The sequence below is a fragment of the Schistocerca serialis genome, chromosome 8, assembly GCF_023864345.2.
Source record: "Schistocerca serialis cubense isolate TAMUIC-IGC-003099 chromosome 8, iqSchSeri2.2, whole genome shotgun sequence".
Classification (NCBI taxonomy): domain Eukaryota; kingdom Metazoa; phylum Arthropoda; class Insecta; order Orthoptera; family Acrididae; genus Schistocerca; species Schistocerca serialis.
The window spans coordinates 228,954,672-229,098,850 of NC_064645.1; the positions used below are offsets into that span (position 1 = coordinate 228,954,672).

Below are 144,179 nucleotides of genomic sequence, written 5' to 3' on the forward strand. Positions count from 1 at the left end.
CCTCCTAGCTGTAAGCCTTAGCCAGTAAGACAACTCTAATAATAGTTACATGCCACATAATGGCACCAGACCAATAACTCTACCTAAAGTCTAGAACTTAGAAGTATTTGAATCAAACCCATAAAATTAACAAAAATGCAAAATAAACAGGAAAAAATGAAGTATTTTTGCTCCACTGAACTTACAAATCAGTGCAACAGTGTAAATCAACCTGCAAATGCACAAAATATAACGAAACAGACAATTGCAACAAAGTTACATATCAGAAAGGAAAAGAAAAAGACTCGATAACTAACAGAAATTGAAATTGAAAATACCTTGGAATCTCATGACTGTATTTATTATTTTGTAAATAAAAGTTTATTACGTTTAAAAAAAAAAAAAAAAAAACAAGGTTCGAGTCCTGGTCGGGGCACACATTTTCAACATGTCCCCAATGAAGTGTATCAATGCCTGCTTGCAGCTAGGGTGTCTATCTAATTATCATTTCATTTCTAGCAAAGCTGCATGGTCATTCACGGTAACTGTTCTTTCGGGAACAGATACTACCGTCATATATATATTATTAATAATTTTTGGAGCATGCTACTGCATGCTTTCCTTACCACCGTTTCTCATGCCTACATCGTTGGACATTTTCCTTGTTGCACGCTGGTGGCAGTATTTATACATTATTTCTACATCTAAAACTTTACCTGAGTCAATACCATTAAGAGACGCAACTCCGTACAGAGAAGTGTGACCCTTTTCATTCAGGTCCCATCTACAGACACACACATTTGTAGGAGATTCACTGTCATGAATATCTACCCCAGGGTATATTCCTTTTTGGTTTATTTCCACTAATTCCTCCATTGGTTTCTTCATAGAAACTTTGGCAGCATCGCATACAGTATCAGACATTTCTTTATTTATATTTTCGAAACTTGTGCAAGGTGGAGCCATGTTCAGAAAACCGCACAATAAATTACCTCCTTCCCTGCCCTGTCCAAGGCACCTCAGAGCATATTCTAACCTGAAATTGCTTTCAAAGGTACCAGAGTACCAGTCTCATTTCTTTTTTTTTCTGGAGGTGGAACATGAAAATTCATAGCCCCACAAATTAATTTAAAATCACAAGCTATTCCGACTCTTTTTTCTTCAACAAAAGTCATGAATTCCGTATTTTTACAGCTAACACATGAACATGAAAACCTTATAGCCTGGCTGAGAAGCTCTAAATCGATAAGTCTGAATCCAGTGGAATCCATATCAACATTATTCACGCACCTCAACAAGTCTCCTGTCCCAAGTGTCAATGCAGAAGCTGAGAGCTTATGGTCTGCATTTCGAGCTGTTTACTCGTTTTTGTTGGTAAACTGATTTCCATGAAACCTCCATTTCCTAAACACAGTTTTTTCACCATCCTTTATGCCTAAAACTTGACTTCCATGTAAAGGTTTGCGAATTCAACCTTTCACTTACTAATACGTGTTAGTATTGTCAAAATGTAAATAAACCACATGCATGAAAGTTTTCAGGCAAAGATATAGATGTCAGCCTAAGATATTGAAAGAAAATAGTGTTCACACTGACAAAAATTCCGCTGAAGCAATTAGTTTCCCAAATTTCGGAAAACGTGGTAGTGGCAGCCACTGCAGAGTTAATAAGTTTAACAATTCAAACGCATTTCTAAAGTTGCTATCACGATAAAATTCACACACAGTATAGATTAAACTGTGTAGATCAAGAAAATAATGTTTTTGAACAATGGATTCTTTTGGGCCATGATCCTTTACATCCCCCCTTTAATCTAATCTTATACTCATGAGGGTTATAGTATACACCCATAGTCGTCATTTAAAGCCGATTCTTGAAACTTCATTAGTAGACTTGCTTGTGATAGTTTCTGTCTATCTTCAAGAGTCTGCAAGTTTAGCTCTTTCAACATCTCAGTGACACTCTCCCACAGGTCAAATAAACCTGTGGCTATTTGTGTGGCCCTTCTCTGTAGACATTCAATGTCATTTGCTAATCCTACATGGTACAGGTCCCACACACTTGAACAATATGCTAGGACTGGTCACAAAAGTGACATGTAAGCAATCTCCTTTATAGACTGCTTGCATTTCTCTAGTATTCTACCAACAAATCTAAATCTGCTACCTGCTTTACTCATGACTGAGCTTATATGATTGTTCCACTGTGTGTTCATAATGTGTTTACGGATTCCAACAGTGACTCACTGATATCCATAGGATACTATGTGTTTTCAGTTTGTCAAGTGCACAAATTTATATTTTTGAACATTTAAAGCAAGTTGCCAGTCACTGTATCACTTTGAAATCTTACCAATATTTGACAAAATACTTCTACAGCTGCTTTGAGACTGTACTTCATTGTCGGTAACTGCATCAGTTGTGAAAAGTTTGAGTTTACTGTTAATATTCTTCACAAGGTGATTAACGTACAACATGAACAGCAAGGGTCCCAATGTCCTTCCCTGGGGCACACCTGAAGTTACTTCTACACCTTTTGGGTCCAGAATAAAAGGTATGGCAGTGAAATGGGCGATTCTGAAATCTCCACCAGTGATACAAATTTATTCACAGATATAAGAGAAATATTACATGAATTTACAAAGCTTTCAATCTAAAATGCCCATCGCTTGAATGTGCCATCTCGTAGGTGACCTCCATTTTACGTCACACACATTTCAAGTCTTTTGAGGAAGCTAGACATCAGATCCTGCAGGACTGGCACTGTAATTGGATTAATGTCCTCCCAAATTTGGTCCTTAGGCCCCTGGATCGTGTATGGTGGGTCACACCAGGAGATCTGAGATTTCAAGTGACCCCAAAGGAAGAAACCACACACTGAAAGTTCAGGGGATCTTGGAGGCCGGGGAATTTCCCCATTTTTGGAGATGACATGACCAAGAAAAATATCCTGTAGTGCGTTAATGAAATGCTACTAAATATGGCATGAGGCCCCATCTTGTTGTAAGAAAGTGTTTGCAGTTACAGGAAGATCAGAAGGCTATTGCACTAGTAAATGGTTCAACATGTGAAAATAATGTTGTGCATTAAAAATAAAAATATTGCCGCAATCATCTTAATAAGTTCTACACTTCCAAATGATGATACACTGCACCACAATATCAGTTTCTGACTGTGAAATGGCATTTCATGAAGCATTTCAGGATTTTCAAATGACCAGCATCTAAATTTTGCTTGTTAAAAAAATGTGATGCACAAAAATTAGGCTTGTCATTCATGATTAGAATGTCACACAAGTGTGGGTTGTCAATCACACGTTCCAACCATTCTCAGCAAGAACGTAGTCCCTTTGGGAGATTGTCTGCATTCAGTTTTTGCACTCTCTGAATTTTGTTTGAGTGGTATTGCAGTTCCTTGTGCAATAATCACCACACACTACAATCCAACAGATTAAGTTTCAATGCCTGCTTGACACCTGGAACTTTATCTGAAGGCTTTTCCCATTCCTGCAACATTCTATGGTGCAGACATGTATTTTGCTCTTCCACCCCTCTTTCACATTGTATCACCCATTTCCTTAAAGTTCCATATCCACACCTTGATAGCATGTACTGACAGGCCTGGGGTGTGATGCATCAAACTGTAATGAGCACAAAATACACACTTCATGGCCACGTAACTATCACTGTTTTTGTAATACACCTTCACATCAACAGCAAGTTATTCACTGGTCCGACACCATCTCTACTGAACAGCAATATAAGGGTCAATGTCAAAGGTTTGTTGTCCTCATGGCACTACTCCCGTTTTCTGATTCCTATTGTTACATGTTGTTTCCAGGGTTGCCAAATAGCCTGTTTCACTGTTGCACTCATAACTTCCATTGTGAGTGGGCTTCTCCACTATTTGGTCTAGGTCAGTGATCAACAAAAGTTTTTGCTTCGGTGTCAATACAGGTATGGTGGGGCGCCACCTTGGTTGCCAGATGTACCAATGTTGTTATTAATTGCTAATCTACATCAGTTAGTATGCTTGACTTCCCAATAGACTAGCTATGCTAAGGGTGCGATTAGTTGGCCACTGCACCCTAAGTACTGATCCTTAGTAGTCGGCACTCTGCTAAGCACTTTGTGTCGACTGTTCTTCATTTGAGCTGCTGTCACTCTCAGCGACCCCAAAATTGTGACATCGTAATTGGCTGCTGAAGTGTAGTCTGCGTGAGTGGATGATTAATAACAGTAATTGCATTTATATTTAAATATGTTATGTAATATGAGACATGATCACAAATGTTTGTTAAATATTTTGAATGTCATTTGTCTTCTACTCATTTCATTGTATTACAACAGCCTTAATGTAATGTCTCTTGTTACAGATAAGTACAGCATTTGTAGATGATCATCTCTGTAATGTGCATTCATAAAGCCATGTTACTTCTGTCAGAATTTATGCCATAGCAACTAATCAATCACTGAAACAAAGGCCCTTTCCTTTAACTGGGACTTTTCCATAAAATTTCAATCACCATGTTTCTCCTCCAAATGCGAAAATATTTTGTTGACACTCACCTTTATAAGACGAAATTCCCATCGTGATAAAACACGAGAAATCGCAGCTCACACAGAAAAGACGTGTTTTCGTTTTTTCTTTCCTTGCGTTGTTCGAGAGTGGAACGGCAGAGAATTCATCTGAAGAGGGGTCGATGAACCATCTGCCAAGCACTTACATGCGAATTCCAGAATAGTCATGCAGATGCACTAACGTACATTATTAGACTGGCAATAACGTGTACAGTATCATCAGTGTTACCAAATAGCCTATAGAGGTGATACCGAAGCCAGTATTTCAGTAAGCAAATTATGGTAGTATGGTAGTGAGAGCAAAGGACGTGTAAACAGCTGTTTATTTATTGATAAAACAGTCATAAGAAATCGGGATAAAGTGATATAACTATGCTACCTTAAGAGTTTAGACAAAATGATTAATAAATGCATCATGGTTGGTTCTAATTTCTCGTACAGTAGGCAGAAGATACAAGGAGAGGAACATGTCATGTATTTGAGTTATATGTAATCCAAAATAATTCCATTACAGTTTATCTTATCTGAAATACTAGCAGTGAACAAAGAGTTTATGTAAATTTTACGGGGTTACATACATCTAGTATTATCAGACATAGCGTAATGCTGAGTTTTTAAGCAGTTTTGATCAATTTCTTCGAATTGTATACCTGTTATGAAAGTGCTCCTGTAAGTAGAACATGTTTGTTAATCAAGTGTCTTTCTTCATTTGAGTGTTCTTACGAAAACTATGGCCTGCTTTTAAACCATGTACATGCAACTTGATGTTCTTCTCATAACACATTTCTACAATGTATGTGTTAAACTCAACTAGTGCGCAAATATTTGCTCAACTGCAGAACTTGATTAGACCACCTTGTCAAGATTACAGTATCATTTGCTTACAGAAGAAACTAGTAGTACCATCAAAGACCTTGTAAAAAGTAACTAGACCATGGAAGTAATTCTTACCTCCATGAACTAGACTCACTGATGGCGCTGCAGTCACGGGATAATTTGAACCTTCGGCTAGACGCCATTATAGTGGTTGTAGTCTAATGTGTTGTGTAGTATTGTTGTTTATGAAGACCCTGATTCAACGTTGTATATTTGTTGGGGCATACATACAGTATTTGTTACTCGTAATTCTACTGTCTGTACGTTCCAATCAAAAGAAGTACAATGGTGAAGAGTTGTGCAGCAATTAATTGTACAAATGAATTCGAGAAAGGAACGAATATTACATTTCCCAGGTATGTGGATATTTTAAGTTGTTCTGTATGTCAGTGCACTTGCTTAATAAATGTTTTTGTAACACGGTATTAGCATAATGTCTGTGCATCTATTTGCAGGTTTCCTTTCTCAAAACCACAGCTATCACAAAAATGGTTACACGCTGTCAGGAGACAAGATTTCCGACCGACAAAATACCATTTTATGTGTTCTGATCATTTTGAAGAAAGTTGTTTCCTTGCAAATTACGTAAATCGCAGAAAGCTGAAAGATGATGCTGTTCCATCCATCTTTCGTTTTCCAAACCATATACAGCAGAAGGTAAATTTTTCTTTGTGAACCATATTTTATTTTAACTTTAAATGTTTTAAAGAGGTTGACTTGCAAGCAACACGAAATTTGAGTTAGCAGGCTTTTTATCATTATAAAATGCAACTGAATGTGTGCAATTGTAATCTGATTTCACAACTTCTCTCGATGGAACAGTTGTTGAGTTTTATTTTTTCATGCATTTTCTGGAACAAATGGAAATTCAACACAATAAGGAAAACACAATTTAGGCACAGTATCATCAATTCACTGTCTGAGAAATCTGTAAAATAGTTGGATACAATATGATCCACAGCCTACTAAGTGTAACAGTGTGCTTCAAAGTAAACATATTACCTAATAGCTTATCTTCATAAGCTATTTTGTAATATCTTTAAAGTCTCTGTAGTATAGTTCTGAACCAAAAAGCGTGTGTGTATGTGTGTGTGTGTGTGTGTGTGTGTGTGTGTGTTTTGAAATGTTTTTTTTCTGTAAATACTCAGCATATATCTACATCTACATCTACATTTATACTCCGCAAGCCACCCAACGGTGTGTGGCGGAGGGCACTTTACGTGCCACTGTCATTACCTCCCTTTCCTGTTCCAGTCGCGTATGATTCGCGGGAAGAACGACTCTCTGAAAGCCTCCGAGCGCGCTCTAATCTCTCTAATTTTACATTCGTGATCTCCTCGGGAGGTATAAGTAGGGGGAAGCAATATATTCGATACCTCATCCAGAAACGCACCCTCTCGAAACCTGGCGAGCAAGCTACACCGCGATGCAGAGCGCCTCTCTTGCAGAGTCTGCCAATTGAGTTTATTAAACATCTCCGTAACGCTATCACGGTTACCAAATAACCCTGTGACGAAACGCGCCGCTCTTCTTTGCATCTTCTCTATCTCCTCCGTCAAACCGATCTGGTACGGATCCCACACTGATGAGCAATACTCAAGTATAGGTCGAACGAGTGTTTTGTAAGCCACCTCCTTTGTTGATGGACTACATTTTCTAAGCACTCTCCCAATGAATCTCAACCTGGAACCCGCCTTACCAACAATTAATTTTATATGATCATTCCACTTCAAATCGTTCTGCACGCATACTCCCAGATATTTTACAGAAGTAACTGCTACCAGTGTTTGTTCCGCTATCATATAATCATACAATAAAGGATCCTTCTTTCTATGTATTCGCAATACATTACATTTGTCTATGTTAAGGGTCAGTTGCCACTCCCTGCACCAAGTGCCTATCCGCTGCAGATCTTCCTGCATTTCGCTACAATTTTCTAATGCTGCAACTTCTCTGTATACTACAGCATCATCCGCAAAAAGCTGCATGGAACTTCCGACACTATCTACTAGGTCATTTATATATATTGTGAAAAGAAATGGTTCCATAACACTCCCTTGTGGCACGCCAGAGGTTACTTTAACGTCTGTAGACGTCTCTCCATTGATAACAACATGCTGTGTTCTGTTTGCTAAAAACTCTTCAATCCAGCCACACAGCTGGTCTGATATTCCGTAGGCTCTTACTTTGTTTATCAGGCGACAGTGCGGAACTGTATCGAACGCCTTCCGGAAGTCAAGAAAAATAGCATCTACCTGGGAGCCTGTATCTAATATTTTCTGGGTCTCATGAACAAATAAAGCGAGTTGGGTCTCACACGATCGCTGTTTCCGGAATCCATGTTGATTCCTACATAGTAGATTCTGGGTTTCCAAAAACGACATGATGCTCGAGCAAAAAACATGTTCTAAAATTCTACAACAGATCGACGTCAGAGATATAGGTCTATAGTTTTGCGCATCTGCTCGACGACCCTTCTTGAAGACTGGGACTACCTGTGCTCTTTTCCAATCATTTGGAACCCTCCGTTCCTCTAGAGACTTGCGGTACACGGCTGTTAGAAGGGGGCAAGTTCTTTCGCGTACTCTGTGTAGAATCGAATTGGTATCCCGTCAGGTCCAGTGGACTTTCCTCTATTGAGTGATTCCAGTTGCTTTTCTATTCCTTGGACACTTATTTCGATGTCAGCCATTTTTTCGTTTGTGCGAGGATTTAGAGAAGGAACTGCAGTGCGGTCTTCCTCTGTGAAACAGCTTTGGAAAAAGGTGTTTAGTATTTCAGCTTGACGCGTGTCATCCTCTGTTTCAATGCCATCATCATCCCGTAGTGTCTGGATATGCTGTTTCGAGCCACTTACTGATTTAACGTAAGACCAGAACTTCCTAGGATTTTCTGTCAAGTCGGTACATAGAATTTTACTTTCGAATTCACTGAACGCTTCACGCATAGCCCTCCTTACGCTAACTTTGACATCGTTTAGCTTCTGTTTGTCTGAGAGGTTTTGGCTGCGTTTAAACTTGGAGTGGAGCTCTCTTTGCTTTCGCAGTAGTTTCCTAACTTTGTTGTTGTACCACGGTGGGTTTTTCCCGTCCCTCACAGTTTTACTCGGCACGTACCTGTCTAAAATGCATTTTACGATTGCCTTGAACTTTTTCCATAAACACTCAACATTGTCAGTGTCGGAACAGAAATTTTCGTTTTGATCTGTTAGGTAGTCTGAAATCTGCCTTCTATTACTCTTACTAAACAGATAAACTTTCCTCCCTTTTTTTATATTCCTATTAACTTCCATATTCAGGGATGCTGCAATGGCCTTATGATCACTGATTCCCTGTTCTGTACATACAGAGTCGAAAAGTTCGGGTCTGTTTGTTATCAGTAGGTCCAATATGTTATCTCCACGAGTCGGTTCTCTGTTTAATTGCTCGAGGTAATTTTCGGATAGTGCACTCAGTATAATGTCACTTGACGCTCTGTCCCTACCACCCGTCCTAAACATCTGAGTGTCCCAGTCTATATCTGGTAAATTGAAATCTCCACCTAAGACTATAACATGCTGAGAAAATTTATGTGAAATGTATTCCAAATTTTCTCTCAGTTGTTCTGCCACTAATACTGCTGAGTCGGGAGGTCGGTAAAAGGAGCCAATTATTAACCTAGTTCGGTTGTTGAGTGTAACCTCCACCCATAATAATTCACAGGAACTATCCACTTCTACTTCACTACAGGATAAACTACTACTAACAGCGACGAACACTCCACCACCGGTTGCATGCAATCTATCCTTTCTAAACACCGTCTGTACCTTTGTAAAAATTTCGGCAGAATTTATCTCTGGCTTAAGCCAGCTTTCTGTACCTATAACGATTTCAGCTTCGGTACTTTCTATCAGCGCTTGAAGTTCTGGTACTTTACCAACGCAGCTTCAACAGTTGACAATTACAATACCGATTGCTGCTTGGTCCCCGCATGTCCTGACTTTGCCCCGCACCCGTTGAGACTGTTGCCCTTTCTGTACTTGCCCAAGGCCATCTAACCTAAAAAACCGCCCAGCCCACGCCACACAACCCCTGCTACCCGTGTAGCCGCTTGTTGCGTGTAGTGGACTCCTGACCTATCCAGCGGAACCCGAAACCCCACCACCCTATGGCGCAAGTCGAGGAATCTGCAGCCCACACGGTCGCAGAACCGTCTCAGCCTCTGATTCAGACCATCCACTCGGCTCTGTACCAAAGGTCCGCAGTCAGACCTGTCGACGATGCTGCAGATGGTGAGTTCTGCTTTCATCCCGCTAGCGAGACTGGCAGTCCTCACCAAATCAGATAGCCGACAGAAGCCAGAGAGGATGTCCTCCAATCCACAGCGACACACATCATTGGTGCCGACATGAGCAACCACCTGCAGATGGGTGCACCCTGTACCTTTCATGGCATCCTGAAGGACCCTTTCCACATCTGGAATGACTCCCCCCGGTATGCACACGGAGTGCACATTGGTTTTCTTCCCCTCTTTTGCTGCCATTTCCCTAAGGGGCCCCATTACGCGCCTGACGTTGGAGCTCCCAACTACCAGTAAGCCCACCCTCTGCGACTTCCCGGATCTTGCAGACTGAGGGGCAACCTCTGGAACAGGACAAGCAGCCATGTCAGGCCGAAGATCAGTATCAGCCTGAGACAGAGCCTGAAACCGGTTCGTCAGACTAACTGGAGAGGCTTTCCGTTCAGCCCTCCGGAATGTCTTTCGCCCCCTGCCACACCTTCAGACGACCTCCCACTCTACCACAGGTGAGGGATCAGCCTCAATGCGGGCAGTATCCCGGGCAACCACAGTTGTAGTCCGATCAGGGGATGCGTGGGACGAGCTGGCCGTCCCCGACAAACCCCCATCCGGGCCCCCACAGTGATGCCCATTGGCAACAGCCTCAAGCTGTGTGACCGAAGCCAACACTGCCTGAAGCTGGGAGCGAAGGGATGCCAACTCAGCCTGCATCCGAACACAGCAGTTGCAGTCCCTATCCATGCTAAAAACTGTTTTGCAAAGAACGTCTGAACTAATCTACAGAGAGTGCAAACAAATCGACAAAATTTAAACGGTTATTAAAATACAAGATTGCCTAGTAAATGCAGTAATGCTGCTACTTGCGCACTGCTGACACTGCTCGGCGGCGGAAGGAGACTACGCGAATTTACACTATTCAGGTACTAAAACGCGATGCTACACTCTCAAATACTATAATACGCCCGAAATTTATGAATTAAACAATGCAAGTACCAAAAACACGCAAAGAAATTAAGAATTAAACTATGTAACAAATGAGTGAGCTAGGAGTATACGACTTGCTGCTGCAGCTGCTTATCCAACGGCGGCAGGGAGCATAGTTGAAGTTATAATCATATGTGTAGTATAAACCTTATACTGTGCTTATCATAATGTTTATTGTGTTTAAATCATGAAACAAGCAACTAACTAACTATCATAAGACTGTTTTGTTCTTCACTCTCCTAGTTTAGTAATGTTGATAAATATTTCTGTTTTAGACAAATACACCACGTACCTCGAAAACTTCAACTAAAGCAGCTAGTCCCACTGCTACAGCTGAACAAGAAATGGAAGCAGAACCCACACCAAGTACTGGTAGTGTTAACAACGATCACAATTATTCACTGCAAAAAAGTACAAGGACATACAAAAGACAGTGTAGTGAAATAATAGAAAAGAAGGATTGTGTGATTAGAAGCATATGAAAACAATTGTATGCAAAGAAAGTGAAGTGTGAAAGTCAAGGAGAGAAAATAAAGTGTTTAAAGGAGCTTGTGACTGATTTGCAAGCCAAAAACTTAATCAGTGAGAGAACTGCTGGCCTAATTGAGGAGGTTTTTTCCGATGTCTCTGTAGAATTATTTAGGAGAATGTTTTCTGGCAAGAACAATGACTACTCTGAAAAACTGAAGTGGTTTTCATTAACTTTGTATTTTTATTCTCCATGTGCATATGAATATGTGCGTGACTCGTAAGACTTAGCTTTGCCACATCCAAATACACTAAGATGCTGATACAACTCTGTAGATGGAAAGCCAGGGTTTACTGCTGAAGTATTTTCAGCAATTTCAGAAAGAGCAATGCAGGTAAATGGTGATGTTTACGTTTAACATTCGATAAAATGTTGATTAAAAAAAGACTAGACTGGGATGGGAATCAGTTCATTGGCTATGTTGACAGAGGTTTTGGGGTTCAGAATGAAGAGTTAGTGGGAGCCAAAGAAGCATTAGTGCTTCTTGTTGTGGGTGTAAACGCTAATTGGAAAATCCCAATTGCATATTTTTTAGTTAATAGCATGTCCTCTGAAGAAAAGTTTGGTGTGGTGCAGAATGCACTCACTCTTGCACAAAGTTAATATGAAGTGTGTGGGCGTCACATTTGATGATCTAAACACTAACTTCACACTTGCCTCAAAACTAAAAGCAATTACGAATGTTAACCATTTGCAGCCTTACGTTTTGCATCCCAGTACTGCCAAAAGAGTATTTATATTGCTTGATGCCTGTCATACGTTAAAATTAGTAAGAAATTTATTTTCAGATATGAAAGTGATGATAGATGTGCATGGAAATGTCATCAGGTGGGAACACATAGTTGCATTAGAAAAATTACAGCGTCAGGAGGGCCTACTTCTAGGTAACAGATTGCAAAGAAATCATGTTACATTTCAGAGACAAAAGATGAAAGTAAAATTATCTGTACAAGCGCTTAGTTCCTCAGTTTGTACAAGCCTAAGGTACTTAAATAAAGACCTACAACTTGATACCTTTGAAGATGCTAAAGGTACAGCAGATTTTTGTGAAATGTTTGATAAGCTATTTGACATTTGCTATTGCAAAAGTCCATTAGCAGTTGGTTACAAATCTGCTTCACAGGTCTCAAACAGTCCCATCTGGGAGCCTTTTCTATCAAAGACAGAATCTTATTTATTGAGTTTGAAAGATATTACTGGAAACGAGATCTATAAGACACAGCGTAAAACTCCAATAATAGGATTCTAATGCATAATCCACAGTATTAGGGGGCTGTTTGTTGATCTTGTTGATACTGATTACCTCAAATATTTGTTAATGTATAAATTCAGCCAAGATCATATAGAGATGTTTTTCTGCATGATATGAGGTAGGTTTAGTTGGAATAATAATCGTTCTGCTTACAGGCAACTATTAGTGAGGAATGAGATAAAATCTAAAAGCACTGGGAACTGTTCATCAGAATCTGTAACTCCATTATTATCTTCGAAAAAGGATATGTTTCAAGAAATGTGGTTTGATCCAGTCATATTTTCAAAAAGTCGAGTGAATGATATTGATATAGGCCTTGTATCTGACTTGAATGAATATTGGTCTCACATACCAGGCCATGACTATAATAAGTCACCCTCCATCCTGACAGAATATTAAGAAAATATTGTTGTGTACATAGCTGGCTATGTTGTCAGCATTTGAAATAGGTTGTAATGTGTTCAACATGGAGTCTTCCCTTTTTGGAACTTAGGATGATTTAATGTATAACAAGTTTTTAAGAAGGAAAAATAGTGGAGGCTTGACAATACCTTCACATAGCTTTGTAGTAGTATGTTCTCAGTGCGAAATTATTTTAAGAGAAATACAAGCTGTAAATGGAGAAAAGCCACCTAGAGGCAATATTAAACTTGTAGTGGAAATTAAAGTACTGGAGAAACTACAGCACTTCAGTGTATTTGAAGAATTAAATGTCCATGTCAGAGACAATTTACTGCCAGAAAATCATATTGTACAACTATTAAGAGCCATAATTTCATGTTATATGAAAACCAGATTGCATCATGTAGCAGGTAGTTACAATTTTACTCTTCACAAAGAAATGCTAAGGCAAGACTTTAATAAATCTGTTCTGTTCCTTAATCTATAATAAAGAGGTTTAAAATTAGAATGATTTTCATTTGTAAACTTTGAATAAAAAATCTTGAAGTTTCATTAAACAGCTTGTTGCATTTGTCTGGAATATATTACAAATTTTTGACTGAAAAATACAATAAAAATTTGCTGGTTAAACTTACCAGCAATAACGGCAAGATTAATTTTTTGCTGGTTGATCTTAGATTCATTATTCAGAGCAGTTACTTTTTCTCTAAAACTATCAACTACTGTTTGACTACTACTGTGGATGACGTTTCTTTTACCTAGGTAAGTGTGATGTTATCATGCAGTTAAGAAATGAATATTTTTCATAAGCTAAAATTGGACAGCCTTCATAGGGAGGTGGGTATTACTATTCTTCAGGGACAGTAGAAAGTAAATATTGCTTGTGTGCTGTAAGTCTAACTTTCATAGAGGGGAATATATGTTCATGTATAACAGAAAGTGTAAATTACTCAACATGCTGTAACTCTAGATTAGATCAGGGACTTACATTTTCAGAAGTGATACGTTACTGCCCTTACATTTTTGGACAGTAACTGTTATTTTTGACAGTACTTGTGCAAATGTTTGTTTATTTGACATGTTTCATTCTGTGGGGCTATGAAGTTGCTCAGAAGTTGATGAAAAAACCACACATATAAACTGAAGTGTACATCTTCGAAAGTAAATAGCCTATTGTGACTAGTGCGATACTGGATGCCTGCCTGAAGTCTTGTTTGTTGTAGCTGGCTGATCGGTAGTGTTTTCATGGTCTAAGTTAGGTTGAAACTTGATAATTTGGTCGTGAGTTGCCAAAGAACTATGCCATATATAACGCACTTCTCATCATAAAATCTAAAGCAAGGTAGAGTCAGAAAATGTCTATTAACATAGTGGGCAAATCTTCGTGTATTTTTATGCATTTTGCGTACATCTATCGTAAATGAACTGCAAAAAATGCTAGGGGTCCAGTACATAACTTTTAGCTACGGCAGATTCCATGTAGTACATAAATTCATAAACAGTGACTAGTTGCTGTTTGTTCATAAATTAAGAAGTATACTGTAGTAACATATTTAAATGATGCATTATTTTTGTGACCGAACTCAGGGGAAGGCATTTTATAACCAAAAGCGATGTATAAACATTCGAACTCAGCGCGTCAGTTAACCACTCTAATGGCCACCGGCCAGCTATTCAATTTGTCTGCTCTTCACAGTCGACCACTCGTGCGGTTGTGGGGGCCTGAGTACCATATACGAACTTGCTGAAGCCGCCATCTTACCTCACCAAAATTCAGGCTCTAGTTAAAGATATCTTTGCCAGTCTAGTCATGTACGTCTGTGTTACGATGTAAATGCAGATCAGTATGAGTGGTGCTCGCTCGTGAGTTGTCAGTACTGGAAGACAACAACAGATTCTCCCCCTCACATCATGTAATCGTGCAGTGTCCATGCTACTTACTCCTCTGCTCCGGAGATACAAGGTCATCTTCAGTTAGCCCACGGCCAGATTTACCAATGTCCATTAAAACTAAGAACATTGTAAAATATTACTGTCTCTGTAAGTATTTTTGTTTCTTACTGAGTAGCAAAACCACACTCTGAAGAAACTATTAATGTTAGTTGTTGCTAGATGCGAATCACCAAGAAAACACAGCTGAAAACTGTGGACGACATCAATACTTTGATTCAGGCTGTGTGCAGTCCGTGCACTCCAGTTTGACGATCAGTGTCCTACTACAATCTAAAAGCACAGTCGCGACCACGGTTACGACACTTCGCCACGTTTTTGTTGCCTACAGTGCCAGCGACGTGCCAAGTGGCCAGTAAGTAAAACTGTTGAGTCCTGGGCGATTGTGAAAGCGAAAGCAAATGTTAGTTATTTTGGTTTGTACAATGAGTTCTATAAATGGGAACGTCTGCAGACCAATAAATTGAAGCAACAGCAAGAAGAAGGTATCATATCTATCTTTTTTACGTTTCTTATGGACCCTGAGAGGTACATACCATCATGTGTATTATTGATTAATGTTTCGTTTTAGGACTGGAAAATGGCTAGTGAATAGCAGACAAGAAGATCTTAAGAAAAAAGACCCTGTCTCCTTTATAATAACGTTAAGTTTTGTTCGCTACGCTTCAGACAAAACCAGTTCATGCATGTAGGCAATAATAAACTCATGTGGAATGCAATACCCACAGTGTTTCAGATCCCAAATAAGTCACCTCAACTGATGATGAAGAAGAAACTGTCACAAAGCTTCGACAGTCTGTCTAGCGCTGTAAAACACTCCTATGGCACAGAGGCAGCCAGTTCAACTCTCTGTGTATCAGTACCAGATCCATCTGAATCGTCAACACAGACCTGCTCTGATGATGAAGTGGTTAGATTAAGTGCAGTTATTCATGTATTGCAAAAGCATGTGAAGTGTCAGAATGTGCAGATCGCTAGACTTTGTGCAAAACTATTATGGGATAAGGAAGGTGCCTATTATTTTAAGTACAGTTAGCAACAGAAACTGTATCAGAAGGATCAAGTGAAGAAGGACAAACAAATTTTGAAGACTATATAGGATCCCAATATTTAAAAAAAGATGTCCTTGACTTGTTGTTAAGCCAGATTAGCGTGCCATTGAAGGAGAAATGTGCTGCAAGATGGAAAGATGAAAATAAGCTATTTGATCTAAATTTATTATATTCAGCCTCTCAAGCATACAGGTTTTGTGAGAATGTTTTGTGTTTCCGTCAGTGTATACATTACAGAGCCATGAGGAAGGCATACAAATAAAATATGGGATAGGTGACAATACATTCCATTTTTTAAGGCAGGTATTGATAAACTACTGAATATGTCATTGGATGAAACGTCTCTAATGGTAAATTTAACATATGACAGCACTTCTGACAGTGTTATTGGCTTTGAGGACTTGAGATTTACATGCACAGCACATTTCTTCCGCTATTTGGCAGCTATTTGTCACACCAGAATAATATAAAGATGAAGGTCATAATTGTGGCAGCAGGCAACAATGACTAAAACGTAGCAGGCCTATGGAACGACAAATGGGGGCGTCGATTCCTTTTACATGTAGAGATACATGTCTGTGCTTCTTACATGTGGATCTGTGAGTTTATTTTCCTTTGATATCAACGTGGTAAGATGCAGATCTATCCAATGTCACAGGTGTTTTTTAATGAATGTGTTGTAGCTAGCCACTGGATTACTGATTTTTAGCCCTACTTGCGCTTATTTGAGAATCATCTGATATCACAAAAACTCATGGAGGCAAAAAAATAATCAAAATGTTTCGTAAAACACGTAGGAAAGAGGTACAAAACAAACATTATTCTTACGACGCATCTGACTTCCTCCTTTCTCGCCGCTTAGAGAGATAGTGTCGCTCCAGCTGTCAAACGGTATAATAATTTCTACAGCAGTGGGTGTCGCGACACAGTCTCGTTTTTGTTACCCACAGCGATAGCACCACCCCAGGTTTCTGAATACGGTCACAGTCTAACATAACAGTCGCGACACTCTGTAAAAGTTGTTACCGTTTGACAGCTGGAGCGATATTAGCGCTCCAAGTGGCAAGAAAGGAGAACGTCAGATGTGTCGTAAGCATAATGTTTATCATCCCTTTACTACGTGATTTCGTAAATGTTTGACTTATTTTTTTGCCTCCAAGAGTTTGTGTAATATCATAAGACATAGATGTTCCTAAACATGACTCTAAAATAAGCGCAAAATAGGGGTAAAAATCGTGAATTCAGTGGCAAGCTAGAATACGTTCGTGAAGAAACATTTGTGGCACTGGATAGAACTACATCTTACCATATTGATATCAAAAGAATATAAACACACAAACTCACACATAAGAAGCACAGACATGTATGTATCTCTACATGCAAAAGGGATTGATGCCTCATTTGTCATACCGTAGGACTATCACGTTTTAACCATTGTCGACTGTATGACCCTCATCTTTATATAATTGTAAGTGGGACAAGCAATTGCCTAATAGTGGGAGAAATATGCAGTGTGTGTAAACCCCAAGTCCTCGAAGGTAATGACACTGTCAGAAGTGCTGTCATATTTTTACCCAATGACACATTCAGTAGATAAACTAGTTTACCAGTATTGGAGAAATGCTGTACCTCCTACTTCAAAAGGTGGGTGGGATATACTGTCACTTACCGCCACATTTTATTTGTGTGGTTTCCACATATATCTGTAATGTACACACTGATGGAAGCATAAAACATTCTGACAAAATCTGTGTGCCTCAGTGCTGTAATGTAATAAATTTAGAGTAAATAGCTCATTTTAGTCTTTCCATCTTGCAGCACGTTTCTCCTTTAGTGGCTTGCTAATCCAGCTTAACAAGTGAAAGGCATATATTTTTTTTAATATTGTGATCATATAGTCTTCAAAAGTTATTTGTCCTTTATTTGATCCTTTGGATACAGTTTCTGATGCTGTTTGTACTTAAAATAATAGGCGCTTTCCTTGTCCCATTATAGTTTTACAGTCTAGCGATCTGCACATTCTGACACTTCTCATACTTTTGCAAGACACAGATAACTGCACTTAATCTAACCACTTCATCCTCAAAGCACGTCTGTGTTGATGACTGACATGAATCTGCCAGTGGCGGATACATATGGGAGGCGCCCACCCGCCCCGCTCCTCGTGAGGCCACCCGCACCTTCCCCACTAGTCAGCCCCCAGACTATTAGTTTGTTTCTTTCGTCAGTCGACTCGACTGAATCGAATTACCGAGTAGTTGTAATTGTAGTTTCCTGTGTAGCATGCGTGTTTGTGTCTGGCACATAGATAGCTAACACATACCTATGAGAATACACTGTAATTAACCAATTTGTCAGAAAGAATAGGTGCATAGACTTCATCATTTAAGGAAGAGAACCAAAATTTTAACCTTTTTGATATCATAAGATGGCATTGTTTTTTATATGTGTATAATCAGTTTAAATGAAACTTTGATAAACTTTGCATGTGACTTTCTTATTACGGTACAAGTAAAGGTAGCTCAAGGTATGTTTAGCACCCCCTCCTTGAGGTATTGCTGTATCTACCCCTGGATATATGGATAGTTGAATTGGTGCTTCTGTGCCATAGGGCTGTTTCACAGCTTTAGACGGATTGTCGAGCCTTTGTGGCAATTTCCACTCCATCGTCAGTTGAAGTGGCTTATTTGGGATGTCAAACAGTGTGGGTACAGCATTCCACGCAAGTTTACTATTGTCTGTATTCATGAACTGGTTTGGTTCGAAGTGTAGCGATCAAAACTTATTATAAAGGTAAACAGTGTCTCCTTTGGTAAGATCTTTTCGCTCGCTATTCACTGGCCATTTTCTGCTGCTAAAATGAAACATTAATCATTAATATACACCTAGTTTGAAAGCGAATCCTGACAATACAGTTTAGTAACAAGGAGTATATACCTCTCAGGGTCCTTAGGAAACCCGAAAAAAGACAGATGTGGTATCTTCTTGCTGTTGGTGATGGTGCAATTTATTGCACTACAGACGCTCCCGTCTGTAAAAACCATTATACAAACCAAAATAAACAACTATTATTCGCTTTCACGATCGCACTGAACTCAACAGTTTTACTTACTGGCGACTTGCCGCGCTGCTGGTGCAGTAGGCAGCAAAGTCGAGGCGATGTGTGGCCACTGCTATGTTAGATTGTGATACGATTTTACAATAGGAAGCATATGTAATACAATAAAAATTAACAACGACGCCACATTCGTCTTTCTTTAGTTTCCTAAGGACCCTGGGAGATACGAAACAGCGCATTACAGGACAGTTTATTTACGATTATTCTGAAATATACAGACATTTACTGAATAATGTCGTTTACCTATCATAACAAAAAAATTCTAGTAAGCACCAAAAGGCTTGACCTTATGCAGAAAGACATCGTATATCTACCGTACAAAGCAGAGTTTTTCTTTTTTTTCTTTTTTTTTTTTTTTCTACATTTCAGCCACATCAGTGAGTGTGGAACATAGGAAACCTATGTGGAATATAGTATCCACATGAATTAACGTACCAAATACGCCACTACAACTGTAGCTTAAGGGAAAATCACGTGGACGTGACGACAAATTGCCAAAAGTGATAAAACTATTTCCTGACATAGTAGAAACCAATTCCATAGTCTAAGCCAAAAACGGCAAGAATCTTCAGCACTACGTTTTTGAAGCAAGAGTAATTACGTTTACAAAAATATTCATGTATTAAAAAGTCGGGTGAGCGAAAGAAAGGGCAAATCACTGAATCCCATAAGAAATTTTTGAAAATTTTTACGATAATGACAGAAATATAGGCCTAGACTGTAATTTAATTTTACAATCGAATTAAACACGTAGATTGCACTAAGCAATGCTGGAGACATACAGATTCCACGTTAAGTCATTCACATCACCTATCTGCATGTGCAAAACACATCTGATAGTAAGGAATTGGAGGATTACGAATACTGCCAACTCTGCAAGAGTCAAACACAAATTGCACACACGTGAAGGAAAAAAAAAAAGAAAAAAAAAAGAAAATGGCGATTGGCGAACGATTCGGTCACGTCACAATCGATTTCGTCTACTGAGAATAAAGCCTACTTTACAGGACACTAGGTTGCAGGCAACTGCGCTACCGGTCACTGCGCATGCGCGGTTTGCGCAACTCGTTTTTTTGCGTAGCTTGGGTGAAACTAACTTTGGCGATACTAGTTGCTTGAGTTTTGAGGTTGTGTGTGTTCATTGAGTGTAGACAAACTGAAATATGAAGTAGGGAACGGAGAATAATGTTCGCTTTTTGGATATCTATGCTTTGCATAGGTGTTTGTTGGATTTCAGTGATGCTGATTACAAAAATTAGTAACATATTGCTGCCGCTGAGACCTTCATGTGCAATCATAACAGATGGTTTGACAATATCTGAGCTGCAGGGCAAAAATTTATTAACTTAGGAGCACATATAGAACTGAATTAAGAAAAATTCAAGCAAGTGTAATTCTAGCTGTGGCAATGCTCTCGTCTACAAGACTAAAATCCCATCGTTCGAGTTGGCCAACTCTTTGCTAAGGAATATTGTTGACAGGAGGAAAGGCTATACAAATTCAAGAAGCTGCATTCTTTATTCAATATTCATCTATTGAAAACATCGCTGCGGTGCGCCCCATTCACACATGTTAGAATTTTGAAACATTGCCAATTTGCAGATTATCTTAAAGACAGTAGTTTGCAAACCATTCTCTTCTTAAATGCGGCCTGCATGGAATAATCATTGCTGCTAATGTTAATAATTATTACTGTTAATGTTATTAATTATTGGTCTTAGTGAAATAACTTCATCACCAACAAAAACCGATCTTACAGCATTCCGAGTATTCTCAATTGTAATGCACGCAATATTATATGTAATTTCTGTTCTGGCGACAGTGCTTCATGCATTACTTTACCTTTGTTCCTTATCGTATAATTAACGCTATTTAGAAGAAACGTGAACTGTTCTGGTGACATTCTAAGATAATTAAAAGAACTTCTTGGATCGTCCATTATAAATTATTTCAGCAAGGATGCTGATTAACCGAGCTGACGTCTTTTCTTCATCCAGTTACGAAGCGAAACACTCCCCTCCCCCCCCCCCCCCCCTTATGCAGCGCAGCGATTCCACGCAACAAGCTTTAGCTCCCTCACAACTCGTGCGATGTGCAGCTGCCAAAACTTTCATTTCAGACACGACTCAGGGACCAAACGACAAAACAAGCGTATACTGGTTTCGCCATGTCTACAGTCATATATGAAACCATTTGCGTGCAATTCATTCCACGCAACAAGTGGCGCAACCTAATGTCATGTAAACTAGGCTTAAGAAACTAGAGAAATTCGAAATTACGGAGTTGGCCCAAACAGTACAATGTATGGCTCTAAGCGCAATGGGACTTAACATCTGGGGTCATCAGTCCAAACCGTACAATTAAGAAGACATGCAAGAATGGAACGCTTCAATTGCTCAGAGTCCACTGAGGAAAATGAAATGGGGAAATACAAGAACTTGCTTCAGCCATAGTTAAGTAGATACTGCACGAAAGAAATCATGCACATAATGAAACGTTTCAGGCGATAACTAAATGGTGCCTTTGTCTGTGAAATATTCATTATACAGTAATGAATACGTAAAATAACAATAGCCTTATAATTGACGACATCACTGGGCCAACATGGGGTTCATATAGGGATCATCTGCTGTGGAACCCTACATTCGACATGTTTTGATAGGTGTGATCTGAAACATTTGTGCCTGCACCAGCAGTCAGGTCTGCACAATCAGCTCCTGTCTTGCGTTACGAAGAGGGCAAATCTCTATATATGAGCACATTCTGTGATGAAGTGTGAATTTCCCACAACCTGTTGCCTTTTCATGGTTTCATCATCCTTCAAACACACTCTATTAATGCTGATGGCACTAGCAAACAAACTGCTGGCCAGCTATGGCTTTTCCCCAGTTGCTGTGCGTATTTTTACTAGAATAACCAACATTCTCTCACTCTCCCTCTCTTTCACACCAGCTTTTTTAGAAGTTTTAAATTAATGATTTTTTACAAACAGTTTGGTTGACAATTATTATGAATTTTAAAACTTTTTAATGTTGTATTAAAATAAAAATTGAATCACTTGCGATGATGCTATTATGATGGTTCATGAGAAGGATCTTTTCATGATGGAGGTAGAATTACGAGCATGTGTATGGGGAACTGTGGAACCACACATAGCTACTAAAAGTCATTGACAAAGAGGGAGGCCAGAGTGAGGTGGAGCATTATGACCAGAGATGGAAATAAGGGAATGGGCTTCATTGGATTGTGCGAGTTGGATGAGTTGAGAGTTGGGGAAGGTAGACAGATGCAGAAGGTGAGGCAGAGTACGTGTGTTTCCAAGATTTAAAGGAATTTGTAGAATTTTTGGGAGGCACAGATCCAAGCAATACTGCAGTTCCAGGGGATAGCACAGACAAGGATTTTATGGCTGTGGATAATGAGAGAAAGATGTTGACTCCTGTGTGGCCTGTCAATATTTTAGTCAGTTCTGAGATTTGTGTTGGATGATGAGGTGTGGCATTTCATGTTAAGTTTTCCATCAAGGGTTAGTCCTCAATACTTTATTGTACTTGTCAGAGGGCTGGGTTGGTCGGAGATAGAATTGTGGACAACAGAAATACTAAGTGGTGCAACCAAAGGGGTGGTGGCTTGGCTTTTCTATGGGTTTACTTGTAATTTCTGTGCATAAACCAACTTGCCTAGCAGTGGGAGACACGGAAAGCTGGAACATGTGATCAGCTAGGTAGACTAGTGTCATCAGCATATTGCAGGAGTTGGGGAGGGGGGGGGGGGGAAGAGTGAGGAACAGGACAGTGTGTCGATGCAAACCTGCAGTAGGGCGAGAGATGTGGGAGTAGGTACAGTTGATTGTAACTTAGGTTGGATAGTGCTAAAGAAAGGATGCTAAAAGGTGGACGTAGTCAGCTAAGAGTACGTAGTTTTAGGAAGAGCAGAACTTTTGATGTTTTCCACTGTTCTGAGTAATAACTTGAGTAGATGGTGATATTGTAAAGGCAACCCATTTTGCTCTTTTTGGAAGAAAAGCAAATTACTTATTTATGTTATCCAAGTTTCATGTTTGTTCATTTATCTTTCTGAAATGCAATAATGAAAGTAGATATAATCTAACCTGAGGGGCTTCTGAAATTTGAGAGTTGTTCCTTTTTGATCTTTTGAGTCTTTTTTATATTTTGCACAAATATTACTGTCAAATTTCCTCTATAATTGCTTCTATTTTTGTGCCATAGACACCAAACTGCTACTGATACTCTATTAAATTTTGAGGATAAATTTTTCAAAACAAAGAAATGCAAATTCCATAGTGACAGCTTGAAATGACAGCTGAGAAAGTAAAGTCTCTGCAAGAGGGGAATCAGTAAACATGAACTATTTTGAAGAGTATGTTCTTGCTGTACTAATTTTGAGACAAGGTTTCCAGGTAGTTTTCAACCACTCACTTTCAACAAAACACAGCTTTGAAATGAAATGCAGACCACATCAGTTACATGTAGAACTTTTAGATCAGACATAACCACAATGTACTGTAAGTGTGCTGACAGTATTGTTGTTAATCACCAAGGATAGTTCCATTGAACTGATTTGGACAATGAAATCAGTGATTGCCAATTACTCTATAGGTTTGTCAAATAATATTTTTGGAATTTTTAGGAAGATGTTCTCTGACAGTCTTAAAGAACATTTTTCACTTTCCTCTAAGAATATGGACTGGCACCATATTTCTGGGAAATATGTTAGGAGAATATTCATCATACTACACATTGAGTTTCATTGAAACTACCAATGTTAAAGATAAAAAAGAACCACAAACAACCATTACATTTTGACCAGAGTGTTACATATCAACACACTACCCAAGAACATTCTTTTTTCAGCAAAGCAGTTGGTAAAACATTACGTCAGAAATTAAATGAAGCCAACATGCCTTATGCTAGGAATCACAAATGGACCTAACAACAATACAAAAGTATTTAAGCTTTTAATTAGTGCTGTCCAGGATACCCAAAGCAGGCAATTTGTAAACAATGGAACTTGCAACATTCATACAATGCATAATGGCTATGTAAAGGCTTTGGACTGTTTAGGACTTTAGGTGAAGAAACCTCTAGTTTTCTCACAATATTTAAGGTCATTTTGCCAGATGGTCTGTTCATTGCAAAGAATTCAACCTAACACTCCACATCACAAGGTTTTGAGACACAGAACAAGGTGGCCTGCTTTAGTACCAACCAACAGGATTTTGGAACAGTGGGATGATATTCAGTACAACTTTCCTAAGCATATACCTCCAAAACCAAATTCTGTTACTGTCCGGTCCAAATCAGATATGTCATTGTGAATGCCTCCAAGCAAACTTTATTGAAAGCAGCACATAATTTCATAAAATCGATAGAACTATCCGGTAAGTTCATACACTTTCAAAACCAAATGCCTTTGATTCTCAAGTCACATATAGAAATAGAAAACATACTTAACAAACCTTTTTGGCTTGTGTTTTGAAGGTTTCTGCTTTGAGAAAAATCAACCGTATCTCTGAAGTTCTTCATGATGAACTCTTTGCACTGGATAATCAGCTTCATGCTGAGCAACTAATTGTTGGCAGAAAAAACCAGAAAGCTTAGTAAACTGGAAGAATGCACAGAGTTGTGGTTTCTAAAGAATGCCCAAAAACATTACATAGCAGCTTACAACCATGTTGGGATAGTCTTGCTTATCAAGTGAACCACTGAAAAATTTTAGGTTTATAGATCCCAAAGAATGAATATACAGCAGAATTCGCTGAGACATTTATTGATTCTTAGTATGTAAATACACAGTTCATGTAATGACTACTAAAAAGGCCAAACATTTTGCCGCAAATTAGAACACAAAACATAGATCAGTAAAAATGTCTTGTTCAAACTGCAGCTTCCCCTGGAGTCGAGGAGTAGAAGTCCAACACACAAGCCGATGCCAACACTTGGCATCGTGCCTCGTGTGCTCAAAGATATGGTGACACAGTACAACACCAGCAGACACAGACAAAGCAGTGGACAATTCTCATATTTTGAAGCTGAACTGGAGCAATTCATTTGAAGATTGCAGAGACCACGCCCCCCCCCTCCCCCCTCCTTGAGTTCAGTGTGGCTGAAGTCAGTATGACATCATTGATGCCAGGACGCAGGCCAAGGAGAGCTTGTCGGATGAAAGTTGTGTGTACTCTGCTACCTTTTCACTGTGGCTCTGGTCAAGCTGGAGGTGGTTGCCGACTATTTAAGCATCTACTATGCAGGGTTGGCAGTCTTTGATCATGACAATATATGGCTTTTGCAGGCCTTCATGTACGCAAAGTTGGGGCTCCCAAAAGACATCTAAGCCTCTTTGGGGAAGTCTGTGCACAAGGTACACTTCATGGCAGGTTTGTGACGCTTCACTTGGGATCCGTGCATCTGTAAGCAAGCCTGGATCACGTTTGGAAATTCTGACAGCCCTGCAGCCCACGTAGCATCTGGTGTCCGCTATCTGTATCTGGTGTCCACTATCTGCCGGCGAGTCCTTTGTGCCTTGGTGGGTGAGGCATTTTCAGGGGTGCGAGAGCAGTTGACTGGTGTTGGCGATCCACTGGTGCTGCCCCGAAGGTGGTAGATGCTCAGGGGCTGCCCCATGGAATGCAATTGCAGCATGTGGCCCCCAGCACTGCAACCTAGGGTTGCATCTTGCCACGGCCGCGTCGTTCATGGCTGTCTCCATTTTATGCAGTGCCAGAGGGTTGGGCCCATCCTGCAGGCTGGTGGTATGCTGAGTCCTCCCTGGGCCACAAAGTTGTGGAAGTAGCTCTGGGGTAAGTCCACTGGGAGACAGAACGACTTGCTGATGGCTGGGTGGACCACAATGTCTGTAGGGTACTGGTGCGGGTGTGCGAAGGAGGCACTTTGATAGTGACCATGCAAGGGGAGAGAGATTCCGCAACTTGAGTACAAAATGCAGTTTGATGGGAGTTAGGCCATCAGACCCTGGCACCAAACCCCTGGGCAGCAAGGAAGTCACCACCTCTCCAGCAGTGACCAGGCTGTGAGCACAGCAGGAGATGGCCACTTATGGTGCATATAGCTTCTGCTTGAAATGGTCAGCCCAGCAGGACAGGGATGCTGGGTGGTAGTTCCAAGAGGGTGCTGTCCTAGAGACCCTGCAAACAGCGTGCGTAATACCTCCAGAAGGCCTCCTGCATGTGGGCAAACCCCATCACCACTGCTGGGGTAATTTTGTCTTCTGCTGCTTTGATGGCAGGTGGGTCGTCATCACCTGCTGTGTCCTCTCCCCCTTTGAGCTGATGGTGACTCAGCCAAACAGGAGCATGCCCAAGATGCCAGAGGGCTGTAACCCTGATACCATACAGATGATATGGTCCAAGACCGAGAAATTGCAGCATGGAGATGTAGCCCCACGGAATGCTCTGAGATGGCGGCATTGGTGTCACTGGTGCGTCTTCATTTTCTTGTGCGTCTGGTGGCAGCCTCCTCACCTCTGGGCTCAGCTAAGGTCTCTCTTTGTTATTCTTCTGCAGAAGGGTCATAAACTCTTGCACCCTCTGTCTGTGCACAGGTTTACACTTTGGCCCTTAATGGCTTCTCGTGGCCTGTCACGAAAAAAGTTGGAACAAGCCCCAGTTTACGAAAAACAATTCAGTCTCCACCTGGGTGAGTGATGGCCTCTTCCTCCTCTATCCACCCCTCATTTTATCATTCAGTGTAAGTCTTTGCATTCATTACTGCCTGGTGTTGTCAGTGGGGGTGAACTCTAAGGCCAGTCTGGATGTAAATATGTGATCACATTCACTGCAGTGGAATGCTGCATCTCTCACACAACCCCCCAAAAGGGCCAATTGACCAGGCAGGTGTTGGAGTAGCTGAGGTGGCACCTTATGTAAAAAGACCACAGCCCATGTTATCTAAATTGGTGCCCCCATCTAAATATGGTAATGTGAGGGAAGGCCAGGAAACCTTCCAGTGCAGCTGAGGTGGCACCTTATGTAAAAAGACCACAGCCCATGTTATCTAAATTGGTGCCCCCATCTAAATATGGTAATGAGAGGGAATGCAGGAAACCTTCCAGTGCAGTTTCCACATCTCCCACTTAGCACAATCAGTGGACCCATGTGGGGAAGACTGCAGGAGAGGAAGAAATAAGTGGGCTAGGCCTGTGTAACATGCATCACTCTCCCAGTAACTATAATGCAAAGATGGTTCCTCACAGATAGTGCAGCAATACTGGCGAGAAGTTAGCTTGAAAAAGTCGAAGTCTAGCCAATACCAAGATGCATCTGTTCAGCTATTCCCTGATGCGTGAGAGTAACTCTGTGATAAGAAGCGGTTATCTACTATTTGGGGCAGGCTGGGTAGTGCACACATGGGAGCGCATGATTGCCCTACCGGCAGAGAGAGACCCCAGTGGCTAGCCAATGTGTCCACCAGCAGCCAGGGAGATTGTGCAATGACCTCAGAAAAATTTAGCTAAAAGTGAGATCCCACAGGGGGGGGGGGGGGGGGGGGAGATAGGTGTTTGCAGAGGATGTTTCCATCTCCTTACAGGGGGAACCTCACTGAAGCTAGAACTGACATACCAACACACTTGGAACTACATGTGACTATCACTCTTCACTGAAAATCCTTCTCTCTGTGAGATCCATCTCGGCTATCAGAGGAGAAGGTGAGAATTTAGGGTGATGAAAAAATAGCCGGACACACTGTCGAACAACAACTAGAGAAATGGGTACATTTTGAATGCCAATATGCGGCAAACAAAATGAAAACCTACATCCCATGAGGTTTCACGTTCCCGTGTGCCCAGGGAAATGCCAGAAGGCTATACCTGCAGTGTTGCTGTATGAATGCGAGATATGCAGGCAGAAGTTACAAAGACCTTATAATATCACAGGCACTGCCATCCTGAACTGAAAAACAGAGTGCGAACTAAGGTGATGACTACTCCACTTATTACTATTAGAAAAGGGGCTAAATTTACTACAGAAGTTCTCTAAGAAGTAGCTAAACTAGAGATGAAGTTCCACAGCAACTACAGAATCAATGAAACAATCATAAAGCGGGCAGGCACAGAATTCACCAGCATACAAATACAAGATAAACACAGGGAACCAAAGAACATGTGGAGAAGAACAGACTGGTGGACCAGGGCTCTACTCACACACCAGTGCAGCAGCCAGGCTGCAGAAGGACGACACTGGAGGAGTATACAAGGCCCTTCATTTGCCTTTGTTGCGCACACATTTACTGCGTATCCACTGGGGCACCCAGCCAGACATGACAGTGTTCAGCTGTGAGGTGCGAGACCTGCAACAAGAATCAATGGTACTTGGCTATGTTAAGTTATAGTTACTTTTGCCAGAAATGATTTAGATATTTGACTATGTGTATTGCTTCACCATGTTGGAGTTAGATCATGTTTTGTGCTATCTGGTGTGGTTGACTGGCATCAGGGAGTTGCAGAGCTTCATCTTAGTCCAGGAGCCATTATAAAATGATGTAAGGGCTGTGACAGTGTTTAAAGATACACTGATTACGTATGCCTAGTGTGCCCACTGTTCAGATGGTGTCACTTGGAATCGCACTTCTGGTTCCCACCACAATGGCAAGGACATTTGCATCGAGCTGCCCTTTGGCCTGATAGAGCACTGGCACCGAACTGGAATACTACTACTCTTTCTGCATCTTGGTGCAGTCCCTATCCTCATGGCGGATGCTGGTGTCAATCACGTGGATCCTCCCCTTGCATGTTATCAGACTGTATTGAAGAGTCCTCCATTAGAGCCTAGAAGTCTCGGCTCAATGGATGTATCTGCTACATCATTTGTTAGCAGGTTGTGGAGCTTGTCATGGCAAATGGATGTGGAAGCCCTGTGCCTTGCCTCCATCTCCTGTTGGTCACATCAGCTGCTCGTCCTCTATTCCTGGCTGTGTTGAAGGCTTGAGGTTTCAGGAATTTTAACACAAAGCTGCTCGCATGGCTGGCGGTCAGGAACTTTACCACTTTCCCTTGTGAGGGGAGACTCACCCAATGCTGGAGCTGCTCTCTGGCAGCCCCCTTTTATATGTAAGGACATTTTCACATCTAAAGGTGTGTTAAGGCGAGCTGCCTTCCCTGTTTTTTCAACAAGGTGGCTAAGGATGACAGGTTTCAGAGCTGCAGCAGCTGTGTCATTTGACTATGCTGCAGTCCTGCCCTTAAACTCTTAAGTCACCTGCATCTCGTGCCATGGGACACCTAGACCACTTCCTCTGGCTTTGTAATATATTGTGCAAGCTCCTACATTGTGAAAGGACTGAGATTTAGGATGTCGTTCACCAAATTCCTGATAGAGACCCCAGAGGTACATTATGCCTGGCGCCACCATTACGAAGGCATATTTAAAGTGTGGGTTCAGGTAGATCTTTTAGATTTCCAAGGCCAATCTTTTTAACCATTCAAGAGACCCTTTCTGGTCTTTGCCAAACCACAGGGATGTTTAAAACCCTAGTTATCTCAAATTTTAAAAGTCAGATCCAGCATATGGGACTTTTAGCCCTCTAGCCAGTTGCAGTTATGGATCCTTTACACAGCATGTCCCTGTTTGCCTCTATCTGACATGCACAACTTTTTGGTGTAGATATCACCAGTCCAATATTCCTTTAATACTGGACTGTGATGTATAGAAGACCACTAGCATGCTCTACATATTCCTCCAGTAAGAAAGTATTGTCTGCAAAGGCCAAACTGCACAGTTCTCTCTTCCCATTTTCAGTTTCGGTACATTATTTAGTTGAGAGCAAAGGCTTCATCACCACGGTAAACAAATAGGAGAGCTCAATCTTAAGCTCCACTCTCCAGCAGCTGAGCTCTGTCTTGAGTCTCAGCCTAGGCACTCCCCACCATTTCCACAAAGGCTGGTAGTAAAGCCTCGAGGCAGAGCACATGTTCTGTAGCACCATGCAGTACGGTATTGATGGCGTTAGAGATGTCCAGCCGAACCGCCACATGACTGCCCGATGCCTTGCTCCTTTTCATGTGCTACGGCAGTGGGATTCTGCCACAAAGCCTTTCTGCCTATTGTTTATCTTTTGTCATTTTGACCCTCTCGTCCGTTAGTCCCCAGAACAGTCGGCTGACTATACTGCTAATTGTGAGGTGCCTCTAGTTGGCGGCATTGTTCAGATCTTTACGTACATTGGGATTCAGCAACAATGTTGGTATTCCAGATGTTTGGGGTTCTGCCCACCATTATTACAGCACTCAACACACTGCATTTAGCCCTATTTTGTTTCAGACACAGTTTGGTGCCATCAGGGCCTCTGGACTTGTTGGAGCACTTCTTGGAAGTGGAACATGGATTCAAAAGAGAATTATGGTTCATTACCCCGCTACCCCATCACTTCCTGGGATATCCAACTCGAGTGGGTGGCTGGAAGCTCCTCACAGATGGCTCCTGCATCCACCATCGCTTCTTCCTGAGGCTTTATTGGATCCAGACCTCCAAGCATGTGAGCCACCAACATGTTTGGTTTTCATTTGTGGGTTAGGTGTCCATGCATAGCGGAAATGCTTGTGGGATTTCCTTCCTTGTCCATTTCTTCCCCTACCCTTTCTCTCTATGTTGGGTTGATCAGTACCTGTTGCAAGCTGTAAGAACTCCAATATCTTCTTGTAGAGACCAACTTGTACCTTGCGAACATCAAGTTCGAGTCTTCGGCGATAAGTGCGGTCCCAGTTATAATAGTCCTGATGAACTCTGCCACCTGTGGTTCAGGCTCCTCTATTGAGGTGCTCTCGAACACTTGTCATTAGGTTTTGTCTGCACTCCTGGTTGCTTGACCTTTGTGCATCTCTTAGTACAGGCAGCTGTTTACCTCCCAGGGGTGGCCCCTGCTCCACTCATCTGTTCTGCTCCTTCTCCATTTCTCTGGGCTCTCCCTTCTTTCAGCAGTTTGGCACACATTGGTTCCCTGCATTTATCACTTATTTTTTTGCAGGTGAAGACAATGCCTACGCGCTTGATGACAGCTTTGTCAATTCTGTAGTTGCCCTGGAACTCCACTTCTAGTTTAGCTATTTCCCAAGGAACTTCCATGCTACATTTAGTCCCTTTTCTAACTAACAAGTGTAGTAGCCATCATCTTAGTTTGCACTCTGTTTGTCAGTTCAGGATGGCAGTGTCTGTGATAAGGCCATCAGAAGTGCAAACTTCTGTCCGCAAATCTCATTAATGCAGAAACGCTGTAGGTATAGTCTGCTGGCATTTGCTCGGGCACATGGGGACGTGGCACCTCATGCCACGTGGGTTTTCTTGTTTTTTTTCTGCTTATTAGGCATTCAAAATATACCAGTTTCTCTGGATGATGTTTGATGTGTCCAACCATATCTTTTATTGCCCTAGATTCTTTTATTGCCCTAGATTCTTTTATTGCCCTAGATTCCTTTATTGCCCTAGATTCTTACTTTCTCCTCGGTGACTTGAGAGATCTCCCAGAATTAGGGATTTTCATCGAAGAGTTATAGCTATTATCGCAAAAATGTTGCTGTTCACCTAGATGAGTGGAAGCTACGGTTTGAAAAAGATCACCCAGCTATGGATACAAGTATTCACAATTACTTGCAGCAGCACATCTCAGAAGAAACTCTTCATTCAGAGAGAGAAGGTATTGCATTTCGAGACACACATAAGGAGAAGGCAAGATAGCGATGAAAAAGATTTTTAAACAGTGATTTGACTGAGGGATGACTCTGGGACAATAATGCCATTTACTTTCTGTTCCAATTGACACTGCTCAGTTTGCACAGTAAGCACATGCAAATTGTACTGTTTCTGAGGAAGAAGGTGAGAGGAAAAGGAAACTAGGATCAGCTGCAAGAAAGAGGAACAAAACCAGATATCTTGAAGTGATTAAAGTGAACATACAAAATCAATTGACTATAGACCAGAAAGAAAACAAAAACATCTACACTCCTGGAAATGGAAAAAAGAACACATTGACACCGGTGTGTCAGACCCACCATACCTGCTCCGGACACTGCGAGAGGGCTGTACAAGCAATGATCACACGCACGGCACAGCGGACACACCAGGAACCGCGGTGTTGGCCGTCGAATGGCGCTAGCTGCGCAGCATTTGTGCACCGCCGCCGTCAGTGTCAGCCAGTTTGCCGTGGCATACGGAGCTCCATCGCAGTCTTTAACACTGGTAGCATGCCACGACAGCGTGGACGTGAACCGTATGTGCAGTTGACGAACTTTGAGCGAGGGCGTATTGTGGGCATGCGGGAGGCCCGGTGGATGTACCGCCGAATTGCTCAACACGTGGGGCGTGAGGTCTCCACAGTACATCGATGTTGTCACCAGTGGTCGGCGGAAGGTGCACGTGCCCGTCGACCTGGGACCGGACCGCAGCGACGCACAGATGCACGCCAAGACCGTAGGATCCTATGCAGTGCCGTAGGGGACCGCACCACCACTTCCCAGCAAATTAGGGACACTGTTGCTCCTGGGGTATCGGCGAGGACCATTCGCAACCGTCTCCATGAAGCTGGGCTACGGTCCCGCACACCGTTAGGCCGTCTTCCGCTCACGCCCCAACATCGTGCAGCCCGCCTCCAGTGGTGTCGCGACAGGCGTGAATGGAGGGACGAATGGAGACGTGTCGTCTTCAGCGATGAGAGTCGCTTCTGCCTTGGTGCCAATGATGGTCGTATGCGTGTTTGGCGCCGTGCAGGTTGTACTGGTTGTTACCTATCTCGTTTCTTGATAACTGAATGATGTGGAATCTTACGCGGTATATTGTGGTAAGACCACATTCGCACCACGTGTTTGTAATTGATAATAATACGAGTAGTTCCAGCACAATTTCAGCAAGGCTTATTTATTAGTAGCTGCTGAAAGATTACACACTGCAGATCTCGTTTGTCTAGGGGTTTTCGAAGTTTTGTCTACAAAATCAGTACTCTAACAAGCATGGTCTGGGTTTTCTTCTTGTTTGAAATAAACACTACCGGATTCGAATTACTTTCGGCTAAAAATAATATTTATTCGTACTTTTTGTTTAGTCACTACAATATTTTCACTACGAACATTGATACCCTAAAAATGCATTATACTGTACTGGTCACTTAAACACGTCCATCTCCCTCCAATACCGACAAAGAAGTGGCGTGCAAGCCAACATGTGCCCGGAAGTTGCAGACATTCCTGCATTCCAGATTCTTTGGTCTTCTGACCTTAATACACTCCAAAGACACATATAAATAAATATATATAAATATACAACATTTAACATCTCAAACAAATCCATTATTTATCATAAAGGAAAATATTCATAAATAAATAAATTAAACACATTGTATGGCAACATAATGAAGTTATCTTAACTCTCTACTGTGTGCATCGTACTTTTCGCATGAGATAAACTATCTCTGACAGTTAATTACATTACAATAGCCCACCAGGACTTACAAGTGTACCTCGGTCCACTTGTCAGTCCGATACAGAAATTGCATCATTGTCTTGTATACAACTTTTTATCACAACTGTAGTAAACTGTTTATTCTTTCATCAACCCTTGACTTCCTCCTTTGTCTCACAACATAGATTACATACATACATATGTCAATTTGTTGCCCAGAAATTTACTATAAAATAATACTAAAGTTAAAACATTTTCTCATATTAGAATAAACATAGTACCAACTCCTATATCATCAGTGAGGTTGCAAAAGTATTTCAATTCAACAACACTATTCTCTCATGAGCCTTGTAAATTATGTGATATCAAAATTAAGAGACAAAATAAGCCAACAAATTATCTGTGTTGTGTTATAAACAGAGCTGAATAAAAACAGTTATGGTGAGCATGATGTAAAACAAAAGCACACTTGCATATACAAGAAAATATATTCTATTAACTATACAAATTTTTTTTAAGCATTATGGTCTATTTAAGTGAATGAACAAGATTTCAAAATTTATGAGATTTGCTATTCTCAAACTGTTTGGGTGGGTGACATGTCTTGTCTCTTAGCATCATCAGTAAAATAAAATCCCTTATTTATCAAGTTTACACATTTTGCAATTCATTAAATACTGTAAAATTACTTAAAAAAAACACATAGGAATCATGAAATCTAATCTTATAATAGAATTATGTGACAATCAGTCTAGATACAACATCGTTTTGCATGAGATGTGTTACATGGCATAGTATGGTGACTGCATTTTTTTTTTACTTCCAGTAAAATTCTTTCCAGATAAAGGCATGTTTTTAGGCTCAGTTTGCTCTTTTCTCAATATACGGCTTCAAAGAAACAACATTCCTAAGACCAAACAGCTTTCTCGACTTGGGATATACTAATCGGTACGCATTTGGATGGGGGTTCTCAATAATCTCAAAGGGCCCAATGTAAATGTCAAAGAACTTCTTCAGTTCTGCTGTTAGTAACTTTGATTGTTCGTGGGATTTCACTAAGACCTGGTCACCTACTCTGAATGTGATAGCCTTTACTTTCCTATTATGTCTGTTTTTCCTAGCTTCACCTAGTTTCTTCATGGTTTTCTTTACAATCTCTTCACGTTCTTTCATTGATATTAAGCTACATTGTGGAAAGTCTATTAATTCAGAAATAAGATTTGCTGGTCTGAGGTGAAACATAATTTCATATGGTGAAAACCCAGTAGAGCTATGCTGCAAGCTGTTCATGATATCCTCGAAGTTGTTTACATGGTCGGACCAACTAGGGTGTTTGTGACTACAATACGTCCTACAAAGTCTCCCTATTTCTCTCATGTACCTTTCTGCTGGGTTTGAAGATGGGTTGTACATGGATATCAAGATATGTTTTGTGTTAGTTTTTTCCATGAATGCTTTCCAGTTTTTTGAAACAAATTGTGAACCATTATCCGATAGTATAGCTTTAGGTTTCCCTACACTCTTGAAGTAATCTCTCTCAATTTTTGCAATGATCTCTTTACTTGTAGCTTTTCGCACAGAATAAAGTTTAATTAGTTTGGAAAATACATCAACCATGACGAATATAAAACAATGGCCACCTTTGCTTTTAGGTAAAGGTCCATAAAAGTCTACAGCTACTAAATCTAATGGTTTATCTGGAATGATGTTCTGCATTTCTCCCTGACATGTTCTGTTGCTTACTTTTACTCTTTGACATTTGTCACATGTTGATATTTCGTTCCTCACCTTCTTTACCATGTTATAAAAGTAGATATTTTCTTGTAACTTTTTTACACATTTCTGTATTTCACAGTGACCATAACTCTCATGGGTGTACTTTATTAATTTGTCTGCCTCACACTCTGGCCAACATAGCTTCCAATTGTCAGAGTCCACATCTGTTCTTCTAAAGAGTGTTCCCTTAAAGACCTTATAGTACTTGTCAAGTTTATCATACCCTCTTTTGCCTAAACAGTCCTTAACCAATTTCCAATTAGGATCGTTATTCTGTCCCCTCCTGATGTTATTGCAAAGTGTCTTTATGAGCTTTTCATCCTGGATTCCCTTCATGTATCTTATTTTAAATTCCTTTTCTTCCTCTTGATCAAACATTTCCTGATCTCCTCCTACTGGTAACCTGGATAAAGCATCAGCTACTACATTTTCTGATCCCTTAATATACACAATTTCGTAATCAAACTGTTGCATGAACATTGCCCACCTGGTTAATCTACTGTGATATAGTCTACACTCCTGCAAGTAACTTAAAGCTTTGTGGTCTGAATAGACTTTTATCTTGTGTCCTAACAGGTATGTTTTAAATTTTGTAAACGCCCAGTGTACTGCGAGTAATTCTTTTTCTGTGACAGTGTACGTTCTCTCATGTTTAAGTAACATTCTGCTGGCAAATGCAATTGTACAATGAAGATTTTTTTCATTCACAATTTTCTCCTGAAATAGTTCTGCTCCTAGTCCATAATCACTACTGTCAGTGTGAAGACAAAATGGCAAACTAAAATCTGGTCTGTGTAAAAGACTGTTCTTACAAAGTTCATTCTTAATTTTATCAAATGCTTTCTGGCACTCTTCAGACCAATTCCATGGAGTATTTTTTCTAAGTAAGTTGCTTAAACATGTTACATTAAGGCATTGTCCATTTACATATTTTCGATAGAATCCACAGAGTCCGTAGAAAGACTTTAATTGTTTCCGGTTTCTAGGAGATGGAAAGTTTACGATAGATTTTATTTTCTCCGGATCTGCACGTATCCCTTCCTTAGTAATGACATGACCTAAAAATTTGAGTTCTGACACACCAAATTTACATTTTTCCAGTTTTAATGTCATACCACCTCTTCTGAGTTTCTCACACACCTTTTTCAATAACTTCAAATGATCCTCCCAACTTTGATTTGAAACTAATATATCATCTACATAAATTGTTAATTCTGACACAACTTCTTGGCCAAGTACATAGTCTAGTGCCCTTATAAATTCGGCGACTGATGAGTTTAATCCGAAAGGCACTACACAATACTGGTAACATCTCCCATTGTATAAGAAAGCAGTGTACTTTCTGGAACTAATTGCAAGAGGTACTTGATGAAGACCTGAAGTTAGGTCAAGGCTTGACATAATTTGGATATTTTTAAATTTATATAACATCTCATCGATGTTCTCTGGGTGGTCAGTTTCTCTGTATAAACATTTGTTTAACTGTCTGGAATCTAGTACTAGTCTGACTTGTCCATTAGGTTTATTTACAGTGACTAAGGGATTATTATAAGGGCTTATACTCCTCTCAATGATTTCACACACTTCCATCTTTTGTAATTCTTTCTCCACTGCTATCCTTTTTGAGATTGGAATACTGTATGGTTTTGTAAAGAAAGGTTCATGTGGCTTCAACTGTAAAGTACATTGGTATCCAATTACTTTACCTGGTATATTGCTAAATACATCACTATATTCCCACAAAAATAATTTCAAATCTTGTTTTTGGTTCTCAGTTAGTTCTCTAGCTTCGGCTACTTTTTCATTTACCAACTTTTCAAACTCTATTTCGTCTGTATCAAAATCTGTGACATGGCTTTCAATGTACTTACCTTCTTTTGTAACTTCAATACTGTTCACAGTCTTACTTATACAAAACAAATTTGATTGAAGAAGTTTCGTAGTGATGACTTCACCACTTGGTAGAGTCGTCATTAATTTCTGCCCTGCCCAATCAAATGCTGCACTTACTTTTGTTATCCAAGACATGCCTAGGATAAAATCCTCTGTGAGATCAGGGATGACAAGACATCCATGTGACCATGATACTCCTTCAATTTCAAAAGTAATAAAAGCCTGACTCCTTATTGATTTACTGTGCTTCCCGGTAGCACCTCTTATTTTAATTCCTACCACAGGTAACTCGACATAATCCTTATTAGTTTTCAGTTTTTTACTTAATGATTCTGATATCCCAGATACTTGACTTCCTGTGTCCACTAAACACTTTCCTTTCCATGATCCTATCTGCACATCAATAAACGGACTGCTTACATCAAAGTCAAATTTTTTGTTAATATTCTCATGTAATAAGTCATCTTCAATTTCACTGAATCCATATCCCTTTCCAGTATCCTTACCTGTATCATTACTACCAGAGTTATATGCTGTTATTACCCTAATTGCATTTTCTTTGGCCTGATTACTATTTCTGAATATTTCATTAATCCAACTGCATTCATTTGTGCTATTGTGTGTCTCTCCTTTATATTTCTCTCTTAACATTTGTGCAATGTGATACTTAATTCTATGCCACCAGTCTGGATACAAAGTTTCACATATATCAAGTGTTACCGTTCTGAAATTTTCATCATCCTTAATGGCACTACTGTTAATCCATAAGTTAAACAAAAATTGCTCACTATCTGACATTTCATCATCTACTCCCCTAATGCTGTTAAGATTACCTGCTGTCAATTCCTTCTCATTTTTCTTCCATGTATCAAGATCAAATAACTCATTGGCTGAAATTCTGGCATCCTTATCATTCAAATTGTCAACTGTATTCATGTGTACCTCGCTAATTTCATTACTATCCTCTTTTATATTAGTAATCCCTAAAGCTTCCAACTCCTCACTTACACCAATAAAACATCTACCTTCACTACTACCCTCAATCTCCTTTTCTTCCCAGCACTCTTACCTTCAGTATGCAGATACACATTTAAATCATCCTTACTAGGTGCTCTTTTCATTCCTAGCCCACAAGACTCTTCCATAAGTTCTCTAATTCCTAATACACTTTGATCATTTGAACAACTATTTTCCAGCAAGGTGCTCCTCTCAGCCCACTCATAGAATGAATCTAAGTTTACTTCTTCACAGTTTTCTAAGCAATCAGTGTCTTTAAATAACTTACCTTTTGTTTCTGGTTTATTTGTATGACATATATTATTTGTAACAGATACTACATTAATGGGATAACACGTCTCTTTAAAATAATTACTCATAATGTCACAGGTATCTTTCTGTTTAGTTAGACAGTTTGGGTTGGCCCTTTCCATTTGTGTATAAGTAGCTCCTACCTTGCAGACCGCCAATGGAGGCCTATTCAGTTTTTTAACTCTTGTTCAGTTCTCCCCATACCATTATGACTATTCCACTCCTTTGGTTTATTTCCAAAGTGCCTGTTACCAAATTGATTATGACTATTTCCATATTGACCCTTGTAATGGTAATTGTGTCCTTGTGATCCCTTGAAGTTGTGCTGGTGATTTCTCTGATGAGAATCACTACTTCCAAACCTGTGTGGTTCCTTTTTCTCATGTGTGTTTCCCCAATTTGTATGCCCTGTCTTTTGAAAATGGTTTTGACTATGGTGTGGTGGTTTACCTGTTTTCTCAATAATTCTGTCTAGTTTGTCAACATATTTCAAAAACTGATCTATTGTGTCATCTGGACCATAAGCCAACTCCCACTGTAGTTCACATGGTAGCCTCCTTTTGAGTGCATCAATTTGAGTGAGTTCATCAAAAGGTTTGCTTAGATGAGTGAGTTTCCTTAACTGATTTCTGCAAAATTGCTTCATGCTACCAAATTCATGTTTATAAACAGGTCCATTCAAGAATTCGCTTTTTATTCTTGCCTGTTCTGTCTCTGACCAGAATTTACTTAAGAACCTCTCCTCGAACTCTGCAAAAGACATTCCCTCTGTACAATAATGATTAGTCCATGACAATGCTTCACCTTCTAGAAATCTTTTCACAAATTTAATTTTCAAATTATCATTCATATTTGGAAAAAAGTTATCCTTGCAATGCTGCAGGAAATCTACCGGATGCATACTGCTCTCATCTGAAAAGTTTTTTACTGGAATATTGTACCACAAAGTGCCAATATTGTTCGGCAAACTATTGGTGACCACATTGCTACTAACACTTTCAAGTTTCTTAGGTATGTCATTAATACTACTTTCTAAACTCTTGACTTCATTTTTGTTTATCTGATTATTTACATCTATTTTTTCAGTAATAATTCCTATCTTTTGTTCAAATTTGCTTTCTACTTTAACAATTTTATCGTCTACAAGAGAAATACGCTCAGATACTGTTTCTTCTACATGTTTGATATCTGAATGCACAACTTTAAACGCATTATGGATTTTCTCTCTACCTGTACTAACTTCAGTTTTCAGATTTTTTACTTTTGCATCTACATTTTTAACTTTTCTCCCGACATAATTGACCTTACCCGTGATCTTAACCATATTACGACTCAAACTGGAAATTTTTGCTTCTACTTTTTGAAAGTGATCGTCATTTTTCTTTTCATATTCTTTGAATTGTTTTTCAAATTTATCACTCATGAGCTTAAGAGTCTGGTCTAACTGAGCAGCGTTGTTTTGCTCCATTTGATCCAAACGAATCTCATTAGCATCGAGTCTGTCTTTAATATTTCCTAACCACTGTCCGTTTTGTCTGTTAGTGTCATCAATTGCCTTAAATTTTCCCTCCATATAATTCATTATTTTTGATAGCATGTCTTTAACTTCATTCTGCCTTTCCGTATGAGTTTCAACTTTGTCTACAGGATTCGGACTATTACTGTTGCATTCAGTTTCGTATGATAAATTTACATCTGTACTAGTGTTGGCGACACCGTCGTCAGTACTTTCCTCTTTTACAATAGTCATCTTTTTACACAGGAATAAACAAAACACAACAAATTTATCTTTTCTAAAGGATACTAAACTATTTTACTCACAGTTTACTTATTTTCTTATAAGGTCTTCTTTGTTGATTGGTGCGTGATGGAATTCACAACACTGAAACACTACACTTATATGAATATTGCTTTTTTTTGGTTGCACAACACTTTACACTTTTTTCTTCTTTCGTGACTTATTGCGCCGTTATTCTTGCTCCATTAACTGCATCCCGTTGTCTTGAAGGTATCAGCATTCGACTTCCTTTGTCTTGAAGGTATCAGCATTCGACTTCCTTTAACATTTTCAGCCAGGATGTACGAATTCTGTCGTTTTCTTCGCAATCTCGGTGGTAGTTTATTTCGGTAACATTTTCAATAATCCCGGACGACGCCACCATATTGTACTGGTTGTTACCTATCTCGTTTCTTGATAACTGAATGATGTGGAATCTTACGCGGTATATTGTGGTAAGACCACATTCGCACCACGTGTTTGTAATTGATAATAATACGAGTAGTTCCAGCACAATTTCAGCAAGGCTTATTTATTAGTAGCTGCTGAAAGATTACACACTGCAGATCTCGTTTGTCTAGGGGTTTTCGAAGTTTTGTCTACAAAATCATTACTCTAACAAGCATGGTCTGGGTTTTCTTCTTGTTTGAAATAAACACTACCGGATTCGAATTACTTTCGGCTAAAAATAATATTTATTCGTACTTTTTGTTTAGTCACTACAATATTTTCACTACGAACATTGATACCCTAAAAATGCATTATACTGTACTGGTCACTTAAACACGTCCATCTCCCTCCAATACCGACAAAGAAGTGGCGTGCAAGCCAACATGTGCCCGGAAGTTGCAGACATTCCTGCATTCCAGATTCTTTGGTCTTCTGACCTTAATACACTCCAAAGACACATATAAATAAATATATATAAATATACAACATTTAACATCTCAAACAAATCCATTATTTATCATAAAGGAAAATATTCATAAATAAATAAATTAAACACATTGTATGGCAACATAATGAAGTTATCTTAACCCTCTACTGTGGGCATCGTACTTTTCGCATGAGATAAACTATCTCTGACAGTTAATTACATTACAAGGTGAGCGCCACAATCAGGACTGCATACGACCGAGGCACACAGGGCCAACACCCGGCATCATGGCGTGGGGAGCGATCTCCTACACTGGCCGTACACCACTGGTGATCGTCGAGGAGACACTGAATAGTGCACGGTACATCCAAACCGTCATCGAACCCATCGTTCTGCCATTCCTAGACCGGCAAGGGAACTTGCTGTTCCAACAGGACAATGCACGTCCGCATGTATCCCGTGCCACCCAACGTGCTCTAGAAGGTGTAAGTCAACTACCCTGGCCAGCAAGATCTCCGGATCTGTCCCCCATTGAGCATGTTTGGGACTGGATGAAGCGTCGTCTCACGCGGTCTGCACGTCCAGCACGAACGCTGGTCCAACTGAGGCGCCAGGTGGAAATGGCATGGCAAGCCGTTCCACAGGACTACATCCAGCATCTCTACGATCGTCTCCATGGGAGAATAGCAGCCTGCATTGCTGCGAAAGGTGGATATACACTGTACTAGTACCGACATTGTGCATGCTCTGTTGCCTGTGTCTATGTGCCTGTGGTTCTGTCAGTGTGATCATGTGATGTATCTGACCCCAGGAATGTGTCAATAAAGTTTCCCCTTCCTGGGACAATGAATTCACGGTGTTCTTATTTCAATTTCCCGGAGTGTATTTACGGGGGTGCGAGAAGAATCTCTTCAGCTAAACTGAAAAAAGCACTCTGGAGGAGTCAGCAAAATTAGCCCACTAGATGGTGTGCATGTTATGAAAGTAGAAGAGTGAAAAAGAAAGGAGGTGGAACTCATTTTACTTTTTTTTTGTTGCGATTCTGAAGGAAAAGTAAACAAAAAATATCTACTTTTTTCAGTACTGAAGTGTGGCATGTAATTAAATGTGAAATATATAATGCAAATTTTGTTTGTGAATTACAATTATCAAAACCAAATTACCAATATACCTACATTCGCTGATAAATTTGTATGAAGGAACCAGGATTATAATAGATAAATTTATTAAAATCTTTGCTGCAGATTATAAAAAATGAGGGCAATTCAATCAGGGCCACATGTTTCTTGAAATAATTATCACCTTTTTCAAGTGCCATCATGGCTTCTCACTCTGCAAGAATTTCTTGATAAGCTCTTTGATAGTATGCGGTGGCAGTAGGCAACTGGACATTCCTTAAGGTGGCTATAGATAATTTCATCGTGACTGGAGACAGTGTTTCACTTATTAGAGAGAGTGTTACATCTTTAGCCACTACTTGTATGTTTTAATTCTGTTCATGGGGTGCTGTGTACATACTGGAAGTTTGTTGTGAGAGATGAGATACCTACTTTGTACCTTTGTAAACTAATGAAAGTATCTTATCAGACACTCTACATAAATAAAAAGATGATTAAGTTTTTTCCAAGATACTGTGACCTTTTAAAGTAATGGGTATACCACATGTCAAAGCAGTGTTTTTGAGGAACCACAAAATGGGGCAAGAAAGACACACTTAACATTGACACAATTAAGAAATTTAGGACCTCAGGAGAACATGTCCTCTTTGCTGACACCCACCAGGTTCTGAGTTAATTGCTTCATTAATTCCCCTTGTTTTCCATGGTGCAGTATCTTCCTCTTCAATTATTCTGTTATCTTTCAGCTACAAACATATCTCACTACTGTATCAGATTGAGTTAAAGACAGTTTTAAGTTACATTTTCGCAGAGGGATTTCAATTGTTCTCTTGAAAGAATAACAGCGTAAAATTTATGACCTGCTGGGAAACTAAGAAATATTGTGTGATAGTGTAGTACAACATACGTCTGTCCAGAACAGTAAAAACTTCTGATATGGATCAAAGTGAGGTAATCAAGGATGCAAAAACATGAAACAGACTTGTATTTCCAAAACTTTCATTTACATATATAAGTAAGTGATTCTGTACATGGGATTTTCTATTCCCCTCAAGTACGTAAAGGCTGGGTTTCATATATTTTTAGATGGGAGATTAGGTACTAAAGTGAGTACTTCATATCGTTAAGAACAAAAATATTTATGACATACGCAATAAATTGCGTAATCATGTGCCACAGACATTTCCAACATGATGTTGACTTGACTGACATTCAGAATTACGACTAAAGCTGAATGACGTAAAATATGTGGTTGCTAAATTTCTTATTGGGTATCAACCGGGGTGTGTTAACATCAATTCTTGGGGCCCGTACGAGTGAAGTCATTGCGAGTCTGTTCTGTAGGTTATGTTAACACACTTCAACCACTGCCATCAGAGCAAGGTACTCATCAGGAAGGATACCTTGGTGAGAGAGGTGGGATGGGGAATCTATCTTTGGGGTCTGTCATCTTCATTTCTTCACTCTTAATATACTTATACTTTTCTTTCCTTCCATCCTTGTGCAAAAGGGATACCAAGTCTACCTTCCCTCTTTCCAGAACCATGTCCCCATGGCCTAAACCATGTCCCCATGGCCTAAACAATGTCCCCATGGCCTAAACCATGTCCCCATGGCCTAAACCATGTCCCCATGGCCTAAACCATGTCCCCATTGCTGAAACCATTTTTTTATCCTTGCACAATGAGGTAATTAAGAGTCTCTTTCACAGGCCAAGATATGATATAGGGTGCAACACAAAAGATGTATTCAGTATTAGACTGAGACATGGCGGCCTCTTGCTGCACAGCTGTCTTAGCAGTTCTACACATCGCTTGTTTGCAATGGCTGTCTGCTAAGGCAGTGAGTTTCTCCCTTTGTTACCTGAGAATATTGTCATCTTGGTGAAATTCTGTAACAAAACTGCCACCTTGCTCAGTGTCCGTTTTTTCTATTGCACTACGCCGTTTTCCAGTGCCAACCATGCACGGCAAATGACTCTTCAAAACTTATTAATTCTGAGACCACGTCATGTGTTTGCAGTTGCGTAGATGGTATTTAGATGCATTCCTGGAGTATGTGTGAACATCATTTTGTGTGTGAATGTGTGAACATTGTTTTTTGTGTGGCAACTACCACGTCTTGCTCTACTATTTGGTAATTGACTTATAAGTTAGGTAAGCATTCCTACATGCACATGTTAGTGATGTCATGTGAACAGGGAGCAGAGATGAAATAGTAAAGGGAAGTAGTACTTGTCCCTAAAGCATGATATGGCATGGTAACGCCTATGCAAAAAGAAAATAATTATGGTGGAAGTACGAACACGTCGAAATCTTATATCTAGTGACAGAAAACAGTAAAACAGTCTTCATTACCAGTTCTTAAGTACACAGGAGAGAACGATCAGAACTGAAATAAGGGGAATGATACAAAATGAAGAGGAAGGAAGCATGTTTTATATAGCCTGGTAAGGTCACTACGCTATGCAGAGAATTTCAACATTTGTAGTTGTAAAGGCCTAAGGTCAGAAACTGGACGTACGATAAGTTTTAAGATGGAGTGTATCCAGTTTTATGTACATTTAGGAGGTAAAGGATAGGGAGACCCATATAAGGAACGGTCTAGTCATGTGAATCCAGACAAGGAATGACCTGAACTGATTTTGTAGGGGGAAAAAAAAAAAAAAAAAAAAAAAAAAAAAAAAAAAAAAAAAAAAATGAACACTTAGATCACGAATGCAATCAAATACATTCGCAGTATCTATCCAGAGGATGTGAAACAGAATTGAATATAAGTTAAATTAATTTCTGTCTAAAGCATACAGACTTACCTGGTCATTATTGATTTTTTTTTAATACGACATTTCCTGTACCTGTTGAATGATTACATATCTAAGACTTGAAAACATGGACATTAAGATAGACTGGAATATCAGGCCTATGGCTCATTTCATTTCAAATCACCCAAAATAAAGAAATCTTGCTGCCATCATGTCACAGATATTTGTGAAAATTTGGTGTAAGTAAGTACATAAATAGAAAGTGATAAAATAATTTTTTTTTCAGATTTTTTAGATCAAAACTGTAGTCAGGGGGCCATTTTGAAATGTCTGGCATTTTCTCCATCTGGTGTCAGTACGGAAGGCAGGTTGAAAGTTTATTCAATCTGGTGTCATTAGAAAGATAAAAGGACCAACTACACCACTAAACTATAAAAATGCTGCAACTGGGCACATAAATATGCCAATCTGTAATTAGTCATTTTTCAAAAATTTTTGATACAAACTTCATTGATTTTTCATCAAAATCACAAGTTTCACCATTTTAAATTTTGTCTCTAACAATTCCTTTTGTCATACATTTCAACATACAAAAAAATCGGAAGGGTGTTTGCTCTGTTTAATCATTTAAAACAAAAAGAACATAAATAATAATAATATACATTTCGTTTTGTGACTTACCTAGTGGTCACAAATGATTATAAGTTCTCATAAAAAAAACATTCATAAAATTCTAAAAAGCATTCATTCTTTCAAACAAGTTTTCAATGAACAATATTCTGTCTGATTCAAAAGTATATAAATGACCAGTACGTGTGCTTGCACTAGCAGCAAGCAAGGTCATTAAAATGTTTTCCTAAGGTGTCCAGCATACACCAGTGTGAAGTGGTCATGAATAACTTGAGGAAGGGCCAATTGGATTCATGAACTTGACTTTTACATCTGTGTTCCTCACTTATCTCTAGAATTTTTCCAAGCCACTACTGGTTATCGTAGATAGTTGCTACAAATGTTTCCTCTTTAATTTTGTTAGCAGCAGTGTTTTGAATTCAAAGAGGAACTGGAATGAATTTAGTAGATGATGAAACACACTACCACTAACTTGTTTTCATTCAGTGATTTGAAAAAATGATTCACTTGTCCCAGGAAAGGCAGAACCAGTCTAACATCGTTTTTGTAACATTTTTGTGAACTTTGTTATCTCCTCTGTTGTAACATAAAAGGTTTCTATTACTAGAACATGAGTTTTTGGCAAATGTAAACAGATCTTTTGGACTTATAGTAGTACCACCAACTCCATCACATGCGTTTTTGCCATGGCTAGTGGCAAAAAAATCCATTCTGCAGTTACTACATGATCTTGCTTGTGATGGCACAAATTTAAAAAGATCTTAAAGTTTTTATACTGTGCAGAACTGCCATCACTGAAGTACATAACATGCTGTATGTGTGGTAATTATTCCAATACATAAGTGACAGCAGTTTTCTGGAAAACAGAATGTGTTTGGATGAAGGGTGACTTGAATGTTCTGCCAGCGAAAACCTTGTGCAGCATCCTAAAGCAAACACGTATAGTTCTCTGTAAAATCCACTATGATGATGCGTGTAGTATCGGGGAGGGTAATGACTCAGATTTGAAGTAATAACTGAGATTTTGATACATAATGATGATGTGTTAAGTTTTGAAGTTTTTGCATGAGATACTCAACAAATTCATCGGTTGTCTTCATTAATGTCTCCAGCGTCCGTCGATCAGTTTGGATCCATTGTTTGAATACAACATTTTCACAGTCTTGTAAGGACTCCAGCTCCATTAAAAAATTGCTCAGTTCATATTTGTCAGGACACTGAGAACAGCGATGCAGCATGCACTTCTCATTTTCCACATTGCACACAAGTTTGTGTAGAAGTTCAGTGTATGGTTCTTTCACATGTGCAGGATGGATTAACGGTTTTACGTTTTGGTGATACGTGCATACTCATACATCGTGCATTCCATGACTGTTTGCAGTAACACATTCTTTTGGCCTAAGTTCACAAAATTTAATAAAACCAATTTTATCTTCAGGGTATTTTTATCTGAAAGCTAAGTATACATCTTTCAGATTATGTAAAATTAGTTTTTTTGTCTTATACACTCTTTTGCCATTTTCTGAAGGGACAGACAGTCTTTATTAGCAGAAATGCGACTTATATCATCTTCACAGTAAAAATTCTAGACATTTTTCCACATCCTTACCTATTCTGTTTCCCACTTTATAACTCCCTTTGGACAAAATACCATCATCTTTTAGCAATACCCTCAATTTCTTTACCACGTATTCGGTAGTGTTAAACATTTGGATTTTTTCTTTACTCCATGAAGCCGGTGCTAATGTAAGTATTTGTAGTTTTTCTTTAACAAAACTTTTGCTGAATTTCTCTAAGTTTTTGCATTAAAATATTAGTCTGTACATCCAGCACTGCCAGTTTCTTCAGACATTTTTCACTGGAACATGTAGCACTTCTGTTTTGCTGGAATTTTAAAGCTAAGTAACGAGACTTGGATCGAATATATTCTGTACACCTGTTTTGTGCTCTCTTGGTAACCTTAAATGGTGAAATTTCAAGTAATTCACAACTTTCATTAAGTTTTTGAAGAGCTGTAGATGGATCTGGTGTATATCCTTGATCTTCAACTTCACATTAATCCATCCCTGGAATTATCCCCCATAGGAGATAAAATGTCCTTACGGCATGTTATGCACAGCTTGGTATGTGGAATAAGTCCAAGGGTTTTGTATTTCCTTGCAATGGTTAAAGAAATAGGTTTCAAAGATTTCTTAGCAGTCTTTTTACCAGACTTCTTGAAAGGGTCACAGCAAATTCTTTGTCTTCAAATGTTCCCAAATAGAGCCTTTTGTGAGAACAACAAACACACACAAAATTTTCACTGGTGCTTCTTAGCTTCAATAAATCAATAATTCAATACCAGCTTGATTCAGGCTTGACATATCTATTAAATCAAGCTCTTCACTGCTACTACTTTTCTTCTGGCACACAACTGCTGACACAAAACCTAAAGAACATTTGTTTTCCATTGTGATTTTTAATCAACTGTGTATGTTGCCAGAAAAGAACTGGATGGTTAGAAACTTTTTCTTGTTCTCTAATTAGTCAAGAATGTACTCTGAAGAATCTGTAAGTGGGAAATGAGAAAGAGTTAATGACCACTTTATTAAGTGATCCCTAATATTCTCATTATGCAAAGAGACAGAATGACTGCTTAAGTAATAAGCACAACAAAAAAGTCCTTCAGATATATAAAGTGCACAGACACACTAAACCTAACACACACAGCCTGTGTTGCATGTGAGTGTTGCTGCTAGACTGAATTTTTTATTGTTCATTTCATGTATTGTTGATTAGCTATTTGAAGCAATTAATTATTACAGCATTATTGAAAAGTATAAGATCTAACAATAGAGGGTGAACACTCTTCAGATTTTTTTTTATATTGAAAAGTTTGGCAGTAGGAATTACTTGAAACAAAAATTCAGATGGTGAAACTTGTGATTCTGCTGGAAAAAATCCTGAATTTGCAAATTTTCAAACATTTGTTGCTTCAACACAGCACTTTAATAATTTTTATATTATATATTATATTATAGCCCTATTCTTTTACTTTCCAATGACACCAAATTGAACAAAAATGATTCATAAATAAAAAAGTTATAGTGGTTACAAACTTACAAGGCACTTCATTTCTCAATGCCGGTTGGTCGAAGGAGCCCACATTTCAAAATGGTCTCCTAGTTACAATTTCAGTTAAAAAATTCCAGAAAATACCGTAATATACATTCTTACACCAAATTTTCATAAAAATCAGTGACATAAGGGCAACAGCCACTGGGTGATTTCACATGAAATTATCCCTATGCTTAAATAAATATTCAGTGATATGTGCATTATCGAGAGAAAAAGATATGAAAAGGAGGTAACAGCTCTAAACCACAAACATTTTATAACAATCATCCTTAATGGAAATATAGACATTAAAACTCATCCTTGACAAATCATTAATTCAGAATGACTGATGTAAAACACCTGAACGTATGTATTTTGCATGAAACGCTTTGGCCCCACGAGACTAATTATTTGTTACACAGTCAAAGCAATCAGATACTGTAGTTAGTTACACAAGTTATTTTATACGACATATTTCATCTTAGTTTGGGGGGGGGGGGGGGGGCAATGCAGTGGTGGTGCATTTAATATTGTGACGTCACTTCTCTCTACCATACCAAAGAGAAGAATGCCCCACTGTCTGTGGATTTTTGGAATTTATATGCAGATATGAAGGGCGAAATATGAGCAAAGTGCATCCAAAGCTGTGATGAGTGACTGTCTACTTGCAATGGAGAAGTAGTTTATACTTTGCAGCTGCACTTTGGGGATGCTGTGAACTCCAGAGAAGAAGGGTCCTGGTAACAATGGTCTAACCTCCAAATATATGAAACTCTACTATGTGATCTCTTACTTACTATCAGTCATTCAGTGTCTTATGTCTTCACTGGTTACAAGTATATTGCAAATGTGAGATCTGTTCATACAATGTTGATATGGTTTATGAGAAACAAATGTGGTGTCACCACCGGACACCACACTTGCTAGGTGGTAGCCTTTAAATCGGCCGCGGTCCGTTAGTATACGTCGGACCCGCGTGTCGCCACTGTCAGTGATTGCAGACCGAGCGCCGCCACACGGCAGGTCTAGAGAGACGTCCTAGCACTTGCCCCAGTTGTACAGCTGACTTTGCTAGTGATGGTTCACTGACAAATTACGCTCTCATTTGCCGAGACGATAGTTGGCATAGCCTTCAGCTACGTCATTTGCTACGACCTAGCAAGGCGCCATTATCAATTGCTATTTATCTTGTGATGCATGTACCGTCAGATCGATGTTCACCAATTATGGATTAAAGTGAAGTATTCCAGAAGCTACGTACTATTTTTGCTACTATAAAGACCTTGTCCTGTTCCAGACCTCACGCCATCCTGTGAGAGCTCAAACGTGTGCCCTTCAGCCTCCCGTCCTAGTGGATTGGCTGTCTTGCCAGTCCACAAAACAAATACACAAGAGTTCTTTAAAAAATGGCTATATGATTACGTAGCTAGTTGCTAGAGAGCTCTCTGTTACAGCCCTCTTCCCGCTGCAGTTGGAAATGAAGTCCCACAGTACAATTAGTTGTACTGCATATAGTACCGATGCATCAAGAACCGGTGGAAAAGTGATCTTAAGAATATATTACAGGTAAACAATATTATGAACAGCATCAGGGTGATAAATCTCTGCATGAAGTAGGTACTCTCAGTAAGGCAAATAGTAAGGCAAAACTGTAGCACTTCAGTTTACATAAAGTGCCTGCAGCAGACAACATTCCCTCATAATTGTTAAGATCATTGGGGAGCCAACGTAACGAAACAAGAGTTATCTATTGAACAAACACTGGTGGAAACTGACCTCAGCCATGATCGATTTGGTTTCCAGAGAATTTTAGGAACATCTGAGCCAATGCAGACTCATCTGTGTCTGTAGAGCTGGTGAAAAGCTCTTGACAATGTTGATTGAAGCACACTTTCAATTTACCAGCAATAAAATATAGGTAGCAGAGGCATATTTACAACATGTCCAGTAAATGTACCGCCATTGTAAGGAGTCTAAGCACATGCAAGACAGGCTGAAGTCAAGATGGAATGGGACAGGTTTTAGTTCATCCACATGTTATTCAATCTGTACAAGACACAAAGAAAATCCAAAGGAAGTTTGGGAAATGAATTAAAATTCAGGGTGGAGAAATAAAAACTATAGTTTTCTGACAATTTTTTAATTCTTTTAGCGATTGCAAGGACAAGGAGGACCAGCTGAATGAACTGTATTGTGTCTATAAGAGGTTATAAGATTAAAATAAACTAAAGTAAGATAAGGGTAATACAATGTAGTAGACTTACACCAGACAATGTCAAGCGAGACAGCAAAAGTAGTACAGTTTTGCTATTTAGGCAACTAACTGCTGATGCCTGAAGTAAAGAGGGTATAAAATGCTGACTGTCAATACCAAGAAATCTTTTTCTGAAGACAAATCTGTCAACATCTCAAACTTTTGCAAAGAGTACATGCTGACATTTTTGATTGTTTTACTTTAAAAACAGTTGACATTTCATTGCTATACTAAAAAACAGTCACTTAAAAACGTCAAACACTAGAATGTCTAGCTGTAGAGTAGTTCTCAACAGAAATGTAACGTAGATGTGACAGTATAAAGAAAACGAGTATAGTTTTTGTTTTGCTATCAAAGAAATATGAAGTTAAATGAGAAACTCGGGAGGAGATACTAACTTGACTAAAAGAACAAGTAAGCCGACAGGACATCATGAAGCATCAAGAACAATTAAAATTTAGTAATAAATGGTAATGTGCAGGAAAATTTTTGTTAAAGGAGACCAAGATGACAATGCCAAAACCAGTTTCAGGACTATGTATGTTGTTGTAACTGTACAGGATTAACTCTCATCAAACCAGTCTTCTGATTAAAGATCAGAACATGATGGTCATTACAAGCTGATACTGTTCATCTGGTAAGTGACTAAAGCTCAACCTTCATGCTGCATATGTGGATATTAAGTTCATTAGCTAAGCTGTCTCAGTTTCCGTCACTAATCTGCGCAACAGTCACACATTATGTTGCAGTTACCATGTTTGTAACATTTATTTTCTTATAATAAATTATTCTGCATTTATACTTACGAGTACACTACTTTCACTGCATTTACCACTTTCTTCCAACAAACAAAAATTTATATGGGCTTCTGCTTTGTATGGGTGAGATGTTAAATATGTATACCAGAATGCAGGAAGCAGATACTAAAACTGGTTGAATTACACTAACATCTGTCCAGTGCCATCTATACACGAAACTACAATATTGGGACGGCAGCCAGTGAAGCAGCAAACAAAATATCATTGTTATTCCTGTAAATAATTAAGACAGCTATACCCAACACAAACAGAATGTCATCTTTCACTTTGAAAATCTGCGGCAAAGTAAAACTTTCAATGCGTTTTCACGCTAATTTTGTTTTTGTTGGTGTTCATTTGCAGATTTTAGGTAATTGTCACAGTATGTGATGCCTTAATACGGATTTTCCACACAACCATTTTTGTCCACCAAATCCAACAATTACTAACTTAAATTTGTGCCAAGCCATGGTAGAAAATCTTTTTGTGACAAAATATTACCATCGTGTGATTTATTGTGGCTGTTTAACAATCCACAATGGAAAATATTTTTAGAAGTTAAAAGCTGATTGTGCTCTAAACATATGAGAATTACATTAGTGTATTTTGCTTCAAAATCAACTCTCTTTACTACCTAAAGATCTGTCATCCATTTATAACACAATTATACATTGTAACCTAAATTATTGTTCATGCCAGGAGCTCAGATGAATCAGGTTCTCACTTATTTTATTAAAACTTACTTAACATACTCAGTGCACTAGATGAACATACACAAAGTCTTTATGAACCTAATATTCACATTGGAAATGCACGACACTTAAGACTACACTTAGTAACGACCAGAACGGCCCTCTCGATCCTTGTCAGACCGACCGCGGTCACCTCCCTTCTTCCTACGGTCCCTGTCACGATCTCTATCACGGCCTCGTGATCTTGACCTTGAACGTCTATATCCAGCAATCCTTTCTCCATCACGGTCACGGCTTCGGCTGTGTGAACGGGATCTGGAAAGTGGGGAAAAGTTAAATTTAGTAGAGTCTAAAGGTCTATTGAAAATGTAAACTAAAAGTATATTATCAACTAGCTCAATGCCCACTGCTTTGCTCATGTTTGTGTAATAATTAAATCAAAAAATTTTATAAACATATATTAGGCCTACTAAAAATCATGAAATTAATGTGCAATTTCTTTTTCTATGCAATTCTGATAGTCAATTTGTTGTGGCGACTAATAGCTTTCTTTGATTTAGTTAATAAATTGTAAAAACTTCTGAGCTTTTCAAGCCAACTGCTTCTAAGACATGGTCTTTTCTGTACGTACTTCTGAACAAAAACCGATTCTGGCAGCTGGAGTCTGAGGTTTCTGTTGATCATGCCTTTTGCGTTCCTGTGGTGGTATTTCCACAGAATATTTCTTCTCCTCACACACATTTCTTTTTATCAATTCGAGAAGTGAAATACCAATTTTCATGGATTTAGCTTTTTTATATAACAAAATATTTTCTTAAAAATTTTCATCCCATATTTCACACCCCTTTGGGGATTGAATTTCCAAAAACAGAAAAGACCTATTTTTTAAATTTCTGATCAAGAAGTCAAATACCAATTTTCATAGATGTAGCTTTAAAAATACTTTACAAGTTCTTTAATTTCACCCACTATTTTAAACCCTTATTGGTTGTATTTTTTTTAAAAAGGCTGAAACTTGTTTTTTATTTCTGACTGATTTGGGCTGGGAGATGACGAGTGAGTGGATGAGTGAGTGAGTGAGTGAGTCAGTCAGTCAGTCGACACACTGCCTTTTAGAGACTGTATTGAGAGCAAAGACGGACTAACAAAATTCTAAATATTTAACTCAGCAACACACTTCACTAAGAAATCAGTTGAGATTTCAAAAATCCATTTAATAACAATTAACTTCAATGTGATGCAACGAAGCTAGCTATGCCCTTGGTACACATACATACTATTAAAATACCTGTGCACCTCCAGTAATACACAGCAATTTTATCACAGCTTGGTATAAATTGACAGAAATAAACCAATGTAATACACAAGTTTTTGAAATCTTGATTTTTTTTTTTACTGTGTACACACTTACCAGATGATTATGGCGGCATGGACATGAAGAGGACTACTGGTTCTATCCTTTAAGAAATTAGTCCATGAATCTACGAACTTTATTTCACACAAAATGCCACTTCTGATGTGTGTATTCCTACCAAATTTTCCAAAACTGAGCTACTACAGAGGGACCCCCTTGTTTACACTGTTGGTAATACCATAAATCAGTTTTTGTAAGTTTGACTAGAAAGTACGTTAAGTCACTGAAAAATGTTTCTCACATGGCACCATGAAATATCACAAGGCTAACCCAGTATGCTTTCAACTTCTGCAGGCCATGGCACGCACGCACACACACACACACACACACACACACACACACACACACACACACACACACACACACACACACTTTATGGATTTTTTTTCACCTGTTTTGAAAAAATAATTGACATTATATGAAACAAATTGTTTTGTAGATTATAAGTAAATTGCAAGAAGTCATTAACAGGGAACACAGTGGATGACAATGTTAACTGAATATCCTGCCTGGTTATTTAAGAGACAAAGTTCATAAGAATTTCCCCTCTCCCCACCTATACTAGTAGTTGCTGTTGTGGTCTTCAGTCCAAAGACTGGTTTGACGCAGTTCTTCATGCTACTCTAGCCTGCGCAAGCATCATCTCCGAGTAATTATTGCAACCTACACCTCTCTGGCTGTATTCATGTCTATCTCCCTCTATGATTTTTAAACCCTTCAGTACTAAAATGGTGATCCCTCGATGCCTCAGAATGTGTCCTACTAAACAATCTCTTATTTTAGTCAAGCTGTAGCACAAAGTTCTCTGCTCCTCAATTCTATGCAGTACCACCTCATTAGTTATGTTATCTACCCATCTAAACTTCAGCATTCTTCTGTAGAATCACATTTCAAAAGCTTCTATTCTAACATATCCTTTCAAATGGTCTACAGAAGCTGTCATCCTACCTCTTAGTATTGTACCTCCATTATTTCAAAAGACTATTACAGACACAAACTTAAGCGAAAATGTCAAGTCTGCAAACTGTGAATCCTGTGAAGATAGTTTTGCCCTGGTATAATAAGGGTTCCATTCATGGCAACTCCATTTTGTCATGAAACTACATTCAACACAATGTTCAAGGAGCTATTTCCCTTTCCCAACGCTATCATCCCCTTCTGGTCATAAGTATTTTACTACAATGTGTAGATATTACAAAGACCACGCCCTGACTGGTCTTCTGGATTATATCCGAGTAGACCAACACATACATAATACCTCTGATCACTTTGATTACACTTACATACATTGCACATAATACTGCCTAACAAAGTATCGTAAGTATAACATTAAAAACCGACATAATTCAGTATCAAGATTAGTAGGGCGGCTTTTAGAAACAGCCAAACCTAAAAAATTTCAGTGAAAGGTCCAATCCTAACATGCAACAACTTAAGATGACATATGACTTCTTTCACTTTTAATACTCTTAGGGTATGTTTCACGCATTATTTATGATTTATGCAATATGTATAACAATAATGTAAACTACTGGATGGAAAAGTAAGGGTAGCGCAACTAATAGCCTGTAGAGGATTGGCACATGGCACACAGAACTGAAATGTTTCATTTTGATGTAAAAGGTGGAGAGAGCTTATACCTGTAAGTGGAGCACATGCTTTATGAAATTATTGAAACAAAATCTGGTTGGTTGGGTGGTTGGTTTGTTTAAATGCGGGAGAAGGGACCAAACTACGAGGTCATCGGTTCCTTGTTCCTAATAAAACAATGCCACAAGTTTGAGAATAACACGGACGAAACATATAACACAAAACAGAAAGAACAGAAAAGCCACAAGAACAATGGGAAGGCAATGAACACTAAAAGGAACAAACGAGGACAAGGAAACAACAAACACTAGAAACAAAGAGTAAAACATGAAAGCACATTACAGTGGCTGACCAACCACGAGAATAAAAAGGGAAAGCCAGCCACTCTGCAACACATTAAAACCTCCACTCTAAAGGCACTAGGGTGGACGACACAGAGGGCAAAGGACATGCGCTAAAACCTACATAGAAGTATAAAACCCACACTCTCACGGATAAAATGTAAAACTAAAGTTGCTGTGGAGGCACTGTCGCCCAACACCAAAGGCAGGATGCTGGGAAAGTTAAAAGTCTGCCGCAGAGTGGCTAAAAGTGGGCAGTCCAGCAAGACGTGGACGACTGTCATTTGGAAGCCGCAGCGACACTGAGTTGGGTCCTGCGACGGAGTAGGTAATGATGCGTTAGCCACGTATGGCCAATGCAGAGCTGGCAGAGGACAACTCATTCCCTGCGAGAGACCTGCATGGAAGACTTCCACACATTCGTAGTCTCCTTAATGACACACAGTTTGTTGTACATGCTGCTATGCCATTCCGTCTCCTGAAGCCAGGAAACCTTGCGGTGTAAGATAGAACACAGGTCAGCTTCGGAGATGCCTATCTCCAGAAGCTGTTTCTGCGTTGCCTGTCCGGCCAGCCTGTCAGCAAATTCGTTGCCGGGCATTCCAATGTATCCTGGGGTCCACACAAACACCACAGAATGGTGGGAATGTTCCAGGGCATAGATGGACTTCTGAATGGACAATACCAGAGGGTGGCGAGGGTAGCACTGGTCGATAGCTTGTAGGCTGCTCAATGAGTCAGCACACAGGAGAAATGACTCGCCAGAGCATGAACGGATGTACTCAAGAGCACGAGATATGGCCGCCAGCTCTGCAGTGAAAACACTGCGGCCAACTGGCGAGGACTGCTGCTCAATATGTCGTCCATGAACATATGCGAAGCCTTCGTGACCATCAGCAATTGAGCTGTCTGTGTAAACCTCTTCAGAGCCCCGGAACACACCAAGGATCAAGAGGAAGTGACAGCGGAGAGCAGTGGGGTTAACGAAGTCCTTAGGGTGATGCAAAAGGTCCAGACGAAGCTGCAGCCGAGGCATACACCATAGAGGCATACGTGAATGGTCCGCAAGTAGAGGTGGTAAAGGGAAGGTCTCCAGTTCGGAGAGAAGGGACCGCATGCGAACCGGAATCGTTAGCCCTGATCTGGGCCACCGATGCAGGAGACGGACTGCCGCGGGTGAGTAAAGGAGATGGTAATTCGGATGCTCAGGGGAACTATGAATGTGTGCTGCGTAACTGGCGAGCAGCTGGGCTCATCTGATCTGCAGTGGAGGGACACCAGCCTCTACCAGTACGCTGGTCACCGCACTTGTCCTAAAAGCTCCTGTCGCTAATGGAACCCCACAGTGGTGCACAGGGTCGAGTAAATGCAATGCTGAAGGCGCTGCCGAACAATAAACCACACTCCCATAGTCAATTCGGGATCGGACAAGGGCTCTGTAGAGCTGCAGCAGCGTACAGCAATCTACACCCCCAACTGGGTGTTGCTCGGGCAATGGAGGGCATTGAGGTGGTGCCAGCACTTCTGCTTCAGCTGACAAAGCTGAGGGAGCCAAGTCAATTGAGTGTCGAAAACCAGTCCTAGAAATTGATATGTCTCCACTACAGTGAGTGGATCCAGAAGTGTATGACACACGAGTTTGCGGCTGAAACCTGAAAGCTGTGGACTAGAGCCCATCTTATACTGTTACTCGTTCCTGTGAACGGGAACACGTTATGCGGATCTTGGAGTCACTCGCGTCCATCTAGAAAAGTTTTTACTAAGTTTAACGAAGGTGATGTTGGCCTGATGTATTCGATGATGCCCTTTGGCTACACTGTCAAAAGGATTGTTATAAGAAATACCAAATTAAGATCAACCTGATGATGCATAAATATGGCGAAACGCGTAGTTGAAAAATAAAACTGAAATTGCAACCAAGACTGTTTTTAACTAATACTGTTAAGCACTGGTTTGCTGTATGCCACATATGGATTGGAAGAATTGTTTAATCATCTGGCTGTGGAGGCGATCAGGCCCAGGAGCTGTGTCGGGGCAATGTGCAAGGGCACTGAGGAGCTCCCACTCTGTAAATGGGGCGTTATAGGATTCACTGCAACGTGTAGTGAATGATGTAAGGACGTTCCCTTCCAGCTGCCGTTTGAGGGTGTGAAAGGCGGCGGGGGAGGGGGGGGGGGGGGGGGGGGGGGGGGGGGGGGGGGAGTAATTCTCCGCCGCAGTGGCTTGAGCAAAAGTACTGGTCAATTGTGTTTGTGTCAGTACATAACTCGCTATTTAGGGTAACACTGGGGACAGCTGTTGGGGCCTGGTACCGAAAAAAACGTGTGATCTTTGCCCAGACTTTGGAATGTGACGTATGGCACCCAATGGTGGAGACTTACCTCTCCCAACACTCCTCCTCCCATTTTTTGATAAGGTAGCGAACATGGGCACGGAGCTATTTAAAGGCTATGAGGTGCTCCAGGGAAGGGTGCTGCTTATGCCGCTGTAGAGCTCGTCGACACTCCTTAATTGTTTCAGCGACTTCCGGCAACCACCAAGGGACTGGCTTATGCCTCGTGCACCCTAAAGAGCAGAGAACACGTTTTCTGCCGCAGAAACAATTGTGCTAGTCACCTGTTCAACCATCACATCAATGTTACCATGTGGGGGAGATTCAGCAGTGACAGCAGAGGTGGAAGTTCCCCATTCCGCCTTGTTTAAACCCCATCTGGGCAGGTGTCGTGTGCTTGGTGCTGGGGCAGTGACAGGAAGATGGGGAAGTGGTCACAACACAGGTTGTCATGTGCTCTCCAGTGGATAGGTGGGAGAAGTCCTGGGCTGTAAAATGATAAATAAATGGCCAAGTAACTACCACGAGCAACACTGGAATGTGTGGCGGCCCCAATATTTAAGAGGCAGATGTCAAATTGAGACGTAAAATTTCGACATCTCTGCCTCGGTCAGTACGCATGGTACCACCCCACAAGGGGTTATGGGCATTAAAATCTCCCAGAAGTAGGAAAGGTTTAGGGAGTTGACCAATAAGTGCACCTAATACATTCAGGGGTACTGCACCATCTGGAGGGAGATATACATTGCAGACATTTATTTCCTGTGTCACCCTTATTCTGACAGCCACAGTTTCAAGAGGGGTTTGAAGGGGCACATGTTCACTACAGACCGAGTTTAGGACAAACGCAAACTCCACCTGACACTCAATTATAGTCACTACGGTTCCTGTAATATCCCTTATAGCCGCAGAGGGCAGGGGTCGGCATTGCTGGGAACCAGGTTTCCTGGAGGGCAATGCAGATGGCAGGTGTAAAGCTTAACAGTTGCCATAGCTCAGCCGGACGGTGGAAAAAACCGCCGCAATTCCATTGGAGGATGACACTGTGAGACTGGGAAGGCATGGAACATTCAATGAGGCAGTTTACGCCTCAGAGTCACCTGCTGCCACCTATTTATTGCCTGAGCAGTCTATATCCATTGAGGGTCTGGCGCCAAAATCTCCACCCCATCCTCAGTCGCAGAGCTTGTAGGTAGCGGTGGTGTGGGTGCCACCGCAAATTCCTTGGTCTTAGGGGTTTTCTTTCTGGATTTCTCTCACTGCTTCTTGGACTTTCCTGGCTGGGAGGACATCACTGGCTCAGTCTTCGGGACTGAGGATGAGCATGAAGCCATACGACCAGCTGCTTTTGGGCTTTTCAGCCACTGGCGGTTGTCGTCTTTCCCACTAGAAGAAACCTGGGAAGGGAGCTACGCAAGGGACCCCTTCCTAGTGAGAGAAGCCAAAGAAGACTTATGCTTCTCCAGCTTAGAAGTGGGGACTGACGTCCCTGATGGTTGGGGGAAGGGGGGGTTGCTCCTGAAGTAGGTGGTGCAGGAGCAACAGGGAGGGAAATGCCCCCCTCCATCATGGGGGCAGGTGTAGTCTTCCACCTCTGAGAGGTGACCTGGGTTGGCAGAGCTGATGGTGCCAGAACTGTTGCAGCGGCAGCGTAAGACGATGTCATGCGCACAGGATGCAGGCGTTCAAACTTTTTTAAAAATATGTAGGGTCACTCCTTGTCAGTTCAACCAGGGGCTCCAGCTCATAGTCTCAGATTTGACTGAAATTCAGTACACTAATCCTACCATGTGTGGAACACTCGTGTACAAAGTATTAGTTTCCCCTACCAATTAGTTCCAGAAGTATGACTTGTGAAAGAAGGTGGCGTGACCCGGAAATTGCAACCCACATCTGGCAATCTATCTTCAGACCTTTGGAACTATTACACACAGTCCAGTGAATTTTTTACAACCCAGTAACATCCGTTTAGAGAACACACTCCATGGATCAAAACACCAAGATATTTCTGAGGGAAAATAAAAAATCCCAAAATGTGATTAAAAAATTTAATACGTTAAAAGGTACATTATGTAGGTGCCATCTATGCCAAATATATAACTAAAAAAGGGTATAAATTTTTTGTGGTAAGCTTAATGTGGCCTAAACGCACACAGAACTCATCATCATGCCCATATCAGTCAAAAAAAAACTGAGTTACAAGCACACGAAAATATGAAAATTTGAAAAATTACCTGGAAAAACATGGATTTTTGAAGAGTGGTAGCACAAAAGGGATAAGTGGTATCCAAGCCAAATTTCACACACTGCATAAGTAGACCATAATGATATATATCTCAAAATTTCAGCATGTTATTGCAGGACATTTGTGTACAATGGAAGTTGACAGATGTATTTGGTGATATGGCCATTGTTCCACAACACAATTTTGTAAAAACATATTGTAAACTGTTCTGCCTCCTCTTATCCTCTCCCACAACCGTTTAATCACTAAGCAATAATATATAGACAGATTAACACAACCTATCATTAATGTTTACTGCACCTTAACTGCTCAAAACCAGTCGATTGTGCTTCGAACAGAAGTTCTCCCACACTTTAGCTACTGTACTCTGTACATTGAGTGGCAAACTGTACTGTCTTCCTGACACTGTGGTAGGAACTGGAACCGTCATAAGAATACGTTCAAAAGGAATCCAACACCTGTCTGCCAAACATGGCCAATGAAATGATCTTGCTGGTCCTGCTGGTGCCGTGAAGTTCACAAATACATCACCTTCTGCTTCGTAGCACTCTGCAACACATCCTCAGTACCATTTGTCATCATCATCATAAACAGCAATAACATAGCAACCTAGTTGTATGTTGCTGCTTTTGCTTGTGAGTCCTGAGTCAGACATACTGTGAAGACACACATTGTGCATGAACCTATAGTTATAACTGGACAGTCTGCTCATCTGCACACTGTCAGAGTCCGCTGGAGAGAAGTGATGATGGCCCCTTGTGCCTGCAACAGTTTTAACGTGTTCTAGTCTGCTTTTTAGCAACTGACTGATTTCACCTCATCTTTCGAAACATAGAATGACTGTACGCCAGAGATATTTTTCTGTACCCAGGTAAATAATTGAAGAGGTGTTAGACTGTGACCTTCTGTAGGGTGCTGCAGACTAGCTCGTGATGCCATGCGCTTAATGGTAGCACCAATACCATCACATACATTTTTACCATGACTTGTTGCGAAAAAATTCCATTCTGCATGAATCTGAAAATCATGGTAACGTATGCATAAATTTTTGAGATTTTTACAGTTTTTGTACTAACTGCCCTATCACTGAAGTATTTCGCAAAATGTATGTGAGGCAGCTTGTTTTTCACATAGGCCATGACAGGGCGAATGTGGGCATGAACTGCAATGGCATCTTGAATTAAACAGTCACTAAAAATGCACAGGTTCATGACAGACACATCACCTGATTCACCTCTATAGTAAATCGCAAATGGCTGTAGAGTTGCTTGACTGTTGTCCCAATGATATCCTTGGATGACATCTTGAACTATAAATACATAATTTTCAGAAAAGTTACTATAATTTCATCTTGTTTCAAATTATCCTTAATAAACTGGAGATAAGCCGTTTGTGCTGTTGCTGTGTGTGGTCAGTTTGTTCGGTTTTTTTTTTTTTTTTTTTTTTTTTTTTGACAACACATTTCAACAAAATCTTCCACTGTACTTCACTTTGTTTCAAGACTTGTGCGATCCATGTGTGTCCATTGTTTATAAGAAACTAGTTCGTCATCCATAAGTAGTTCACCATACAGTTTGTTATTCATGTGTTCAAGATTTGCCTTACCAGGACACTTTTCACACCTGTGTATAATGCACTGGTAGGAACTGATGTCACACACTAGCAGCTTCCTTGCACCTTTGTAATCCAGACGGAATCCTTTATAGCAGCAAATATCAGCTTAGCATTTTGATGGGTCTGTCATACACAAACATTGTGTGTGCCCCTTGCACTTACAGGCACAACCCATTTTGGCCGAAGATTGAAAAAAGATGATAAACCTACTTTGGTATTGGGATACTTTCCCTTGAATTCTACATATATTTCTGATATGTTGCATAGCAACAGTCTTTTTTGCATCTGTACATGTACATTTCCCATTTTCACCGTTAAATGATCTTTCTTTCCAGGCATTATTCAGCTGCAGTCATTTTCATAAAACTCTGACACTAGCACCTTTAATTCTGAGCTCAATTGCTTACCCTGAGCTTTCTGAAGTTGTGAAAGCACTCCTTGGTTGCTTTTATTTTCCTAGCTTGCTTTACCATATATGTAGAAACACTGAATTCCTCTGCAGTGTAGTCAATAGACCAGCTGGAAGGTACAAGGGTAAGAATAGCTACTTTTTTCTGGCGTGTGGATATGGCACATTTTTCTTTAAAATCATGCATAATTTTGTCCAAATCAGAGCATTTCTGGCATGATTTCTGTTCCTTTGGAGCAGATAGTTCTTCCTCTTCCATCATTAATGTGTCAGCCATTTTGTGTTTTAATTCCATTTGAGCTTCTTGTAGTTTTCATCTACCTGTCTCTCTTCCCAACTTTGTGTGTCTTCATGGGAGACAAACCAAGAGCAGTCACTGAAGTATTTAATTGCTCATCTGCTGTGGTTGTAGGTGGCTGATACTCTTCGTCACTGTCATGTAAATTATCAGAATATTCTTCATTTTTTTAGCAGTGTAACACACCTGGAACATAACTTTTGTCCTAGTTTCATGTTAAGTCCCATGCACTGATTCACTTTCAATATTGATTTTATGTCAATTTCTCTGAGGCTACACTTCACTGTCTTCTTATGAATCCGAAATGAATCAAAACAACTTCTTTGTAGGAAAGAATACTTATCCAGAAACACTTTCATATTATGATAAACACTAAAGTTGCCTGGAACTTTACTTCTTGTGCCCACAGGGTGTATCCCAGATCTCCAAAGCAACAAATCTTTGTCCGATTCATCCAGATCATACTGTACAAAGTGAATGCCACATTTTGTTCCATATGTTGTTTTATGACATTCAGATGCTTGTGCTCTACCAACACTGCAACTTGTTTGAACAAAAGCACCACTAGTATACTCTTCTGCCTCCATACTGACTTTCCACAACAGTACTGACAAGTCTGAACTAGAATCTTAAAAAACATGAGTAACCTGTAACTGTTGCTTGTTTCCATTGTTGTTCCTGCCTAACAATGACTCATTCTGTCCCTGAAATCTACCATTGTTTAGCTTTGTTGCCTAATGGTTCCCAACAAGTGCTGCAGCTTTATCTGAAACAAGCTGTCTGCATCCTCACTATTACTTGCTAAAGCGTGTTAAAAGAAATCTAACCAAATACATCTGTCAACTTTTATAGTACACAAATGCCTTGCAGTAACAAGTTGAAATTTTGCCACGTATTATATTATGGTCTACTTATGAAGTGTTTGAATTTTGGCTTGGATATCACTTGTCCCTTTTGTGCTACCACACTTCGAAGATCATATTTTTCCAGTAATTTTTCAAATTTTTGTATTTTTGTGTACATGTAACTCTGTTTGTGTGACTGATACAAGCAAGATGAGTTCTGTGTGTGTTTAGGCCACATTAAGTTAACCAGAAAAAAAAAAAATACTCTTTTTGAGTGAATTATATTTGGCATACAGAGCACCTACAATATGTACCTTTTAACATATTTCATTTTTTTAATCACATTTTGGAATTTTATTTTCCCTCAAAAATTTGTTGTTGGTGTTTTGATTCATAGAGTGTGTTCTCTAAGTGGTTGTTACTGGGTTGTAAAAATTTCACTGGATTGTGTGGAATAGTACCAAAGTTATTAAGACCTGAAGTTGGGTCTGAAGATAGGTTGCCAGTTGTTGTTGTTGTTGTTGTTGTCGTTGTTGTCGTCGTCTTCAGTCTTGAGACTGGTTTGACGCAGCTCTCCATGCTACTCTATCCTGTGCAAGCTTCTTCATCTCCCAGTACTCACTGCAACCTACATCCTTCTGAATCTGCTTAATGTATTCATCTCGTGGTCTCCATCTACGATTTTTACCCTCCACGCTGCCCTTCAATGCTAAATTTGTGATCCCTTGATGCCTCAGAACATGTCCTACCAACCGATCCCTTCTTCTTGTCAAGTTGTGCCACAAACTCCTCTTCTCCCCAATTCTATTCAATACCTCCTCATTAGTTATGTGATCTACCCCTCTCATCTTCAGCAGTCTTCTGTAGCACCAAATTTCGAAAGCTTCTATTCTCTTCTTGTCCAAACTATTTATCGTCCATGTTTCACTTCCATACATGGCTACATTCCATACAAATACTTTCAGAAACGAATTCCTGACACATCTATACTCGATGTTAACAAATTTCTCTTCAGAAACGCTTTCCTTGCCATTGCCAGTCTACATTTTATATCCTCTCTACTTCGACCATCATCAGTTATTTTGCTCCCCAAATAGCAAAACTCATCTACTACTTTAAGTGTCTCATTTCCTAATCTAATTCCCTCAGCAACACCCGACCTAATTTGACTACATTCCATTATCCTCATTTTGCTTTTGTTGATGTTCATCTTATATCCTCCTTTCAAGACACCGTCCATTCCGTTCAACTGCTCTTCCAAGTCCTTTGCTGTCTCTGACAGAATTACAATGTCATCGGCGAACCTCAACGTTTTTATTTATTCTCCATGGACTTTAATACCTACTCCGAATTTTTCTTTTGTTTCCTTTACTGCTTGCTCAATATACAGATTGAATAACATCGGGGACAGGCTACAACCCTGTCTCAATCCCTTCCCAACCGCTGCTTCCCTTTCATGTCCCTCGACTCTTATAACTGTCATCTGGTTTCTGCACAAATTGTAAATAGCCTTTCACTCCCTGTATTTTACCCTTGCCACCTTTAGAATTTGAAAGAGTATTCCAGTCAACATTGTCAAAAGCCTTCTCTAAGTCTACAAATGCTAGAAATGTAGGTTTGCCTTTCCCTAATCTATTTTCTAAGGTAAGTCATACGGTCAGTATTGCCTGACGTGTTCCAACATTTCTGTGGAATTCAAACCGATCTTCGCCGAGGTCGGCTTCTACCAGTTTTTCCATTCGTCTGTAAATAATTCGCGTTAGTATTTTGCGGCTGTGACTTATTAAACTGATAGTTCGGTAATTTTCACATCTGTCAACACTTGCTTTCTTTGGGATTGGAATAATTATATTTTTCTTGAAGTCTGAGGGTATTTCGCCTGTCTCATTCATCTTGCTCACCAGATGGTAGAGTTTTGTCATGACTGGCTCTCCCAAGGCTGTCAGTAGCTCTAATGGAATGTTGTCTACTCCCAGGGCCTTGTTTCGACTCAGGTCGTTCAGTGCTCTGTCAAACTCTAGACGCAGTATCATATTTCCCATTTCATCTTCATCTACATCCTCTTCCATTTCCATAATATTGTCCTCAAGTACATCCCCCTTGTATAGACCCTCTATATACTCCTTCCACCTTTCTGCTTTCCCTTCTTTGCTTATAACTGGGTGTCCATCTGAGCTCTTGATATTCATACAAGTGGCTCTCTTTTTCCCAAGGTCTCTAATTTTCCTGTAGGCAGTATCTATCTTACCCCTAGAGAGATAAGCCTCTACATCCTTACATTTGTCCTCTAGCCATCCCTGCTTAGCCATTTTGCACTTCCTGTCGATATATGAGAGACGTTTGTATTCCTTTTTGCCTGTTTCATTTACTGCATTTTTATATTTTCTCCTTTCACCAATTAAATTCAATATTTCTTCTGTTACCCAAGGATTTCTACTAGCCCTCGTCTTTTTACCAACTTGATCCTCTGCTGCCTTCACTACTTCATCCCTCAGAGCTACCCATTCTTCTTCAACTGTATTTTTTTTCTCCATTCCTGTCAATTGTTCACTTATGCTCTCCCTGAAACTCTCTACAAGCTCTGGTTTAGTCCGTTTATCCAGGTCCCATATCCTTAAATTCCCACCTTTTTGCAGTTTCTTCAGTTTTAATCTACAGTTCATAACCAATAGATTGTGGTCAGAGTCCACATCTGCCCCTGGAAATGTCTTACAATTTAAAACCTGGTTCCTAAATCTCTGTCTTACCATTATATAATCTATCTGATACCTTCTAGTATCTCCAGGATTCTTCCGTGTATACAACCTTCTTTTATGATTTATACGTGTTAGCTATGATTAAGTTATGCTCTGTGCAAAATTCTACCAGACGGCTTCCTCTTTCATTTCTCTCCCCCAATCCATATTCACCCACTATGTTTCCTTCTCTCCCTTTTCCTACTCTCGAATTCCAGTCACCCATGACTATTAAATTTTCATCCCCCTTCACTACCTGAATAATTTCTTTTATCTCATCATACATTTCATCAATTTCTTCATCATTTGCAGAGCTAGTTGGCATATAAACTTGTCCTACTGTAGTAGGCATGGGCTTTGTGTATATCTTGGTCACAATAATGCGTTCACTATGATGTTGGTAACAGCTTACCTGCACTCCTATTTTTTTATTCATTATTAAACCTACTCCTGCATTACCCCTATTTGATTTTGTATTTATAACCCTGCATTCACCTGACCAAAAGTCTTGTTCCTCCTGCCACCGAACTTCACTAATTCCCACTATATCTAACTTCAACCTATCCATTTCCCTTTTTAAATTTCCTAAATACCTGCCCGATTAAGAGATCAGACATTCCACACTCTGATCCGTAGAACGCCAGTTTTCTTTCTCCTGATAATGATGATAATTCTGAAACTATTTGGCAGGGGAACTTAAAATTTTGTACATGTGTGTTCCACACTTGGTACCATTGGTGTGCTAAATTTCAGCCAAATCTGAGACTTATCAGCTGGATCATTATCTCAAATTGGTTGAATTGACATGGAATGACCCTATATGTATAATATTGTGCAAAAGCTTGTACACACAAAGAAGAAATCTAAGTTTTTACCTTCTGCCCCTCCTGCGTCTGCTATACAAATAACGACGAAGCTCTCTTGATATTGGTTTCAAGTGCATGAAATTGCAGAAACCACTGCGAGTGCACTCTCTGAAACAAAGTACCAGGAGTTCCAAATCAATAACTAATTAGAAACTCTTAAAATTTTAGTGCCTAGATATTGGTGTGCAAATTTTTATTTTGAAGAGCACACACACACACACACACACACACACACACACACACACACACACACACACACAAAACCAGCTACTGGTATCGGGTTTCGGGACAGCTGCTTAGCAATATAGATAAGGGTCATTTTACATCTGTAGATGAAGCTCTGGTAGTTTAGGTCAGATGCAGAATTAATTTGATGGTTTCAGACCTGTGGGATGGGCTTGGATGAATGTGCTGAGGGTGGTGATGAGTGGGCAGCGCATCGTCAGGCAGCCAACTGTGGAAATACCCACATACCTTGCTTTTTATGAATATCTATAACATTGAAACTGCAATTTACGTGAAGCCAAATGCAGCCTGAACTGAAGTGTCTTTACAAAAGAACAACTCAGCAGCAGTACACATTCCTACAAAAGATACATTAATTCTAGCACAAATACAGCCAACAAATACATTTACAAAGAACACTCAAATCACTGCACAACAAATGAAATGCAAGATTAACCAATAGCACTGAAGTGAGTACTGCTAGACATCATTGTTCATTTCCTAAATTAGCATCGAATGGCGACTTGCACTGTAAGACCATAGTGGTCCAATTTCTCCCAATTCATTACTTTGGAGCTGCAGAGGATGAAGTACTGCTATTCAGTATGATCAGATTGTCAATGCTGCAAGGACAGCAAATTTCAGCTATTGATACTGAATGAAATATCACAGCTGCAACTGTTGAGAAACTTTGATCTAAAAGTCTGCAGTTCACAAATGGTTCACAAAGACAATACAACACAAATTTCAAGTTAACAGTGATTAATGAAGCAAAGGATAAGAACAGATTGAAAATAATCAGTTCTACACATTAAACTTTCAGGGGACCATGTCAGGGAAGGCTTCTTAAGCTGGAGCCACAGGTTGTTCAATACCTGAGAGAAATGCATGAAGGGCTTTATTCAAACAGCTGGAATTGTAAAACTGCATTTGTCAATGAATTCAAAGCAAGTGTGGGCTGGTGCCTGACTATCATGAAGAGGGTGGTGCTTATGTATTGATGCAGAACAATAGCTCAGCAACTTCCCACGGCATTTGACAAAAAATTACTTGTGCATCTGTGTCATACAATCAAAAATAGACAGTAACTGTTTACAATATATACACTCCTCCTTTAGACAAATCTGAATATGCTTAACAACAGCAAATGCGTTTGTGATTCTGATGAGCCAAAATATGGAGATAAAAAATGTGGAAATACCAAGGAAGAACAATGAAATGAAAACTAAAAAAAGATAGTGGAGGCAGAACAACCATGAAAAATACTGTGCCTCAATTCCAGTTCCTTCCAAACACCTGGAAAAAAACTACTTTTTCAAAGCTTTCCACATGATCATCTGAAGTAATGTGTATGACTGCAGTAATTTCTTTATAATGCCACAATCCATTGTTGCTCCCATTCTGAAGACATCTGTTCCTCAACTCAAACTTCTGACACCTTTAAATTTGTCATTAAATCTTCCTATCACTACTTTATATTGGCTCAAAGTATTAAATTTTTTCCTGAACTGTCTCTGTGCTAGTCACAGCCGCACACTTCAAGTAGAATGTATGAACAGAAAAGAATTGCGACAATTAGTGTCCAGGCAATCCAACACAATTCAATTAAACTGTTGTCTTATCAATATACTAGCATTAAAATGGTGCAACAATTATCTTAGAAACAGTACATAAAGCTATACTAGTACAACCACTAAAATGGATACACATTAGGAGGCAGAATGACAGTCATCCAACAGATTACCGAAGTTTTCCACTAAGTGACAAAATAATATAAATGAAATAGTTTCTTTAAGACGCTTATTTTTAGAGTATACTATATCACAAATATTTAGGTAATTCATTAGGAATTCAGCAAATTCGAGTTACCTTAGCATGGCTTAGAAGAAACAAGTGTTCCACTGGAGACACACACAGTTATAACAGTTGAACCTAATCACATATAAAAAATTTTCAAACTAATTTGTGTGCGCATTTCATATTAACTACGTACTTACCCCATTTCATACTGACGACAACAAGCTTCACGGAAATCTGTGACAGGACTCAATTCTGCATACACAGGGCGCCCTCCAAACCAACGGTTGTTCAAATCAGCAACAGCTTTCTCTGCATCTTCTTCACGCCTGAACTAAAAGTAGAGAACACTTCAAATGCCAACTGGTAAGTTTCTTTGAACGTGTACTTGCCCGATGAACAAAAATTATGTCAGTATATAAAACGTTACACGCTATCTATGGAAGAACTGAATTTTTAATATATCCAAAATAGCAATTTTGATTAACACACCTCAATTTTGCAACTGATGTGAAGACAAGTTCAACACACAAAATAACATGCCAAACAACTATACATGTAAAGAAATAATAATTCACTGCAGGAATCACAAAGCAGCACACGCATACACACAAGAAGAAAAACAGGATGCAGGTTAGTGTTTGGCTTCTGTCAACAGTGTCAATGGAGACTGACCCCAAGCTTGAATCAGCCAAGTATGAAGAAAAGAAATCAGCTGTACTCTTTTCAAAGAAACTGTCCCTGTAATCAACTCAAGTGATTTAGAGAAACAAAACCTAAATCTGTATGTCTAGATATGCATTTGAACTTCGATTGTTGTGTCTTGACTCCCACCAGCTTCATTTTGTTCAAAAAGAGGTATTTCAACTTCATTATTTTTTAAAACAGAACCTTTAAAAGAATATTCCTGGCTCACAGCCATTGTCATTATGGAGACATAAGTTCTACAATAACAACACAGTCTTTGATACTAATAAAGACTGCCAATGTCTCCCAGACAAGGAGACGGAATATTACAATTTGACAGCTCGTTGAAGATAAAATCAAGGTACTGATTCAAATTGCACCAAGACGAAAAACTCAACCCAACCTGATTTGTTTTTATTTACATGCCCACATTTACAATCAGTCACTGCCAGTATAGCTAGTGTTCACTGTATCAAGCTTTATAGGAAACAAGCGGGGCTGGTGATATAGCTTATCCTGCACAAGACCTTGTGATAGGTGTTACCCAACAAAGATCAACCCTCACTCTACTGGTGAAATACAGTCTGAACCCACACCAAATTATCATACAGCACATAATCTAGTTAACAATGGAGAAAGGGTTGGTGCCTTCCTGGTGGGCATCCATAACTTCTGTTCATATCAGTCCTATTAAAATTAAATAGTACTGAACTTCACTCTATGTAATCTTTTTCTTCAGCCTTCAGGTCTGAAAATAATGATCTGTTCTGGAGGGAGATTGGGATTTAACACCTACCAACAAAGGTCATTAGGATTAGACTGGACAGGAAAATGGTGACGAATGTAATGTGTAGTGTCATTTTCAAAGGAACTATTTCAACACTCATTTAACAAATTTAGGGTAATCAAAAAACTTGGTAACAGATTGACCCTAAATGAATTTGAACTCTGTTCCTTCCAAATAATATAGTTTCCTAGGCACCCCACTGCTTGTTTGATCAATCCTGCGAACGGCTCCGCAAGTACCAGGATGATTCGATAAGCCTGGAAGAAAGGAAAGCAAAAAACGTGTTTCATATAAAACTCATGTTACTTCTGAACAGTTTCCTTTGAGGGGTATACAATTGGGCAGCAATCCTCCAGCATTTTCACCCTATCGTACAAATAGGTTCTGTAAAACTGTGCAAAATACTCGTTCCTCATTTGATGACTATTTCTTATCAGTATGCCAAAGTTTCAAGTTAGGGAACTGGAATAAGCAATTTTGGGGATAAGTCTGCTGAATAGGATGGCTCAGGAGCCAATTCAATGCCCAATTCATACACATTCATGATTGTTATATCTGATGTGTGGGATGGTGCACTACAATGGTGAAAAAGCACTTTTTGCCTACCAACCTTTGACTTTTTCAGCCGATGCAAGTTTCATACTATTCAATGATGTTATGGGTCTGCCTTTCTTAATCTCACATATGATCTCTTCATAGCCAAGACTCCATGCAGGATATTATGCACTCGCTCAGGTAGGATGCCTACAGTCCCAATAAACTCACAAATTTTTACTCAGTGTCTTGCAATACCATACCATGGATTTCGTCAACTGTTTTCTATGTGTTGACCTCAATTCAACAGCCAGAACACATTTCATCTTCAGTGCTTGTATGACAATGTTTAAATACAGTACCCCAAAAATAAATGGTCTTCAATGACGGTGCAGAATCCGTGAGAAATTCATCCAATTCAGTACTGATTTGTGCAGCAGTTCAACCCTTCAAATGAGAATGTTTATAACAGCGCGCGCGCGCGCACGCACACACACACAGAGATATATATATAAAAACAAAGATGATGTGACTTACCAAATGAAAGTGCTGGCAGGTCGACAGACACACAAACAAACACAAACATACACACAAAATTCAAGCTTTCGCAACAAACTGTTGCCTCATCAGGAAAGAGGGAAGGAGAGGGAAAGACGAAAGGATGTGGGTTTTAAGGGAGAGGGTAAGGAGTCATTCCAATCCCGGGAGCGGAAAGACTTACCTTAGGGGGAAAAAAGGACGGGTATACACTCGCACACACACACATATCCATCCACACATATACAGACACAAGCAGACATATTTAAAGACAAAGAGTTTGGGCAGAGATGTCAGTCGAGGCAGAAGTGCAGAGGCAAAGATGTTGTTGAATGACAGGTGAGGTATGAGTGGCGGCAGCTTGAAATTAGCGGAGATTGAGGCCTGGTGGATAACGGGAAGAGAGGATATATTGAAGAGCAAGTTCCCATCTCCGGAGTTCGGATAGGTTGGTGTTAGTGGGAAGTATCCAGATAACCCGGACGGTGTAACACTGTGCCAAGATGTGCTGGCCGTGCACCAAGGCATGTTTAGCCACAGGGTGATCCTCATTACCAACAAACACTGTCTGCCTGTGTCCATTCATGCGAATGGACAGTTTGTTGCTGGTCATTCCCACATAGAATGCGTCACAGTGTAGGCAGGTCAGTTGGTAGATCACGTGGGTGCTTTCACACGTGGCTCTGCCTTTGATCGTGTACACCTTCCGGGTTACAGGACTGGAGTAGGTGGTGGTGGGAGGGTGCAAGGGACAGGTCTTACACCGGGGGCGGTTACAAGGGTAGGAGCCAGAGGGTAGGGAAGGTGGTTTGGGGATTTCATAGGGATGAACTAAGAGGTTACGAAGGTTAGGTGGACGGCGGAAAGACACTCTTGGTGGAGTGGGGAGGATTTCATGAAGGATGGATCTCATTTCTGGGCAGGATTTTAGGAAGTCGTATCCCTGCTGGAGAGCCACATTCAGAATCTGATCCAGTCCCGGAAAGTATCCTGTCACAAGTGGGGCACTACTCCCAACATCACCACTGCTGAAGCCCAGGCTATCCGTGATCTGAAGGCTGACCGGTCCATCATTCTTCCGGCGGACAAGGGTTCCACGACCGTAGTACTTGATCGTCGGGAGTATGTGGCTGAGGGACTGCGTCAGCTTTCAGACAACACCACATACAAAGTTTGCCAAGGTAATCCCATTCCTGATGTCCAGGCGGAGCTTCAGGGAATCCTCAGAACCTTAGGCCCCCTACAAAACCTTTCACCTGACTCCATCAACCTCCTGACCCCACAGACACCCCGCACCCCTACCTTCTTCCTAAAATTCACAAACCCAATCATCCTGGCCGTCCCATTGTAGCTGGTTACCAAGCCCCCACAGAACGTATCTCTGCCTACGTAGATCAACACCTTCAACCCATTACGTGCAGTCTCCCATCCTTCATCAAAGACACCAACCACTTTCTCGAACGCCTGGAATCCTTACCCAATCCGTTACACCCAGAAACCATCCTTGTAACCATTGATGCCACTTCCTTATACACAAATATCCCGCACGTCCAGGGCCTCGCTGCGATGGAGCACTTCCTTTCACGCCGATCACCTGCCACCCTACCTAAAACCTCTTTCCTCATTACCTTAGCCAGCTTCATCCTGACCCACAACTTCTTCACTTTTGAAGGCCAGACATACCAGCAATTAAAGGGAACAGCCATGGGTACCAGGATGGCCCCTTCGTACGCCAACCTATTCATGGGTCGCTTAGAGGAAGCCTTCTTGGTTACCCAGGCCTGCCAACCCAAAGTTTGGTACAGATTTATTGATGACATCTTCATGATCTGGACTCACAGTGAAGAAGAACTCCAGAATTTCCTCTCCAACCTCAACTCCTTTGGTTCCATCAGATTCACCTGGTCCTACTCCAAATCCCATGCCACATTCCTTGATGTTGACCTCCACCTGTCCAATGGCCAACTTCACACGTCCGTCCACATCAAACCCACCAACAAGCAACAGTACCTCCATTACGACAGCTGCCACCCATTCCACATCAAACAGTTCCTTCCCTACAGCCTAGGTCTTCGTGGCAAACGAATCTGCTCCAGTCCGGAATCCCTGAAGCATTACACCAACAACCTGACAACAGCTTTCGCATCCCGCAACTACCCTCCCGACCTGGTACAGAAGCAAATAACCAGAGCAACTTCCTCATCCTCTCAAACCCAGAACCTCCCACAGAAGAACCACAAAAGTGCCCCACTTGTGACAGGATACTTTCCGGGACTGGATCAGATTCTGAATGTGGCTCTCCAGCAGGGATACGACTTCCTAAAATCCTGCCCAGAAATGAGATCCATCCTTCATGAAATCCTCCCCACTCCACCAAGAGTGTCTTTCCGCCGTCCACCTAACCTTCGTAACCTCTTAGTTCATCCCTATGAAATCCCCAAACCACCTTCCCTACCCTCTGGCTCCTACCCTTGTAACCGCCCCCGGTGTAAGACCTGTCCCTTGCACCCTCCCACCACCACCTACTCCAGTCCTGTAACCCGGAAGGTGTACACGATCAAAGGCAGAGCCACGTGTGAAAGCACCCACGTGATCTACCAACTGACCTGCCTACACTGTGACGCATTCTATGTGGGAATGACCAGCAACAAACTGTCCATTCGCATGAATGGACACAGGCAGACAGTGTTTGTTGGTAATGAGGATCACCCTGTGGCTAAACATGCCTTGGTGCACGGCCAGCACATCTTGGCACAGTGTTACACCGTCCGGGTTATCTGGATACTTCCCACTAACACCAACCTATCCGAACTCCGGAGATGGGAACTTGCTCTTCAATATATCCTCTCTTCCCGTTATCCACCAGGCCTCAATCTCCGCTAATTTCAAGCTGCCGCCACTCATACCTCACCTGTCATTCAACAACATCTTTGCCTCTGCACTTCTGCCTCGACTGACATCTCTGCCCAAACTCTTTGTCTTTAAATATGTCTGCTTGTGTCTGTATATGTGTGGATGGATATGTGTGTGTGTGCGAGTGTATACCCGTCCTTTTTTCCCCCTAAGGTAAGTCTTTCCGCTCCCGGGATTGGAATGACTCCTTACCCTCTCCCTTAAAACCCACATCCTTTCGTCTTTCCCTCTCCTTCCCTCTTTCCTGATGAGGCAACAGTTTGTTGCGAAAGCTTGAATTATGTTTGTGTTTGTTTGTGTTTGTTTGTGTGTCTGTCGACCTGCCAGCACTTTCATTTGGTAAGTCACATCATCTTTGTTTTTAGATATATATTTCCTACGTGGAATGTTTCCCTCTATTATAACTATATATATATATATATATATATATATATATATATATACACACACACACACACACTAGACAAATCCTAATAATGGGAACTTCTCATGGCCACTTGCAGTGTTCCACAAGATGATGCCTGATGGTAAATAATTTCAAATACCTCTGACCAGAACATAAATTGAGTATATTCATATTGAGGACAAACTGGTACATTATGCTCACTTTCGATGAGGCGAGTAGATTTTTGTGCCACTTTTTTCCAGTCTAAAGCAAACTGTTCATGGGACCCAGCTTCAAGCCATATCCCAGTCCCCCCCCCCCCCCCCCCCCCACACACACACACACACGAAGCATTGAACTTAGCACCAACATCTGACCTGTGGAAAAAGTTTCTTTTTCAATACTATTTTTTAAAATTTTACTCAAGTTCTCCACCGCAGAAAATGCCACATTTACTGTTTGACTTCAGAAAACAAACCACCCTGTCACTAATTTTACCATAGTATGGTAAACAAATTTATTATTGCTAGTGTCTGCCACATCTAAACTTATCTTTTTGTCTTCAGTTTACAATGCTGTTATAGCCATAATAGATATAATTATGCAGGTAGTTACCAACCTTAGCAATATATTTTACTGTATTCAGTTCAGACTCATGACTTGTATTCGAAAGTGAAATTCTTAATCCTTGCGTCTTTACATTATCAAAATAAACACAGGTGCAAAATAATAGTTTAATTCAACAACGATATAATTTACTTACATTATGATCTAAAGCCAAGTTTAATCAGACAATAACAAATTTCCTAGAGTTTTTTCACACCAATTTTTTATTTTTCCAGGTTATATTGTGCTTAATCCCAACCAATTTTGATTGATTTTGCGACAAAACCTACAATTTTTTCATTGTACAGGAATACAATGGGGACTGTAATCTGAACGGAAAAAAGCCTTTAATGAACATGGTTTATTTCAACCTAGAAATAAACATAACAGGATCTGACAAAATACAGTCTAGAGTCGTCAGAGAAACCTCTCTGAAGGCTGGCATTGCCATGGAACATACTTCAAGAAAACTTGATAAATCTCTTCATATTTTCATGTCCACTGATCACTGATTGATGCAAACAATCCCATCCAATTATTTGAGAATTTCTTCCACTGACATGATTTCTACGAGATTTTGGAACTGATCAGTAATGGTATCAATTTCATGAGCACCAAAGTGATTTAAAGTAGTGAGATTTGTCAATGCTATGCCTGTCTTTTCTCATGGTCAGCATTAATTGCCATTTATGGGCCTAAACATGGAATGCCCTTCATAAAGGAATATGCCAGGGGCAATTTATCCAGAATTTTAGATATCGTATTCTTCATTATAGTGAGGGAATCATTTTGGAACAGCCACGATATCTTTCTTGGTTCCGTATCTATTTCGCCTTTCTGAGGTTGCACCAATTAATGTTGTCAGATCTTTTTGAATTTAGTCTGTGTCTACAACCTCCTTGTTTGACAAATTTTCTCATTAATTCTCTACCACAAGATTAAGGGAAGCACAGAAAAATGGAGTTAAGGGGGCATCTGACAAATTTGGTCAGAGAACTCATCCTGAGCAGCCAGTCTCCGAAGGCGATGAGATATCAGATCTTGTTCCTCAAAGATTTGCAGACTACTTGGAAGCTATGACATAAGATTCCAATATTGATCTTAGGTTTAATTTTTATGTACTTATGTTCATACTTCCCTTACACATTTTTAAGGAGCCATTAATATTTGCTGAGCCCAGACTGACAACACATTTTACTTTCCACCCACCAAACAGTGCAAAACTTCAGTGGGGAAACATGCAAGCCTGTAATATTGTCAAAATCAGCTTGGCAGGAGAGAATGTTCTTAAACAGATTACATAAAGCTCTCAAACTGAACAGGATTCCCACCAATGCTAGTACAACCTGTCACCATGTACTGTATGTACACTTCATGTCCAAAAGTCCAGGAACACAGCACCCTCTGGATTACCCTCGACTGAGTTTGCTTTTCAGCTCTCTTCGGAATGTCATTAACAGTAAGGCCATATATGGACACCTAAACAACCTGCCTTTTCAGATTTACCTTAGACTCTGACACACCTGCCTCAAATCCTACTAAATCTTTTGCAGCACTTTCTCAAAAACACACAAGTGGGATACCTGCTTGAACCAGGCCCAACACACTTTCCCAAAAAGGTACAAACAGATCAAATTAAATCACTATCACATCACAGGCATCAAAAATATCCTATAGTTGTTTAGTGAAAAATGGCTCTAGTGTGAACACAATGCTCAAATTTACGTTTGCTTATGAAGCTGCAGTATGAGGCAATGTTACTGTCCAGAAACACATCTGGTAAGAGATTAACAAGCTGCCAATTTCCAGATAAGACAGGTGTCTCACAGCAGCCAGACAAATGGATCTATACCTTCACCATGGCATCCCTCTGCATTTAATCAAGCACCATCGATGATCAGCCAGAAGTTCCTGCAGTAGGTGCTTTATGAGTGCATTGGGATAGGACCTGGTTGCTAAGACACCACAATTGAACGATGTATTCCCTGCCTCCACCACAGAAGACTGAAAATATATGGAGGATAAATAGAAATACTATTTTTCTTCACTGTAACGTGTAATAATGGCCCAAATTTCTTTGTTTCTTGTGAGCAACTTCCACCCCATCCCCTCACCTACATCTCTCTATTAGGTTCAAAGAAAGTCAATACAATCTTCCTTGTGTGTGTTTAATTGTATGCAGTATGTTATTGGAAATGTTAGCGAGTCAGGATAGAAATGCCAAGAGTTGCCTCAGCCCCCCATGTCCCAGCCACCTACTCTATACAAGGTGTTACAAAAAGGTACAGTCAAACTTTCAGGACACATTCCTCACACACAAATAAAGAAAAGATGTTATGTGGACATGTGTCCAGAAACAATTTCCATGTTAGAGCTCATTTTAGTTTCGTCAGTATGTACTGTACTTCCTCGATTCACCGTCATGATTTCATATCGGATACTCTACCTGTGCTGCTAGAACATGTGCCTTTACAAGTACGACACAACATGTGGTTCATGCACGATGGAGCTCCTGCACATTTCAGTCTAAGTGTTCGTACGCTTCTTAAACAAAGATTCGGTGACCGATGGATTGGTAGAGGCGGACCAATTCCATGGCCTCCACGCTCTCCTGACCTCAACCCTCTTGACTTTCATTTATGGGAGCATTTGAAAGCTCCTGTCTACACAACCCCGGTACCAAATGTAGAGACTCTTCGTGCTCGTATTGTGGACAGCTGTGATACAATACACCATTCTCCAGGGCTGCATCAGCACATCAGGGATTCCATGCGGCGGAGGGTGGATGCATGTATCCTCGCAAAAGGAGGACATTTTGAACATTTCCTATAACAAAGTGTTTGAAGTCACGCTGGTACGTTCTGTTGCTGGGTGTTTCCATTCCATGATTAATGTGATTTGAAGAGAAGTAATAAAATGAGCTCTAACAAGGAAAGTAAGCGTTTCTGGACACATGTCCACATAACATTTTCTTTGTGTGTGAGGAATGTTTCCTGAAAGTTTGGCCATACCTTTTTGTAACACCCTGTATAAGTCCCCAAGCACCCTCCAGCCACCTGCATTGCACTGTCCCCATTACAGCTTTTAGCTTAATCTTACCTAAACTGCCTCAGTGTTAACTAAACCAAAAACTGCACTCCAAAGCCCAATGACTGCTTGTTAGTTTTCTAATTACACTATTTCATGCATACCACTAAGAAGCTATAATCATTTATACACAGTCAGATCAATAGCTGTCTGTATGCATGTATAGATATTTTTCGGTATACATCTAAAACAATGTACTGCATGCAAACCTACAATGCCCTGGTACTTCTGGTTCAAAATATAATTGGATTCGATAGGCCACAAAAATAAATGTATTTGAATAGCCCACAAACTCACAGAAAGCCCTAATCATCGTGATTAGATTCTGTTAGCAAATAAGGCAATATTTACAGAATGAAACTTTCACTCTTTAGCAGAGCATGCACTGATATGAAACTACCTGGCAGACAAACTGTGTGCCGGACAGAGACTAACTCGAGACCTTTGCCTTTCACAGTCAAGTGCTCTGCAAGTTTCGCAGGAGAGCTTGTGTGAAGTTTGGAAGGTGGGAAATTCTAGTGGAATTAAAGCTGTGAGGACAGCTCATGAGTCTTGCTTGGGTAGCTCAGTTGGTAAGAGTACTTGCCCACGAAAGGCAAAGGTCCCGAGTTTAAGTCTCGGTCCGGCACACAGTTTTAATCTGTCAGGAAATTTTAAGGGAATATTTACATTTGAGGAGATGTAAGCACCAAATACTCATCACAGAGTCTTCCTGGCCACATCGCATCACAAGCACATAAATCCACAGCACAACAACAATCTAGGTTAGCACGGCCAAACTGCAGTGGCAGGCATCTAAGGCAAAGGCACATCTCATCTGGACTGCCAAGCCAGGCTGGCTGGTTGGTTGGTTGCTGCATTGGACTGAACAAGTGGAAGGACTGGAGGATGCTAAAACCCAAGTAGAAGATAGTCGCACAGCATCGAGCAGAGGGTGACCGGTGAGAGCAGCACTGCATCAAGCCAAGCAGAAGGCAAGAAAATGCCTCTGCCCAGAAACAAATCAGATGCCATGCCTTTTCCACAATTTTTAGGCAAAATACAAAATTTTCCCTAAGTTTCTCTTGAGTTTTCCAGAACAAAAAAAATATCCAGAATACTGGACACCTTGAAATAACCTTCATTACATCACTGTTGCCACGTACAAGTGTTACCTCACAGTAAAGCACGAAATGGCACAGTTGCAGCAGATTCCAGCCAACTGCTTATTTGATCACTATCTTTTAGACAAATGCCTCATCATGGGACTGTGTTGCTAGCTCATAATCTGCGTAATTTTCTTGCTTGGATCGTAAATTTGTCACACAGCCCACTGTATTTTATATTACTGGTGTTCACTTGGATGTTTGACAATGCTGTTCATAACTGCATTAGCTGAAGCAGTAACAAATGTGGTATGGGCTCAACTGTAAACCATTGGAACAGTATAAGATTATTATTTGTGATTAGCGCACTTGCTCAAGGTTTTATAACCTACGAAAGGCAAATTTTAAGTATGCTTTCTTGTGCTGACTGGTGATTTCAGGTGAAATTTATGGTACAGTCAGTGCATGTGCTTTTTCTGTAAATCTCAAATGAATGTTTCTTATTTACATTAATAACATTCAAATCAAAAAAAGTTTGATTTATTTTACTCCACTGCACATGTGATTTCCATTTCTCTATAAGGTCTTTGAACCTGTTTACAATTGTTTTGACATCATTACCTTCAATTAATAACAAAGCATCATCAACATATGTAAAGTAATGTTCCTACCCTTAGAAAGAAGTAAAAGTGCATAGGAAGGTACACTTACTATGTCAACTTAACAGCAGAGGTAACCCCTAAAGTAGCAGAGAAACACCTTGAGGTTTTTAAAAAAGCAGTATTTTAAACTATCAACAGTCCATGAAAAAGTAATTGCAAAACAGACGAAAGAGGATTAGATGTAACCATTTTATATACTAACATTCCAATTAATGACACCACTGGAATCAAACTAACGTTTATAACACAAAGCAAATTATCCAACTGTAAAATCAGTAGTAAATCGAGTTGCTTACATTAATTGCACAGTATAATTCTGTTAAATTCAAGGTTGCTATAATTTCACAGAAAGATGGTTTAAGTACTTCCAGGCCTTATAGCAGATATTTTCATCAATCATTTGGAGAATTAATTTTTTTCCCCAGGACAATCTATACGTGACAAGTACACTAATATGCTAGTTCAGATACACTGATTAGAGATAATTATGAAGATATTAAAACTGCCAAAAAGTTCAATGACCTACTTAGTCAAATGAAATTCACATGTGAGAATCAAATAGATGTCCTCACACATGAAGATGTTTCATCTATGTGGGAAAGGGTGGGTTATGGGCCTGTCGGAGGAGTTTGAAATTTTTTGCCACCAAGGTATTGTCCTGTGGTACACTACTTAATGAGAAGGTGCCCAAAAGAATCTCCCATTTTTTAGGAATTATTTAAAAATCATTGGTATTCAGCTATTATGAGCCAATTCCAACAGACACACCGATCTCAATACGACCCATATAAGAGTATTTCAAGCCAATGGTGTGTGAAAATGAAATAATGTGTAACAGGTGGAAGTTTCATTATTGTATATCAGTTATTGTTCAGTGTTGTACTGAGCAGGACATTGTGTTGCACAGTTTGCGAATTTCGAGATGGCGGAGCTAAAGGACCAACGTGTCTGCATTAAATTTTGTCTTTACAGAGACACACCAACTGATGCAGGAAGCCTATGGCGATGAGTGAAAAGCCATACTTGGTGTTACAAATGGTTCACATGGTTTAAAAATGGCTGGACAGAAGTTAAAGATGCCCCTCTTTCAGGAAACCCTTCGACACTCATGTCAGGAACGTCAACTAAATTGTTCATGCCAATCAAAGACAGACTGTCCAAGACATGGCAGATGAATTTAACATTTCATTTGGATCATGCCACGAAATTCTGACAATATATTGGAATGCACTGTGTTGTCACCAAGTTCGTCCCACGGCTCACGAGTCTCTTCACCTCGCAATTGCGAAGAGCTTTAGGAAGTCGCAAATGAGAATAAGATGTTTCTTAAGAGAATCATAACTGGTGATGAGACGTGTGTATGTTTATGATGTCGAGACCAAGGTTCAATCTTCACAATGGATTGGGAAAGTTTCTTCAAGGCCAAAAACAGCTTTCTACATCAGATGTCAAAACCATGCTGATAAAGCTTGTCAGGTCGGGTCAAATGTCGAAGCCACAACAATAGTTTGACATTGAAGGATTAATTCATCATGAATTTGTGTCACAAAGAGTTAACTGATGGTGCTATGTGATGGGCTGCGACAGCTGCGAGAAAATGTGCGAAGGATACGGCCAGAAATGTGGAGAGAATTCATGGGTCTCGCATCATGATAATGCACCTGCACATTCATCCCTGTTTCGTGACTTTTGCACAAAAAAAATGAGATCACTCTGCTGCCTTATCTTCCGTTCTCTCCAGACCTGGAACCCTGCAGAGTAATTTCCAAAGTTGAAAATCCCATTGAAAGCTATAAGATTTGCAACAATAGATGAGATAAAAGAAAATTTGAAGAGGGCATTGATGTGATCCAGCAAGAGGCATACCAAGACTGCTTCTGGAAGTGGTAACAGTGTTGGGAGCATGCATCAATTGTGGAGGAGATCATGTCTAAGAAGACCATGCACAGTAAGTGAAAGGTACACGTTGAAAAATTTTGTGGACAAAGTTCTGGAATTTTTCGAACATACCTCTTATTTCACACATTTATACATGTTGTATTTGAAAGCTTATCAGTTTTAACACCAGGTTGTATAAATTATAATGTGTTTTTATGTGAAAACAATGAGAGAGAACATTATAAAGCAGAATGATTTTGGCTGGGAGGAACATTAGATACTGTTTTTAGTTACAACCACGTTATCTGTTTTATGTATGTATCTTTTTTAAAGGTTGTTGTTGTTGTTGTTGTTGTCTTCAGTCCTGAGACTGGTTTGATGCAGCTCTCCATGCTACTCCATCCTGTGCAAGCTTCTTCATCTCCCAGTACCTACTGCAACCTACATCCTTCTGAATCTGCTTAGTGAATTCATCTCTTTGTCTCCGTCTACGATTTTTACCCTCCACGGTGCCCTCCAATGCTAAATTTGTGATCCCTTGATGCCTCAAAACATGTCCTACCAACCGATCCCTTCTAGTCAAGTTGTGCCACAAACTTCTCTTCTCCCCAATCCTGTTCAATACCTCCTCATTAGTTATGTGATCTACCCACCTTATCTTCAGCATTCTTCTGTAGCACCACATTTCGAAAGCTTCTATTCTCTTCTTGTCCAAGCTAGTTATCGTCCATGTTTCATTTCCATACATGGCTACACTCCATACAAATACTTTCAGAAACGACTTCCTGACACTTAAATCTATACTCGATGTTAACAAATATCTCTTCTTCAGAAACGCTTTCCTTGCCATTGCCAGTCTACATTTTATATCCTCTCTACTTCGACCATCATCAGTTATTTTACTCCCTAAATAGCAAAACTCCTTTACTACTTTAAGTGTCTCATTTCCTAATCTAATTCCCTCAGCATCACCCGACTTAATTAGACTACATTCCATTATCCTCATTTTGCTTTTGTTGATGTTCATCTTATATCCTCCTTTCAAGACACCGTCCATTCCGTTCAACTGCTCTTCCAAGTCCTTTGCTGTCTGACAGAATTACAATGTCATCGGCGAACCTCAAAGTTTTTACTTCTTCTCCATGAATTTTAATACCTACTCCGAATTTTTCTTTTGTTTCCTTTACTGCTTGCTCAATATACAGATTGAACAACATCGGGGAGAGGCTACAACCCTGTCTCACTCCTTTCCCAACCACTGCTTCCCTTTCATGCCCCTCGACTCTTATAACTGCCATCTGGTTTCTGTACAAATTGTAAATAGCCTTTCGCTCCCTGTATTTTACCCCTGCCTCCTTCAGAATTTGAAAGAGAGCATTCCAGTTAACATTGTCAAAAGCTTTCTCTAAGTCTACAAATGCTAGAAACGTAGGTTTGCCTTTCCTATATCTTTCTTCTAAGATAAGTCTTAAGGTTAGTATTGCCTCACGTGTTCCAACATTTCTACGGAATCCAAACTGATCTTCCCCGAGGTCCGCTTTTACCAGTTTTTCCATTAATCTGTAAAGAATTCGCGTTAGTATTTTGCAGCTGTGACTTATTAAACTGATAGTTCGGTAATTTTCACATCTGTCAACACCTGCTTTCTTTCGGATTGGAATTATTATATTATTCTTGAAGTCTGAAGGTATTTCGCCAGTCTCAAACATCGTGCTCACCAGATGATAGAGTTTTGTCAGGACTGGCTCTCCTAAGGCTGTCAGTAGTTCTAATGGAATGTTGTCTACTCCGGGGGCCTTGTTTCGACTCAGGTCTTTCAGTGCTCTGTCAAACTCTTCACGCAGTATCTTATCTCCCATTTCATCTTCATCGACATACTCTTCCTTTTCCATAATATTGTCCTGAAGTACATCGCCCTTGTATAAACCCTCTATATACTCCTTCCACCTTTCTGCCTTCCCTTCTTTGCTTAGAACTGGGTTGCCATCTGAGCTCTTGATATTCATAAAAGTGGTTCTCTTCTCTCCAAAGGTCTCTTTAATTTTCCTGTAGGCAGTATCTATCTTACCCCTAGAGAGATAAGCCTCTACATCCTTACATTTGTCCTCTAGCCATCCCTGTTTAGCCATTTTGCACTTCCTGTCGATATTTTTGAGACGTTTGTATTCCTTTTTGCCTACTTCATTTAGTGCATTTTTATATTTTCTCCTTTCATCAATTAAATTCAATATTTCTTCTGTCACCCAAGGATTTCTATTAGCCCTTGTCTTTTTACCTACTTGATCGTCTGCTGTCTTCACCACTTCATCCCTCAGAGCTACCCATTCTTCTTCTACTGTATTTCTTTCCCCCATTCCTGTCAATTGTTCCCTTATGCTCTCCCTGAAACTCTCTACAACCTCTGGTTCTTTCAGTTTATCCAGGTCCCATCTCCATAAATTCCTACCTTTTTGCAGTTTCTTCAGTTTCAATCTGCATTTCATAACCAATAGATTGTGGTCAGAATCCACATCTGCCCCAGGAAATGTCTTACAATTTAAAACCTGGTTCCTAAATCTCTGTCTTACCATTATGTAATCTATCTGATACCTTTTAGTATCTCCAGGATTCTTCCAGGTATACAACCTTCTTTTATGATTCTTGAACTAAGTGTTAGCTATGATTAAGTTATGCTCTGTGCAAAATTCTACAAGGCAGCTTCCTCTTTCATTCCTTCCCCCCCAATCCATATTCACCTACTATGTTTCCTTCTCTCCCTTTTCCTACTGACGAATTCCAGTCACTCATGACTATTAAATTTTCGTCACCCTTCACTACCTGAATAATTTCTTTTATCTCGTCATACATTTCAGCTATTTCTTCATCATCTGCAGAGCTAGTTGGCATATAAACTTGTACTACTGTAGTAGGCATGGGCTTTGTGTCTATCTTGGCCACAATAATGCGTTCACTATGCTGTTTGTAGTAGCTAACCCGCACTCCTATTTTCCTATTCATTATTAAACCTACTCCTGCATTACCCCTATTTGATTTTGTGTTTATAACCCTGTAGTCACCTGATCAGAAGTCTTGTTCCTCCTGCCACCGAACTTCACTAATTCCCACTATATCTAAATTCAACCTATCCATTTTCCTTTTTAAATTTTCTAACCTACCTGCGCGATTAAGGGATCTGACATTCCACACTCCGATCCGTAGAACACCAGTTTTCTTTCTCCTGATAACGACGTCGTCCTGAGTAGTCCCCACCCGGAGATCCGAATGGGGGACTATTTTACCCAAGAGGACGCCATCATCATTTAATCATACAGTAAAGCTGCATGTCCTCGGGAAAAATTACGGTTGTAGTTTCCCCTTGCTTTCAGCCGTTCGCAGTACCAGCACAGCAAGGCCGTTTTGGTTAATGTTACAAGGCCAGATCAGTCAATCATCCAGACTGTTGCCCCTGCAACTACTGAAAAGGCTGCTGCCCCTCTTCAGGAACCACATGTTTGTCTGGCCTCTCAACAGATACCCCTCCGTTGTGGTTGCACCTACGGTACAGCCATCTGTATCGCTGAGGCACGCAAGCCTCCCCACCAACGGCAAGGTCCATGGTTCATGGGGGGTTTTTAAAGGTGTAAAACAATAAAATTATAAAACATGCAAATTGTAAAACAAAGTTAATATACCTTGTCAATGCATCACACATGTTGAGGGTGCTGACTAGTATGACCTACAATGAAGCCAGCTGTGTAGTAAACGTGAAGAGTGAACTCGGTGTTCATTCAGCCTTTGGCACAAATAGTCCAGTTGGAAGGAACTTGTCTATATAAGTGGTTGTACGTTTGCTGGTATGTATTTTATGTATTTTATCACTCACTCGTACGTAAAGCTTACACAACTGTTATGTATAATGATATAAACAGGTAGATAAAAATCTACTCACCAAGTGGTGACAGCAGAAAACACACACACACACACACACACACACACACACACACACACACACACACACACACACACAGAGAGAGAGAGAGAGAGAGAGAGAGAGAGAGAGAGAGAGAGAGAGAGAGATCTCGAGGCAGAAGAACTGACGGGAAAGGAAGAGTGGTGAATGAAAAGGAAGGGAGAGGTAAGTCTCCCTTGACCTGGGGTTCTGCACTGTACCCCCTTCCCTAACCCTCTCCAGTCCTTTTCCTTCACTCCTCTTCCTTCACCTTCAACTCTTCTGCCAGAAGGAGCCACTGGCTGCAAAAGCTTGTAAAAGTTAAATATGTATGTGTGTGTGTGTGTGTGTGTGTGTGTGTGTGTGTGTGTGTGTGTGTGTGTGTGCGCGCGCGCGCACGCGCGCGCTTTCCTGCCACCACTGAGTGAGTAGATTTTTTTTATCTATTCAGTTATATTATCTAGACTTGATTACTTTTGTTACGTGTGTACAGTAAGACATGCATGTTGCCTTACTTGAACTGGGCTTTTATATGTCTTAGCACTGAAGATGGTCACAGTCAACAGAATCTGGATTTGCAATTAACATTTATTTTCAACTGATTGCTGTACCCTTTACCACTCTTCTAAGCAAGCCACGAACAGGCACAGGAACCTTCAGAAGATGTCCCACCCACAGCTGGGCTTGCCTGGCTATCAGGCATGGTTTCTTGGTTTTAAGCTACAAATATCTCAAGGTGGTAGTGGACCAACAAAAGTTAGCCCTCTTATGTCAGCAACAACCTCTTTCTTGCAATGGACAATACAAACATTTAGACTAAAAATATGCAGACAATTTTTTGAGATAATTTATGTAAAGGGTATTTTACCGGCGTTTTAAAATTGCTCAGTACAGCCTAGAATTTCCCTTGCCATCAGAATATATTTTACAATATTATTAAACAGCAATATGCTAGAGTCAATTTAGTTTCACTGTTTATAAAATGCAGAATGCCTATCTTTGATAATCTTACATGCAACTTTAGAGATACCGAAGTGGAGGTTTGGTTTTTCTGAGAAATTATTTTAAAAATTTCTAACAGTCAAGAAAGAATCCTTTCCAGAGTTTAATGTGTCTCCAGTCACCCCAGTAACCATTCACTCTTTGAAGCTAAATTTTGCAGATCCCACACAAAAACTTATTGACTTCAAAATGCAAAGCTTTTTGTAACCATTACTAAAGAATAAAATTATAAACAGCCGACCAGTTGCAATGGATAAAGAATTCTTTACCTAGGTATCAACAAATATAAATTGGCTTCTTCAGAAGGTGGCCTAAGGACAATGAACATCATAGCTTACATTAGGCAAGTATGAAACTTAAGTCAAGAACAGATTTTAACACAAATTAGAGAGCTCTTGCATTACAGAATTATGAGAACTACGACTGGTACTTACAATTTTATATTGGTAAGGACTAATGTACCATCACCGTTTTTACGCATGTCGGCATAGATCCACTTGTCAAAATATGTCAAAGGGGCACCCCCTTTGGCATACAGTACCACCGCATTTTGGAACAGCTGAACAACATCCTTTGCCAGCGCTTTTTGATTATCAATCATAATGACCTGTGATGAGTGACGTCCTACTGAAGATCATTCCCAACCCTCCTAAACTTGTGTTCCATGACCCACCCAACCTCCAATTTTATCACCATAGTCCATCCCCTTGTCATTCCCAATCCTAACTCCTTGCCCAATCACCCATGCAGCAATTCCTATTACAGTGCTGTCACAGGCTTATCCTAACCCATCAGAGGCTGGGATACCTTTGGAATCAGCTCTGCTGTAATTATTGCTCCGCTTTTTATATTGGTATGACCACCAATCAGCTCTCTCCACCGGAATGAATGGCCACCACCAAAATTTGACTTGACCAAGAGTAAAGTGGACCACCCTGTGCCACAACATGCAGCTGTACATAACTTGCTCTCAATTTCAATGGCTACTTTACAAACTGAGCCATCTGGATACTTCCCTCCACCAACAGCTTTTCAGTAGTGCAGATGTGAGTTATCCTTACAACACATTCTCCACTCCCAAAATTATCCCAGCTTCAACCTATCCATACACACTCCACCCAACTGTTTCCACACTATCTGTCCTGTCACCTCCCCTCACCACCACCATTGTGCTCTACACTCTGCCAGTGCATCCACCAGTCTTTTTCCCCTTTTCTACTCTTTTCCTTATCAAGCTCCCTTTCAACACATATCAGCATATCAGTTGCCTTCTGGCAGGTGTGTGTGTGCGGGGAGGGGGGGGGGGGGGCGGGACTCTTGTGAAAATTTTGTCTCCTTTTCCTTTCTGAAGAAGTCTTTGGTCGAAAGTTTACATGGAACATTCTTTTCATTGTGTGTCTGCAACCCAATGAGTCATCTTTACAGTACATAGCAATACATCTATTTCATAATATTGCAGACTTTTATAACTTACTGTTACGCTGTCTTCAAAGCTTAGTTCCAATCTACTTGTATAATAACTGAACAGACAATATTTGCACAGACTCAATGCATTCGCAGCACAGTTGCAGTGCCTATTACTGCACAGTTCGGATCAAAGACCCATAGTACCTGATTTTTGTATGGGTCAATAAGAACAAACTACAGAATCATACTTTTTTCTTTTCTCAACTGAGCATGAGCTTTTCATACACTAATCTTACTGGTCTTCAATTATTCGATTACTAGTAGACTGTTTAAATATTCTGTTGCAATTATAATTACATTAGCATGTTAATGAGGTGAAATTGTGTGAAAACTTTTGTGGGAAGCAAATTTTAACATGACAATAAAAGGAAAAGTGTACAGGACATGCAAAAATAAATTGCTCCTTCTATTAAAATTTCTGCTTAATCCTGTACCCATTGCATTTTTAATAATAAACAGCTGCTAAAGTAATTTGTCATACTGACATAACCTGTTAATTTGATCATTTGCAACTACCTTAACAGTTCTGTGAGACACACATTTGGGTGTTGGCATAAGCTCTAGAACTACACCTCCCCTACACCACTGCCCCATCTGCAAGGGATGCCACCCCTACTGTTGTCTCCCCCACAGCACTATCTGCACAGCTAGTAGCTACATAACATAAAACACTGTATGTGAAAATATTCTGGTGATAGCTTAACCCATTTGCTGATCTTACCTTAATGTACACGTTTCCAACAAGATGGTCTCCCAAGTTGTCACATACATTCATTTCTTCTATTTCACCATACTGCAAGGAAAAATAAACACTTAAGAAAAAAAAAAGGTATGCAGGGAGGAATGAAAACATCAGGAAGGAGTGGAAAACAAATTCAACAAAACTAACAGTTCTGAACACTATTACTTTACATCTACTTGCTAGAGAGAAGGAGGAAGGAACCATTACTTCCAGTCAAGGTATGGAGTTTCCTTACCTTATCTTCACATTCCACAAAAACATCTTCAAAGAAATTGTCATAATGTTCCTGCATTTCTTCATCTGATACATTTGCCACAACTGAAACAAATACATTTGTCAGTCAACTATTTCACACAACATAATATCTTAGCAATATTGATACTATGGAGGAAAGTAATCAATATCAACAACGCACAGTGCAACAGACAGTGGTTGTACTTACAAATATTAGAATGAAAGTTACAAGTTTAGAAATTATAAGCAGGTACTTCTTGTACAACGCAACTCTATCTGCATTCATTAACCTCTTCGGCATCACAACATTCACAGGGAGTCACCTCAAATTCAAATAAATATGTTCAGTAACACAAAACCAGGAAGTACTGAAAGTTGAGTAACTGATTACCTAAAAGGATGGAAGGGAGGTTTAATGTCCCGTCAATGGCGATGTCAAAGATGGAGCATGAGTTATGAAATGACGACGGACAGATTAGGAATCAGCCATGCCATTCTCAGCAATACATTCATACTTGCAATCATTTTGATTGATTTAAGGTAAACACAGAATACTTAACTCTGTATGGCCAGACTGGGTACAAGCCCTGCTCCTCACAAATTACAATCCATTTTGCTAACTTTAATCAATGGGTCACTTTGACATGTTCCAGAATTCTATAAATTAAATACCATTTATCACAGTGAGCATTCCTTTTATAGAAATATGCTAACTAATTAACTTAAAATCACACCACAAGCAAAAACATTACATAAAAGAAAATGGATCATGACTATGCTACTGAGAACTGACAGCTAAGACATACTGGTAGAGAGATTTTCCAACTGAACAGAATGGAAGATAGACAAAGCAGATTTTCTGATTGGTTGTTGCTATGGCAGCTGACAACTTTGTTTTTATAATCCAGGTACAGATCTAAAAATAGTAAACATTTTAACAGTTGCAACCACATTTCCAGAGAATATGCCAAGATATTTTGAAGATCACAGAGAAACAACACCACAAAACCTGTTGTGAAAGGCAACACAATGGCCAGCATAAATTTTGGGGATCATGACAATCTGACTGTAGCCTTTGACAAGTCATATCTTAGACCTCCTGTGAATAATGACACAGTGAGACCTCTGCATGACTATTATAGTTAATGCAAAACAAGTTAGTTACAGAATGAAATTTGCAAATTGTACACACCTATTTGATTATACTATCCAAAATACTTCAAAATCACACCGTAATGTTACATCCATACACCTCAGCAGAAATCTCAAGCCATCACACAAACTGTGTGAATTTACTGAAGGCCATCACATCAATATTTATAAAAAGAAACACTACTGTATTGATCATCAGCTGTATAATCCAAGCTTTGTACTGGCTCATAAACCACATTAGGGCAGGTATAACAGATATTACATTGTAAAGGTATGTTCATATGTCTTTTTCATGTTCAACTTTGAGTAGGAACATAATTTTTCAACAGTACAACTAAACATGCCTATTTAAGCATGCATAATTTCCTGGAAATTGAAGTCATGCATACAGTGCATCGCTTCCCGGCTTCACTGGGAGTGAGTATTTACAATCTTTAGTAGCTGGTGTCATGTGTGTTATATTGTTTAGTGTGTTGAGGTTACGTTGTGAAGTGAATTTTGTGCAAAATGTCTGTTGACTCCAAAAGGAAGCACGTTTAAACTTATACATAATTACAAAGTTGTATGGAATGCCATTTCTGAAGATTATTTGAATTAAAATTTGACACGTATTAGATAATAAGTCTGACCATACTGCTGTATGAAGTAAGATACCATGAGCTTTGAAGTAGTAAAACAGAGAAGAACATGCTAGAAGTTCATGAAGGGTGGATGAATATTCATGCTATCGTGATTTAATAACCGAGAAGCCCGACATTCAAACACAAAAAATGCTGAGGTATTTGTAGCTCCTAAAAAAGGTACTAAAAATAGAAATGAAGGAAGATGAAAAAAAATCTGATCTAGTCGATTCTGGTGGCTATGAAACTCCCCAATTTGCTGAGTCTGAGGATGTTAATCTACATATATTATTTAATGATTAAATTGTTTAAACCACTTTTCTTCTAAAATACAAATGGTGCATTGAAAGTTAGTTAATCTTTATATAATTAAGAATAGCCCTTAAATATTTCTCAGTTTTGGAAATAATCACTGAAATGCTTTATTTTGAAATATGAAATAAATAATTCAAACAAGTATATAAGTTGCCAGTTACTAGCCAACAATATTCGTATTGCCAGCCTTAATGCTGCAGTCTCAAGCAGAAAACCTAAAATCTCATTGTGACTCCCTCTTTAAATTTGCGTACAAAATATTGTCACCTTGTACTTTTCATACCACTATTTATATATTTCTTTACCTATAGTCACTTTTGCATTTCCATTTTCTGTTGCCTTTTCATTACAGCAAATACAGCACACACCGGAAGGAAGGGACTCCACAGCAAACTGCTTTTACAATGAGGTAACATGTGGACCCAAGAATGCCAATGCGTACATGCGTGCTTTCCACAAATTTATGTGCATGCTCTTATTCCGATGCATTTGCACACTAGGAAAGAGACATTGTGTGGAGGTTCCTTAACAGTTATCAAGGGGAACAAAGATGTGGAAGAATCGATGACCAGTTCAATTCTCCATATTAGTTGCTCCGCATTGTATGTTAAGATTACTTATTCTCTTTACGACCATTTCATAGAATGACTAAGTGGCCCTAAATCAATATTAAATTTGCAACACAAATTTGGAAGCAATTTCTATCCTCCTTTCAAGTAACTCTTGCATTTACAGCAAAAGAACAATCCCTCAGGTCAAATTTCAGAAGACCAAAAGAGCAAACTGAATTCAATAGCAAGGCAAGTCATAGTTCTCAAAGAGAACACAGAAAAGAGCCACTGGTGTGCTTCTGTGCTTCATGCAGGAATGTTGTAATAATTTGCTGTTATATAGATGGGAACAAAAGGTCTGTTACACAGCCAGTGTGAGAGCAAGAGGCAGACAAAGTGTTTCAAAGTAATCCTTGCGGAAGAATGATCTATGTTTTAAACTTGTTTGTAACTGATAAAAATTGATTTGTGTACTATAGTATTCTTTATATTTTACTTCACCATACTGACACTCATTTGTACGAAATTTTACTAAAGGCGTGTCAGTGCATCTTGCCATTATTTAAGTTTCTTGGCTTACATACAGATCAAGGCCAGTGGCAGTCACAGCAGTGCTCATCTACTGCTTATGGGTTGGCAATGCATCTGTTCTGTGTAGAAAGTGGGATGATTCATTAATATATCAACCAATGAGGCGCAAAATGGAGACAATATTTCTTGCACAAAGGCCATTGTCTTTTAGCTTCTTTTTGGTGTGTGAGTGAGTTCCAAGAGAAATATTTTGTGATTAAGGCAGTGATAGCTATAAAGTGAACCGATTTACATGATTTAGTGCTGCACGGTGACATCATCCATTCATGCATGTCTGGTGGATTAATTGCAGAAACACAAAAATGTATCAAATGTGATAGTGAAAATACTCTAAGGGTCAAAGGTTCCTGCAAATGGAATCATCTTGTGTTCTTTACCTCAATCATTGGAGAAGGTAGGTGGATCAATGTTTACAAACTATAGTTGCACATTCGATATATTAATAAACATCCACATACCTTCTCCCATGACTTAAGTAAGAAACACTGATCCATTTATTCAGTAGGCCCGCGAAGATCGACTGCTTAGCAACACAAGAGCATACAAATATCTCATTGCTTTTTCAAGTATATGATGATTTGCAGCACTGTCCTTGATTTGCAGATACCAGCACAGTTTAAGGAGCTGTAACTCAAACAAGGAACAATGAAATTTATTCACCCTTTCTCCCAAATGTATTACTTCAAAACAAACTGCCTGCTGGCCACGTAACACAAACAGCTTATATGTTGTTCCCATCATACCTCACAGCAAGCGCTGACAACATTGCTGGACAAATTGCCCAAGTACATCACTGACCCTATTCTACACCTTTACCTGCAAATGAAACAAAGATATACTCCCCCAAAGTATTACATCACTTTTTTTTTTAAGTTCAAACTTCAGTTTGCTATTTCCTAATTGCCAGGGGAAAGTAAATGATCACTTGTATATCAGTATTTCCTGGTCACAAGACCACCACAGTAAATACATATTTGAAATGAAGAGTTACAGAAATATCCTGTTGCATGTACATACCTTATATTTCTTTATATTTTCGAATCTAAGTGATCTAATATTCCTTCACCATATAAATTCCATATTTGCTTCCATCTAAATACTACATGTTGCAAGTTATTGCTCTGCAAATTTCTTTTATCTTTAAATATATTGTAAATTAATAAAAATTATAAATTTCTGTTCAAAACTGAGGGAAAATTAACTTCCTTCACCAAACTAAATACAAGCTACAACCAACCATACATCGTGTACCTAAGAGCACCACCTTCTACAGAGTGCATGGATTGTCACATTCACAATTTTCCAAGAAAACTGGAGAAACTATTTCTTACTTCAAGAAATTTTAATATCAAAATGCATTCATACCATCAAAATTAGCAATACAACTACCTGTAATTATTATTTAGGAAGTTAAATTACTGTTTTTAATCCTGCAATTTAACTTTTCCACAAAAATTGATATATACACCATTTCAAGCTGTCACATTTGGACAGATACTTCATTAAGATCACACCCTTCATTAAATTGCAGGATCATATGCTGTATGTATAATGTTAATTCCCTATCTGATACTATCTATTCTGTTTACCCAAAACTCATTAGTACATCAACGAGCAATAAGTAACAACCTGAGAATCTAATTTCCCTCAAACGCAAAATAGCATTTATTAACTCCCACACATACAGCAGAGACTTAAAACTTAGAAAACCAAACTTACGATGCGAACCATCGGCAGATTTAGCAGAGTTCTGAGGATTGACGTATAGGTTCTGCAGCAGCACGGTCTGAAAATAAAACACAATCAACCAATAATACCAAAAACAAATTGCCTTTAGTTCAAAAGCAGGTAAGCATTCACTTTTAACACGAAACTCACCTGGCTGAATGTTGGTTTGTTGTGTATTCTGGAACACCGATCGCCATGGCGACATGCTCCTATCTTGAAGTAGAATGAACAATTAACTCTGTAAAAGGGACACAATACAAAAAATGAACTTCGGTGAGCAAAAGCACCTAGTTAATGCACATAAATATAACGACTCTAAATTCCTATCGCACTGAACTCCCCGTAGCTGTGTGATGGAAACCGATAGTTCAAACAAGTTTGATAGTCAAAACACAACGCTCTATGGCTTCTATTATTTATATAAGGAGGTGACTTTATTTGTCAAAATATCGTGTACAATATCAACCGGAGTAATGCATAACAAACTAATCAATGGCGGAAGAAACCAACTGGCCCAAACATAACTGAACAATTACGCGTATTTACACAAAAATTTACGGGGTAAAGTTGTTTGAAAATTCTAAGCGCCACTCCACATTGGTTTCACTGTAAAACACGCAGCTCAACAACTTACTTGTCCTTTTCTGTACCAAAAATTGACGCAAGGTATTCTGCCATTCTTCAATGTTTTTATATCACGCCGACAAAATAATTCGAAAAAGAAATTAGCTATAAATGACAACACTACCACCACATCTCCGTCATCACAAATGGCGTTCCTTCTTCTCAACTCTGAAGCGAAATCACAGAATCAACAACCGAACATGAAAAATACATCTCTGGTGCCCAGAGGCGAAAATTAAGGCCTGATTCCATACAGAATTGTTAGTGGCACCAACCACAACAACGTAGTCGCCAAATTCACAAACAGTAACCACGTTGCTTCTGGCGGAGTTTCCAATGTTGTTTGAAATGTCATTTGTGATAACCTGTAATTGTGAGCAGGAGAACAATAACTGAATCTGAAAGATGTAATATTCCTACTCGAGAAGTTATTTGCCCGGAGCGCAATAAATGTGTACACAGAAAAATAGTTTCAGCAATAAAAATTGCTATCTTTAGATCATAAAAAGTATGGCTATTTTTTACAGTATAGTAATCGTCATTCGTCATAAAGAAGACCTTTTAATACACGTGTCACATATCATCTACATAAATTGACCATTGTGCCACTGTGGTCTACGTATGCAGATGGTATATAATGCATATATTAGAATTTCTTCTTTATAAAAATAACGATAATCAGACTGTAAAATTATTTGAATTTAGCATGCCAAGACTAGTTGTATATATATATATATATATATATATATATATATATATATATATATATATATATATATATATATATATATATATATATATATTGCGATCTGGATATACAAACTACTCTAGTAAGAAGATTAATTCACTCAAATTTCATGTATCTTGCGGACGACCGGATATGAAGAACATATATGCAGAACAAGGAAAAAGTACATTATAGTGCACACCATGATATACAAACTCCTAAAAGTCGTTAGGCGCATGATCTACGATGTTTTGCAGGTACTTGCAATTTCGATTTTGCATATGTCGCTGGAATCAGCCCACTGAAATACTGCGTCTTTCATGCGGTGTCCAGTGTCGACGGAAAGCGTCGGTCTTTTCTCATTACAAATAAACTGAATTTTTAAAGTTGAATTTTACATAGTTATTCGATATAGCGCTCCCAAATTAGTCTACAACGATATCTGTTTTATCAACATGTGTTAGCAGGGACTGTAAAACACGAAGAACAAGCCTACTCCAGTATTGACTGAACAGATAGTTTTTTTTGTCTGTATAAGTCTGTGTTGAAAATATCGGATGAACTGAGTCTTTTCTAAGTCTTTTTTGGCCTGGTGGATACAGGATACGATTCTGAGTTGTCCTATGTATATCGCAATTTTGTGAGTGCATCTTATTGTTGGCAGTATATAGATATTCCATGAAATTTCAGTCTTCTTTTCTGATGCCTGCTGTGAGATTTCATGGTTTTCCAGTTGTTTTTCAGGATTGTAGTCTATCGCCATCTTATATTCTTATGGAGCCGAGTATCTTTCTTAGAACTTCGGGTTCTTCTTTTAGGACCGAGCAAGGTGGTGCAGTGGTTAGCACACTGGATCCGCATTCGGGAGTATGACGGTTCAATCCCGCGTCCGGCCATCCTGATTTAGGTTTCCCGTGATTTCCCTAAATCGCTTCAGGCAAATGCTAGAATGGTTCCTTTGAAAGGGTATGGCCGACTTCCTTCCCCATCCTTCCCTAATCCAATTAGACCGATGACCTCACTGATTGGTCTCTTCCACCAAATAAACCCAACCCAACCCTTCTTTTAGGATATCATTAGCCTAAAAGCGTTTTGCTAACGTTCAAGACTTCAGGCTTGATAACTGTGTTTTGGTGCCTGATTTTCTGTGTATGGGCACACTTTTTTATGTAGATGTTATAAATTTTACCATAAGCTCTCCTAAGCCTCATTAGCTAGATTTTCTGTACCATTTTCTCTCTCCTTGTAAGTTCAAGGACTCTGCTGCATAAATAATGAACTATGGAACTCTCTCGATTTGTCCATATGATGTAATCAGTTTTTGAATAGGATGTTTTGAGCAGATGTACTTGGTTCTTTGGAAGGATATTTCTTGAGAGATCACATCTGTTTAGCAACTGTCGTCTCGTTGTCAGCTTGTCAGATTATCTGCAAGAATGAGGCAAGAAATTTAGAGGCCAATTTTAGGTATTATAAGTCGGAAGGACATACAAGGTTTTGGCTTTTAAGTTTCTTTTTCCCACTCTCGGACGATTCTGCTCAAAATCAGATAAACGACGATAGGGGGCATACCGTCGTCATACCAAAACTAGTTTGATCGAAACGGTTATGACAATTCACCTACGAATGCTACATTGGAAATTCTGTTGGTGAGTGTTTGTTTGACGAGATTTAGGGTTTTTGGATCACGTCCTTGATGTTAGAGGATGACGAAAACAGATTGCCAATTGACTGATCCATACGCCTTCTTGAAGTCCGAAAGGAGAATATGAACAGGCTGTTCCCAAGCACTTTGTATTTCAATGCTGTTTTCAACCGGAATATTTATTTTATACCGGTTCAGTCAACGTGTAAGACAGCTTAGTAGTCAGCAATTTCGTGACTGAGTAGCTTCTGTACCCTTTGTAGGAGGCATGATAATAGAATTTTGTATGTAACTTGCAAAAGGGAGATTCCTCGACAGTTGTTTGAATCTTTTGTGTTGCCTTTTTTTGTGTAGTATGGTGCGAATGAATGAAAGCGCATTTCCTATCTTTGGGAACTTCCTCTGGCAAATCTCTGTCGTGCTTTCTGTGAGTTCTTTGAGGGAATTTGGTACAAGATTTTCATCAGTTCTGCAGTGAATCATCTTTTCTCGAAGCACTGTTATTTTTGAGTTTGGGGACATGCCAGTGAATCTCTTTTTGTGAGGGAGGTAAGGATTTGGCGTGGGCAAAGTGAAGATTCCCTTAGGGACTCTTTAGGGTGGTTCAGGGCAGTTGAGGAGTTCAGGAAAATATCACGCCAGTTCCCATCAGTTTTTCTGATTCGTCGATGTGAAGCTTCCATCTGATTTTTTGAAACAAAAATTTTGTGCTTAATATCCTCTGATTATTCCTGCAAAAGTCCTAAAAAATCTTTTCTGCTGTAGTTGCACAAATTTTCTTGGATAGAATCCAGTTGTTCTTCATGTATTTCCTTTTGTTTTGTCTGATGGTTTTCATCACTTGTATTCTGATTTTAAATAAGACTCGTTTATTTTCTTGTGTTTATCTCTAGAAATAAAAGTAAATGAATTAAAAATGTTAATGTTTGAGTATGTATAATTCATCTTGTCCACTCAAGCAGCACATAAGAAAATAAGATAATAAGCTGTTAGGAGTTATAGCTATTAGAACCTGTGCTATATAGGTAAAATAACAGTATCAATATCACAATGGTCCTGCCTGCTGTTTACAAAGAGTATTTAGTAAAATTTTGTGAATGATGTATGATATTCATGTTGTGTATGTTGTAATATGTATTAACTTATTCAATGTGATATGTATTTTTGTATTGACTTATCCCCATACCAATTACACAAGCTATTGTACTGATTTCATCCTCAGGACAAATAATAAATAAATACTTTTATGTTTAAGGGAAGCTTGTTCACATGCTTTTCTGATTATATAAACCCACGAGGCTGTCTGAAATTCCTTTCCAGTGGGTTTCATTCTTTAGTCTTTTGTGTCACTTTAGTGTGAAATTCTTCACAGTTGAAGGTTGCTTGTGATGAATTTTTGTAGGTATGCTTTTGAATTTTCTTCAGGCTAACTTTCACTTTGATTCTCATTAAAAAATGGTCCAAGTCTATGTTCGCACCTCCATGGACTTGAAAGATCAAGAAGAGTAATCATAGAGCACATGGGATACCATGATATGGTGGTCCAAATAGTCACTGAACCCCCACCAAGTTCCAATCTTGGAGTGTAAACTCGGCCAGAAGTTAAAAGCAGAGCGAAACAAGATTCAACAGACGAAATTACTGCTTCATAGTCCAGGTTCTACGCGTTTACTATCACGTTTTCCTGTCACAGGCACTTGGATTACTGGGGGGTGGGGGGTACTGGAGTTCCAGAACACCCATCAATTCCCAGCTTCTGGAGCACCATTCGTGTTGTTTTATTGCTGACAGGTTTGTGAGTGCGACATCTAGTTCTGGAGAAATTTCACAGCTGTCTTCCTTTTATTTGTCGTCCCAATCTTCTTCAATGATCGTCTATCATGACCAATCAACACACAGTTTCCTCCACGTTGTGACTTGATGGATGATGCTTCTCCACTTTCCTTCCAAGAGGAATAAAACTTTAATGTGGAGCCTCTTCAAACACCAAAAACTTCAGCTACCTTGGTTACAGAAGCGCCCATCATGTGAGCAACAACGGTTTTTCCGCATTAGAATCACTTAGCTCTGGCATAACACACTCACAACTATGCAGAATACTGTTCCAACCATAACTGGCATTTGCAATGCATTGACGACATTGCATAGGTGTCGTTTGTAGTCAATTGCAACTGCACGATTCACAGGCTTGACTGGCATCTAGCATCTGCATTTATGTTCAAGCATGCATATCTTGTGATGCTTCCATATTTTTGTCCAACACTTATACCTGTGTGTGTGTGTGTGTGTGTGTGTGTGTGTGTGTGTGTGTTAAATCACCTCAAACTTGCACCACAAATATTGCTGAAACGGAAAGTGCTACTGATGTGTGGTTTTCATAGAGTGGATTGGTAGTCAGTGGCTTGTATTGGTAGCTAATCAACAGATTGTAAAAATACACTTTTTAAATGGAACAATGCCTATTGACGTCAACGCACTGAATGAAGGGTAAATTAGAACGTCAGTGGTGTTGTTGCCATTGTTTACAAGATAATGTACACTCCTGGAAATGGAAAAAAGAACACATCGACACCGGTGTGTCAGACCCACCATACTTGCTCCGGACACTGCGAAAGGGCTGTACAAGCAATTATCACACGCACGGCACAGCGGACACACCAGGAACCGCGGTGTTGGCCGTCGAATGGCGCTAGCTGCGCAGCATTTGTGCACCGCCGCCGTCAGTGTCAGCCAGTTTGCCGTGGCATACGGAGCTCCATCGCAGTCTTTAACACTGGTAGCATGCCGCGACAGCGTGGACGTGAACCGTATGTGCAGTTGACGGACTTTGAGCGAGGGCGTATAGTGGGCATGCGGGAGGCCGGGTGGGCGTACCGCCGAATTGCTCAACACGTGGGGCGTGAGGTCTCCACAGTGCATCGATGTTGTCGCCAGTGGTCGGCGGAAGGTGCACGTGCCCGTCGACCTGGGACCGGACCGCAGCGACGCACGGATGCACGCCAAGACCGTAGGATCCTACGCAGTGCCGTAGGGGACCGCACCGCCACTTCCCAGCAAATTAGGGACACTGTTGCTCCTGGGGTATCGGCGAGGACCATTCGCAACCGTCTCCATGAAGCTGGGCTACGGTCCCGCACACCGTTAGGCCGTCTTCCGCTCACGCCCCAACATCGTGCAGCCCGCCTCCAGTGGTGTCGCGACAGGCGCGAATGGAGGGACGAATGGAGACGTGTCGTCTTCAGCGATGAGAGTCGCTTCTGCCTTGGTGCCAATGATGGTCGTATGCGTATTTGGCGCCGTGCAGGTGAGCGCCACAATCAGGACTGCATACGACCCGGCATCATGGTGTGGGGAGCGATCTCCTACACTGGCCGTACACCACTGGTGATCGTCGAGGGGACACTGAATAGTGCACGGTACATCCAAACCGTCATCGAACCCATCGTTCTACCATTCCTAGACCGGCAAGGGAACTTGCTGTTCCAACAGGACAATGCACGTCCGCATGTATCCCGTGCCACCCAACGTGCTCTAGAAGGTGTAAGTCAACTACCCTGGCCAGCAAGATCTCCGGATCTGTCCCCCATTGAGCATGTTTGGGACTGGATGAAGCGTCGTCTCACGCGGTCTGCACGTCCAGCACGAACGCTGGTCCAACTGATGCGCCAGGTGGAAATGGCATGGCAAGCCATTCCACAGGACTACATCCAGCATCTCTACGATCGTCTCCATGGGAGAATAGCAGCCTGCATTGCTGCGAAAGGTGGATATACACTGTACTAGTGCCGACATTGTGCATGCTCTGTTGCCTGTGTCTATGTGCCTGTGGTTCTGTCAGTGTGATCATGTGATGTATCTGACCCCAGGAATGTGTCAATAAAGTTTCCCCTTCCTGGGACAATGAATTCACGGTGTTCTTATTTCAATTTCCAGGAGTGTATTTCGAAAAGTTTCCACACTGACATCTGTTCAATACTTATGGTAGCACACACTAAAGAACACAAGTACATACACTGGTCATGCGGATCTGACCAGTAACAAGATAATTGACTATCACAGGTAGTGTTCAAAAGACCACCGGCATTGGCAACACACGTTTCCAGTCTGGTATGTAAAAACTGCTGCACATGTGCTACCATTTCAGCGGAGATATCCAAGCAGGTTTAACTAATACGTCATTGCATATCATTGGGTATGGTTGGTATGTTCTTAAAGATAGTGTATTTCACCTTTCCCCACAGTAAATAGGTTACAGGTGTCAAATCTGGGGAACAGGCCAGCCAAAGTACACGCCTTCTGCCTCCAGTCTAATGATTTGGAAACAATTCATGAAGATATGCTGTAGTACTTCGTGAACTATGGACTGGGCAGCCATAACGTTGGAATCTCAGGTGTCTCCTAGGCTGCAGAGGGACGTTTTCTAGCATCCATGAAAGGTAGTCTTAAGAGGCTGTGATACTTGGGGGTGTTCATTGTTCCATCTGTGACGAACAGGTCTATGAAATGATGGTTCATTATCCAACACCACATTCCATGGACACTGACAGTCCACCTGACGAAGCCAATTGGGATTGTCAACAGACCAACTGTACATGTGGCTGTTTACCTGGCCATGATTGGTAAATGTGGGTTCATCAATAAACCAGGTACATGATAAATCTGGAGTATCCTGTCTTAATGCCCATGTACAGAATTTATCACGATTCTCATAATCATTTCCATGCAACTCTTGGTGGGGATAGATGTGATATGGACGGAACCTATGTCAATGGAGAACGCATAAGATACTTGTCTGACTATTTCCACTTTGTCATGTGGTTAAACAGGAGCTAATGTGCGGATCAGCTGCATCGGCAATAAGAAAATTAATTTTATCCTCTTCTGTCGTGACTTGTTTCCATCTGATATGTTGTCTAGGTGTCACGCTACCACTTTCACATAACTGGTTGAAGAGCTTGACAATCACTGAGATGGTTGACGCCTATTGGGGATCTTGACACATACACTGTGCTAGAACAAACTGCATTCTTCCTACACTCTCACTGCATATTGGCTTTTTTCTGCACTGATAAATCCCATCGTCCACTGGTTGGATTGTCACACACTAATGGACTAGCAAGTCGCAATGCACTCAATGAACACACCAATACGCTGTAAGCAAACATAACAACATTATACCTATCAACTACAGAGATTGAAAGGCACAAGCATGCGGCAGTATGGAAACTTTTCAAAATACGATATTTCGTAAACGACTCGCACTAGCATCGTGGAAAAAACACCACTGACATTCTAATTTACCCTAATTTCAGTTTGTTAGCGTCAGTAGCCATTGTTACATTTAAAAAGTATATGTTTGCACAAAAATATTAAAATGTGTTGATTGGCTAAGAATACAAGCACCTGGCTACCAATCCATTTTGTGAAAACCGCACATCAACAGCACTATCAATTTCCACAATATCTGCAGTGCAAAATTTAGGTGATTCGCCCTGTATATAAGAGCTCCCCTTTCAGAGTATTTTAGTGTACTATAAGCTACTTATTGTCTTTTGTGGCTTGTTACTGCATAATTGCATTCGACAAATGTTTTACTTAGTTGAAACGTGAGACAGTTAAATGGCTTCAAATTACTGCATTGTAGTGCTCATTCTGTTTATAAACTAACCAAAAACTAATTTTAAAAGTTTAAGAAGTAAGATTACAGTTTTAAGTCGCTTCCACAGGCAGATCAGTACAAATGGAACAAAAGTTCGGATTATGAAAGAATGGAGATGGAAATAAGCCATGTCCTTTTGAAAAGAACCATCCTAGCATTTGCCCTGGAGCGATTTAGGACATCTAGAGAAATTTAAATCTGGATGGCCAGACATACATCTATACTGGCATAACCCCAACTGTGAGTCCAGAGTGGGAACCACTGTGCCACCTCGCAGTTGAAGAGTTTCTGTGAAGGTAATCTTCTGTGGAGTACAAGTAGTTGTCAGTAAGAAGTTCAATAAATTAGTATTAAACATCATCACATATTTTAAATGACATTACTTGTTCTCTGGTAGGTTGTTGAATATATGTGTTCCTGTGTATCTGACTGTTTTCTGTAGGAAGGAATGTTAGCACAGCACATTAGAGGCTGCTTTTGGTACTAGGGTTAAGTTAATGAGTTCCATTATACTTTTAGAAGAGTATATATATATATATATATATATATATATATATATATATATGAAAACAGTCTGTATTTCTGTAAAAATGCAGGTACATCTGGGATCTCCTACCAAACCCCTGGATCAGTTCCAACCAAATATGATGCACAAACTGAAGGCTTCACAAGTATCACTATGTGTTTATAAGCTCCTGGCTCCCATAGGAGTGGAGATATGGGCAAAAATGAGCCTTTCCTGCCCCTGTCATATGGGCTACCCTGTACAACAGGTATGTTGTATGGAATATGAACAGTCTGTACATAATGGTCGAAGTCGATTTTCAAGGCCTTGATGCTTAGACTGCACTGCGTGATAGGTGTGTTGTGAGAGTATTATCAGCCTGCTTTGTCAACCCTTTTTGCAGGGTCAGCACAACTGGGAGGGTATGGGTGGGGTGAAGTAAAGATGGATAGAGGAAATGGGCAGACAGAGAGAGTAAGCAGTAAGGGACAGATAGGGAGAGAGGGATGGCATGGGGGGGGGGGGGGTGGTCAGTGAGAGCGGGATGAAGAGATGGACAGAGAGAAGATGGTGGAGGATGTGAACAGAGAGGGAGGAGGATGAGAGGTACAGAGAGAGAGAGAGGATGAGAAGAAGGTCAGGGAGAGAAGGGGACTGAAATGCATAGGGAGAGAGGGGAAGGAGCAAGTGAGCAGAAAGAGAGGGGTAGGTGGAGATGGATAGAAAAAGGGGGTAGAAGGAGATGGTCTGATAGAGGGATGGAAGAGCAGCTCGTCTGAGAGGGAGGAGGAAGAAATGGACAGAGAGTGGGACAGGAGGAGAAAGCAGAGAGAGTGAGGACAAGATGGACAAGATAGGGTAGGAAGATGTATGTGTATTATATGGCAACACATACATGTGGGCAAAGCCATGGGGAGAAGGGTAGTACATCCAGAGTGATTCAGCTGCCACAACCAAAGTCCTATTTGCAACCCACAATGTTATATCTGGCTTTCAAAAACCACACACAATATTATCATGTTCTATAGCTCGCTATGCGCTAGCTATTAGTCCTAAAGAAAAACGTAATGGGTCTTTTTTGTAGGAAATTTAATGTAGTTTAACTTTGTACTGGCATATGTTTTCGTTGGAGGCCATGATTTTTGAGTTATTCATTAAAAACGTACAAAAGTGACTTTCAAACGCACCTGCATCCCCACATTCATCCCTCACCATCACAATTTATAGTATGTTGTCTGTGGCACTCCTACTACTGTACAAAAAGTTCAAACTACACGAACTATTCTCAATATTCAACCTTTCTTGGCATCTATTGATTGGGCTATTATGCCACCAGCATAGTCGGCTATTTTGTTAATGTTATTAATTTAAACATGCCCATGAGAGTAATGAAAGAAAAATATTTTTGTAAGCGTTATGCTAAAACTAATTTTGTTGACGATTTGATCGAAACTTAACCCTTAAAAGCACAATCGTAGTCAGAAGGCTTAACGAATAGAATGATGTAATTGTTTATTTTATGGTGTCAAATTTCACAAAACTGTTAGTTAAAATTTACACAAGCTTCAGTTTTTCAGTTTCTAGGTGTTCGACTACGCAGGTGGTGTAATAAGGCCAGTCAATGAAGACCAAGGGGGTTGAAAGCGGGAGATAATACATACAGTTGTAAATGTTTGTAGAGTGATAGGAGGAAGTGCCATGAACAATATACTAGAAATCCTGACTGGTTGGGGTTGAGTGAGAGAGTGGAGCGGATTGGAAGATAATTTTTGAACGTTTTCTTGAATAACTCGAAAAATACAGCCTCTAGCGAAAATGCATCCCAGTACATAATATTTTCACAAATAGATCCTGTTCGCTTTTCTATAGAACTAATAGTTCGTGCATAGCGAGCGAGAGGATATGAAAATCTCGCCCATGGTTTTTCAAGGCCAAATATAAAATGACAGGTTGCATAAAACGACATCCATAGAGGTAGCTGAATCACCCTGTATAAAGTAGACTGTTTTTATGTATGTGTATATGTTTGATGTATGTATGTCCAGGATCTCTTGCCAACCCACTGGATCAATTTAAACTAAATTTGGCACAGAAAGAGTGAAGTTCATGAGTGTGAGCGGTATGGAATTTATAACCTCCTAGGTCCTATAGGAGCAACAATAGAGGCAGAAAAGTGTTTTTCAGACACTGTTATATAAGCTGCCCTGCATGACAGGCTTGTGTTGATATAGTATCGGCCTGCCTTACCAACCTGCTTTGTGAGGCAGCTTACTTGATAGGGACAAGAAGTGGATATCCACCCCCAAGCATGGTGAGTATTATTGGCCTGTCTTATCAACTTACTTTGTAGTGCAGCCAACACAATAGGTACGAAAATGGTTTTCAAGCCCATGATATGTAGGCTCCCCTGTATGATAGGCATGTTGTGGGTATAGTATCAGCATGCCTCATCGACCTATTGCACAGGAGCTGCACATGTGGATGTGCATATGTGGGGGAAGATTGATGTGTATAGAGGAGGGGATGGACAGTGAGATGGCAGGAGGGGATGGAGGAGATGTACGAGGAGAGGAGGAATGCACAGGGAGGGGTCAAAGAGCGGAGGAACAGAGAGAGCAGAGAAGAAGATAGATAAAGAGAATAGAGAGGAGAAGATGGATGGGGTGAGAAGGCAGAAGGAGATGGAAAGAGAGATATAGGTAGGAGGATATAGACAAAGGGAGAAGGGAAGGAGGAAATGTTCACAGTGAAAGGAGGGGAAGTGATGGACTGGGTGCAGGGGGAACAGAAACACCATATGGGAGGGGAGAAGGAGATGCATAGGGGAAGAGAGGGAGAATGGGATGAGGAAACTGTCAGAGAGAGGGGGTGGAGAAGATGGGCAGATAGAGGTAGGAGGATGAAGTGGAAAGAGAGAGGGGGAGACTGAGGTGGACCAAGAGAGGGGGAGCAGGAGAATTGTGAAATATATGTGGCAAAAGAATATATAATTAAAGTTGCAGACTAATATATATATATATATATATATATATATATATATATATATATATATATATATATGTGTGTGTGTGTGTGTGTGTGTGTGTGTGTGTGTGTGGTAAATCACATGAGATGTAACACCCATTTTATTTCGTGAGCGGTTACACATACAGGGCTATTACAAATGATTGAAGCAATTTCATAAATTCACTATAGCTCCACTCATTGACATATGGTCACGACACACTACAGATGCGTAGAAAAACTCATAAAGTTTTGTTCGGCTGAAGCCGCACTTCAGGTTTCTGCCGCCAGAGCGCTCCAGAGCGCAGTGAGACAAAATGGCGACAGGAGCCGAGAAAGTGTAAGTCGTGCTTGAAATGCACTCACATCAGTCAGTCATAACAGTGCAACGACACTTCAGGACGAAGTTCAACAAAGATCCACCAACTGATAAATCCATTCGGCGATGGTATGCGCAGTTTAAAGCTTCTGGATGCCTCTGTAAGGGGAAATCAACGGGTCGGCCTGCAGTGAGCGAAGAAACGGTTGAACGCGTGCGGGCAAGTTTCACGCGTAGCCCGCCGAAGTCGACGAATAAAGCAAGCAGGGAGCTAAACGTACCACAGCCGACGGTTTGGAAAATCTTACGGAAAAGGCTAAAGCAGAAGCCTTACCATTTACAATTGCTACAAGCCCTGGCACCCGATGACAAAGTCAAACGCTTTGAATTTTCGGCGCGGTTGCAACAGCTCATGGAAGAGGATGCGTTCAGTGCAAAACTTGTTTTCAGTGATGAAGCAACATTTTTACTTAATGGTGAAGCGGACAGACACAATGTGCGAATCTGGGCGGTAGAGAATCCTCACGCATTCGTGCAGCAAATTCGCAATTCACCAAAAGTTAACGTGGTTTGTGCAATCTCACGGTTTAAAGTTTACGGCCCCTTTTTGTTCTGCGAAAAAAACGTTACAGGACACGTGTATCTGGACATGATGGAAAATTGGCTCATGGCACAACTGGAGACCGACAGCGCCGACTTCATCTTTCAACAGGATGGTGCTCCACCGCACTTCCATCATGATGTTCGGCATTTCTTAAACAGGAGATTGGAAAACCGATGGATCGGTCGTGGTGGAGATCATGATCAGCAATTCATGTCATGGCCTCCACGCTCTCCCGACTTAACCCCATGCGATTTCTCTCTGTGGGGTTATGTGAAAGATTCAGTGTTTAAACCACCTCTACCAAAAAACGTGCCAGAACTGCGAGCTCGCATCAATGATGCTTTCGAACTCATTGATGGGGACATGCTGCGCCGAGTGTGGGAGGAACTTGATTATCGGCTTGATGTCTGCCGAATCACTAAAGGGGCACATATCGAACATTTGTGAATGCCTAAAAAAACTTTTTGAGTTTTTGTATGTGTGTGCAAAGCATTGTCAAAATATCTCAAATAATAAAGTTATTGTAGAGCTGTGAAATCGGTTCACGGCTTTTGGCAAATGTTAGAGTATTTTGGGGCATGTATTTTGTTGTCTGGTAAATATTTTTGGCGCTGGTATAAATGGAGATATTGTAGCAATTACGGTTTTTTAAATGGAACAGTATGCTTTTTATTGTTGCATTCGGTAGCCCTTGAGGAGACAATTACAGTGATATTGGGTCTGTTAATGTTGATGTAGATGTTGAAACTTGTCGAAATAAAATTCAAGAAATGTCCTAGAATGTGAGAGTGTGGTGGGCAGAAACAGCATTTTCGGTGCAAGCACTGCCACACAGGTGTAAATTTTGGAAATTTATGGTAAGGTTTTATGTGAGCAAACTGCTGAGCTCGTCGGTCCCTAAGCCTACACACTATTTAATCTAACTTAAACGAACTTACGCTATGGACAGCACACACACTCATGCTCAAGGGAGGACTCAAACCTCCGACAGGGGGACCCACACAGACTGTGACAAGACGCCTTAGACCGCGTGGCTACCATGCACGGCCAAGCAGGTGTCTCGAACCAGGTAGCATAGTTGTATACCGTAAGGTAGGCCAGCATTAGGACAATAAAGCTTTATTTCCCCGTGAACTAGCTTATACCCTGGATGCAGGTTCACCTATGAATGTTGTGCATGGGAAAATGACATAGGCCAGACTCTAGAGTATCACAAAAGGAAAAGGAAAATGTTCACATGTGTGTATCCTCCCGGATTTACTTAAGCTGAAACAGAGAAATCAGCTGTTCATTCTTCAACACTAAAGAGGTCTTATACATTGCAAAAGGCGAATACTGTATTAGATATTTAAATTTTAGAAAGAAGATTTGATTAAGATTTGACCTATCTTTTCCTGTATGTGGCTGCGTGTTTAGAAGTAAAATACATGCTACTGGACAACTGTCTCTACCTACACTGCTCTAAATTATATTGTATGGGAGACATTCTTTGGTGACCATCTTACAGCTTACACCGCAAAATAAATATTCTTCTTAACGAAATGTCGTTTTATGCTGAATGTAATCGTGTAATGACATTGTTACAAGCTACGTGCAATAGACGCTGTCGACTTATTTGACATTGCAGTGTAATTTCGTACACACGTAAATGAAATAAACAGTTTACTAACAATGATTTAGTAACCACTCAAATCACATAACATAAATTTTATGTTCCAAACATAACTTTACTCTTTATTTAAGCATGTGTTCAAACTGTTGAGCATTGACTGAAAGACATATCTACAGTCGCTGTTCGAAAGGGGAATGAACAGATGTAATTACAGTGCATGATACGTTAGAGCATGTATTAGTGATTCGGTGACACATACTGGCTGGTGTAGTTGGGGCTTAATCATGGACTGCACCTTTGAGTGTTCCCCAAAGAAAGAAATCAAGAGGAGTCAAATAGGGGGACCTCACAGCCATTTGGCAACAGACTTCCTTCTTACCAACATCCAGAAAAGTTCTCATTCAGTATTTGCATTGGAACAGGGGATGAGCGAGCTGGACAACCGTCATGTTGCAGCCACAAGCACTGTCGAATATCCAGTTGCAGCTCTTCTAGAAGAACCGGCAGAAAGCGTGCGTATGAACATCGATTTAGAACGCCTGACATGAAGTAGGGTCCCACAGTGTAATTTCCTAAGATGCCACACCAAACGTTTATGCTCCACAGCCGTTGATGTTGCACCTGACGAAGCCATTCGGGATTTTCAGCTGTCCAGTAGTGCATGTTACGCAAATTTACAATGGCGTTGTTACGCAAATTTACATTGGCGGTAAAGAGCACACGTTGGAGAAATATAGTGTCTCTCTCAGATGCTGAATGGCAAAACAAAAAATTCTGTACCATGTTCGAAATCACTGATGTCGAGTGCCTTATGTAGTGACAGATAACATGGATGGAAATTCTATCGATGCAGGATGCGAATGACACACGTCTGGCTGATTCCTTGGCAATATACCCACTGTGAAGATTCATTCTTCCCGTTGTAGCCAGAATAGCTTCTTCGTGTTCTCTGTCAGTTACAGTCTTCTTTCTTGTTCTCTTTTTGACATTCAAGTACCCTCCCCCTAGCGTCTTAAGAATTCGTGCTACCGCCTGGTACGTTGGACATTGGCAATCTGGATATATAATGCTATAGCTGTGCACTGTTTTTATGCCATTTCTTTTACACTCACAATATAAACGTAGTATATGGAACTTCTCCTCATTGGTGTACAAGTCTGTACACATAAATCTGAAGCAGAAATGAGTGGCCTGTGGTGCAGACAAGTAAACAGGCAGATGTGTTGACATTCTGACACAGCGTGGCATGAGAGCTCTGCCTAATGATGTTGGCACCATTAATGCTGATTCTGGCCACCATGCTCCAAAATTCTAGGACATTTCTCGATTTTTTTTCAACAGGTTTCAAAACGCCATATCACTGTAATTGTCTTATATAGAGCTGCCGAACATAACAAAATATACTGTTCCATTTAAAAAAACATGCTTGATTCAATACCTCCATTGACACCAGCGCTAAAAACGTTAACCAAACAAAGAAATACGTGCTCCTTGACGCTCTAACATTTATCGAAAACCGGATTTAGATATGTGCAGTAGTTCACAAAATAAAAGAAGTGTTACATCTTATGTGACTCACCCTGCATATATGCAGAACGATCCATGAAGATGTGCAAATATTTTAATATGTTAATCTACAAGTAAAACTAAAGAAAAAATCATGTAAACATAGGTCCGCAAATGTTTAGATATGGAGCTACGGCTAAAAAAAGATTTTGCATGAAATTTAGCAACTTCGCTAACACGAAGCCATCGCAAAACTGTATGAGGTTAAAGTAAAGTACGATTTCGATTTGTTTTGTTGTTACTCATCTGGCGAATCTAATAAAATATTTCCCAGACATGTATCTGCAGCAGTTTTCCTGAACATCCAGAGAAGCAAAGAAGTAATTTCGTAAAATGTTTAATTTATTAACTACTTGCCGCAATTTATTTTTTAAATTCCCAACAATTGCACAAAGCTTTCAACAGAAGTAGTAGAGAACTTAATTTTGGAAAAATGATGGTAATAACGTTAAATGAAAGCATATGTCACATAATCGGCTTTTATTAATTTCGTAGCACACGTGAATTCATGTTAAACTGGAAAGAAAAGCTGAGTGTTAAGGAAGTTCTACAATGCACATAGAGTTTCACAATAAATGTTCGAAAATGTCTCCACCGAGTTCAGTGCATTTAGCTGCACGTGTATGAACAGAGTTTTTTGCTCATTTCAATTTCACAGAATTGTTCTTAAGTTCGTCTATTGCATTCATAATGCCAGTAATGCCTCACATGTACTGAAGTTGTCCTCATAAACTATGTCTTTCATACTTTCCCATACACAAATATCCATAGTTGTTAAATTGGGCGATCTGGGTGGTAGCACCACGACCAATCAATTTCTGGGGAAAATGTTCATTTAAATGTGAAGTAAAGGCGTTGGTGAAATGTGGAGGGGCATTATCATGTTGAAAATACATTTGTAATTGTGTAGCAAGTGGAACACCTTTGAGCAAGTGGAGTATTTCTTCTTGAACTCTTGTGTGAGTACATTTCGCCAGATAGATGTCCTGGGAAAATGAATGGTCCAATAAAGTGCTTGTTGATTATACCACATCACACATTTATGCTAAATCGCTGCATGAAATTGCATTGCACTGTTGCATGTGGGTTTGTTTCAGACCATACATGCTCGTTATGTAAACTGTGTATACCATCTCGAGTAAACTGTGGCTCATCAGTAAGTAAAATGTATTTGTGTAACTGCCGATTAGTATTTAACCAGTTGCACAACTCCAAGCGAAAGATAGGATCTCCCACATGTAAATGATGCACTTTTTGTTTATGGTAATGATACAGATTATTGTGCTTCAGTGTATGCCATACCTTAGATTGTGAAACGCCTAATCATTGAGAGATATGTCGTGTACTGGTACCTGGGCCACATTGAACAGCATCCATAATATCCTCATCATCATTCTCTCATATCGAGTGCTCATACTGATTATGAATCTAGATAGAGAACCTGTCACCTGTAACATTCAAAATACTCCACTAATGGTTCGTGCATTCGGAATCCTCTGAGTTGAATAACGTACGCAATGTTTGTTAACTGCATCCATAGCATTACCACCACATTTGCCATAAATAAACATCATATCGGCGCTTCCTATGTCATAAATTTGAAAAGCATTCCTATTTCATAAATAATCTAAAACCACAACAGTTACTACGTGGCTTCACTTAAATACAGTGTTGTTATTATGTTATATCACTGAACAATACAGAAAACTAACTCGTTTCAAGGTTAGGAAACGACTGAATCGACTCACTAACGGTTGTCAATAATGACATAAACGTTTCTACATTCTTAATGAAAAGTAACCAAATTTACTTGTATAATAATCTTTGCTTCTCTGGATGTTATGGAAAACTACCGCAGATAAGCGTCTGGGACATGTTTTATTAGATTCACCAGACCAATAACCACAAAACAAACGGAAATCGTGCTTTATTTTAACCGTGTACGGTTTTGCGATGGCTTCATATTAGCAAAATTGCTAAATTTCAGGCAAAATCTTTTATTAGCCGTAACTCTATAACTACACATTCGTGGACCTATATTTATACAAACTTTTTTCTTTAGTTTTATTTGTAAAACATCATATTAAAATATTTGCATATCTTTGTGAATTACCCTGTATATATAAAGAAGAACATATGTAGGTATGTGTGTGTGTGTTCAGAATCTGCTCCCAAAGCCAGAGATCGATTACAGCCAAATATTGCACAGAAACAGAAGGCATCATAAATATCAGCACTGTGGGGTTTATAAACTCTTAGATACAATAGCAGCGAAGATATGGGCTAAAATGTGTGTTTTTTAGACCCTGGCATATAGGCTGTCCTGCATGACAAGCGTGTTTTGTGGAAACAGTATCGACTTGCCAAATTAACATGCTTTGCAGGGCAGCCCAAACGTCAGGGGCTAGAAACTTGTTTGCAGGCCCAACATGTAGGCTGCCCTGAATGACAGGCATGTTGTGTCGGAGTAGTATCAGCCCAGTTTATCAAGATACTGCATGGCAACCTATACGTTAGGTTAAAGAAAACTATTTTGTACAATGGGCTTGCTACGGGAGTAGTATATTTCTGCTTTACCTGTCTGTGTTGTAGGGGCTACACATGTGCATAACTATGGTTGGGGGAATGTAGAGATAGATAGAGGAGCAGGTGGACAGAGAGAAGTGGCATGAGAGGTTGGAAAGGGAGAGAGGAGGCAGCAGATGTTGGACAGAGTGAGGGGAGGATGAACAGTGAGTGGGTAAGAAAAGGAACTGCAGAAGGAGAGGGTTAAAGAGAGAGGGAGGAGGATATGGCTAGGGAGGGGGCTGGTAAATGTGGATATGGAGAGAGGGCTGATGGAGATGGTTAGGGAGTGGTGGGGAGGTGGAAGTGGATAGGGAGAGGGGAAAGCAGGAGATGGATAGAGATATGACAGCAAGAATAGACAGAAGGGGAAATTGTGTGAAAGGAGATGGTATAAAATGACGGGAGCAGGAGATGGATAGTGAGCAGAAGGTGATGGAGAGGATGAAGGGTATAAGGAGATGTGTAGTGGGAGGGAAAGATGGAGGATATGCAAGAGGTGAGAGGAAGGTGCAATAGGATAACAGGTAGATGGAGAAACAAGAGAGAGGAGGAAGAGGAGGAGGAGGAAGATACAGACAGTGTAAGGTGGAAAAGATATGGCGGACAGAAGGGGCAGAGGACATGAACGAGGAGTGAGGTGGAGGAACCTGATAGGTGGTGGGAGGATGAGGTGGACAGAGGGATGGGACAAGGGAAAGGTGGACACAGAGTGACGATATGTGCTAGAGCTACTGGAACACGGTGCAGCTGCCCTGTATTTGTGCACCACAGAAAGCCAGAAACGGAGAAATCGGGACTCGTTTATGTGTTCCTTTTTAAGTATGCGAACTGCTACCGAAACTTTTAATTAGGGAACTTATGATTTTCAAGAATGCTGAAACACGATTTTCAATATACGGTTTAAAAGCTGATAAGGTCAATAACAATATAAAGGACTGTATACCAGTAACAACAAGGAAGATGATTACTTTTCAGTTTTTGGTTATTGGTGATTCATACAAAGGTTTGATATACTAATTTTAAACATGGCTGTTTCTCAGCAACCGTATACTAGTTTCATATTAGTTTGATATACGTTTTTAAAGTTAAGTTATAAATGATATAAATCAGTTTGCAAAGCTTTGGTAGAAGGACTTAAACATTTAATTTAATTTGAAGTAACACTCAAGTGTTTATGTTAATATGGAGGTTCTCCAATGCAGCAAGAGAACCACTAATTTCATAAACGCGATGCATCTACGACCGGAGTTATGTGACGTGGAAAGTAGCGCATAAAAACACAATAAAAACAAAAGATCGTACACAAAGGTGGCATGTTGCTGCCAAAGATACACACGTGACGAATCTTCAAGAGAATTTGTGGCGGTACGCCACGTAACGTGAAAAAATAAATTGAAGAACTTCGCAAATATAACAAAACTGACGTCAGAACGAAATAAATATTATTGCAGAAAAATCACAGGAGGCAATATATATATAATTAGCAGATATCATGAGTATTGATATCACGGGGTTTACAATCTTCTAGCTCCAATGGGAGCAGAGATGTGGGCAAAAACGTTCCTTTCCTACTCCTGACATGTGGCCTCTGCCAATAGATTGCCCTACCTGACATGTGTTAAGCAGGAATTGTACTGGTCTGCAGTATCAAACTGCTTCGCAGGGCAGCCTACATATCAGGGGAAATAAATAGAATTTGCGGCCTCTGGCTTGTAGGCTGTCCTACATGACAGGCAAGTTTAAGAGTGTATATATATAAAGTATGATAGGAGCTGAGAAGTTTGTGGGACAAATGTTGCATGGGACAGCGGGGATTATAATATGAAGTTTGTTGTTTGTTGCTTGTTTGTTGTTTGTTGCTAGGTGGTGTTGCATCAGGGATATGAAGGTCAACTCAAGGTCCTCGTAACACTTCGTAAGGTCTTGCAATAGGTTGCTTAAATGGCACTAGTTCACAGTGGGACATCAGAAATAGTTTGGCGGCCAAGCAATAAAGAGTCATTCCTGCCACGACCAAGAAACAAGAATGCTTGTGAGCACCTTTATGTGATATACTGCGATGTGCACGTTGAACTGTGTAAGGTATTCTTCCCAGTCTTTCTTCAACTCACCATCTCACGAAATGGCAGCACGTACGCAGGCGGTGTAGGCAGTGGTGCTGCTGTTGGGTCTGATGTTGTGTGTGAAGTCATCTGCGCCATCACGAAGTGAAAGTGAATGAACTAAGTTAGATCAACTGCAGGAGGCACAGGCGATTGCGTTACAGTAGCCATTATGAATTAAGCAAGGCGCAAAAGAACAAGACAATTAAGTAATGACAACTACAAAAAGCAAAAAGCAAAAGTAGCACAGAGAAAACAAAAAAGTGGAGTGCAAAAGCAGCAAACGTGGAAAATAGACACATAAAGAGCAAAGGGGGGAAAACTGGGTACCCAGAAAAATGGAAAACAGTAGAAAATAAGCAAAAAGACCGCAGAGTAGGAAAAAATTAGATAGATGACTGCCACCCGTAGGTACTACCACGCATCGCCATATGTTGTGTGTGACCTAGCACTCTACAGTAAGGAGAGGTGGACAACAGAGTGGAGTGGCAACTGTCATTGCAGGAAAGCTTAACAGGAGAAGAAATGAGTAGAGAGCAAATAACATAGCAAACAGAAGATTTACTTAACTTGTATTTCTCTAAACAAACGAAGAGTCAATACAAATATGACAACAAGAAACAGAGTTCAGCTATCACAATGTTCACAAAGAATAGTCTCCCTGTACGCACAGGTGGCGTCTGCATAGAATGACATTATCAAGCGATTCTGAGGACGAGTGAGGTGCATAGGTGGCACCAGCCATCCTATATTGCGCTGGCAGAGTGCGTTCCTAGTACAGAGTCGCTCGAGGTGTATCTCAGACTGTGCATACTGTTGGGTCCACCAGATGCTGCATGACCCCTGTCAGTGTCAGATGGAAGCTAGCGATTCTGTTGCTATGACGCCCATGGGGTGAATCGCTACGTTATGCCACACAAACTGCTTGTGAAATCTAATATGTTGGGTATTGGTCTGATGTGGTGTGGCAGTTCAGTCCTTCATAGTCGACGTAAAAACGCCAAAAGTCGTGTTTTACGCTTAATGCATCAATGTCGTATCTTTGTTGTAATAGCATGGCACAATTTATTATTATTATTATTATTATTATTTATTGTTTATTCGCCAACAGCGTGAGTACACTATTTAGTCACTAACAGTTGAAATTGGAATTTCTTCAACAAAGATATGAACGTGATTCATTACCATAACTAAACATTGTTTTTCTACTGGTCTATCCACCTTGACTAAGTTTTTGTGGTCAGATTTGAAAATTGCTCACTAAAATAAATCCTGACAGACATCGAAGCATTGCTCTGTCATTCATTATTGAAACAAATAATAGTCTCCTTTTTTGGAATGGAACCCTGATTTTTTTTAAGATCTGATAGGAATTGTTCTCTGTATTGATCGTATTTCAGGCAGGCGAAGGTTAAATGATTAATGTCCCCCAGATCTGAGCTGTTGGAATCAGAGGTGTCAGAATTTCTCGTTGTAGCTGAAACAAATGCAAAGGAAAACTGTTATGATTAAATCTCATCCTCGTGAGTCTAGAGATAGCTCTTAGTTCAGTACTGGCAATCACTTTCGTTTAATATTCTAGCTTAACAACAACCCACTGACCAAAAGCCGACTGTTTTCGTTTTTACAGCTCGTTATGAAACAATTTGTGGGTACTCCAGTCAGAAATACTAGAGACACACTATTAAATAACGAACACTTTCATTTAATGTCCATCAAATATCTCTTGAAAGCGTTACGAGATAAACTGTATTTCGAATGGTACAGATAATACAACCATACAGCAGATATCGAAACATGAGTTAAAGTCTCAATATTTCTCCCAGATGCTCATAGTATTCTTTCGTGGAGCTGACACACAGAGCAGAAACATCTCTGGAATGAGTATTTGGGTGTGCAGAACCAACATCACCTAGAGGCACACAACAGATTTTGTGTTGTCAAGGGGGTGCATAGACGCGTAACGTTTTTCCATAAAATATACATAACAGAGACTTTAGTCACCAATAGTATATTCTCCTTCATTACTTACAACAGTCTGCCAACGCTGGGATAATTTTCGATTCCACAACTGTAGAAATAACGTGATTTTGAGGCAAAGAACTCGTCGAGCTATGTTCGGAGCGGATTTTGCTCCAGACATAGAATATGGAACAAATGAAAATCTGATGGCGCAAGATCAGGTGAATAAGTTTGGTGCAGCATGGCTTCCCAACACATTTCTTGTATAGTGTTTTTCGTCAGTCTAGCAGAATGGGGATGGATGTTGTCATGGAGGAGCATAACTTCATGCATTCATCTGGTCGTTATTCTTATATTGTGTCTGCGAGATGTCTCAGTTGTTTACAACATACTTCAGCCGTGATTCTTACACCTCATGGAAGCAAATCATAGTACACCACACTGTCGCTTTTCCACCATATGCACGTAGTAGGGAGATGGGGATCTCACCCCAATTTTGATATCAACTTCACATACAAATTAATTAAATTGATCAATTAATACCTCTCAACCACGCCCACCCCAAGCCCTGACGACACCCACTCCCACCCCGGATGATGTCATGTATTTTTATCAGCCTGCACGAGGGCTTCAGCTCCCTCCTCTCCTTCTCCAACCACCTTAATTGCTGGAATTTCAAATTTTGGTGGGAATTTCGAATTTTTGTGGGAATTTCTTTGTCCCAGGGCTGTGCTGCATCCCACCCTATCCACAAATGGACCGCAAATTAAAAATGGTGATATACTTTACAGGATTCAAACCCTAGTCCTGCCCAAGTGCATCCCCCTAACACAATTACACCACCAAAGGCGCTTGGAACTGGCAGAAAATTAAAAATGGCGGCGCCCTTTCTGGGACTCAAACCATGGTTCTTCTGGATGGAAAGCCCAAGAACTCTCCCCCAACACTTGGAAACTGTCTAGATGTAGGAGAGGAAGGTTAGGTTAGTGTACTTGATTTATTTTGGTTGGGAAACTGACACAAAGATCAGGCCTAATTACGTAATTAATCACAAAGATCAAGCCTAATTACACAACTATATGCATAGTGCTACTCAAGGACTGCCTAAAATCGCAATACAGCTCAGAAACTGAGCAGACCATACAATTGGTGCTATCCTACTGAGAAAAAATTCGCAATACCACTCAAAACTAGCGACAGACACACCCAAACTCTATTCTTCATCTACAAGCTGGTGGGCATAAAGGCTAGGATGTAAGGTACTACCTTTACACTTTTTGGTGGGAAATATGTTCAACTGACGAAATACTGGTGTTAGACAGAGAGGAGTTTAAAAAGTGTATTACCTGTAAGCATACAGCTGAGGACAGTAGCTACCATTGTTTGTTGTCAGAGTTTGCTACAGACCCCTACTCAAAAACCACCCTGCAGACCAGGTAACCACAGTCAGTACACACTACCAAAACTAATGGAAAAAATGTGTCACAGTTCTAATGACACTTCAAAATTGTCGTCAAAAAATCTGCACTCATGATGAAGAGGTCATAATGCAACACATGTATGGGCAAAAATCGTCGTCCCAAAAGACTGCAGAGGGGGCGGTAGTTAAACGTGCGTTCTTCTCTAGTGGCGTCCACACAATGCCTAAAATCGAGGCCCTCTTACCTCCTCTCATCCCTCCCATCCCCCCCTCCCTCCATCCATCCACCTGTGGGGAGGATATAGACTTTTTCAAATGGCCAGCTGCTCCACCGTGCTTTGCACTCTACTATCCTTCCATCGCCGTGGTCGCTAACTGCCTTGAGGCGACACTCCTTCGCCAGCACAATAGTATGTTTGTCACACTCTACCCACTGGTCAGAGCAAGACTATGTCCGGCGACCACCCACAGTAGACACACACCCCTCGCCTCCAGCATCCCGCCATTCTGGGATGGAGAATAATTATTTATCTTCAACTCAACTCTTTCCTGTAATCTGTTAAGCGTATTTCTCGGAATGACTTGAGCTCTCTGAAACAACAACGAAATACCGGAGAATGTTTCAGATCGCATTTTGAAATGGCTAGCTGCTCCACCAAGCACTTTTCTGCAGCCCACTGCCACCCCTCTGCAGTGGTTTGTGTCACCAAGCCTTCCGCTATCCTCTGTGGTTGCTCATGGTACGCAGCCTGCCTTGAGGCGACAACCCTTCACCATAGCCCTGCCCATCGTCGAAGTGTGGCTGTCTCTGGCTACAGCCCACAGTAAACTCGCCCCCCCTCCCCTCCCCCCTGCGCCCACCATTCTGCGATGGAGAACAACTGTATTTGACATCAATGCATGTCCTGTAATCAAACACCTATTAAAAATGGAAAACACAACTGGGTCGATTATAAATGTGCCCTTTCCACGAAAATAGGTGCTGTCCACTTTCTTTTAGTTTTATGAGCAAAATCGAGAAACCTTTACATTCAACTGCAGGACACAGTTCACATGTCATTATTTGTAACATCCAGGAAAGTGTATCATTGCGTATTAACAGATGATCAGAAGACACATGTCCATCCTGAGTAAAATCAGGAAAAACTAAGACTATTTTGCTGTGAAAACTACCAACCACTGCAGAATGTCCTCGTTATTTCGAAACCACTAGCAGAGTAAAGAAAAAGTCAGTATTGATACTACGAAGGAAAAACATCTTAATCAAGCAATTTCTTTCAGCTTGATGGACAATTTACAAGACTAGAGAGCATCTTTCGCTTTCGGTGTCTGTACGGAAACTGTCATGCATGTCTGTATTCCCCCCATGAACCATGGACCTTGCCGTTGGTGGGGAGGCTTGCGTGCCTCAGCGATACAGATAGCCGTACCGTAGGTGCAACCACAACGGAGGGGTATCTGTTGAGAGGCCAGACAAACGTGTGGTTCCTGAAGAGGGGCAGCAGCCTTTTCAGTTGTTGCAAGGGCAACAGTCTGGATGATTGACTGATCTGGCCTTGTAACAATAACCAAAACGGCCTTGCTGTGCTGGTACTGTGAACGGCTGAAAGCAAGGGGAAACTACAGCCATAATTTTTCCCGAGGGCATGCAGCTTTACTGTATGATTACATGATGATGGCGTCCTCTTGGGTAAAATATTCCGGAGGTAAAATAGTCCCCCATTCGGATCTCCGGGCGGGGACTACTCAAGAGGATGTCGTTATCAGGAGAAAGAAAACTGGCGTTCTACGGATCGGAGCGTGGAATGTCAGATCCCTTAATCGGCAGGTAGGTTAGAAAATTTAAAAAGGGAAATGGATAGGTTGAAGTTAGATATAGTGGGAATTAGTGAAGTTTGGTGGCAGGAGGAACAAGACTTTTGGTCAGGTGACTACAGGGTTATAAACACAAAATCAAATAGGGGTAATGCAGGAGTAGGTTTAATAATGAATAGGAAAATAGGAATGCGGGTAAGCTACTACAAACAGCATAGTGAACGCATTACTGTGACCAAGATACATACGAAGCCCACGCCTACTACAGTAGTACAAGTTTATATGCCAACTAGCTCTGCAGATGACGAAGAAATTGAAGAAATGTATGATGAAATAAAAGAAATTATTCAGATTGTGAAGGGAGACGAAAATTTAATAGTCATGGGTGACTGGAATTCGAGTGTAGGAAAAGGGAGAGAAGGAAACATAGTAGGTGAATATGGATTGGGGGACAGAAATGAAAGAGGAAGCCGCCTGGTCGAATTTTGCACAGAGCACAACATAATCATAACTAACACTTGGTTTAAGAATCATGAAAGAAGGTTGTATACATGGAAGAACCCTGGAGATACTAAAAGGTATCAGATAGATTATATAATGGTAAGACAGAGATTTAGGAACCAGGTTTTAAATTGTAAGACATTTCCAGGGGCAGATGTGGACTCTGACCACAATCTATTGGTTATGACCTGTAGATTAAAACTGAAGAAACTGCAAAAAGGTGGGAATTTAAGGAGATGGGACCTGGATAAACTAAAAGAACCAGAGGTTGTACAGAGATTCAGGGAGAGCATAAGGGAGCAATTGACAGGAATGGGGGAAATAAATACAGTAGAAGAAGAATGGGTAGCTTTGAGGGATGAAGTAGTGAAGGCAGCAGAGGATCAAGTAGGTAAAAAGACGAGGGCTAGTAGAAATCCTTGGGTAACAGAAAGAAATATTGAATTTAATTGATGAAAGGAGAAAATATAAAAATGCAGTAAGTGAAACAGGCAAAAAGGAATACAAACGTCTCAAAAATGAGATCGACAGGAAGTGCAAAATGGCTAAGCAGGGATGGCTAGACGACAAATGTAAGGATGTAGAGGCCTATCTCACTAGGGGTAAGATAGATACCGCCTACAGGAAAATTAAAGAGACCTTTGGAGATAAGAGAACGACTTGTATGAATATCAAGAGCTCAGATGGAAACCCAGTTCTAAGCAAAGAAGGGAAAGCAGAAAGCTGGAAGGAGTATATAGAGGGTCTATACAAGGGCGATGTACTTGAGGACAATATTATGGAAATGGAAGAGGATGTAGATGAAGATGAAATGGGAGATATGATACTGCGTGAAGAGTTTGACAGAGCACTGAAAGACCTGAGTCGAAACAAGGCCCCCGGAGTAGACAATATTCCATTGGAACTACTGACGGCCGTGGGAGAGCCAGTCCTGACAAAACTCTACCATCTGGTGAGCAAGATGTATGAAACAGGCGAAATACCCTCAGACTTCAAGAAGAATATAATAATTCCAATCCCAAGGAAAGCAGGTGTTGACAGATGTGAAAATTACCGGACTATCAGCTTAATAAGTCACAGCTGCAAAATACTAACACGAATTCTTTACAGACGAATGGAAAAACTTGTAGAAGCCAACCTCGGGGAAGATCAGGTTGGATTCCGTAGAAACACTGGAACACGTGAGGCAATACTGACCTTACGACTTATCTTAGAAGAAAGATTAAGGAAAGGCAAACCTACGTTTCTAGCATTTGTAGACTTAGAGAAAGCTTTTGACAATGTTGACTGGAATACTCTCTTTCAAATTCTAAAGGTGGCAGGGGTAAAATACAGGGAGCGAAAGGCTATTTACAATTTGTACAGAAACCAGATGGCAGTTATAAGAGTCGAGGGACATGAAAGGGAAGCAGTGGTTGGGAAGGGAGTAAGACAGGGTTGTAGCCTCTCCCCGATGTTGTTCAATCTGTATATTGAGCAAGCAGTAAAGGAAACAAAAGAAAAATTCGGAGTAGGTATTAAAATTCATGGAGAAGAAATAAAAACTTTGAGGTTCGCCGATGACATTGTAATTCTGTCAGAGACAGCAAAGAACTTGGAAGAGCAGTTGATTGGAATGGACAGTGTCTTGAAAGGAGGATATAAGATGAACATCAACAAAAGCAAAACAAGGTTAATGGAATGTAGTCTAATTAAGTCGGGTGATGCTGAGGGAATTAGATTAGGAAATGAGGCACTTAAAGTAGTAAAGGAGTTTTGCTATTTGGGGAGCAAAATAACTGATGATGGTCGTAGTAGAGAGGATATAAAATGTAGGCTGGCAATGGCAAGGAAAGCGTTTCTGAAGAAGAGAAATTTGTTAACATCCAGTATAGATTTAAGTGTCAGGAAGTCATTTCTGAAAGTATTCGTATGGAGTGTAGCCATGTATGGAAGTGAAACATGGACGATAAATAGTTTGGACAAGAAGAGAATAGAAGCTTTCGAAATGTGGTGCTACAGAAGAATGCTGAAGATTAGATGGGTAGATCACATAACTAATGAGGAAGTATTGAATAGGATTGGGGAGAAGAGAAGTTTGTGGCACAACTTGACCAGAAGAAGGGATCGGTTGGTAGGACATGTTCTGAGGCATCAAGGGATCACCAATTTAGTATTGGAGGGCAGCGTGGAGGGTAAAAATCGTAGAGGGAGACCAAGAGATGAATACACTAAGCAGATTCAGAAGGATGTAGGTTGCAGTAGGTACTGGGAGATGAAAAAGCTTGCACAGGATAGAGTAGCATGGAGAGCTGCATCAAACCAGTCTCAGGACTGAAGACCACAACAACAACAACATGTCTGTATTACAAATATTTCAGGCACGTGAAATACAGGGTGACACTGAAAAACAGGAACATTTCCACAATCCAATAAAACTAGACGTGATGAAGGAAAGAAACTACATTCATAGTAATTGAAACCTTACCACTTTGCCATTTACAAAACTCTGATGGCGTATATCATTTTTTAAAAATTACGTCCTTTAGATGGCGTCCTCCTGTACAAATACATTCGTGAAATATGCTGTTGAGGTTCCTCATTGACCGCTGCAACATCTCAACTGGGATACTGTGAATTTGCATCTCGAATTCTCTGTTTTAACTCATCCAGGGTTCTTGCTCGAGCCATGTAGACTCTGCTCTTGAGGTAGCCCCACAAGAAAAAATTACAAACGGATAAATCTGGCGTTCTAGGGGGCCAGGGAATGTTATAGAATCATGAGATTACACAGTTGCCAAACAATTCTCACACATATGCCATTAATTGTCATGCAGTGTGTAATGTTGCTCTGTCCTGTTGAAACTAGGCTTCTTCAACGTTTGGAAAATTCGATGCAGGTGTAACTAAAGTTCGAAACATCTCCACATAACGATCGCCATTGACAGCTACTGTATTTCCCTGCTCATTCGTGAAAAAATGTGGTCCGATAATCCCATGTGGTGAAATGCCACACCATACTGTCACTTTACTAGCATGTAAAGGGTGCTCACGAACGTCATTGGGATTTGTGTTTGCCCAGTAACGGTAGTTCTGTTTATTCGCATAAACTGTGAGATGAAAATGTGCCTCATCTGACATCCACAACTTGGTTAGAAATTCATCGTCTTTGTTTATTTTTGTTATCATTTGGAAAGAGTCCTAATGGTAACCAGTAATCATTGTCCTTCAATTGTTGCATCATCTGTAGTCTGTACAGATGAAATTTTAAATCAAAATGAAGAATTCTGCGAACACCAATGCGAAGACGTTATCTACATATTTCCAACACATCGATAAAAGAGCAGAATTTACGATAACAACAAAACATGGCATCCTGCTGTGCCTATCACTCCTACAAATTGCTTTTTATAGATGTTTTCCTATCGGAGTTTAAATTCATACAATTTCTTTACTCTGATGATGGTTTCGAAATAATGAGGACATTCTCCAGTGATCAGTAGTTTTCACAGCACAATAGTGGAAGTCTTTTTTTCCTGACTTTATACAGTATGGACATGTCTCTGCAGATCATCTGTAATCAGCGACGGTGCATTTTTAATTTCCTGTCAATTCCAAGCACTTTTGGTGGTGTAATTGTGTTAAGAGGTTACACTTGGGCAGGACCAGGATTTGAATCCCGGAAAGGGTACCGCCATTTTTAATTTGCAGCCAATTCCAGGTGGGGGACGGTGTAGGATGTCAGCACAGCCCTGGGACAAAGAAATTCCCACCAATTCCCGCCAAAATTCAAAATTCCAGCCAATAGGGTGGATGGCGAAAGGGCGAAGGGGAAGGAGGGGGCTGGGGCCTACATGCAGGCTGAGAAAAATATATGATGTCATCTGGGGGGGGGATTGGGGGTGGTCAGGGGTAGGGGTGGGCATGGTTGAGGGGGATTAATTAATTAATTTAATTAATTTGTCTATCAATTTGATATTAAAATTGGGGTGAGAGCCCCCATCTCCCTACTACTTATGCATAATGTTATCTTTTGTGGATGCAAATTGTCTTTGTGTAGGGTCAACCATTCCATTCTTTTCCTTTTGTTAGCATAAAGACACCATTTTTCGTCATCAGTAACAATACAGGATAGGAATGATGGATGGTGTTTGAGCCAATTGAAGACGAACAAGCAGAGATGCGCTTATGGCCACCTACTGATTTTTGTGATTTTGGTTTAGATCGTGTGGTACCCATACACCCAAGTTTTGAACTTTTCCCACTGTATGCAAACGTTGTACAAACGTTGTACAATGGTGGAATGATCACAGTTCATCACATTTACCAGTTATCGAGGACAGTGATGTGGACAACTGTGGATTAGTAGGTTTAAACGATCTTCATCAAACACGGAAAGTCTTTGCTGAAAGTTGAGAGTCACTAATGTCAAAACGATCCTCCTTAAAAGGAGAAAACCATTTTATTGCCATGCTTTGTCTAATGACATTATCCTGATACAAGGCGCAAATGTTTCTGGCTGCCTGCACTGCTGTCAACCCTGTATTGATCTCAAACAGAAGAATATATCGGAAATGTTCTGACTTCTCTACTTGTACTCTATTTTCCAGCATCCACAGCTCCAGTCACTATTCCCAAATAACAACATGTAATCACAAGTAGCAACAATGAACTAAAAATAAAAACTGACATTCCATAAATAAACCCACAGCAAAACAAAAATGCAACTAAAATGGGGATCAATACATAGGCATTCTTGTTATGAGGGTGAGACTCATACAGGGACTTCTGTTATCACGACCTTGGTTCGCTGTCAAGCCATTTACCATACTACAAGTTTATCAAGCCATCATCTCGCTTTCCTGTTGGCTAACGTTTAGTCTTCCATATTTGTTTTCATTTTGTATTTTACAGAAGTTAGTTTCATCACATTGTGCTTCTGATTATCATTTCTCTTGTGTGTATCGCACTCTTTGGAATGCACTATAAATATATTGCTCATATTCTGACTGCTTTCTGCTCGCATCCATAGTATTGGATGGGGTAAATGATTCCTCCTTTGTTTTTGTTTAATATAAAACAGAAGCTTACTTCATTGAATGGTTTTCTGTTGACTTAGGTATGTTCGTTATTTCTTATGAATCTGTGTGTGAACTGCTTGATTTAAATGTATTGTAAGTATATTGGTTTTATTCCACTCATTTTTGTTTGTGTCTGCTTTCCATACTTTTTCGCATTTTATGGAGAAGTCCATGTCAGCAGGTTTTGACAGTATCACATTCAACCTTAATATATCTGATCACAGGATGAGTATGTAATTCTGCTTCGAATGATGTTGCTTCTTGGCACTGAGTGTCATGCATTTTGCAGTGGCTTGCAGAGTATGGATGTAGATATCTATACTTCGTAGTCTTGGTAACTAGACCATTCTGTCTTGAAAATGCTAAAAATGCGACAGCACTCATGCAAAAGTTTTCAAATATTATTAACAGGAACAAAAAAAAAAAACATTTTAGTGAAAGTCAATAAAAGTTTTGGTGGTTTTTATTAAATGCAAGAGTATGAAAAATGGACGGTAACAATAATAATGTAGAATACGACCAATACATTTGCAATTCATTTAAATAGAGCAATTCACACATCAAGTCTTAAGCACTAACAAATAGATATGAATTAACAGAATACAGTGAGACAAAACCAGCTTCTGTTTCATATGAAACAAAAACAAATATTGAATAACTTATCCCACCCAATACAACAGATGAGAGCAAAAATTAAGCAAAATACTAGCAACATGTTTACAATGCAATTCCAAGAGTGCAGTACACACGAGTAGGTCGAAATAAGATAATTTCCAATTGATAGCAGACATATGATCGAAATTGCAATATTGGATTTTACTAATGCATACATTTTACCATGAGACCCATCCATAAAGCATAAATGAAAAATATAATCACATAGTACTCGTATTCCACAAAGCACCATATTTTTCCGAATTCGAAGTTGACTGGCAAGCCGCTCGGAGCAATGATGTTGGTCTCTAATTCCATATTGTGGCAAGAACTTTGCAGAGAAGTATTTCACACCAGAACTCCAGGCTGCACTGATGTTTCAGACCAGAAATTGTTATCCCATAACCAGACCCAACCCAGCTTCACAGAGCACCTGGCTGTGTGTGTTCTACCATTCTGAAAGTTGGTGCTAAGATGTATGCTGCGCTTGCCTACTCCCATATCATTTGTTTATTGTCACTTCACTTGCTTTCTTTGTTATTTTTTCCTTGTTGTTTTATATTTGCTGCTGGAATTTAACCTATTTTTTGTAGCTTATGCTATCAAAGAGATGAAGAAGCAACTTCAAAATGATATAAGTTGCAGTAGTTATTTGGAGATGAAGAGACTTTCACAGAATAGAGTAGTGTGACGAGCTGCATCAAACCAGTCTCCAGACTGAAAATAACAACAAGAATGACGTTTTTATGCTGATCATTGTCACTTTTTAAATCGTCTACTATTCGTTGCCCAGCAAATTAATTTTAAAAAACGAGAATCTCCATAGAGCAAATATACAGCAAAGGTAGAATACCTGAATTCTCAAACAATGGCTTGTAGGAGTTTCTAGGTTTACATCTTTCGTGATCCTAATGGCCTTTTTTTTGTATTCTGAGAACTCGTTTAGTTGCTGCTATTTTACCCCAGAGTATGACCCCATATTTAAGGTGAGATGGAAAGTATGCATAATATGTCTCTTTACAAATCTTTTTGCAAGTCATCTATATTTGCCACTGAAGCTAATGCTGTTTGCATTTTCCATCACAAACTCAGTGACAGACTTAATAAGTATGCTCAGTCAGATAGCTAGTCCTACACCTAGATCTTAAACTACCATGGTTGGAAAAATGCCTTATTCCAAAAGCAAACAAAAGTGGGGTAGTCATTACTACGAAGTCACACACAGACATGACCCTACATATGGTAGTAATCCAGATTTCGCTTTTAGACTGAATAAATCTTAAGTTTTAAGTTCGCTGAGTTTCAGGTATGAATGAACTACTGTTACCAGTGACACAGACACCTTGAAAAATATGACAGTTTTGGGGCATACACCAGGCGCTAAGATAGAAGTGTTTATGAAACTTGAAGGTTGTTTACTTGGTTTGGACAAAAAATTATGTAACAATAAAGTAAATTATGAATATAATGTAATAATTACATTCAAATCAAATATTCAAATGTATGTGAATTCCTATTGGACCAAACTGCTGAGGACATCAGTCCCTAGACTTACACATTACTTAAACTAACTTACACTAATGACAACACACACACCCATGCCTGAAGGAGAACTCGAACCTCTGTCGGGAGTGGCTGCCCGCACCATGACGTGGCATCTCAAACCGCACGGCCACTCTGTGTGGCAATAATTACATCGAAAATATTTCTATAAATATATCTGAAGTAATCCCCAATCTATCATTAGCATATGACACGGTCCTGTATTAATTTTGGGAGAAAAACTTCAATACCATACTATCTTTCTCAATATTTAATGCACAAGGATATTTGACTTGAGCATGTATGTACAACAAATATTTCTACTTTTTATTCTTGAACCTACTTCTACAACTGGGGCACACACGTGTTACAAAAATAGCAAACACATGGTTTCTTTCTGTCATTCCAAAGGTTCTTAAGGACAACTGACCGACAATTACCACCAGATTTTTCCCTTCAATAGCTGTCAACCATTTATGTGCACTTGCTAATTAGTAAAGTGCATATAGATAACTGAGGGATCAGAATGAGGAAGAGTAAACGAATTTTATAGTTTCAAAAGTACAATAACATTCCACTCGAGCATAGAGTTCCACACAAGTTGTTCATCTGTTGTTACAGCTGGGAGTGTGTTGTGCCAGTAAAAGGCCTGGCTGCACTGACATTTTGGACTGGAAATTGATGTCACCTGACAGTACCCATTCTGCTTCATTGAACACTTTGCTATGCATGTTCTATCATTCTGAAAGTGGCTGCTAAGGCGTATGCTATGCTCGCCTGCTCCCATATCACTTGCTTATGGTCATTTCGCTTGTTTTCTTAATTTTTTGTTTGTTCTTTTATATTTGTTGCTGGGATTTATTTATTTTTATATAGTTTATGCTATTAATTATGTTATGAATACAGTAAGCAGGTTTGAAATGAGCTTGCATGACATAGCATAGTGTGGAGAGCTGCATCAGACCAGTTTTTGGACTGAAGATGAGAACAAGAACGACGATGACAATATTATAATAGTGATGAATATCACTGTTTAAATAGTCTCTTCCCTGCCCATTAGCCTAGCTTAAAAAAAACGAGAGTCTCCATAATATATATATATATATATATATATATATATATATATATATATATATATATATATATATATGCTAAAAGCAGAATATGTAAATAAAATTCCTAAACTCTTAAAAAGAGACTTACAGGAGTTTCTAGGTTTATATTCTTTACCATTCTAATGGCCTTATTCTTGTATTCCGAAAACTCGCTTAGCTGCTGCCAAATTTCACTAGAATATAGCCCCACATTTAAGTTGGGAAGGAAAGGAGGTATAATAACTACTTGTAATTGTTTGTCACATGACATACATATTTTAAATAACATGGAAGGTGATCCTGTTTGTGTGTTTCGTCACAAAGTCAGCGACAGCATTAATAAGAATGCTCAGTCAGGCAGCTAGTCATACACCTAGATCTCAGATTGTCACGGTAGGCACATAATCAGCAGATATATATATAGCAAGCTATTAAAAGTGGTTTCGTCCTTCACAAGTAAGTGCAAAACAGTTGCATACATGCCACACTTTCTTCTGTAAAAATTTTTCTTATTGTACTAGTCTCTGTGGAAACTATACTATACACTGACAGTATTCATGTGACAAAAGAAAACAACAAGAGCTATCAAAAGAATACTGAATATATGACTGAAACATATAGGCCACCTTTTTCAGTAATTTACAACATTAATTGTATGGCCCTTGTATGCCAAAAAGTGCCTTACTCCTAAAGCAAAAGAAGGTTGGGTGAGTCATTATCAGAAATGTGTGATGTACACATACTTGACTCTACTTATGGTAGTAATATAAATTTCACTTCTAGATGGAATAAATCTTAATAATTTAAACTTTGTAGCAGTCAGTATGTAAATGAACTACCTTTACCAGTTATGCACATGCCTAGAGAAATATGAGTTTCTTGTCATACAACAAATGCCAACAGAGAAAAGTTTATGAAATTTGAAGGATGCTTACTTGACGTAGACAAACAATTATACATTAATTTATGAACAGGTGTAGAGTAATAATTACATTTAAAATATCCATATAAATGTCTTTAAAGTAATCCCCAATGTATAAGTAGTGTATGGTGCGGTCTTCTCGTATTAATTTTGCTAGAAAAGCTCCAATACCATAATACACTTCTCAATAATATTTAACACAAAATGATAATTAACGTGATCATATATGTTACAACATTTGTTGACCACTGTTTAATCTTGAATCTGTTACTACAATGGAGTCAAATGCATGTTACAAAAATAGCAATCACATGGTTTGTTTCTGTCAGGTGAAAGTTCTTAAGTACAACTGCAATGTAATTAGCACTATATTTTTTCGTTTCATAGCAGTCAGCCATTTTAGAATACTCGCTAATTCGTTTAGTTCATTTGAATAACTGAGGGATCAAAATCAGGAAATCTACACGAATTTTATAGCTTCGAATATACGATAATATTTCAGTCGAGCATAGAGTCCCGCATCAGTTGTTCATTAGTCATTGCAACCAGGTGGATACGATGTACAGCACCCAGTCACACAAAGTGGTTTCTGGTCTGAAGCGCCAATGCAGCCAGGAGTTTTACTGGCACAAGACACTGCCAGTGTTACACTTCTGATATTTTGTGCTCTTTGGCCGTATTTTTGTCTGTAAAGTGTCTTGAAGATTTAGAATGTCATTTAATCGCTTGTACAGGCAGATTCTTTTCATAGGTGCTATCAATTTCCTGTAGAAGCGTGGTAAATGACGATGATGATGTTTGGATTATGGGGCACTCAACTACATGGTTATCAGCGTCCGTACAAATTCCCAACGTTTTCTCAGTCGAATCCTGACACTTGCATTAATGATGATGAGGACAATACAAACACCCATTCATCTCAAGGCAGGTGAAAATCCCTGACCTCGCTGGGAATCAAACCTGGGACACTGTGTTGGGGAAGCGAGAACGCGTTCTCGAGACCATAAGCTGCAGACGAAGTGTGGTAAACATCATAACACTTTGCACTTGATGCTTTGAACAAACTGGACTCCTATCTTTGAACAGAAAAATTAAGAGGATTTGTTGCTTCTTTGCATCAAGTGTGACAGCTCAGATGCACTCTCATTTTTTCGATATCTTGGACAACCACACCTATTTTCGGTTTTTATGCAACTTTATCATATTATCGAGTCTGTTGTAGTACATTTTTGCCGTGATAGCATTGCAAAACGTCTTTACAGCAAGCCATTGGTTCGAATGTGTTCTGAAAAATAATGAGTTTGCAGCAGGTTAGCAGTTACACCACATCCTTTGTCGTTTTTCTTCAGTTTTTGTATATTTATTTTCCTTTTTCTTGTAGGCTTACTGGTAACATAGTGGTGTGTTTATTTAACATAATTTATGTACATACACTTTTTATGTACATACATTTTATGTACATTCACCCACTATAGAAGTGGAAAAAAATCCGGTCGCAGTTTAAGTGTACTGCAAACATTGAATATATATCTGACACATTTCAATCTCCTTTTGCTGCCCCCCCCCTCAACACAGAAGTATGCATGAACTTACAATACAGTTGCAAACAAAGCAATTGTTTTAGTTCCTCAGTGTCATCTGTTGAGGCGTAGACCAAGCAACAGCATGTAGAGAAGTAGACACTGACACTGATGAAAGAGCCTGATGGAATCTTGTATACTGATATAATCAGCCTGTCAGTCAAATGTTAGAGGCAAAAAACTGAAGTTAAATTAAAGAGAACAGCAGAATTTTTACTTTTAGTACAGTGTGTGTTTTTTTGTCTTAAATTTTTCACTATTATTATGATTTGCATTAATTTTGTTTATTTCTTATTGACTTATTTGCAAAGGAGAATATAAAACCTAGATGAGGATGTGTGGTAGTGATAAAAACAAATAAAAGAGGTGTTCCGCACGAGACTTGTCCAGAAAATTGGTTTTTGGGTGAATGACGAAATTTCACTCGGTACAGCGTGACGTATTTTCCATCTATCATGTATTCCACAGATCTTCATTTTGCTTTTGAATAAAACACGAAAGCATTTCTTCATATTGCGTGGTATCACATGGGAAGTATATTTCAGTTTAACACTTTTCACTCTAGTCCACACAATCGTGAGGGTTTGGTTTAAATTTTCCACGGCTCAACTAAATTACTTTTCGCCATCATTCCGGATTGCTTTACTGATTGTGTGAGTTCCTGGCCTCCCTTTAGTTACATATTGTGATTACCAGAGAGCAACAGCAGGAAAGGGGCGGGTGTTGGGGGGTGGGGGAATATTGCAATGCGTAGAACAGAGATTTTTCACCCCTTCTGCGCAATACGTCAGCGTCGGGAAACTCAACTCAATTCGCGCAAGCTCTTATTCATGGAAGAGAGTACTAACAATGCCGAACTGTGCTGTGTGTGAAATCTACAATCAGAAGGCTAAAGGCAGTAGTGTTGCCTATCATAAGTTCCCCAAAGATCCTGAAAGATGTACTCAGTGGGTTCGGCTCTGTAGAAGAAGTGATAGTATTAACATTAAAAATGTTACTATCTCTAGCACAAATTTTAAAGATGACGACAGTTTACGTGGTCTCCAAGTCGAATTGTTGAAACTTTTGTCAAAGTGTTGTGGACTGGCAAGACAGCCAATCCACAATGACGGGTAGCCGAAAGGCACGCGTTTAAGCTCACGCAGGCTGGCGTGAGGTCTGGAACTGGACAAGGTAATTAATATAGCCAATAACGTACGTAGCTGCTGGAATACTTAACTTTAATCCACAATTGGTGAACATCGGTCTGACGGTACATGCATCACAAGATAAATAGCAATTGATAATGGCGCCTTGCTAGGTCGTAGCAAATGACGTAGCTGAAGGCTATGCTAACTATCGTCTCGGCAAATGAGAGCGTAATTTGTCAGTGAACCATCGCTAGCAAAGTCGGCTGTACAACTGGGGCGAGTGCTAGGAAGTCTCTCTAGACCTGCCGTGTGGCGGCGCTCAGTCTGCAATCACTGACAGTGGCGACACGCGGGTCCGACGTATACTAAAGGACCTCGGCCGATTTAAAGGCTACCACCTAGCAAGTGTGGTGTCTGGCGGTGACACCACACAAAGAAGCTCTTAAAGCCGACAGCAGCTCCTGCATTCATCTTACTTAAAGTCATTTCTGCTGCTGCTGTTTCATCCTATATCAAACAAAGAAGTGACAGAAGAAAAGATTGTTAAACACGTAAACGTGCACTTAACGTGCTAGCTTCTTTTGTCACCGGGGGGAAAGAAAGTAGATCAGAGCCCAGGAACAGAAAAAGGCCTTGTCGACGATAAAATGAAGAGGCTTGAAAAGGAATTATCACCTATGAGAGATAAAACCAGCGTTTAACAGCTGAAAGCAATTCGTTGAGGACGAAAAACAAATTCCTGTCTCCTGCATTAAGCAGGCAGAGGAAGCAGTGCCAGGGCCTTCAGTGTTGACAAAGCGCTAAAGTGATAACAAAAGTACAGCAAGTTTTACAAAAAGTACTTACGGACACACAAACTAAATGTTTTATGAAGTCCAAGAAGAGTACACGTTGGAGTCAGGAATATGTAAGCCAACAATTCCTTCTGTGCCCTCTGCTCTGAAAAACTTACATTTATTTGACAAACGTAATGTTTATACATTTAGGCTACCGGAATTTTGTATGTTAAAATGATGGATTTCTAATTCTTTTCACTGTCTTCCTGCCATTTTAACGGATGTGTTGCACTTAATGAGTAAGCAGGTAATGAGCTTAAGCGAAGCAGAGAGGCTGTGCGTTTTTAGTTTTTATGAAATGAATGTGGACAGTCACATATGCTACTGCCAAGAAACTGACTTCATATAAGGGCCACATAGCCAGGTACAGGTTGTTATGGCACTTGATTAATGTGGAACCTGGAAGCAGCCTATGTGTTATAATTCCGATACTACGATGAATCGTGATTCAACGACCCTAACGATAAAACAAAATGTGTTTGCGTATTTACTGATGTACTTTGGGAAACCACTTTTCGGACGATATTTTTGCATTAAGCGATGGAAAAAACAACAACCAAACGCGTAATCGAGCAGCTGTTTTCGAAATATAACGGCGAGTTAAAACTGCCCTAAACTTACTGCTCATCATCTGACAGTTTCCGGAAAGGTTCGACAGTGTGTTCATCTTGCCTGCCAGCTCGTTTACAACACCTTGTCAGAGGCAATTTCTTTCGTTCCGCCTGAAGAAAAAGATACTGCAGAATTTTTTAAGTTGGTGAACGATACGTTTGATGTCAGAATTCGAGAGCACGTGTTGGCAAGCGACCAATTTCAAATGCTTTTGGGTTGTGTATGGCGACACAAAAGCAAGTTCTTCGCATATTCTACTTCCTCTGTTAAAAAAATGGAGAGTACGAAATCATAAAACTTTACTTCCTTTCCAAAAGGGATTACGCACGTCGGTCCAGGCACTATTGGGTTATTTCTCTGATTTGAAGCATTACCTACGATTTGAAGTATGTAGGCTATTGACCTCAAAGTTCAACCAAGACTGTCTGAAAAACTCATTTTCCTAGGTAAGAGCAGTTGATAGGGCCTATGATCATCCCTTATCAGTGGAGTTCAAAAGACATTTTCGTATCTCAGTTATGAGCAAAAGTATTGCTGGCGTTCAATTACGTAATTCTTCACCAGTTGCAGCGGTAACTGATACGAACTATCTGACTTCCAAGTTGTTAACAGGACTTCTGCCGGACAATGAGGACGCTTTGTTAATGATAGAAGATGAGTAATAAATGAGAGACAGTACACTAGATGATTTAACTGTTTCACCGTTGATAGAAGCTCCATAGTGTTTCTTAGGTCTCCGCCACGTCGCTGGATATATTGCTTCCAGATGCGCCTCCATAGACAAATCACTTGGCCATCCTGGTAGCACAATAATGGAAGTGTCAGAAGAACCTACAAGTTGTGAGTGGATTGAGAAACTCTCTCGTTGTGGCTTAATCGTCCGTTCAGATGAGTAGTTTTAAGTTGTTAAGCAGTTAGAGGCGCTATTTTTAAATGTTCACAGCAGCAGTCTGTGTAAAGACGTCGATGTGATTAGAAACCTGTTGAGCCTTTTAACTGGGAAGTTTTCAGATATTTGTCAAGAGTCATCTCATTGTATGCAAAAACCGGAACCTTTATCCGAATAAAACACCTCAACACATCAGCAAGAGGCACAGAGGGCCAGACAGCAGCCGCAGAAAACAGCACGCAAGTGGAGAGCTTCAGCAGTTCACTCCAGATCGGATTAACGTGTTTAAATTCTTATTCAAATTGTTGAAAATGAAGCAAGTAATCGTGTAGCTTATATATCATTATGCGTAGTAATGTGTCAAGTAACCTGACTTATAGCTTTTCCTTACTATTTAATATCTGCATGAGAAAGTATTATACACTATTACCGACTGTGACGCAAAAAATATGTTTACTAAATTGAAAGCTGTTGTGATTGTTACGTTTATATACGATTCAGAATCGTATAATATTTGGAAACTGACTGAAGGATGCCAGGTGATGCGCTATGTAATAGAAAATATTGGATGATAGAATATACCTGTTAAGGGGGCCAAAATCAATAGTTTCGCCAGTTCTATAAAGACAATATAAGAATTTCATACTCGTAGTAAGTAGTAACATTCAGTCCCTGTATAGGTAAACTTCTGTCGAACCGATGACTGGTTACATTGACCTACAGTTTTCGTAAATTAATGTTATTCTGGGCGGAATAGCACCATACGCAACCGTGAGAATACGTCTCGCACTGATGAAGCGTCTCGACAATGACGTCACGCGAAAGCGCGCCATTGCTGCCAAACGCATTGGCCCAGCCTTCTATGCAGGAACCTTGCCGGGACAGATCATTTCGAACTTCAACACGCAGACGAAGCCATTTGTCTGGAAGATAAATAGAATGTACTTTGCTGCATTTCATTACTTTAAGGCGATTCCGCATTATTTGGCATTGGGAATGTTTAATTTAATGTATGTAAGGCGTCTAAACAAATGCATGCAGTGCCACTTGGCTTTTAGACATGTTTATAATTTGAACAATGTGAACATGTTAGTGACTTTTTTAACAAACTATCATCGTAAGAACTTTTCCATTATTTTTATCTGGTTCTACAGGTCATAATATGTGGAAACTCTTACATTTCAGATAAAGGCTTAAAAATTCCCTTGCAGGTTGGAAAGGGCCAAAACAAACTAACCGTAAATTACGCTGGTGTAAGACAGCAGAAGTATATAAAGAGGAAAAACGCCAACTTCTACTAGTCTTTTTCTAGATTCATCACTGTCAAAAGAAAATGCCTTGTATGAATACCAAGAAATGACTGCTGCAGATGACCAAACACTTCGCTCAACAATCCTACACATTTTGCACACGTTTGGTCAAAATGCATCCAAACAGCAAAGTAAATCAAACACAAAATTTTTCTCTTTTCAAGTATCAGTATTTCTGTTTGCACCAGTAGCCACTATTTTAACTCACAATTGCAGTTAAGAATGAACAAATGGTAAAAATGCAATAAATACATATAACATTTGAAGTTTAGAATTCTGCCGAAAGCATAAACAATCAACTTCGTCCCGAGATCACGTGACAATCTCAGTTTAATGTCGACAAAGAGAGCTGAACGCAATGCTCACCCTAGATACATTTCTACTCCACGAGCTGATGCAATGATTTGAAGAGAAGCAATCTACCTTCAGTCTTAGTTTCCCTATAGCAAAGCAGACGTTTTTCCTGGTTTCCATTCTCTTTTCTCATCGAAAGCTCGATTTAGCAGAGCAATTTCATATTTTTTTACAGAAATAGAAATATTTTGTCCTATTTCTCAGAGCTTCACATCAGCCAGTCTTTCTATTCGAAACAGTACAAATAAGGTGATGAAAATACACTTGCAATTTTATTGTGTTAATAAAATAATTTGTTAGAGTTCAGTCATCCAGACAAAAGTCTGATTAAAGAGTGCAGACAGAAATTCAGCAAATCTGACTGCAAACAGCCAGCCATGTAATGCCCTTCAAATTTCAATATTAGTTTTATGCTGAGTTTTCGACATTTCAACTAGTTGAGTCAGTCAGTTTAATGCTCTTCAAATTTCAGTATTATTACTTGTTCGTTATTTCACCTATCTAGTCAGTTCAGCAAGTTCTTACTCTTTGATTAATTTCACTCTGATTGATGTTGACCATAAATTCTTTTTGTATTGAAATGTGGTGCATATCTTTTTAAGGCCTGTGGGTACTGACATCCACCAAACCAATGTCTTGTATTGGTACCAGAACAGTTTTTACGATAATTTCACCTTTTATCCCAAAAAAACTGTGAATTTTTCTTGTATTGGTACCAGAACAGTTTTTACGATAATTTCACCTTTTTTCCCCCAAAAAACTGTGAATTTCAGCACACAGTCAGCAGCTGTTTGCCTTGGCATATGAATCTTTTTGTTTTATGGTTAAAGAGAGTTAAACAGGAGGGAAAATTAAAATAAAATGCAATAATGTGATTTATATCGTTTGACCACTTCGGCATGCTGGTTCTGTTAATTGATCAGGAGTTAATGTAGATACTGATCAGGTTGTGGGTTCGGGCAAGAGCCTGTTGGAAACTGGAGATGGGGAGTGTAATGTTGTTGGATATTCAAATGCTCCACATGCTTGTCAGCAATTGGATAGGATGCCTAATCCAGACTACTCGTTAACTGCTGTGGAACAATGTGTTTTTTGCTCATCCTGCATAAATGCAGTGATAGAGAATAGAAGCAAGTGAAGTACCTCTGAAGTACATTGAAACACATTATTGGAGCTCATTTATTAACAATCAGTAGGCTGTAAACAAATAGATGCATTGAAATATTGTTACATACAGGGAATAACCGAATTCGAATAGTGCAGCACCATTTAAGTGATTGCGACAGGAAAGAACAGTCAGTCAGCTAGCTGTGGAGCAAAGTATTACTACCATTGCAAGTGCTATGGTTTCATCATCATTGCAGAAATATGTGTTGCTTCACAACCGAGGGAAGTTGTCAGAGATCATAAGAGCAAATGTATCAATGAATTATCAGGTATAGCACAGGCTGAGATGGTCATTACTATTTGTTAGCAATAAGATGACAATTATATTCCGTTCATCATAAGAATAAACCACATGTAAACATTACACTACGTATTCTTCCCTGTTTGATTTAACCATGTAGTTACATATGGAAGCCACTGAAGGTACTACAGTCAGTCGTCTGATAATCTTTGAACTCCTTCTATTTTGAACTCTGAGGAATACGGTACATTTCATTGCTGCTACGCTGATAACGAGGCGATCAACAACGGAATCCCAAGCCACCAAGAAGTCCACACTTCCTCCTCTTTCATGACGTGCTGTTCTGCATTTCACCATCGTTCAGCAGTGACGTGTCACAAAGCTTCGTGCATTAGTTCCAGAAGTTTGGCAGCTTAAATATCTTTTTATTTCTCGCGACAAGTCGCTTAACTTGGCTTCAGATCAGTACTATTGGATTCAGATAGTAGTAGCACGGTGACAACAGTAAAAATGCAGTATTTGTACAGTATGCTCGAAGCCGTGAAAATTGTTTTCCGTGTTTCTATTATGCTTATCACTCTGGCTCGTGTGAGACCACAGCTGTCGTATAAAACAGTGGGCACATTCAAACAAAGAGTATTTGATTTTTCATTTTTCTCCAAAAAATTTAACTTTGTAATGTCTTTTTGACTTCAAAAATCCTTAACAAACTTTTATAAATATCGATAATTAATAATGTGTATTTGCAATGAAAACCACAATTCTGAGTGTGATATGTAATTAGAAACCAGAAGATGTGCATTTTTCTTGAAAAAATTATGGTTAAGTGTGAGTTAATTACCACATATTAATAAATTTCATATTTAAATGATTTAGTTATTGAAATGAAAAAAGTGTTGTTTATATCGAGTTTCTTTTTTTTGCATTTTGTTCGTTATATTTGGTCGTAGCGGACGTCACATGACACCTGTTGAAGTTCGTTGTTGATCCTTTCACCCAGTTTTTATTATTATTATTATTATTATTATTATTACAGAGGCTAGCCAACTCTCAGACCGAACACGCTTTTTTTTTTCATTCTGTTCGATATAGTTCGTTGCGTTTGGTCTGGATGGACATCACAAGACATCCGTACAAGCTGATCGTTGATTCCTTGACTCAGTTTTTTTTTTTTTTTTTTTTTTTTTTTTTCAGAGAGGACGCAGCCCTCTGAACGAACACGCTGAGCTACTGTGCCAGCGTCACGCTGAGCTACCGTGTCAGCTTAGAACCGGCGCCCACCAGCCCGCTGGATGGATCATCAATCAATGACGCTACCCATTACCCTAATGTTACAACTTATTTATTACAAGATTTCTCAACAAACGTCAAAGCTCATTTTTCCCTGTAATGTTCTGAAAAACATAAAGAACAACTTGTTTCTAGCCATTAACGGTGTTCTGCGCGCGTTTTTCACTGCGAAGTAGGAAGCAGTGTCCTACATTTTCGCGGTACATATGAACAGTGAGACAAGTAGCGCTTACAAAAACTGTGACTGGATACGATATTTGAAATAAAAATTACATAGCTGAAGTATGATTCAGAAAAACGTTGATAGCTTTTGATACATCAGAATGTTTTAAAGTTTTATTTACAGTGACGTAGTAATAAAATGTCTAATACGTAAGTTGGATCTACTTCCAAGTGCGTAACAACACCAGTGTACGAGAGCTGAGGCTGCTGACCAATCATCGCGTTTGTATTTGTTTACATCAGGTTTATTCTTATGATGAACGGAATATACTACTTTAAGCAGCCAATCAGATCATCTCAAGCACTTCTATACTCGCGGTATTTCTAATGTCAGCCAATCAGATTACCACACATAATTTAGACTAGAAATTTCTTAATTCCGAAACTAAATAAAATTTATTTAAAACAAAATACGATTCCTTTCCACAAAATAAATTACTAATAAATTTAATACCCTTTTAAAAAATCAAACTCACTCAGAGACATGTCACAATTTCCCCTATTATACCACAACTTTCTCACATTTACATAGTTTTAATAAAATGTCACATTCTTATTTTACGTATGTGCTCTATTCATCTCTCTCAGTCTCTCCAAAACACTCACACAACCAAAACACAATGAAATAATGTTTTTCCAATGTACTGTTAATTACATCAGAAATCTGTGGCAATGAAACTAAAGAAAATTCCAGAAAAATAGATTACATAAACCTATCTTCTTGGTTGTAGTTTCATCTAATACTATAGATGAATACATTACAGTTCCTAACTCGGTTTCAAAATGCCAGCACATTCATTACGTGTTTTAGGTAAAAATTTATATCTCCGAAAGTACCGGTATTGAAGTCATTGATTTGAAATTTTAGCAGTATGGTTCTGTTATCCATAGAATTTGGTATACACGGTATGAAAAAGATCGATTCATATTTAACAGTACTTCTTCGGATTCATAGAGAGTATGTGTAATGTATTGCACATAGCGATAAGCAAGTACAAAGACTCACTCGGTCCAGTAGCTGGCGTCAGCTGTGCGAGAGTGGGAGCCAAAATCTGCTCTCCTCTTGGCTCCATGGCGAGCTACCCTTTCAATGCAAGATGACAACTAATAATTCGGTATATTAAACACTGACACTGGTACTTATTTTATTCATCGTCTCAGTGGTACGAGGATTACACTGAGGTAATTCTCCTGAGTTTTGCTTTGTAAAGAAACGTTTTAAAACAGAGTTACGCATTTCATCTTTTGCTTTGCCTCCCTCAATTTCAGTTCCCGTTTATTTGCTAGGGACTGGTCACTAATTCTGGTGCAACTAACAGCCTTTACCTATGAACAGAATTTCTTCGGATTTTGTAAAAGATCATTTGACAATATGCTGCTACTGCAGTCACTGAAGAATCAACCATTGTTCTCTTGGCAGACAAATGTTTCATTCAATACCTCTCTATACATAGCCCTACGCTTTGTTTTACACCTATTACGCAGTAATCTCTGTTTCTCCAGAAGTCTCCTTACAGTGACTCTATAGCATGGAGGCTGCCTCCCATTATTAACTTTTCTACTGGAGTGCACATCTAATCAGTTCATGGTCAAGTATTCTTTTAAACTTGAGCCATAGTTTCTCGACAAGCTCCTGCCCTGTGCTGAAAGTTTCGAGTTCCATGTTGAGATATGATGCTACTGACTTTTTATCTAAATTACTCAGCATATAAATTTTTCTGCTTGTTTTAGTTGGGCTTTGGTAATAATTGTTGCCAAAACTGGATCATGGTCACTGATACCAGGTTCGATGAGGTCACCTCAAAGAGGTCGTGTCTACTTATTGTCATTGACAGGATCTCTCATCACATCAACCACTAACAGAACTGTAATTTCCTCAATTAATTGTTGGATGATTAAAATCTCCACCGATGATTACATTATGATTGGGGAACTTATGTACAAGTGAACTGAGGTTTTCTCTAAAGTTTTTAGTCACATCGGGCGATGAGTCTGGATAGAAGTATCCAGTTATCACTATATCCCCAACGCTGATACCGAGTCTCACCCAAACGATCTCAAATGCAGCTTCAGTTTCTCTCCCTGTGGATTTATGATTCTTGTCTACAGTGACAATACATCATCTCCATTTCCCATTTATACACTCAAATTTCCCCCAAAAATCTCACTATTATTAATTTCAGATTTTAACCAGCTTTCTGTACTTAGTATAATGTGAGCTTCACTGCTTCTCAGAAATGCTTCACACACTGGCACTTTGCTGCTTCAGCAGTTAACCATTAGGATATTAATACTCTCATCTGTGAGAGGTATTTCTTCCACTCTTACACTGATACTTCTGGGTTTCCCACAGTTGTTGTTATTTGGATTGCATTGAGAGTTGCCTAATCAAAAAACCATTGTATGCACCCCATACACAGACAACTACCTGAGTGGCAGCGTCTGATGTGTAGTGCACACTCGAATCATTTAGGTGGACCCTACAGTTCTCAAGCCCATGGCGCAAGTCAAAGAACACACGGCCGAGCTTGTTGCAGAACCTTCAAAGTCTTTGGTTCAGTCGTTCCACTTGACTCAGAACTCAGGGCCCTGATGAATTCTGGGGACACAGCTGCAAATTGAGAGCTTCATTGAAACTCCATGTGCAAGGCTAGTCTTCTCCCTTCTCTGCCAGTCACTGGTATGATCCAAGAATGACCTCGGAACACAGATAGCCATAATTTGTTCCAATGTGCATCACAATCTGCAGTAGGTTGCTCCCTATTCCTTCGATGGCTGCTGGAATAGCCTCTTAAACATGCTGAATGAGGCCCCAATGCATATACACTGAATGAACCTAGCTGCCATTTGCTTAAGAGGGCCCGTCATTCACCACACATCTGCACTGCCAATGATTAATAGACCACTGCTGTTTGGCATTTGACTTCTGCTGATGCCGGACAAAACAGGTGTCCCCAAAACAGGTGAAGTGCGTCTCACTGGCTTAGTTTCAGTTTCAGTCAAGACAGCACCTCAGACTAGATGGTTAGAGGGATGAGTAAAATGCCGTGATCAAGACTTTTATTCACCATAGATCATTTTACAATGATATTGGCTTCGTCATACAGGATGTAGTAGTACATACACGATAATAAAATAAACTAATGTCAATATATTCATGGCAGTGTATCAGATTATACCAGGATAGTTTCTAAAAGATAATGCAATAAGCTATAATATAGCATAGCATACCCTGTACAAAGTGTACTGGGTATTGTATACACTATGTAGTTACACACAACTTAACCACAGCACACAATAATATGTTTAACAACAGAAAACTTTTAATCTGCTAATATCTTCCTCAGGCACCTCAAAGAATTCTTTAATGTCATAAAATGGATGATCTGACAGCCAGCTGTACCACTTAATTTAAAAAAAAATTATATCCATAGACTGAACATGAATTGGCAGTTTATTGAACATTTTGAGTGGGCTTACTTTGTGGGAATATCCTGTTCTTGCTAATCTGTGGCGTGGTATATCTAAATTACCCGTAGCTCTGGTGTTGTGTTCATGTATTTCCTCTCTGGCAACAAATTCTGAAATATTACTTTTAATGTAGAGTACAGACACATAAATGTATAAATTTTTAATTGTGAGTTTTTGAGTCTGGAAGAAAAAGAACGACAGTGCTCCCAATGACCTCTTTTCCATCAGACTTTTTTTTTGTAATTTCAAAATGTTCTTGATGTGAGGGGAGTGCCCCCATATAATTAAATCATATGAAATATGTGACTGGAATAGCCCAAAGCATATCACCCTAAGGTACTCCAAGCTCACTACCTCCCTTAATTTCAAGATAAGGTATGCTACCTGGGATATTTTTTCACACAGGCGATTGACACGTTCTTCCGAATAGAGTTTTGAGTCAATGTAAATACCTAAGAGTTCTACTGACTTAGTGCCTACTTCGTTTGATATTCCCATTAAAAGTTGTTGGGTTTTATCAGGGTTGCATAGGAACTTATTAGCTGCAAACCAGTCCAGGGCCTTATCAAGT

General features: G+C 39.9%; 1 protein-coding gene across 2 annotated transcripts; it reads right to left on the reverse strand.

Annotated features, from left to right (window-relative positions):
• Positions 1-52,420: 52,420 nt before the first annotated feature.
• On the reverse strand, positions 52,421-95,421 carry LOC126416354 (splicing factor U2af 38 kDa subunit). Of its 2 annotated transcripts, none has more exons than XM_050084033.1 (8): positions 95,237-95,421; positions 94,753-94,840; positions 94,603-94,660; positions 89,647-89,729; positions 89,391-89,462; positions 69,312-69,445; positions 67,099-67,197; positions 52,421-52,715 (listed from the first exon to the last, which is right to left on the reverse strand). In XM_050084033.1, exons 1-8 carry the CDS (start codon positions 95,278-95,280, stop codon positions 52,541-52,543), a joined length of 753 nt encoding a protein of 250 aa, XP_049939990.1. In that variant the 5' UTR covers positions 95,281-95,421; the 3' UTR covers positions 52,421-52,540. The 2 variants fall into 2 exon arrangements, with proteins under 2 accessions (XP_049939990.1, XP_049939989.1); XM_050084032.1 differs by having other exon boundaries at positions 94,594-94,660; positions 95,237-95,420.
• Positions 95,422-144,179: the final 48,758 nt, after the last annotated feature.

Coding starts and splice junctions, on each gene's coding strand:
- LOC126416354 (XM_050084032.1), bottom strand. CDS start 95,280: ATGGCAGAATACCTTGCGTCAATTTTTGGTACAGAAAAGGACAA. Junction 89,730..94,593: donor ATCTGCCGATGGTTCGCATC/GTAAGTTTGGTT, acceptor TATTTGTTTCAG/TTGTGGCAAATGTATCAGAT. Junction 69,446..89,390: donor TTGGAAACGTGTACATTAAG/GTAAGATCAGCA, acceptor CTCTACTTTTAG/TTCAGGCGTGAAGAAGATGC.